The sequence below is a fragment of the Schistosoma haematobium genome, chromosome 1 (genome assembly GCF_000699445.3).
Source record: "Schistosoma haematobium chromosome 1, whole genome shotgun sequence".
Classification (NCBI taxonomy): domain Eukaryota; kingdom Metazoa; phylum Platyhelminthes; class Trematoda; order Strigeidida; family Schistosomatidae; genus Schistosoma; species Schistosoma haematobium.
The window spans coordinates 61,678,165-61,822,343 of record NC_067196.1 but is presented as its reverse complement, the minus strand read 5'-3'; the positions used below and the strand labels follow the sequence as shown (position 1 = coordinate 61,822,343).

General features: G+C 32.7%; 4 protein-coding genes across 6 annotated transcripts; 1 reads left to right on the top strand and 3 right to left on the bottom strand.

Moving 5' to 3' along the window:
• Nucleotides 1-54,110: 54,110 nt before the first annotated feature.
• On the bottom strand, nucleotides 54,111-65,059 carry LYRM7 (Complex III assembly factor lyrm7). The gene is made up of 5 exons (XM_051209286.1): nucleotides 60,802-65,059; nucleotides 59,085-59,172; nucleotides 56,678-57,625; nucleotides 55,167-56,220; nucleotides 54,111-55,125 (listed from the first exon to the last, which is right to left on the bottom strand). Exons 1-3 carry the CDS (start codon nucleotides 60,964-60,966, stop codon nucleotides 57,564-57,566), a joined length of 315 nt encoding a protein of 104 aa, XP_051074730.1. The 5' UTR covers nucleotides 60,967-65,059; the 3' UTR covers nucleotides 54,111-55,125; nucleotides 55,167-56,220; nucleotides 56,678-57,563.
• Nucleotides 65,060-65,146: 87 nt separating this feature from the next.
• On the bottom strand, nucleotides 65,147-96,584 carry MS3_00010183 (uncharacterized protein). Of its 3 annotated transcripts, none has more exons than XM_051218543.1 (15): nucleotides 96,476-96,584; nucleotides 93,069-93,127; nucleotides 92,881-93,031; nucleotides 92,441-92,837; nucleotides 92,215-92,397; nucleotides 85,793-85,899; nucleotides 84,286-84,483; nucleotides 83,012-83,317; nucleotides 79,085-79,426; nucleotides 77,393-77,584; nucleotides 76,262-76,663; nucleotides 74,199-74,220; nucleotides 70,499-70,616; nucleotides 69,324-69,361; nucleotides 65,147-65,714 (listed from the first exon to the last, which is right to left on the bottom strand). In XM_051218543.1, exons 3-15 carry the CDS (start codon nucleotides 92,881-92,883, stop codon nucleotides 65,542-65,544), a joined length of 2,481 nt encoding a protein of 826 aa, XP_051074728.1. In that variant the 5' UTR covers nucleotides 92,884-93,031; nucleotides 93,069-93,127; nucleotides 96,476-96,584; the 3' UTR covers nucleotides 65,147-65,541. The 3 variants fall into 3 exon arrangements, with proteins under 3 accessions (XP_051074728.1, XP_051074727.1, XP_051074729.1); XM_051218544.1 differs by having other exon boundaries at nucleotides 92,881-92,982; XM_051218545.1 differs by lacking the exon at nucleotides 69,324-69,361 and having other exon boundaries at nucleotides 92,881-92,982.
• Nucleotides 96,585-107,042: 10,458 nt separating this feature from the next.
• Nucleotides 107,043-113,277, top strand: SLMO1 (PRELI domain containing protein 3A). Its single transcript, XM_012942059.3, has 5 exons — nucleotides 107,043-107,125; nucleotides 107,256-107,409; nucleotides 107,447-107,752; nucleotides 109,836-109,923; nucleotides 112,339-113,277. The coding sequence occupies exons 2-5, from the start codon at nucleotides 107,366-107,368 to the stop codon at nucleotides 112,789-112,791; spliced, it is 891 nt and encodes a 296-aa protein (XP_012797513.1). The 5' UTR covers nucleotides 107,043-107,125; nucleotides 107,256-107,365; the 3' UTR covers nucleotides 112,792-113,277.
• A 912-nt stretch (nucleotides 113,278-114,189) lies between these two features.
• Nucleotides 114,190-136,518, bottom strand: ANKRD42_1 (Ankyrin repeat domain-containing protein 42). The gene is made up of 7 exons (XM_012942060.3): nucleotides 135,916-136,518; nucleotides 131,913-132,237; nucleotides 127,864-128,374; nucleotides 122,543-122,665; nucleotides 119,031-119,114; nucleotides 118,479-118,557; nucleotides 114,190-115,128 (listed from the first exon to the last, which is right to left on the bottom strand). The coding sequence occupies exons 1-7, from the start codon at nucleotides 135,932-135,934 to the stop codon at nucleotides 115,112-115,114; spliced, it is 1,158 nt and encodes a 385-aa protein (XP_012797514.3). The 5' UTR covers nucleotides 135,935-136,518; the 3' UTR covers nucleotides 114,190-115,111.
• Between the last annotated feature and the right edge of the window lie 7,661 nt (nucleotides 136,519-144,179).

Below are 144,179 nucleotides of genomic sequence, written 5' to 3'. Positions count from 1 at the left end.
ACTCAACTGGCTGGGCTAGATAGGGAAGCGCGACCAATCAGAACTCTAAACCACTCTTACGTGTTTATGCGTCTTTGGTCCGATCGATAATTCGCTGCCGTCTAATCAGCAGTCCACAGTTATAACAGGATTCGTGAGTAACTATTCCTCACCCACACTATTTAGATGGTCGTACATATTTTTTTAAGAAACTCGCAATAGAAATGGAAAGTTGTTGAAATTACTAACAGATTTGTTTATCATTTAATTATTTTTCCCGAATTACTTTTCGTTAGATATATTCTTTTGATTCTAGTTATTTTTTATGTTTTAATCTGTATAGCTGAAAATTGAATGAAATGTTTAAATGAACGCAGCCTAATTCATTTACAAAATGCATTAATGTTTTTGCTGAACTGCTGATAAATATGTTAGTAAATCTTTACATTTAATAAGTTATAGATTAAGTATTTAATGAGCAATAACTAATGTCATGTTTATCTAGTCTTCAGTGTTAATTGAATTCTATTGATCATGTTGCAATATGGTTACTAGAATGCATTATATGTTAATGTTAGGTGGTTGACAGTTGTTAAAAGGAAACACTATACCTATGTTTTGAGTTAGTTGGTAAACGTTATTAGTTACATTTTAACATGACTGACAGAATCCGATTAACAATCAGAACTAAATAAACATGACTTTAGTTATTGCTTAGTAACCAATCAGTATCAATATATCATTATTACAAAAGGTCAAAAGCTTCCTTGGATAAGTTATTTGTAAATTCCGGAACTGTAAAACTGAGCGGCGTGGATTCAAATCATATGGAAGACACGCTTTCACTCAAGTTTACAGCGACGCCTTGATAATAAGTTCCAGATGACATTTAATCTATGTCCATCCGAATGCCACTAACTATACAAAACAGAAAATGTGTTTCTATGGTATGCTTAGCAGATGGTTAATTTACAGCCATTTGAAACAGTAGTATTAATCAAGCGATAAAATTTTACAAATTATGAATCTCAAGAAGGCTTTCCCTCACATAGTAATGCCAGATAAAGAACAAAAGCCGTTTGACTCTGGCTTGTAATTTTATCCACGTTTAACCAAACAATCACGATGTCCTTAATAGCGGTTGACTTTAAAACATGAAAAGTTTTATTCAGAAGTTCAAACCATTAGTGTTCGACAATGCCTGGACCAAAATATTCACCAATGATTTCTTTTGTCGGTGGCTATAGAACATCGTAAAGTAACTGAAGTAAAAAATAAAGGTTATTGATTTCCACCCCTGTGGTTTGGAAGTACCAGCCTCATCTTATTGTAATCTTAAAATAGCAAGATATTAAATCCCCAGTTGATGTCAGTCCATGCTAATAACTTTCTTCATTCTGAAATAATCTCCTCAATTCAACTAACCAAATATAAATAACTAATGTTAAAATGAATCAGTTTCTTATGATATTTTTTACATCTATTCATGTGATCTACATTGCTTTACAGACAAAATCTGTTAACATATGAAATTCTCACATTTACAAAAAGAAGTTAGGCATTAAAACATTAAATAAAAGCATTTTTAAACAAACATTAACTTGTGAGCCTAAATAAATTATTTGGTCTCTGTTATTTCTTCAACTCTGTCTTTTTTAATCCATCAATACTAATATATCATCTATTGATGAAGATGTTGATTTAGAAAAGTAGGTTGAAACTTATTGTAACACTGAGTGATTTTTAACTTGATTTAAATGAGTTTTTGGTGAATATATCTAACCAGTTAAGGTTCCTCTATTTAGGATTAATCAAATACTGTTCATTGTTTCTATTACCAGACCTATTCAAAATGATATGTTATATTATAAAGTTGTGTTGTTCTCATTCGACTATGATCGACGTCTTTTAGATTCTCATATATAGAATAATAATGGAATTTAACCATTTCATCTAGAATATCTATCATCGAGTAAGTATTTGTTTTTTTTAATGTCATCTGTATTAAAGTTCTATCTTTGAAATGATGATTCTTCAGAAACAGTCTACTAATAAACTGGTTGTTTAAGGAAAAATATGCATTGAGCTCAAAATTATTAAAGATCTTCCATAATTATCCAATTGAAACTACTTACACAACTGTGTTACTGTTAAGTTTTAGCGATACAAATACTTTATCACTAATCGAATCCTACAATAAATAGTGACAGTTTATTTGTGAAGGTTTGGATTTTCATCTTTATGTTAAAGATTGAAACTGATTAGCCTCTGCTAACAAATATCCATCCTAATTAGTAACAATTTAATTTTATTATTTATTTAGGTACCTTTATATATTGCGACAAAAATATTTTCACTTCTAAAAATTTGAATTATTTTATAGAGAAACAAATATGATAATGTTAGTAAACAAATGTACACACAGAAACCCCCAATTGAAATTAAATGCACAGTTAGCTTTTTTACGAACACAGAAATGTGAATGGGTGCTTTTTTGTGTTTCGGAAACAGTATTCTTACCACGTTTGAACAAATGTTTCGAATGAGATTCTAAATAATGAAGCGAAATGAAAAGCAGTGAAGCCAATTGTCTTTGTTAGAATTAGAACATTATAAATGAGGAAAATGTTACAAAACTAAAGTGCCATAAATGAGGGAACAACGTAGCACTCCATCTGGATGACATTATGATTGCTCCCTATGTCAGAAATAAATCGAACATGAGCCAACATATTCAAATCCATTACCAATGACTTCACGCAACGTGATATGTTAAATGGTGATTATTATTTTTACAACTCCCAGTAGGAATAACAAGTTCAATTTGGTCTTATCGATCTTTCAGTGTATTATACAACCTATTGCACTTAACAGTATCTCAAAAGGGATCTATAAAAGCTGTGGAACAATTCTGATGTATCAACACAACTCAAACAATTTAGTGGTGAAAAATTATGATATTTTTCTTTCTTGTGGTAAATTTGATTTGGTTTTATCCCGTTAGCCATCTCATCTAACTGATGATTGCTGCTACATAATTGTCTATTTAAATAGATATTTTTGCCATATGCACAATATTGATGAAGTTTTATGGAGGCTGATTTAATTTGTAGATTATGTTTGTGACAGACTAATATTTGGGTAAAATTGAAGGCAGAAGAATAATGAACAGCTGATTCGTCAAAGTATGAGATGAGATCATTGATCTAGACTCCTGAAATCTAAACCAACTACACAGAAAATATTAATGAAAGATGTTTTCGTGTTCTTGGTCATTTCACTTATACGATAAACAGTAAAGTTGATTAGAAATAGATATGATAAAATATATAACTGAAAAACATGATCCAGTTGGATTTATCCTTATAAAATTCAATAAAATATCATCATGCATTTTAAATCAGTGAGTTTCTGTTTCTTAGAAAATTCTGGGTTCCACAAATAACGATAATGACTTTTTCTTTCAAGAAATTGAAACAAAACGTAATAATAAAGCTTATTCTATGAAATTGTGGCTTTTCATAGTATTCAAGAAGACAATAAGAGAATTCGTACCTAAATTATACAGTATTAGGATTTTAGTGTAATTATGCGATGGTGAACCAATTCATGACACTTTGTCCTTTGTCCAATTCTAAAACGTTCTGGCGGGTCTTACAGAATCAATAATCTGCTTCTTTTTTATCTCAATAGTTAATTAACAAATGATCAGATTATCATTGATAACGTAGATAAGTTATTAAACTTTACATCAACAGAAAGGAAGATGAAATTTATAAGAAGCAATGCATTGGGAAAGAATAGAAAATATTAGTGAAGAGGGTGAAAATATGGATGAAACAAAACTCAAGATTTCGAATAAGATGAAGGCCAAATGCAGGTCTTTTCAGTGCAATGTATATTGCATCATATCAAGTAATTTTTCCCGTCATATATTAAACTTTTGCACAAACCACAATTAAGAAGTCTACATCTTTTTGTTATGCTTCGTCTAACAGTCATTATCTTTACCTATTCATAGATTCCGTCTTACCAGTCACCATTATACGGCAAAGTAGACTATAGATCGGCATATGTACCATCGATGTGAAATCTGTGAAAGTTTATAAAATCACTAAATAATCCACCATTTCGACCGAAACTTGAATCTAAATATTTTATTACTTATTCGGTAGTTTTTCAAATTACCCTTTGGTCAAATACTTCCTCAAATCTTCCAATTTTACTGTAGTTTCTGAGTAAAATTATGATTAATGTTGCAACACATGTCTTTAACGTGAGAGTCGTAAACATATGGTATATCGTTCGAGTACTGATTATTTAGTACAACTTGACCAATTACTGCTTAGATTGTGTTTATCTGTGCAAGCATTATCATAACTCTTTAGTGTCCTTATATCTGACTAGAATTAGATCGTATGCTGGTCGTTATGGAACCAAACATGCCGCCAACTCTCTTATATAATTACCGAATTAAGCCGGTAATTAAGTCAGTAACTTGCTTAAACGTAACTTTAACTCACTTTTAAAACTGTTTGACAATAATATTCATAAAGTATACTTAGTAGTATGTCTAATTAATTAAAATAATGCTTATATATTCCTAATATTTTCTAACAAATAAATTATGTTATGTTTTTGCATTACGTTACGTCATATGTGAAATGAGTTTTTCTTTCACACAGTTATTCTTAATAATGATCTTATATTAGACATCAATAACAAGTATTTTAACTCGGAGAATTCATTCCATTATACATGTAATAAATCTTCTCTATACACTTTACATTATAGTTCTACAAGCGTAATTCATGAGAAACAAATATAAAGTAATTCAGTTCAGAGGTAAAAATCACCATAACTATGCTTTATAGTTATATAGGCCAAATGTATTGAATGATAAAATAAACAGAAAAATTCCTGACTTAATCTATCAGAAAGAATGTATGTTAATTATTATCAGTAATGTAAATAAACCAGTAAAGAACACCGAGACGTAAGGAAAATACCTATCGTTTATGACAGTAATAATTATGCTGACGATAATAAAAACTATAAAGAAATTCTCATACAGAATGGAAGTTTTGATTACCAAAGTAGCAGAAGATCATATTTATTTAGCATATATAAGGTGAATTTGTTGAGAGTTAAAGGTGAGCTTCGGTCATAAAATCACAGAAACCCGTGAAATATTAAACTGTTATCTGTTCATATTAGATGCATAGTAGTTGGCTAATATCTTCACTATCGAATAACACTATTCATCTGTGAACTTCAGAACAATAATATGTAGCACCATACCCATCACTTTGTTCTGAAAGAAAAATGGATCATAGTTCATTAGAATATAAATTTCAAGCGTAATTTTATCTAAAATTACATATATGTTGGAATAAAACTAATACATAGTTGTAAACTCCTAATAACTATAAACGATATATATCCATATATTAATTTCAATAACATTGAATCGAAATGTCTTTCTCAAATGACAAGAGTGTTTATTAGGTATTTGTTATTGCTATCTATATCTAGCACCAATAACATATACATACTGAATGTCAAAACATGTTTTACCTTTTAAACTGACTTTAATTATTGATAGTACTCATATAAAGAGCGACAGTTTATCCCTGTTCATTTTAACAATGTTAAAAAAATTTTCACACTCAGAACTAATAGTTGTCATTGACAATTAATTAACATAATACCATTAAGATGCTGTTTCATACAAACTAATTCATAATCTATCTAGAGTCATCCAATGCTCCATAAATCTTAGAATTAACTATACATATTAGTTACACGGCTAATAATTGCAAACACTAATTCCAACCGACAAAAAACGTCTAGGGAAAAGTTTTTGGATGTAACAAAAGCGTTTTTTCGCTTTTAAATTTCTTCCAATGTAAAAATAATGATAATAAATAAATCCCTAAACTACATGACGAATGATTATCACATAAACATTCAATTATATATATATATATATATATATTCACAGCCATATAGGTCTACAATTCAAGAATCATAAACTGTGAGTTGATGAATTCAAAACTGATTAGTTCCTGTAAGAGTTCATAAGTTCCACGTATATGTGTCGATAAAAATTTGTTAGTACACATTTTCTGCGATGCAATCTAATCTAAGCTAAATTAATACAATGATGGAAAATAAAGGAAACCTGCTTCTGTGAAGGTCTATCGGTTTCAGTTCCACGTTATCAATATTTACAACTTACTAGCCTATCAGTTTGTGACTTCTACTCCATCATTTTCAAATGTTAAGATAGTTTACATCTTTTCAACTTAATAAAAAATATTACATGATGTTAAAATACAATTTCTTTACTGTAGTCATTTCTCGTCTCTGTATGGCAATTTGAACTAAAGGTTTAACCATTAGCTCCTCAGTGGCTATCCCAGTGAAGTAGTCTAACTCATCGAGGCCTAAAACACTAGCCAATCACCCATCAGTAATCAACATGATCATAGTGTCAATTTTGACGGTTAAAAATCGTAAGCCATTGATAAAAATGAATGAATTACGAAAGAATTATCTCATAACTGTATATAATACAAATATATGAAATTTTCTAATACGTAGATTATATAGATGAACATAGTTCATTAAATCATATTTCAATGAATTCAACAAAATCACAGTTACAATTTCTTTATCACTACAGAAAATAGTGTGATTTAAACAAAAAAAAATTTTTGTTTAACTGACCTATTTTTATTTTCGAAAAAATAAATAATTTCAAAAATAAGCACAGATTTTATTTGAAATATAGGTCAACTTATATGTGAACATGTCCAAATATATACAAAAATATTCAATCATTTTCTCAATACATTATATTAATACTACTAATAATAATACTAATGATAGTAATAATAGTCATAAACAAGAAAATAATCCAATTGTCAACTCATATGTATTGCAAATTGTAAAAGTTACGTTATTGAATTAGTAACTGAATTATATATGATGAATATGACAAAATGTATACAAATTTTGACAGATATATGTTATATAAAATATTGTTACTACAATGATTATCTTGACTGTAAGACTAGTTGAACTAATATTGAACAACATTCATACATTTATATTTATTATATATTGAGACATGTTTTCAAAATATAAATGTTGACAAGTCAATAATATATAATTGTTCTTTCCCTCTCTCTCTCTCTCTCTTTATATATATATATATATATATATATATATATATGTCGTGTCCAGTTATGCTTGAATTTACATTAGTAAACAAGTTTTCTAATCATTAAATATGAACTAGATCACTTGTTGATTGAGATTCTAAATTTTATCAACCAAGGTTACATTTAATTTTTTCAGAATACTTTCAATTACTAACTAATGATAAAAATCACAAGGGGTTTTGTGGAGATTGTAGTAATTTCAACAGTTGAGATCATGAGTCAATTGAAGCTAGACCACCATAGAAAACCTGGAAGCACTGAACGGCCGTTTCGTCCTCTTGTGGGACTCCTCAGCATATTATGATATAGAATCTATCTGTTAATTACTTGATAGTTTAACAATTTATTCACTAAGGTAACATAATGAGACGTATTGAATGATCAAATAGTTTGTTTAAATATTAAATGTAAAAATTCAGTTATTTTGTAAGAAATCATAACTCCAAAGGAAATATTTTATCGATTAAGTAACTAATGTAGTCAATAAACTCAATACATACGTTATATATTGATCAGAAACACCGATAATGAGTAATTAAGCATAATAGATCTCTGAATAGACAATATAAATTATGTTAACTTTTTAGTGGATTATCAAATACTACTGACAAATAAATTTAAATGATAGTATTTATGTTAGTAGATCTATTCTATATGAATGATAGTTGTCTGATTTACATTTCTATAGATCATTTCAACTTGTCATAAACCATTGCAACCTCTATGAAACCTCTGTGAAAAAATCTTCGTAAAGGATTTCAATTTATTCCATTATTTTCTAGTTTAATTGTTTTCACATGATCAATATCAAATAGTACATCTATGAATACTGTAATGATACAATTGATCAAATCTATAACAAATCAAATATGCATATATTGTATCCGAGTTAATGAAAAATTTCAAAATGAACTTGAGTTAAAACTTTTAAATTACTGAAACATTAAACTGTAATTCTACCGTAAAACTAATCAGTTTCATTTTTGGATTGCTGAAATAATAAATCAAAGTAAATTATATGATAAAACAAATGAGATTGTTATTGATATTACTTAAACTGTACAATTTTAGTTATATGAAGCATAATTCAGAAATAACCTTCATAATTATATTGTCTTGATATGTTGATTTGAATTCTATCAATATATTTACTACCTCTAGGCTATTAGAAGTAGATTGTTTATCTAACATTAAAAAATAAATTACATTATTCTTTTTACATCTGCTTTCAAAAGAAATACAACACCTAAATAAACATACATAACACTATAGATTTTCATTAGATTTTCCCTTGATAACTAATGATTCTCATATATAAAGAGCTTTTATTTCATAATATCAATGTAGCTTGAAATCAATACATATATCTATAATATGAAGGTATATTTGTCAAAGTAGAGGGAACTCTGAGAATAAAAATTGTCTCTTCAGCTTATTAGATTATTCAAAATGAAAAAACACAAATAATTAAATTATTTGTAGAAAAATGATTAAACTCGAAGAAAGGAAAAGGAAGGAAAACAAAACAGAATTAAATGAAAACTCTTACGAAACAAAAAGTGAAATAGCCATTTCACTTGTCACCCCGAGAATGATACTAAATGTTTCCTTTTGGTTAAATATCATTTATGTGCACTTTTTGTGAGCAATGGTGGATAGTGGCTAGCAGTGGAATTCAGGACACGCGTTTCGTCCTATTTAGGACTCGTCAGCTGGATGTACCTGCATCTCAGAGTTGATGTTCACCCTGGGACTCGAACCCACTATGATTTGCTTCAAACGCCATCACGTTATCCACTCAGCTACTGAGTTTTGATAGCCACTTGCTTGTGCAATGGGGTGAATTTATGTGCACTGTTGTTATCATTACAGGTGCTGTTTTTATTAATGAAAGCAGAGGAGAGATTAGAATTCTGATCACTATTAAAGTATTTCTCAGAGGTCATGGACAAATAAACCCAAATAAATTTACGCACAAACTAGAATTATATAATTCTATAAGAGGATCCTTTTTAATATGAAAGAATATCTCTTGTAAGTAAACATATATACACATTTATGAATCTTAAGTTTTGATATAAACCTGAATAACTATTCAAGTCAACTGTGAATTCACTCAGATCTGTAAGGTAAATAAATCTATTCAAATTAATTATAGATGGATGCTTTGTTTGATCAATACGAGGATTTCTCTTTTTTATCAAAAACAAACATCGTGGTTTCGAATCTCACGGGGTGCGGGGTCGTGCATGCGCACTGACGAGGAGTCCCATACTAGGACGAAACGGCCATCCAGTGCTTCCGGGTTTTTCATGGTGGTCTGGCTTCAACTGACTCATGATTTCAATCAAAAACTTAACAATCTCCACAACCCCTAAACTGATAATTTTGTACATTTACTAAAGTGTTTAAACTCAGTATATCTTAGATAAAGTAAAACTTAAATAACTTTCTTAATAAATTGGAAATGTTTATAGTTTTTCAACTAATTTTGTCGAATTTTGCTACTTTCTAAACATAAGTCATATAAATATGTTGAGATGATAATTAACATTCTTTTGAGTATTTTACATTGATTGAATTTGATTTGTTCAAAATGACTTTACTATCGTGTAATAGCTATTGTTATATCCCAACGAGAATTATGAATGGTAACCCTTGCGAACTATTTATGGAACAATACAATACATGTATTTTTATTGTATAATTATTAAATAGCTAAACTATACATAATCATGTTCCACCTATTATAAGCTTAATTTTGACTATTATTATACGATTTGCCGTTCTTGAATTATGCCCAGTCTATTAATAAGAGTCTCCCACATTCACAGCTACTTTTGGCTAGATCTTGTACAAATGTTGTTTCCTATTTTATGGTGCTATGTAGTCTGGTTTGTATATAAACCCAGTATGATTGAAATACATGATTCATACTTCAGAGGCTTAGACTGATATTCTGGAATTAACAGGCAGGGCTAGGCAGGAAGAAGGGCCGATAAGGACTTTTGACAGTTTGTATGGGTTTATGCGTCATTGGTCCGGCCGTTAATTCACTATTACCTAGTTGGCGATATCATTACGTTACATATTAATAGGGCACAAGGTCACAAGTCATAGCAGCAATGTAGTAAATTCGCGTATAATAACTGATATTTAAGTATTTTTAGTACTATTAGCTAATTGTTAAGTACTTAATGAAAGTACATTCTTTCAAAGTGATTTCAAACTATTACACATGAACTACTGAATCTTTGCCGATCTAATTGTTATAAGAGTCATTTTATTTACGAGTAAACTTAGTATTACAATGAATATCGTGGACGCGCACTGCTGAAGAGTCCCACAATAGGACGAAACGGTTGTTCAGTGCTTTTAGATTTTCCATGGTGATCTAGCTTCCATTAAATCATGATCTCAACTATTAAACTAGTTAAAACCTTGAAACATAACTATTTTCTCAAACTGAATTAGACCTCATCAGCTTTACATTGTAGCCGAGTCCTATCATACATTATATAGAGTTATATGTATCATCATTCTATTTTATTGTTCCATATTCAGTAACAAAATTCTATGAATTCATAATATTCCACGATAATATTTTTTTTCATTTACGAAAATAACAAACAAAATATGTGAATATATGTGGAAAATCCATTGTATTAGTGCTTTCGGATTCTGACTACTTCAATCAGTTGATAGTTGTAATAAAAACTGTGATTATATGCTAAAAATGTCTTCCTAAAAACACTGAATTAGTTATTATTATTATTATCATTTTTGTTTTAGAACCATTTTGAATAAAACTGACGATTGTATATAGTATACTTTCCTTAATAAATTTTCATCAAATACCTACAATTAAAATACTAAAATAATTTTTGATGAAGTTTTGTTCTTTAAGCTGGATAGTTTGTTCATGGAGCTTTCATCGTTCTTTTGAACGATATCATCAGCACAAACTCTACCTCAGTGAACAAAACCCAATTAAAATCATCCATTTGTTCTTCTCCATCAACTAAAATATTAGTTATACTCGCATAATCTTATTTTTTTCTCTAAAAATCATTATTATTACTACTAACAGTTTCCTTAATAATCTTACAAACATTAAAAAATAAAAAAATATTTCATGAATCCTCACTCAAGATTCATCAATTCATTATGTAATTTAATCTGATTTGTAAAAATTACATTGATTCTTTCACTGATCTTACATTCATCTTATCATTTCAATTGACATATAACACTTAACTTTACGTAATGATCATTTCAATATTAATAATTTTACTTTATTGACAATCTTAAACTCATATAGTATAATTTTTTTTAAAAAAAAAGAGATTAATTCGAACTACTTACTAAACTACTAACTAATCTGATAGGGATTTCTTGAAAATTATATTCACTATTCAATTCATTTTATGTCTGTTTTATTGAAATGGAAATTTCCCAAGTCAAGTTCAGTTTTTTTTCTTTAAGAGTACATGATTTAATTACTGAATAAAATAAATGATTTACTGTTAAATACGTCAATTATTATTATTAATAACAATAATGAATAAATATGATAATTAAATTGTAAAATAAGGTGATAGTGTAGTGAACAAGGAAATGAGGGGGGACAGTCGAATGTATTTGGAACAAAATTACAGAGCATCTCACTAAAATCTGAGAACCATATAGTAAATAGTTAGTTTGCAAAATATTAATCCATCGTCTCAAGCTTGACTGTTTCTTTTGCAAATATCAGTCCATTGTCTCAGATTTCATTGCTCATGCATTTTTGTGTTCTGTCCCCGTTCTTCCCTTAACGATCTTCTACTGAAATATAATCTATGCCTAACCACCGTTATATGCTACTTATGTGAATATAAGTAACCCACACCACAATAGTAGGTGGGTACTTCTTTTTATAATTTTCGCCAATTTAGGGAAGACAACTGCTCAAGTTTTATAAAATGAGTATCTATACAAGACCAACTATTTGATTTGTACTTTGTTTCAATATAGTTAGATTGAAATTTTATAAAGACATATTTAGTTTTATATCAATCCAACCAAACCAAATACTTCTTTCTTTCTGTACTCTATCTTTATATACAATCTTTCTTTTATATATTACCACCATTGAACTAACTACTTCTATGAATTTGTTCATCTTGGTGTGCTAATGAGGTGTGGCAACTTGAACCGATGCATATACGTGCCTAGCCCCGTCTGACTGATCAATCCAAAAAGTGTTCAGAATTTTTGCTAAAAAAAGCACGATAATTTTCATCAAACATGAGGTTTTTTCCTTTATTATATTACATATTATCAGTTGCATTTTACTAAATTTAAAGATCACACTTAATCATATGCTGAATTCATCATAAGAAATGACAATTTGGGTCCACAAAAAAACCGGATATATTTTCGTCGAAAAAAATTAAGATTTTGCATTATCAATGAAGAAATCTTCCTCAAAACATTCTTAGTTCAGTAAAATATAGTCTCAGTTCAATTTTAGTTAAGAATGAATTTTCATTATTTTCTTTAGTGGTTTATATGTTGAGTTGAAACTCGTAGCAAGCTATAATTTATGGACGAACCAATCAGGGTTTTGGCGCGAAGCTCACTCATTCATTCCGCCAAATAGAGTTTCGTCATTATAGCTGATATGAGTTAGTGATGAAGACTCTAAATCTAATTCTTAACGTTAACCATCAATTCGAATTCCTCACACGGTTTTATAACCATCATTTGGTCTTGGCTATTATGTAGACACTCTCAAGGTCAGTCTGTCGTCACTTAAAGGTCGTCCATAAATTGTAGTCTCACCTAACTTGTTATTAAGCTTCTGGAATTGAAGGAATATTTAACTCATGGAGCATCAAACGTTCGTTTTGTTCTTGTTTCAAACTTATCAATATTGCCCATCCAGAATAGTATATAAATTTGATTCACGCTATAACTTAACATGTTATGCAATACACTACACATACTATCAGTCAGTCAGCTAAAACACAGGACTAGGCACATCTATATATCGATCCACGTTGCCACGCCTCATTAGCACAACAAGATGAACACCAAATTCATAATAGTTAATTCAATGGTGGTAGTATATAAAAGAAAGATTGCATATAAGAAAATGGTACAGGAAGAGAGAATCAGATCGTATAAACAAAGGTATAAAGAAATTTTAGCCTCGCGGTTTAAGGGAAGACAAAGGTCGTGTACACTTACGCCATTGTGATCGATTCTGAGCTATTTCGCACAGAGACTCCAACCACTGGTTACGATAGTCACGTGGACCCCAACCAATTAGTCTGTATCTACCAACATGGCTCAGATCAGAAGTTAGTGACTCCAAGCACTGATGTTATGTTTTGGTTTGGTCGCCCCTTACTTTTTTCCAACCATCCCCAACACTGGTCAGAATTGTGCGTCGTGGTAATCGGTGTTCAGGCATACGTAACACGCGGCCCAACCATCTCAGTCAATGAAGATTCACAACCTTATCAACTGATTTGCCATTATCCCCTAATACCTTGCGTGTAACCTCACTATTACTTACCCGGTGATTCAAGCAGATAGGAGCTATATTTCTAAGACATCTGTGACTAAACACTAGTAGTTTACGAGTGTCTTCTACTCTTCATGGCCCACGTTTCGCAGCTGTAAAGTAGGATTCAATGCTAAAATTCTAATAAATAGATAGCTATTGATTCAATCGTCATATTCATTTTTAAAAAAAAGTGTTCTAAACACTGAAAAGCGTATGTTAACTGATTAAATTTCATAATTTCTATACAGAATCTATTTTACTTCCAATGAAATAAATGTAATGGAAATATGAAAACAAAAAAATGTTAAGAATCAAATCATTGGTAAATCTACACTGAAATATTTATGCACAAATCACACAAATCAAATTACAACTTTGACTATTTCTCGAATAAGTTTATTTCAAACAATTAAATAGGTTAACAACTCACTAATTTCAAAGGCTTTACTCTTATATAAATAGTTCAAACATGAATTACATGAATCAGATAGGTCCATAAATATCTAGTTTTTTTTAAAGTAAGCTCATTATTTGCCTGTTAGAAGAAAATTTATGTACGTTTTTGAAAAGAAAGAAATCAAATAGATACCTTGTGTAATATGCCCACAAATAAGTCAATCTAAGATAGTGATTTTAACGTATAGACCCTCAATCGTGAGAATAGATTTAAATCAATGTAACCTTCATCTTACTCAACTAATAAATTGCTAAAACAATAGCTTGACAAATTCCTTGATTTTAAATGAAGTGTAGCTTTGCACGAGTCAATTAAAGCTAGAACACCATGGAAAACCTGAAAGCACTCCAAGGCCGTTTCGCTCTAATATGGCACTCCTCAGCACTTCGCATCCAAATATAATATTTATTTCTATAGAAGACACAAGTGAAATAAATAAGCTTTCATATAGATCCATGAATTAATGACATTCAGATATACAACTACTGGTACAAGACATATAACAAGTTAGATAACTGAAAACAAGACAATCAAATCTATTCTTTGCAAAAAATACTCATTAGGCTTTTAAAATGGAACAAGATAAATACATTTTAGATTGTCATTAGAAAAAAAATTACAAAAAATTCACATAAAAAATAGTAGTATTATGTGGTAAACTTTAAAAGGAAATCAAAATAACTGTCTTAGATGTATAACATCTATTATGCTAGTTTGAATATATTACAGATTCATTTATAACTGATACGCAAATATACAAATAAAAACACAATATCGTTAGTTCAGATACAGTGGAATCCATCTATGTATCTAACTGTCCACTATGAATTATCCATAGTGAATATGACTGTAAAGAATGTTGATCATTTTGAACAGGGGTGATAAAATTCAACGACCTGACAAGTGGAAACGCTTGATTTTCTGTAGTTACTCTATTATTTAATACTGTCCTTAGGTTGAATGACTAATGTGACACAATGTACTTCTCTAATGCTACTTCAATACTATGTTCAATATTTCTAAGGGTAGAGTATCATCATGTACACCTGAAGACTAATTAATCAAGCTATTACCTTATAACTATATTAGTGGTGAATAAAATATTAGCAGTTGTATTGAATGGAGTTCACTCAATATAGTGAAAAACTAAGTGATGATAGGAACTATTGGATACTATCTCATTGATTTAAACATATTATACATACGGAGAAGTCTGATATTACTTTAAACCTTGCTTGGGTCGTAACTGTATATTGTTTAGAGGTTTTAAACTAGAAAGAAATGAATGCCTGCTGTTTGCTAGTTTTAAAAATAGTTTATCAGCTGATAGTAGCTTTTAAAACAAATTAACGTCCTCCCAGTCAATCTTCATTTATATCAACATAAACCTTGTTAAAACCTAACTATCTAAAAGAGATTTACTCTTTCAAAGATTATGAAAGTTCAATAAATCAAACAATGAAACGTTCATTATTTAACTGAATGATAAACTGTGAATAACTAACTAATCTAGTTATTCACTCAACATCTTGGAAGTTACAACAGTACAAGAGTTTTCAGAAGAAAATGCGTTGATACACAAGTCACTAAGCTGATTAATATAAATCATGTAGTATAAAAAAAGTCACTTTTTTGCTCTAACCATCATTACATCATGGCTTGTTTATATCACCAAAGTAAACAATTCATTACTGGTAAGAAAATTAATATTTATCATCGACATGGTGGAAAGTGATTCACTTATTAGTAAATTAAGTGGAGAGGTGGCTAAATGGTTAAAGCATTTGACTTTCAGCCATTAAATCCCAAGTTCAAACCCTGCTTTATTTACTCTAAATTGGCCAAGCGAGTAATATCACCTGGTGCGGATTACATCCAAGTAACTAGTGAATGAGTTTATTGTTATTATTATTAAATCTCAATTATCATTTTCTGACATTAATTAATTAAGCCATTATTGAGATTTTAGATTTTTCTCACGCTGATGTAATCATTATTAAAATGAAAACGCTATCATCTATCCAAACATACTAAAATGGCCACTAACCTGTCCAGATTTATAAATTCGTACCTGTAATTTACAAACTTCAAAACTATTTTTATTATTTATCAATGAATTGACTTACATAACATACCACTCTTGGAGATGTTATTCGTTTGTTTACATAGATATGTACTAACATTTTAATTATAATATAAATACATTGACCACAAAATGTCTCCTTGGTTTTTTCTATCAATGATTTTTTTTTATTGCAAATACCACCATTTCTAATATAAATGTTTGTAAGAATGAAAAGTTCATACTTATTGGGATAAGATAAAGTAATAAATTTTACATCTCAGATAATTAGCTCATTACTATCAGTCCCTTAATATTCAAAGTATTGTTCCTATTTTTAATAAAAAAGTCTCTTAGAGACAAATAGTATAATGATTCAGGGTTATTTGTTTCTAGGATCCTTTTTTTGATTTATCCAGAAATAACTTGTTTATCAACTATCAATTGTTAAAACAATACAAACGAAATACAATTGATATCTGCATAAGTTATGATTTTTTTCAATTAACAATTCTAAGTAAATGAATAAAATGCACTTTTCATCTACTACTATTGGTAGCTATCCAATCCTATTATAATAATAGCTGATATTCAGGTAGTTCATAACATGTAAACGTGCTGAGCCTGAATACGCTGTTATAAAACTACAAAAATGGAAGTATATTGGATTATTACTTTACTCTTTAATACTTAATGCTAATAAATATAAAGTTTATAAAAGGTTTTTTAACAGTACTGCAAATTATTGACCTAATCAAACGCGTATATTTTAGATAATTTTAACTCAAGTATTCATAAAAATGCAGTTGACTAGAAGATTTATAATATCATTTAAATTGAGCTTTATATCCCACTAACTGAGAAAGTTGGTGATTCATCAAACGTTTGATTCTTTACCGAATACAATAACCTCGAATTGTAACGCTTAACTTTTAACATAAATGCATCGTTTTTGGAAGATATTATAGATCTGAATTTTAATAAAGTTATGTCATTCAGAAGAACGATGAAAGATCCACGACCAAACCATCCAGCTTAGAGAACGATAAGTAGTCAGCTATTTAAAACTATTCTATTTTTGCTAGCTTTTAGATAATTGTATCTACAGAGAACTTCTGTAAACCTATCAACCTCATGTAATAACATCATACAAGGAATTATACAGTAAAAAGAACGACAACTAATCTACCATAGACTGTAAATTAACTGATTTGGTTGATTTCATTAAAGTTCACTTCAAAATCATAATGTAAACTACATATATTTCCCTCCTTATTGACAAATTTAATCAGTCATTCAAAAGAAGCAGTTAAGCTTAATCTACCAGCTCATACATTAAGATAACTTTAAGTGCTATTTTGTAAAGTTTTGGTTCAAACAAATGATCCAGTGAATTTATACTTTTATACTGATTGACTGTAATCATATCATAAAGAACTTGTAAATTGTTAAACACACAAGATTACGTTTCGAAATAGCCTATTTTTTTAGTTTTGAAACTAAAATAACTTACACTTATATTTTCATTAACTATTTAGATCTTTAGAAGTCGTACTTTAAGAGTTTTTTTAGTGGTTTATTAAAAAACGACAGATTAATCTATTAAGGCACAATATTTTCAACCTGTGTCAGAAATTCTTAATTAAACAAATTATTCCATTTGGAAATTTAAAAAATTTACATACCTTACTTATGCGTTCTATCCCTTCTGGAGGAGCATAGGTCGCCCTTCAGCACTCTCCATCTAACCTTGTCCTGGGAAATTTATATACCGCTTGATATTAAATTTACACTGATTATTATATGATGCTAAATTCATTTTCATTTTTCTAGGTTTTATACACGATTTAATCAAAAGTCAATAAGTAGGTAAACATAAAATGTTTTGGGTTTATATGACCTCATATTTAGACTGATGTAAAAATTCAGTAATTACAACCATTTAGGGTAAATCTTTTGTAAAAGGTATTTAAAGAAATATTTATAAAGTATGTTCTTATTTTATGTAAAAATGTCTTAACTACTATAAAGATAGTGGTCTGTACATATAATCAGTATAAAATATTTTCCACTTCCTATATATTCTTGGATATATTTGTGTAGTTTCAAATTGACTTATATTACGGTTTTATATTTGTTTGAAGAGCTTTGTATGAGATATAGGATAGGATCATAATGCAGAATTATTATATGATATCAAAGAAATCTTCACTCATGAAGTCTCACACTTTAGAACCTATATATTTGTTGTGAGCATGATACTATCCACCTACTGAGTCAAAATTTAATAGTTACTATTTTCTATCCCCATCCAATCTGTAATAAAACAACAGTGTCATCTATTTCGTACAATCAGTAACTATCTCTTCATTGTTTTGGTGAATATCATAATACTTGTGCACTAATACCTAAAATTCAGTAGTTCTACAAATGATTATCCTTCTTGACATAAATCATCTACAACCCATTACTTCTATTCATCATTTTTAAACTATTTTGATTCAAATAATTTTAATCATGAGTATATGAATTATTCTATCAATCAATCAATCAATCCATCCATCAGATGTCCAAATTTATATCTGAAACAAGTTTCTCATCATGTTTTACTTCTTTATCGATACAATCATAAGAATATTTATCTTTCTTTTTTTCTTTTTTTTTAAAAAAAAATAAAGGAATATAAAATCATTTGATGATATACAATTTCATGATAAGATCAGGTTGCCATATATTGATTTTATAGAATACAATGAATGATTGGTCAGAATACATTACAATATAACACAAGTAAAATATTTCGATTATTATGGGATAAATTATTTCTATTAAATAATCTTTTATTTTTATTTTTATTTTTGGTCAATCCCAAATGAATGATTCATCAGTAAACAGAAAAGAAAAATTAAAGAAGAGAAGATTACATTGTAAGTGAATAACCTTTTTTTTTAAAAAGCATAAATGTAACTTTGTTTCCTCAATTGGTTGACGTTAGCGTTAATTTTTTCTGATAAGCGTTTTTCTAGCGAGTTAGTTTTCTACGGGATGGGGTCGCTAACCTTATGCACAACCCTTCTCCTTTATCCGGGTTTGGGACCGGCAGTAGTCCCCTGATGGACACCAGGGGGGGTATGAAAAATGATTGTACCTTAATAATTTTTAATAAAGTCAAATAATTGTCAATGTTTCTATTGTTAAATAAACCTACTACCCGTAAAATAATATATTGTTTATTTTCATTTTATCAAGTACATTAAAAAGAAACTATATTTAGTGTACAATCATTTGAAATTATCAGTCAGACCTTCGTTATGTTACAGATGAAGATAATACATCTAGTTAGCTTTATGCTCCCAATCTAAAATAAGTGAACTATTGATTATAAAATTTATAAGAGAATACATGAAGCGTTAAAGTAATTACCTATAGTTTTAGGGAAAAAAAGACGGATAATATATTATCAGAAGGGGTTTTGTGGAGATTTTAGTAATTTCAATAGTTGAAATGATGAGTCAATTGAAACTAGACCAGCATGGAAAACCTGAAAGCATTCCAAGGCCGTTTCGTCCTAGTATAGTGGTCTAGCTTCAATGATTTAAACTATTGAAATTACTAAATTATCCACAAAACCCCTTCTGATAATAATCATCTGATCACTAGTGACTGACTACAAAAGGCATTTCATGGAGTTTGAGTGAGAAGCAGTGACCAGTGGAGTTCAATTAGGTCTGTTGTGAGATATCAGCTCACTGAAGACAATGGTGTATGGTGGAGAAATTTCGTGGATTGTTTGAAGTTAGACATTAACACCGTTGGATGCCGGTCGGCTCAGTGGTTTAATGATTGAGGGCTCACGCGAGATTGATATATTGTGTGTTTGAATTTGACGGGGGTGTGGTATCGTGGATGCGAAGTGCTGGGGAGTGCTATATTAGGGCAAAACGGCGTTGGAGTGCTTTCAGGTTTTCCATGGTCGTCTAGTTTCAATTGACTCATGATTTCAACTATCGAGATAATATATTATTTTATTGGAAAAACTTATAAGTAGTTAATTATTAAAAAGTAAATGTTTCATATTGACTGATTTTAGAGAAGAATATGAGATTTTATAATATGAAATTAATTGTTATCAGAAAGGACATAAATCTATAATGGATGTGTTTGTCTGATATAATGATTTTAGCAACTTATTTTGTAAATGATTATATATTTGATTTCGTTGATGTATCTTTCTGTTTCGATAGTATTGCGAGAAATGACGGTGTTTCCTAAGAGTTTCGAAATCATTTTGATTGATTTTTTGAATATTTCTTATTAATAGTAAAGCAATCTGGTTGCTACTTTTTATCGTAGATTTTTCAACCACACTTCGACTTTCTATTCACCTTTAGATAAAGTTTCGTGGGAAGCTATGTCGCTATTCTCTTCAAAAGTTATGATATTCCCAAATGCATTCATATGAGTTACAAATCTTCACCATTTTACCATGAGCTTATATGCCTTAACAGCGTTAAATACATTGAATTATGTACAATATGGTTGGGCATTCACGTTTAAGACCGAAGGTCCTGGGTTCGAATCCCGAGGGTGGGATCGTGAATGCTCACCGCTGAGTAGTCCCATATTAGGACGAGACGGCGATCCAGTGCTTACAGGTTTTCGATAGTGATCTAGCATTGATCCATCCATGATATTAATCTAAATTTAACAGTCTTCACAATCCTATACAGATTATGTACAATAATCAAATATTCAATTGGATTACATAAGAGTTCATAATAATTGAACGTTAAATATTACGATGTAATGATTCTCAGTGTAAATTATATATAAAACAATAGGAAAACACATTTGCATTTTTTCACTCACTATGAATGATTTGAAATTAAGTATCACTAGTTTTTTTCAACTAACAAACTAAACCAATTATACTTCAGATTAGTAAACGAGCAAAACCCATATACACTTCTGACATTTCAGTTTTAACACCTTTAAACATTCTGGTAAATAACACAAAAACAACAAATTCGTACAAACCAGTTGAGGAGAACCTGTTATAATATAATGATGGTCTAATGTTAGAAAATATGTTCACCTTCATGTTTGAAAATACTGAACAGGTCAGACTTTAGAAAAATCAAACCAGACTAATGAATTATGCAATCCATCCTTTGAAGTGACTTATTCACATCTGCTAAATATAAATTCAGCTCAATTAAATAATACACAATAACACATAAATGTCTCACGAAGCACTTGATTAGTAGAACCTTAAGTAATTTGTTTAGTCTACTTGAAATTCATATCCTCTTTCCTTTCTTTCTCCCCCGCCTTATCATTCCAGAGAAGTAACCTAAAACGTTTTACATCCATTCGGATCATTAAAGATTTACTTCATTTTGATTTAAAGAAACCTTTCAACTATGATAGAAAATTATGATAAATATGACTTTTATGAACAACATTTTGTTATTAGAAATACAACCAATTGTATTCATTAAATTTCCTCTCAATAATCAAAAGTCATTTCATGTTGAACTTTCTATAATTATACAAATAACGTTAATACACTACAGTAGTTATGTGTATTTAGTTTGACAGTGATGAGATATTATTATTATTATTAATATGTCAAAAGTATTCGATTCACTCTAATGAATAATCATTTCAGAAGTGAATGACTAGTAAATGTTTACTAAAGTAAACTTTTGTACGCCTACATAGTTTATAAACTGTTTGTTATATTAAAATACAATGACCTATTATGTACAATAAAAATAAGTGTTTAAACACTTTTCAACAAATGAGACATAAATTTTAGTTCCCATGATTTTATAAATTAATCAGAATATTAATCTGTCATCTTTACTATTACTCTTGAAAACCATAATAAAACCTGAAATGAACAAAATATTGATGGGTTTTACTTTTCTATCTTTGAAGATTGATCCTTTTTAGGTATAGGTTAAAATAAAATATTCACAAGAATATACCATATAAGTAAATAAATAACAACTCCACCTGGACCCGATCTGGGGCAACTGCTGATCCCAAGCTCGGATAAGGGAGGAGGGTTGGGCATGGGGTTACTGACCTCATCCCGTAGAAAACTAACACGCTAAAAAACGCTAACCAGAAAAAATCATTCAAATAATTAATTTCACTAATACTAAACTGTTTCACCGTTATTACTATTTTATATCAGACAATACATCAGTGTAATTAGATTATCTTAATCTGATAAGAGGGAAGTACTTGGACATTTTTTAAAGTATTTTCTCGATACAGTTGATTAAAACAAAAATATTTTCCTATTTCAGTTTATTAATGATAAAATAGTTAAAATTCCATAGAGATATGATGTAATATATGTAAGTTAACATTTCAAAGAAAACTGGTTAAAAGTAGATTGGTAGGTTTAAATTTTCAGCAATGTTTCCCGCTGTCTTATTTTGAAAATAATCAAATCAAATCAATATTTGTAAATAAGTTTGTATAATAATAAAAGAAGAGAGCAATGGTTCTTTAAAAACGTGAACATATTTCATTCATTCAGTTTGTACAATGTACCTATATTTCCCACTTAAATGAGAGGTATTTCATTAAGTGTTTGCAAACTTTTTATCATCATTATGATTCAAAAAATTTGTAAATTGTTCTGACGAATAATACTAAAAGTAAGTACAATTGCAGCTAATGAAGTACATTAAAGTAAGCTTACTATGTACAAGTATTTATAAACAATTTTTTCTATACATAATACTCAATGTTCGTTGATCAGACACCATCAGCAACAACCTAGTATGGAAGAGAACAAATAGATTTCCATCTGAAGAGAAAATTAGGAAAGGAGGTTGAAAGTGGATAATGAGGCAAGCACTAACTTGGAGTCCTGAAGAGAATTGGAAAAGAGGCAGGTCAAAGAACACATTAAGTCCAGAATTCGAAGCAGACGTGAAAAGGATGAATAGCAACTGGAAAGGATTGTCCAGGACAGAGTTGGTTGGAGAATACTGGTGAGCGGCTTATACTTCTCCACAAGAGGGAATAGGCGTTAGTAAGTAAGTAAGCTTACTATGTAACCAAAATAATATACACCTGTCGATCATACTGTGTTGTGAAATTCATATAAAGCTTTTAACCCATTAGTACTTTGGTTTAGTATAAAAGAATATTCGACATAATGAATCATTCTGACAAACTCTCATTACATTGTTAAGTCGATACGTGTTCCCTTGAGAAACCAAATGGCAAAACCTTTTACTAGTTAACACCGAGAAACTGTTGAGACGAACTCAACTTTATTATCTGAAAAAAATTCAGTGTTGTCGCACGATGGTAATACCTAAATTTTAAGATGCAAAATGCGAACGTTTATGATGCCTACAGATTGGATGAGTGTTAAACGTCAGTTTGTCGTCGTTCCAGATCAGTGCTTTTAAAAAATAGTTATTTGGGACAAGGAGAGCAATAACCATTCAAGTTATTTTTAATGGTATGTATTTATATAGTAAAGTAGATAGAATATTTGAAGATTATACAATTTTCACGTTTAAATCACAAAGTGATCTTATCAAGAGCATCATTAAAAATATGAAAGGACAGAACAGTCATTTTGTCCTAGTATGGGATCGCTCAGCAGTATATATCCAAAACGCCTCCATGGGATTCGAATCTGAGACCTTGATTTTTGAGCGTGAATATATACCAACAGGTTGGTAACCAAAGATATTCATGTCTACCTCCAACCAATCCTTAGTAATGAGTGAACTCTATCTATCGTCTATCGACTATAACAATCGCACACGCAACACGGGTCGAACTCCACTCGTAATAGCTTCTCACTGGAACTTGAGGAGTACATCTTGAAAGCACATTATCATTATCATTAGTATATTGGATTTATGGAAATTGTTCAATGTTTACAGTTTTAAATCATGAACTGAGGAGTATGTTTGATTATACATTGAAGCTTGGAGAATATTTCTACTGGTTGTACGCCAAAAGTCTATTATTAGAATTAAATTATTTACGTAGTGCACGTTAGAAAATAGTAGAAGAAACTAGTGTAACTTTCATTTTATATTCATGCCTATTAAATAAAGATCATTGTGCTAGTGTTGATTTTAGTTTACAGGTATGCATGATTTAGCTGATATCGTTGAAACTCTATATACAACAAACTATATATACGACATGAAACTTGGAAACTTACAATTTATCATCAGAAATCTAGTAATGGTAAGATTGAATAAAACATGTATCACTGAAACTGGTCAATAGAGTTTAAAATAATCACCAGTTGAATAAATAAAAGAACACATATTGACATCACGATCCATTTCATGTTAAGTTCTTTATCTTGGTATGTTTTAGTGATTTTATTAATAAATGAGGACTTTGATAATCTTCAATTTTACTACTGATAAGTATATATAATCCCAAACAACCTACTAATTTCACATTATATTATTTACTGTCTACCATGACTGTTCAAAAAGGTTGAATGATAATTCATTCAATGAATTTAGTGCCTAAAATGAAAAACTAAAAATGTTCTATTTAATGAAATCATACTCCATTTGTATATGAAGTGATGATTATAACTCACTATTGATGTGGATAGTCCTCAGCAACTTTAAATAAATGAGAATTCACCAATATTAACAGTTTTACATAATGATAAATAAGAACTTTCGTCTAAATTTGATCGAATAATTTCACAATATTTGGGCGCCGAGTTAATATGAGATATTAAAGAGGAAGAGTGTAATTGTAAAACCTCAGCGATAGAATTTGAAGTAAATCCAATGTTTTGCCTGGCAATCTGGTTCAAGCTTTTTCAAGGACGTTGGATTTACTTCAAATTCTTTCGCTGAGTCTTCACAAATACATTCTTCCTCTTTAATGTTTAACAGTTTTACGTTGATTAATCAACAGAAAAAAGAGAAAAATAAAATGAATGAAATTAAAGTTTTTTAAAACAAGAAAACCACCTAAATATTGATCATTGAAACTATAAATTAATCATTACACTAACCTTTAATTGTTTGACATTTATAATATGCATTTGAATAATAGATTGCCATAATTGATGCAATAATTAAAAATAATAATATTAAAATAAGTAATAAAATTAATAGAATAAATAATAATTTAGAAATTCCATTTTTAGTTTGATGAACTTTTGTTGATGTTGATGAAGAATTTAATGGTATAATAACAGTATCTAATGCATCACCATCTTGATTATTAGATTTATTCATATTTGTCATTTTCATAGGATCACGTCTTGTTTTATTATTATTATTATTGCTTGACATCAATAAGATAATGTAAACAACTATGAATCCTTATATTATAACTATTAATTTATATATGTATATATTTCCAAAGTTTTCACCTTCAAGAGAAATGAAGTTTCGTTTTCTTTCTTGACTTATTCAAGAGAATGATTGTTTGTTTGTTTGGTTGTTTGTTTTTTGTTTACTTTTTGTTCTCACCTTGTTTTATTAACGCAATTTGACTTCACTAATAATGTTTTTTTTAAAAATTTATTCAATAATTCCAATAACAATAATAATAATAATAGTAATAATTATTATCCATTTTTTTCAATGAATAGGGATGTTTCATTTAAACTGATTGTTTGTGTATTTGATAAGCATAATAAGACACATTAATCAATATAAAAATAGATTTGATGATTGTATCTTCTTTTGTAGGAAAAAAATACAGTAGTTATGCTATTTTTAATTAATTAATTAATTATTATAATAATAATAACAATTGAAGTAGTTGCCTAATGATAAAATATACATTTAGAAGTTGTCATAGATCAAAACATTATCTTAATCAAATATTGTATTCATTCTATTTATGATTAATGCTATTCAATGTTATAATTGTTTATTTTTTTTATTCAATATATATTTATTTGTCTGAATGATAAAACCATACAATTTGGTTCTATTTATTTACAATTGTAATAATCTAATCAATGAATATCATGACTGTGCTCTGTCTCAATATTTTCCCATTGTAAACAAACAACAGAAGCATAGATACACTCATATATATATCTGCATATATATCTAGATATAGATATGTATACAAACATGAATCTGCACAAGTATATTTATACAAAAACCTATATGTCAACTTATATATTTATATAATTTAACAAGTAGTTACATAGATACATATATACAATATAGGTGATAAACACGCATTATTTCCATAGGGTTATATAGATTTCGTACCTGTCCCTAGAAAAATACAATTAACCACTAAGAGAAATTTTAGAAATTGATGCAACAATTGATAGAATTATAAGTTACTGTTAATAAAATACATGTCTATATAGTTTTGAATGTGTTCGTATTACTAATGCCTGTTTAGAATAATTAGTTTATCTATGACTATTTTATATTTACTGAATAGTACTACTAATATTATTAACATATTTAAAACGATCATTTAATTTTAAAATGAATGATTGATTCTTTTCATTTTCAATATTTGAGATCATAAGTTAATTGAAGCTAGGTTACCATCAAAAATCTGGAAGCATTGGATGGTTGTTTCATCCTATTGTGGGACTCCTCAGTAGTGCGCATTCATGACCCCGCCTCACGCGCGAGCGCTTAACCAATAAACCATTTAATTATATATTTACAAAGAATTTAATTCATTAATCAAAGTATTACTCAAATGCTTCTTTGAATTAATGAGTTGTATTTTCATGGTAAATTCTTTCAGAGTTGTGAAACGCAAACAAAAATAAAGCTTGAATTATATATGAAATAATAATATTTTCTACGAATATTTGTCAAGATTAGAATGAATAACTAATGTAGTATAAATTTATTTTAGATGAAATACAAAAATAAGTAAAGTATAATGATGATAACCGTTTCCAGGTAGGATGAATACAGGTGAGACTAAAAGACAAAAAGGCGCCATCAATTTATTAGGAAGTGTGATGTTAACAAGTACATGTTTTAAAATGTTAGAAACAACTTAAAAAATTCATTGAATAACTTATTTTTAAAAATGTTTGAAAACTAATTTATATCAACGTAGTCATTAACGATCCCGCTCGAGGGATTCGAACCAAGAGCTTTCGGTCTCGCGCGCAAACGATTAACCTACTGGACCACTGAGCCGGCATCCAATGATGTAAATGTCCAACCTCAACTAATCCGCTGCTGAGGAGTCCCACAATAGGACGAAACGGTCGTCCAGTGCTTCCAGGTTTCCAAAGTTGGTCTAACATCAATCGGTTCATGATCTCAATCAAAAACTTAGTAATATGCACAACCCCTATACTAGTAATCACTAACATTTATAAGTTGTTTGTATAAAAAGATTTTTCAAAAGCTATAAAGATTGAGATTTACGTAAACGCAATTTACCTGTAACATGAACTTATATATTAATGTTTTTTATGTATTCCCATTAAGAAACATATATACAACTTTTGATAGATCGATCATTCTAATAGTTGAGATCATGTGTCATTTGAACCTATACCATCATGTAAAATTAGGAAGTACTGGACAATCATTTCGTCCTATTGTGGGCCTCTTTAACAGTGCACATCCATGATCCCACCTCACAAGATTCGAACTCAGGAGATCAATAATTGTTTCATTCACAGTGTACAAATGCAAAAAGTTACCATGACTTTTCTTTTATTCTACCTCCTAATTGTTCACTTTATCAATTCAAAATTTACAAAATATTTTTTTCTTTGAAAATTTTCAGTTTTTATTTCAGTAATACAAACAAACGTATTCACTATGTTCCACTGAATAAAACAGCAATTCCTCTTTTTTAATGAAAGGATATTTACTCAAAACTTTTTTCAATAATCCATTGACTGTGTTTATATTTTACACATTAGTTTTTACTGTAAAATACACAACTATTTTTCATAATAATAATAAAGTAGTATGTGAAATGCTAAAATGATATCTGTGGCAGTTTGCTAAGCTATCTTCTCTTACCATCTAGATATTTCAACAAGTTATCTGTTTTTCTTGTTTGTTTTAATACATCATTATAGCTATTAATCGTATAATCTATTCAGGTGCATTTCTGAAAAGTGTACAACCTTTCGTTGTACAAATTACAAAAAACCCAATAAGAGATATTGTAGTTGCTGGCAATATACAGCGAAAAAAATCAATATTATTTAGATGTCGAATGACTGGAATGCTAATTTCTAATTGGCAACTACTCAATATTTATTGTCAGCATTGACCAAGAAGTAAGAAACGGAAACTTGTTGAAATAGTTTGTGCTTAGAATTCTATATTGTAGCAAAAATATAACACTGAATAAAGATAATAATAACAATAATATCTGAAATAAATGTGATCAGAAAGTAAAGAAAATAATTAATATTAATGAATATCAATTACACAGATTGAAATCATGAGTCAGTTGAAGCTAGACCACCATTGAAAACCTGGAAGCACTGGACGGCCGTTTCGTCCTAGTATGGGACTCCTCAGCAGTGCGCATCCACGATCCCGCACCATACGGGGCTCGAACCCAGGACCTACTGGCTTCGCGCGCGAGCACTTAACCACTAGACCACTGAGCCGGCATACAACGGTGTTAATGTCTAACTTCAACCAATCCACGAAGTTGCGCCACCGTAAACCATTGTCTTCAGTGAGTTCCTATCTCACAACAGACCTGGTTGAACTCCACTGGTAACGGCTTCTCACTAGAACTTCGGGAGTTTTTCCTGAAGTCAGTCACTAGTGAGCGGGATCGTGGATGCGCACTGCTGAGGAGTCCCATACTAGGACGAAACGGCCGTCCAGTGCTTCCAGGTTTTCAATGGTGGTCTAGCTTCAACTGACTCATGATTTCAATCTGTGAAATTTCTAAAATCTCCACAAAACCCATTCTGAGAATATCAATTAATTAATGGAATGGAATGTATTAAGTAATCGAATAACAATTAACTTTTTCACTCATTAATATAAACTACAAGGAATTTGACAGTTTTACATAATATAAAATTATAAATGACTGTTAGACTGTAGCTTCACAAATAAAATAGAATTATGTAACAATATACAATAGATCTTAACAAAAAGTTGTTAACATGATAACTACATTCCAACAAAAGTGATAAAATGTTCATTTGTACAACTTTAAACATTCATTCTGTACATACTAGATCATTTCAATATATATAAACGTCTAAATTATCGTACGCCTATAAAAATCATTGTTTACTCATTGTAGCTTTCAGTATAGCTCAATTAAATTATCTTAAAAACTAAAAGTACCTTATGTTATCACATATGAATACCGTTTTTTTTTACATTTATTTATGAGCTATACTTCTTCGTATCAAGCAAAATACGTTAACGAATTTGTGATCTAGGAAATCTTATATTCATTAACATTCTCATCGACTGGATACTCGGGTATTGACATCCTTCCAGGAGGTCCACTTATCGACTTAGAATACACAGATGACATAGTCCTGTTTGGTGAAGTCGCTGATAAAATGCAGAGTCTTTTGGTAGCACTAAGCAACAACGCCAGAATGTTTGGAATGCGCTTCTCTCCTTCTAAATGCAAGTTGTTGCTTCAGGACTGGTCTGCGTCAACACCTGAACTACGGCAGCGAAACATGGCCATTAAGAGTAGAAGACACTCGTAAGCTACTAGTATTTGACCACAGATGCCTCAGAAATGTTGCTGGCGTCTGCTAGGATCACCGGGTAAGTAATAGTGAGGTTAGACGCAAAGCATTAGGGAATGATGGTAAATCAGTTGATGGAGTTGTGAATCTTCATCGACTGAGATGATTGAGCCACGTGTTACATATGTCTGAACACCGATTACCACGACGTGCAATGCTGACTAGTGTTGGGGATGGTTGGAAGAAAGATAGGGGCGGCCAAACCAAAACGTGGCATCAGTCCTTGAAGTCGCCAACTTGTAGTCTGAGTCATGTTGGTAGATGCAGACTACTTGGTTGGGGTCCGCGTGACTATCGTAACCAATGGTTGGAGACTGTGCGTGAAATGGCTCAGAATCGATCACAATGGCGTCGGTGTATACACTCTCTGTCTTCTCTTAAACTAAGAGATTAAAATCGCTTCATATCTTTCTTTCTACGAACTAATTCTTTCTTCCTGTACTATATCCTTATTTCAATCTTTCTTTTATATATTACCACCTCTGAATTAACTACTTTTATGAATCCGGTGTCCATCTTGTTGTGTTAATGAGGTATGGCAACTTCGACCGATGCATATATGTGCCTGGTCCTACGTTGTAGCTGACTGACTGACTGACTATATTTATTAATATGAACTTGATAGTTTCATATTGTTTTTAATCAATGAATGAAATCCATGTCTCTAACACATTGTGTAACATGTCTTTATTTTGGATTTTGAAAAAGTATTTTGTCCTAAAAGTGACGCATATTCAACTACGCTTTCAAGGATATCCTTGTCAAAATGATATCATACACTATGAGTTCAAATTAAATTATGATAATTTTGATTTAAGTTAACTGTAACACTTTGATTTCAACATAAAACAACTGTAACGACTAGTATTGTTAATCAAACATAAAAATTTAGATAATGAAATGAGAAGACAAGATTGATAGTTACATTATTTGAATTTGTCAAAAGGACCAATCGTTTTAGACTCAAAGCTTTGCTCATTTCTTAGATTTAATAACAAGGACTGTATAAGAAACTTTAAAACACTGTTTCTTGAAGAGACTTACAAAAGTGTGTTTTATGAACTGATACGAGTGAAAATAGCCCGTATTAAGCTTATAAATTTGTATGGCATTCGTAATCACATAATTACATTTAAATGTTTAGTTCTGTATTAACACATAACCAATAAACTTGACCACTACCTTTAGTTCACTCATTTAAATCCAAATAGGGTTCCATCAAAGACTAATTTCAGCTGGGTGGCGATTGAAAACTAGGCAGTATTAGACATATTTTGATCCCAATTTATAATACCTTGGTATTGCCTACCCTTTGCCTTACCACGAATCAAATTTAAGTCGTCCAGATCCCTCAATAATTTTATTAGTCCTGAACGGCTAATTTCGAATTCAGTGACCCACATATCTCATAATTATTTATTTAGATACATAAACATTAATACAATATGGCACCAAAATATATATATGTGCCACACAAAAATAGTTATCATTCAATTCGCATGTCGGCTGGGATACTATCTGGATGCCCAAATCGATCTATCTAAATCAACTCAATTAACAATATGACTCAACTCTCATCCAGTATAATCAGTGATGGTGTCAAGCACTAATGGTAACCTGTGAGGATTATGTATTATAAATCGAAATAAAAATTACTAAATTCACAACATATTCAAACACTAGTAGATTCAAAAGAAGTGGAATATTTATCTCATTAGTGTATGTACATTGATATTAGCGATGAGATCAAGATCTGTTCATTTCATGTAAATCTCTGACTCAATTACTACATTTACGAGCATATTATAATATATCTCATGTGATATAAACTACCAATACATTTGATCCATAACTATTCGATGACGATATTAGTTCCTCCTAACAGGACAATTCACAATTAACACTATGTGAACATTTTGTTTAAGATTAAAAGTTTTATTAAAGATTAAATGTTACAATTGGCATGCATTAAAAATACTGAGTTTTTTTTTTTCTAATAGCCACCCAGTTTAAAGATTAATTGACATTTAACAAGTCAATGTTCTTATCTTTATACATAATACAATGAATTATATGGATTTAAACTGTACAAGAACTACATTTTACTAGAATATTCATTTTGTTGAAGGGAGATTTTTCTAAATATTTTTAATATCAGAAGGGTTTTTGGGGATATTACAGTAATTTCAATGGTTGAAATTATTGTCTTCAATGAGTTACTATCTCACAACGGACCCGATTGAATATGGCGCTCAATTTCGTGGATTGGTTGAAAATAGACATTAACACCGTTAGATTCCGGCTTAGTGGTCTAAAGGTTCGAATCTTGTGGGGCGGGATCGTGGATGTGCACTGCTGAGAAGTTTAATAACAGGACGAAACAGTCGTCTTATACTTCCAGGTTTTCCATAATGGTCTGGCTTTAATTGACTCATGGTCGCAACCGTTGAAATTATATTTTTATATTGATACACAATCCCGACTAATGAGGTAGGTATTTACTTTAGAAAAATAATTACTCACTTGAATAATGCGCTCTTTAGTTTTATTAACAATCTTTTTGAACGTTATAATTAAGTTTTAATTTTACCAAAAGTATTATTCTATTCACTTAATTCTGAAATTTACATAAACCCAACTATAAGCTAATGTTGAATACATTAAAATAGATTAATTCATCATAAATTTTATTTATTCATGAATGAATACTACTTGGATAGATTGTTTCATTCCGTAAAATATAAATTCAGTCTACAGGTATTGAGTTGTTATTGCTCTGTTGTGGATGATTTAAAATGTGATGTTAATGACCAATTGTATTCGAAAGAACCAAAACAAACCTTCTTATTATTCAAAATAATTTTAATTTTTCAGTTGATGTTACTAAGAACTCTTATAAGAAATAATGATATATATCATATATATTGGTCAAGTTATTAGCTTTTTGGATTCAATAGCCTTAAGGCTATAGAGCTTATGTTTAAAGTGACAGATACTTTACTTACGTTTTGGTATCAACATTAATAGTGATGCATCCAGATAGTAAGTTCGAAACCCATGCTCTAAATCCAATTGTCAATTACAGAATGGATTAGATCTATCAATAAACTTTTTAAAGTTTATAATTTAGAAAGTAATATCTATATTACAAATTTTTGAACTCATGCGCTTTTTAGAAATAACTCAGAAAGGTTTATTACAAATGCTGGAGTTTCAAAGAAACTGTCAGTTAATTAGCCATATACGTTGCCCAGAAGATACATTTAATTGCGATTTACTGTTACTTATAATATTCTTTTCTACACTGCCAGGCGAAACATTGGATTTACTTCAAAATTCCTTCGCTGAAATTTTACAAATACATTCTTCCTCTTTAATGTCTCACATTAAATCGGCGCCCAAATACTGTGAAACTATTTGATCAAATTTAGACGAAAGTTCTTATTTACTTTATTTTTCAGTTTAACTTATGAAATTTGTCTGACGTCCTGATAATGAAATTTACGAAATTGTCATCCCATTTATAATTACAATCTATAAGAAAAATAATTATATTAGATTTATATTCAAAACTCTTTGGAATACCTAATAAAATACATGGTACTATAATTTCAGCTTTCTTTGGTCAAACAAAAATATTAAAGCTTATCAACTGAGAGCTTGTTTGAAAAAAGCTACCATCTATAATCAAGATCAAAATATACAAGAGATATTTCTTTAAAGGGTATTTGTTACTCAGATTTTTTTATTTCATAACCTTTTTATTGTAAAGTTAAAGTGTATCACCACAGAAAATTTCATTCATCAGTAATAATTGAGGATGTATTAACCCGGAAGTAGATTATCATTCGCTTTTACTAATTAAATGTGAGTATAGTAGACTGCGTACAACTTCTTCTATTTAGGTAACAAGCTACTAGAAAAACGACTACAAAAACGTTTATAAATTTTATACATCTAACGCCGAGACTTCACAGCTTTATTTGACAGGTTCAGTTTTGAAGACGGTCATTTGTTTTTTCCCAAATAATAGCTACTACCTTTACGTTTGAATATCATGATGACCCAACAGAGTGATGTTGGTTGAAATACATGTTTCATCAGGTAAAGCCATCTTAATAAGGTCACTTGAAGAAGGTTAAATCTAAAAGCAACAAATTTAAGGTTGGAAAACTAGTTTGTAAGTCCGACTGTAGTAACGTGCGACGACAGTAAGGTTAATCACTCTTAAAAATGGCATATGCATTGATGGTTCCTTCTCACAACACAAGAGGCTAGAAAAATTTAATATTAATGTAGCACTCGTTAACTTAACAATTAAAGTCCCGTCTCTGGTGGTAATGCTTGAGAATAAGAAAATAAACCAAATTAATTTAACTGATACTAATACCTGTTCTACTACTTTGACACTTATCTTGACATTTTCATTTCGCCTTACTGATGCAATGTGGTAACCCGGACAGACTTTCATACGATTCAGGTTCTGCACTGCTTACAACTGACCTATTCTTTTTGTTAATAAGTGATATTTAGGAACAAAGTCATCTGCAGATACATTATTAACAATCAGAAATAATTCAATAAACCCTTGTCGATAATCCTGTGATTATGAGTTGGGAAGTTGAATTTTGAAAGATGGTCGACATTTTGAAAACACTACAACATGGCATCAGATGAATATTCAGAACCTTGTGAAAGATTTCCAACGCATTATAAAATTGTTACTAGACATTGAGGCAGTACTCGTGGATTAGCTAACTGATGGAATTAAATTCAATTACGAAAATATTCAAAATTACACGACGTTGGTTATCAGTGATAGGGTTTTTAATCAAAACACATAATATCATCTGAAAACTATTATGTAACATTTTTAAGCTAATTTATTCTAAATTATATTGAAATTATCATAAATCAGAAACGTGATCATCAAAACGAGAGTAATAATATTAATTCAGTTAATTAACAATGAAATTACTCAACCTGAGATTTCTCTGAATTTCACATACATGATCTTACTAAGAAGAGTATATTGCTTACAAAAATGATTACCATGTGCTCACTAGTGACTAGATTCGTGAGGGAATTCTCAGAGTTCTAATAAGAAGCTGCAACCAGTGGAACTAACCTGTGTCTGGTAGAGACAGGTATCTACCTCAGTACAATCGAAGATGATCGCGCAATTTCGTGGATTAGTTGAGATTAGACATTAACACCGACTAAGTGGTCCAGTAGGTTAAGCGTTCGCGCGCGAGACCGAAAGCACTGGCTTCGAATCCCGCGACCTGGATCGTGGATGCACAGTGCTGAGTAGTCCCATACTAGGACGAAACAGTCATCCAGTGCTCTCAGGTTTTCAATGATGGTTCATAATCTTAATCTAAAATAACAATATTATAAGCTGTTTTAAAATGTATAAAAGGATGAATAGTTTTTGTGTCCGGCTGTGAACGAATTTGTTTCATCGGAAAAAAAAGAAAACAAATCTAATCTTGATTAGATACTTTAAAAGATACCTATTCCAACCTGACTAATTCTGTTATATTTAATTAGACAAACAAATTGAAAATGTAACATGAAATTGTTTTAATAAATAAATTGTTTTCACTTTTGGAGATTGAATGATTTGTTTTGATTTTCTACAACTACTATTATTATTACACTAATTATAAGAAAGATTTTCACAGTTAAAGAAAATGTACAATCAAAAATTAATCGACCATTTTTTGTTGTTATGAAACGTAGATCAATGTTTCTAAAAGATGAAATATAGAAATTTAGAATTAGATTATAGGGTCTAGCTATTCTAGTAACATCTTATTCTTTGATATCCTTTAATGAATAATGTGCGTTAAATGGAGAAAAATACTTCTGTTTAAATGTCCAGTACATGTGTTGAATCCGTTGATCATTGCATACATTATAATTGCATATACTATTAATTAAACTGTACTTCTAAACTATAAGACTAAGTTTTTACTAATTTTGACTACATAAAGATAAGTTATAAAGAATATGATATGAATTAGTATTTGATATTCACGACTATCTTAAATTATACTTGACGTTTTGTCTTGTTCTATTTATGATTTGTGGTTAGTCGCGAATTGCTGTTCGATACCATAATATCTAGTACTGTGTGCTGACTGAATTTTATCCACTATTTTTTATTACAACCACCAGCCTAAATGATTTAAAATTAAGGTCTACATTGTCTTTCATTAGGCTCTTGAATTTCATTTTGTGTTAGTTAACATCTATTAGTGAGGTGTATATATAGTTTTTAGGAAATCGGTACTCTTTGTTGAACTAGAGTCATAGCTGTAGATATTAACAACGGCTTCTGACCATTTGTAGGCAAAATGTGTCAAACGAAGTAGTCGTTGATGTGAATAATATCATGCTGTTTAATTCTTGTTGGTATAACGTTCCTTTAGTCTACTCTCAAATCCCTTAATCCATTTAAAAGTAACGAACTTATCAGAAATGAAATCAACTATGTTGATTATTATATGTATGATGATGTTACTTTAGGATGTGTACAATATTTTGGAAAGGATAAACGACCGTTAGTGTACAAAATTATCCTCATCTAACCATCTTGATTATAACAAATGGAGGGTAAACTTTACTTAATTTTATGTTTAACTCCAGAAAACAACCTTTAAAATCAGTAATACTATTAACAATATGAACAAGAGAAATAATTAAAAAATAACCACAATGATCAAGAACCTTTATGTTTGTACGTTCGAGCTAACTTTATCCTGTTACTCATCAACGTCTTAGTTTTATTCTTTACCTTCATGGTGAACCAACCTGTCAATACAAGTTCATTTAATTGTAATCACTAAATTGTACTCAATTCTGAAGTTACAAATATTTTATTTACTTATTTATTTATTTAGTTGAACACATAAATATTGGTACAGGAGAGCGCCAATATATATGCGCCACACAAAACAATGAGAATTCGAAGAGAAAGAAAAAAAGGTAAGGAGCGTGAAAAAAAAGAACAATAACGAAGAGGTTGGTGTAAGGTAGTGTAGTAATAATAATAGTAATAATGAGGGAACGGAAAGGTACAATCAAAACAAATCTTTCAGTTAAGGAAGATACAACCACTTTTTATGAAGAAAGTAAAAGGTTACATCAGGATCGCCACTGGCTTCTGTTCTGAGCCATATCTGATAACGTCTCTAGCCACTGTGTAGCACCATCTCTCGGACCCCAACCAGGGAGTCGTGAAGGACCGACACAAGCCAGTCCTTTGCAGCTTTCTTTCATACCACGACACCATGCCATATACTGACCACCTCTCCACTTTTTTCCAACCAGTCCCAGAGTCGGCAAATAATGAACGACGTGGAATTCTCTGGGACGACATTCGTAGAACATGTCAAAGCCACCGAAGTCGGTGTTTCAAGATGGTGACACCAATTGCATTATCATATCTGTGCCCGAACACACGATGCCGAACCTCTACATTACTAACATAGTGTTGCCACTGGATGTCAGCAATCCTTCGGAGACAACGATGATCGAACACAGAGAGTCGTCTAACGTCCTCAACTCGGAGAGACCAGGTTTCATAAGCATAGAGCAAAACTGATCCCACCGACGCGTTGTAGATCCGACCTTTTACAGCCAGACTAACATCATGAAGGCGCCAAAGATGGCACAGATTGGCATAAGCCGCTCTGGCTTTCAATATACGTGCATTTATCTCATCACTCACACCTCCACCAGCACTTATGCAGCTACCCAGATACACGAACTTCTCGACTACTTCTATCTTCTCACCATCCAGAGTGAGTACAGGATTAGAATCCTGCCAGTCTTGTAGAAGTAGTTTGCACTTCGAAGGTGCAAAGCACATACCATACCTACGGACACTGATTGCCAACTGATTAAGTGCAGATTGCATGCCTTGGGCATTATCGCACAGTAAGACAAATATAGATAGAGAGATAATCTAACTAGATATTTGATATACAAAGCTAATGAGCCTGTTAATCTATAGAAATAATCACTGATAGATTTAATTTGTCATCTTATTTTCTCTGCTATCAATCAAAATACTCTCTAATTCATTGAATCATTCAAAAATGTCTTCTTTTTCAATGTATTTGACTTCAAACTATACATAAATAACTTTGTATAAGAAAAAAATAACATTGTCACATATCATTATTATTTGTAAACAAACTTAGTTCAACTTTATTTTCATTCAATAACTCTCAGATAAGTTTACTAAAGATCCTCTCTAAGAAAGTTAGATTACATAAATTAAAAACAAGTCTAATTAAAGCTTCTTTCTCATCATGTTTACTTTGTGTTATGTCATTCACGTTTTTTTCGAAAGAAACAATGTTTACTTAAGTAGCTAATATATCTCTTTGGGTTTGTATATAACACTATCTTTCTCTTCTTTTTGTTGATTGGTCGTTAAGATATATTTTGTACATAAAAACAATATATTGACACTATGAATTCATCTAGAAAATGATAAATAAATTGTATACAAATAATCCAATATTCATTTCAATTTCTTTTCTGATAAAGAAAAAACTATGAATTCTTTGAATCATCAAAACAAACAACTGATTGTAAACTATTCAACAATGATTTGAATTATAGTAGTAATGATTGAGTAAATATATGACATATATTGTTTAAGTTTAAACATCGATGTTTTGTTTTAGATTACTAAAAATGTAGGAAGTAAGCTATTAAAGGATTTTAAATCTTTTAGCTTTAAAAATAAATTCAGCTAATAAATATCAGTATAGTGGTTGCGGAGATTGTTAAGTTTTTGATTGAAATCATGAATCAGTTGAAGCCAGACCACCATGGAAAACTTGGGAGCACTGGACGGTCATTTCGTCCTATTGTGGGACTCCCCAGCAGTGCGCATCCACGATCCAGCTAGCAGGATTCGAACCAAGAGCCTTCAGTCTCGCGCGCAAACGCTTAACCTACCAAACCACTGAGCCGGCATCCAATGGTGTTAATGTCTAACCCCAACTAATCCACTGCTGAAGAGTCCCACAATAGGAGGAAACGGCCGTCCAGTGCTTCCAGGTTTTCAATGGTGGTCTAACATCAATCAGTTCATGATCTCAACCAAAAACTTAAAAATCTTCACAACCACTATGGTGATAATGACTATGTACTCACTAGTGACTAGCTTCGTGAGAAAATTCTCGGAGTTCTGGTGAGAAGCCGTGACCAGTGGAGCTAATCCGTGTCGGGTAGAAACAGATGTCTACCTCAGTACAATTGAAGATGGTTGCGCAATTTCGGTTCATGATCTCAATCAAAAAATTAATAAATATCAAGTTTCCTTTTTCATGATTAGTAGGTTTGAACAGATTGAGATACTTTGGAAGTTATTATTTCAAACAAGCTAATAGATATATAAAAATAAAGGAAATGAAAATATGATTGTCACTTATTTGTAAGAGTTTAAATTTACCTTTTAATAATGTTAGGAACTGAAGTTTGATTAAGCTCTTTTATCATATGTGCATACTGAGAGAATTTCTTCATCACTGGCATTAAGTCACAAGCATTTAACTAAAAATGGATAGTGGCCAGTAATGAAATCCAAAATGTGCGTTTCATCCTATTTGACAGTCATGGACTAGATGAACCTGTATCAATAAAAAGTAATTTTTACGCAAAGTTTCGTAACCAATATTCAACTAACCAACTAAGTGCAAGTTCATCCAGTTGACGAGTCCTCAATAGGTAGAAATGGTGGTCCTGAACTTCACTGATAGCCACTATCCACCTTTATTTAGATATGTACTTCATCAAACACGTTACACTGCAATACTGAGTAACTTAGCTTGGTAGACCCAAATAAGAAAGTCAATTGATAGGATTCGTTCTGTATCATAGACTAGTTTACTATTATCACTAACCATAAGTGATAGAATAGTGCAGATAACTTAACTACTGCTCTGCTACATGACTCAATTCAAAGTCTTTACAAATTAGTCATTTCCATAAAAACTAGAGATGCACTTTACAAGTGCTAGACATCACACTAGCTAAATTTAGAACTTACTACTTATTTTATCTTCTTAAATTACAAGTATCGATAATTTAATATTTTCAACAGAACAGAACTGATTTTCTTTCAAATTCTACTAGAGGATAGATTCATGTGGAAAAAATAAAATAAAATATCCTATTGTATAAAATATTCAGTTTTGAATAATGTTGATATTACAGTGACAGATGCAAAGGGAATATGGCATTGATACAACACAAAAAGCAAATTGAAATGCATGAAATAATTTTTTTTATTAATTTGATGATTGAATCAGTTGTATTGTCATAAAAAGCACTGTAAAACAAATTGATAATTGTAAACTAGTTGATACGAATTTTACGATATAAATAGTTTCAATATAATACAGTGTATAAATATTTTCTTCAATGAATAACAATCTGACACTTGATACCGTTCAACTTCACTGATCATGGCTCTTCTCTAGAACTCCGAGAATTACCTTTCGAAGCTAGTCACTAGTGTATACATGCTAATTATCAGTATAGGGTTATAGAGATTGTTGAGATTTATTGGAATCATGAATCGATCAATGTTAGACCACCATTGAAAGTCTGAAAGCACTGGATGGTCGTTTCATTCTAGTATGGAACTCCCCATTAATGAGCATCCATGGTCCCACAAACTGAACCTGAAAAAAGAACCTTCATTTTCATGTAAACTTTAATTTTAATCAATTCACAATATTGTGAGACCATCTTTTTTATTTAAGAATAACTCTCGAGAAGATAAAGTACATTATTAATATTTGTTATTGAATTCAATAATCGACTAAATAATTTTGTATGTGAATATAATTCATTGACAAAAATGAAGCATAAGGAATTGTTATTCTACATAATTTACATAACTTGAATTCCATTCATCATTTATTTGTATTATTCAACAACAAAAAATGAATTAACTTTTCAAGCAAAGATGGATAGTAGCTAGCAGTAGAATACATGATGCTCGTTTCGTCCTATTTGTGACTTGTCAGTTAGATATACCTACATCCTAGAGTTAATGTGTCCCTTCTGAAATTCCATGAATGATAAATTGTAGTCCTAAATATCAATAAGAATATTCAGGTAAACAATACCAAATGCTTTTGAATTAACATTAGTTACTAAGCAAATATTTTAAATACAATAAAATTGAATTAAAATATTTTTATATCAACAAGAAAAATTAATTTCTTTGCAGGATTATCTTCGTGTTTTGTCAAATTATTTAAACAAAAAGAACTTCATTAATTACTAAGTAAAATAATCTACATAAAGGAGGCAGACTATTGTTCAATTCATAATGAATTTAATGTCTTTCTTACTAGTTGACTTCAGAAATTTTCTACAATAAATCTATTGTAAAGATAACATGCATTTCACCGACTGATTTAATTATAAACTATACAAAAAATAATAATAAAGAATGATTTTTACTAAGTTAAATCTTTTACATGATTATTCATTCAATTTATATACTACTTATTATTCATGTAATTAATGTATCTTTTAAAATATTTAAAACTAGAAAGGAAAGCCCAAGATAGAGTGGGTTGGAGAATGCTGGTCGGCAGCTTATACTCCGCTAGAAGTAACAGGCGCATGTAAGTAAGTTAGTAAAATATTTGAACACTAATGTTTAAATCTCAATACATTTTTCACATAAGATAAACCACTGATTAGAATGAACATTAAGGTAATAAAAGATTAAACAATCACTTCTATATAACTCGTGTTTTTCTTTTTTGGTCTAACTTACATACTACTACGAATGAGTATATCTGTAAATAAGCATTTATTATACAATATATATACTGAAGGCCCTGGGTTCGAATCCCACCAGGGGGATCGTGTGTGTACACTGCTGAAGAGTCCCACAATAGAATGAAACGGCCGTCCATTGCTTCCAGGTTTCCAACGGTGATCTGACATCAATGGGTTCATGATCTCAATCAAAAAATTAAGAAACTGGTATTTTCCGATTATTTTATTCTTTTCTTCACAAGTCAAATTTAAAACAAATTTTTAGCTGATAAGATCATCGTAGATATGTATTCTACTAAATACGACAATTTTCTAATGATCAACTAATTAATGGACATGGATTGTTATGTATTCATATGTTACCAATATGAGAAGTGATTGTAGTTTACTAAATGACAAGTTTTATTATTAAAAAAATATAAAAAACAGCTTAAAAATGAAACCGCTGTTTTTTGTCATAACATATCTTCCAAGGAAATAGGTAATGATCTTAATGAATCAGTTAAAATATTAATGGTTAGTTATATAGATAATGTCAATTCGACTTATATTTACATGAATGTTTTGTAAATAATATATCATATGATTGCGACAGCTTGTTTTATAATCTTCATGATGAAAGATGATGAGAAACATTAAGACATTACAAAGAAATATATTAATTTTATATAATGTGTTACCTATGAACACAAATTTAGTTTCGTCAAAATAATCCAGGAAGTTATACTGTTGAAGGTAATCAACATGCAACACTTAACCTCGATATATATATATATATATATATATATATATATATATATATATATACCCAATACCAATTGAATTAATAGTTCAGATGCCCATCATTCAGAACAGCAATTACTAACGTTATATTTGAGCCACTCCTAACACAAGTGATCTTCTATATGATGAAGATGTGCAGATTTATCAATAAATAAATGGTAATGATTGATTGCGAAACAAGACAGAGTATCACGTCTTGATTTAATACACTTGTTAGTGAAATAAAAATTTAATATCTTACAATCATTTATATTTCCAATAATTTTATGTTTGTTTTAACATCAATTACTTTTTTGTGTAGGTGCATAACATAATCTCTAGAATAAATCCACTGGATTCGACGATCCGTTATTTAATCTCATTGGTTGAATTTGAATAGTTTCAATGCTTCAGTCAGTAGATTAATTCAATTCTTTACAGAGAAATCAACACAAATAACAATGAAAATTAAAGTTACTGAAATAGTTCAAATCAGACTGTCAAGCGAAGCATTGTATATATCTAATTTCATCAATCATCATCAGTATTTACTGTTTATTCAGTGGTCAGTCACTTTAAAAATTTGTTAAAGATTCATTAAATCACCATTATTTGGTTAGTCCTTGGTAATGAACTTAAATAATCCATTGAAATCAAAATAATTTAAAAATAATAACGCGTTAAACACTTATTTAAAATACTTGTGAATTAAGGCAGTATCTACGCAATACGCACAGGATGCACATATGCCAATAGGAGATTGATCAATTGCATTCCTAAATAACCATGGGTAGATACAAGTCAACAACACCAAGTGAATTTAAAACTTCACCCCGTTGCACAAGCAATCGGTTATCAGGACTCAGTAGCTAAGTGGATAACGCGGTGGCGTTTGAAGCGAAAGGTACTGGGTTCAGGTTCCATAGGGAACATCAACACTGAGATACAGGTGCATCCACCTAACGAGTCCCAAATAAGACGAAACGGGTGTCTTGATTTCCACTGCTAGCTACTATCTATCTTTATGATTCTTGTGATCTAGAAAACATCGAAGCAATACGCACAGTATGCACATATGCTAATAAGAGACTGGTCAATTGTATTACTAAACATCAATGGGAAGATTCAAATGAATAATACCAAGTGAATTCTTTACTCATTTAAAATGTTCTACACAACTGATCAACATATTTCTTATCAATGAAAATATTAAAATGAATTAAATAAACAGGAAGCCACAAAATAATATTATAAAAACACTAGTAGTTTATTGATTTACCACGGTAGAAAATTTAATCCCCTAGTGACTCATTGATGAGTCATCATTTAATTTTACAACGAGAAGTCTTGGAGAAAAACTATTTTACAATTATAAATAAAAAAATTTTTCTTTTTTTTTGGTAAATTTTCCTTAGAAAAAAAAAGGATAAACATAATCAACAAAAGAACAGTGTTATCATTTCATGTTTTCTTTTATTAAATACCGTATGTAAATTAGAAATATTTACAAGTTAAATGTAGTTCTTTCAGCGGATAACGTATTAATACTCTTTGAATGAGTATTTGTTTTATTTATTTAAACACATAAACACAGGTACAAAAAGACACCAAATATATATGGGCCACAGAAATCATTCGATTTGTGTGAGGGCTAAGATATTGACCGGATCCCCAAACGGAAGCAGGTGGTTTCCTTAGGGAACCACACTCGGAGCCTTTGACCTTAAGATCTGATCTACAAGGCAGTGTAGCAACGTAAGGAAATGCAGTCCTATGGTAGTCGGTGACGAACAATAGGTTCATACGCCATTTTTTCCATCAGGATACTGAAGCCGGTATGCACCGTTGGTTTGGAATTCAATTTTTTCCAAACCCTAGGTGGATTCTTCAAAATCCACCAACCTGGTTAAAGCACTGGACATTCGCTTTTCGTCCTTTCAATTTCGTAAACAACACCCCCACCACGAGAAGGCAGTGAGTAGGACTTTCCTGGCAGTGGCTGTATACGCGTGGCTATGTGAGAGTATTTCGAGAGGGAGATCGGAATTTCCCCACATTCGGCCGTACCAGGGTATTCGGGGTCTACCAGGCCATTTGAGGGCTTAAATGAGTAATTGAGATGTCATTAGATGAATCTTTTTAATTAAAGAAAATACTTGTTATTTACATTTTATTATGTCCTTTGATCTAGAAGATTTAATTGTGAAGCTTCCAGTGTCATTCTGAACAATATGATTAGAAACATTTAGCATTTTTCAAACAGCTAGAATGCTTACGTCTACTTAAAGTAAACGATGATTCTTTTATCAAGAATGATTATTAAAGATTCACAATTAAATGATCTAAGTAAGGAAATCCATTGCCCCAAAAACATCCATTTTAGCAACAGATACTTTTTTATCAATTTCAACACTGAATATTTCCGAAAAAAACTGACTTCTTGAATGAATATTTTTATTAGTGCTGTAGAATCAGTGAAATATCATTAAGCTGAATCATTTCTACATACGTAAACTAATCACTGGACGTTGAACTGTTTAGCAAATGCTGTCTATGTCAAAGACGACTAAAGTGCACTAATTAATTCATGCCATAGAACTGGAGAAAACAATAATCAGTCGTCTTATACATTTTACCTTTCTATTCTTGTTGCATTCAAATAAATAATTTATGTAGTAAGATTCTACTTGTTCGGTAAGGACATAAAAGTAGTATTATTACCTATTTATTATGTAGAGTAATCCAGGCTAGGCATTTATTGCATTGTGTGACTTCAATGTAGGTTGTGAGGTCAACCCAAGCAAACTAAACTTCAAAGGTGGGATTATTTATCAAAACCCTGTACCAGATAATGGTAATTTTTGAATTCATTTCGTAATGTTCATTTATATAATTTGATCATTTAGTTATTAAATAATCCAATGAACTCATTCTCATTGATGAATAATTATGTTCAATATTGACTTACATTAAAAAGAAATTTCTTAAATTTGATAAAATTCAAAGTAAATAGAAAATTATCTACATAAATCAATAAAATACATTCATCTGTTACCGCACTTTCAATAGCTGACGTTATCTGGAATATTTCGAATGCTTATGTTGTACACAACATCTTCCATCATTTTTCCGTTCAACTAGTGAATGAGTACTATATATTTGAGTGTAAGTTTTATTAAAGACACTATTTCAAGGTTAATTACAGATTTGCATTATATATATTAAAATCCAATATTTAAAGGAACTCAGTCACTAGATAATTGGTGAGTAGGAAAACTAATACTTCTACCCTGTTGAATAAACCGGAGTAGATGGAGAGACGTTTAAATCAGAAACGTATTGCCTGGAAGTCGAATACCTCAGCCATTAAGCCACCACTCCCCACTATATATATGTATAGTTTCTATATCAAACTGAAATATAGTCGATATTTTATCCCAAAGTCTAATTACAAACGGTATACCATAACGTATATGAATGAGTAAAAATGATTGAAATTACATTCAACGGGAACATTTCTTCTTCGAATACACGTTGAATTTGTAAATGAGGCAGAAAATAGGAATAATAAACTTTAAACATGTCACATTCCCCTAATTGAATGCTTTAATTCGAAAACTTTCACTGTCCTTACAGACAACATCATTAACATATACGCTTCATAGATATCATTTCTTAGAATTTCCCAACAACTGATTAACAGCCTATTTCACTGATATGAAATTTGTCCAGTTTATATTCAATTCCTTTCAAAATATATACAAATCATATTCCTTTAGGATCATTCAACTCGAAGTGCCTTATCCTTCTAACCTATATATCTTCCCTTATATTTCAACAATAATAAATATTTAGATTTACATAAAACAAATAAACACTATAAATTATATGACTAGTTTTCATTAACTCTATCTAGAAAGAGTTAATTAATCATGGATGCACACTGTTGAGGAGTCCCATAGTATTAGTTATTACATCACCCATCCCTAAAGTTTTCTTGATTCTGACATCAAATAACCTCTGACCTGTTCTTGAACACGTATATATGGTAATTATTGATAACCTTTATCATTCCAATTTTTTTCATTCATTTATGCCAATAGTTCCACATTATATATCACCTCAATGTAAAATTTCAATACATACTTCGTTGTAAGCAGCTGATGAGAAACCATGAAATATAATGAATTCATATTATTATGCATTCATGTTCGTTCTGGCTTTATTTAAATTAATTAGATTGTTAGCACTTTACAATTCTGACGAGGTATATTATAAATTCACAAGTGGAATAGATGTATAGCTATAAATGTATATAGCTATACATATATCGTCAAAATTTTCAAATTTCAATACTTTAATCACTAAACAATATTCTTTTAAAATTATTTCGAAAAATTTCATATAAATTAAGCAAAGATGGATAGTAGCTAGCAGTGGAATGCAAGACGCACATTTCATCTTATTTGGGACTCGTCAACTGGATGTACCTGCACCTCAGAGTCGATGTTCACTCTGAGACTCGAACCCAGTACCGTTCGCTTCAAACGCCATCGTGTTATCCATTTAGCTACTGAGTCCTGATAGCCACTTGCTTGTAGAATGGGGTGAAATTTAAATTCACTTGATGTTGTTTACCTGTTTCTTCCCATTGTTATTGAGGACTTTCAATTGATCAATCTCATATTGGCATATGTACATATTGTGCAGACTGCCTTGATATTGTCCTAAATCACAAGCTTTATAATCAAAGATAGATAGTGACTCGTAATGGAATCCAGGACGCGCGTTTCATCTTATTTAAAACTCCTTAGCTAGATGTACCTGCATCTCACAGTTTATTTTCATTCCAGAACTCGAACCTAGTACCGTTCGCTTCGAATTCCATCGCAATGCGCATATACCAACAAGAGATTGATTAATTGCAGTCTTAAATAACAATGGGAAAATACAAGTCAACAACATCAAGCGAATTCATATCAATTAATTTATATATGAAAAATTAAAATTATTTTAAAAATCGTATAAAATTATAAATAAATAAATAATTAGAGATTATTCTTAATTATTTATGAATTAAGATAACTTCATTCTGACCTTGACTATTCATGTATACGTTCAACTTGACAAAAACATTCAATTGATAACCTTCAATAAGGATATATTTAGACAAGTTATAATAAAATGTCACATTACTAAGAGTAATAATAATAATGGGTGATTTTATAGTCAAATTTCATATAATTGTGTTTCCAAGCTTATTTAATATTGAAAATATCGATGAATGGAAAAAATCTATTCAATTAACAATTCACATAGTTCAACATATTCACATCGTTTATTTTATATATTTATATATTACTTGTATAAAATAATAAATATGAATCATTATTAGATTATTATCAGATATGATAATAATGGTATAGTTACTGATTCGAAAATCTAAGATTATTAATAATAAATAAAATATGGTAATTGTTTTCATTAAATTTATAATTTATCAGAAGGAGTTGTTTGAAGATGTTAGTAATTTCAATAGTTGAAATCATGAGTCAATTGAAGCTAGACTATCATGGAAAACCTGAAAGCACTGGATGGACTACACAGCAGTGCGCATCCACGACCCCGCCTTGCGGGTTAGTTGTGAGGTAGTAACTAACTGATGACAAAGGTAGATGTGTTGCTCAATTTCATGGATTGGTTGAAATTAGACATTAACACCCTTGGATGCCGGCCAACTCAGTGGTCTAATGGTTAAGTGCTCGCGCGCGAGACCGGTAGGTCTTGGATTCGAATCTCGCGAAGTGAGGTCGTAGATGCGCACTGTTGAGGAGTCCCACAATATTGCAAGACGGCCGTCCAGTGCTTCCAGGTTTTCCATGGTGGTCTAACATCAATTGACTCATGATCACAGCAAGTGAAATTTGTAATGACTTAATTCTTTCAGATATCGACATTAAGCACTTTAATCGACTAGTTATTACTAGTAGCCAGATTGCGTCAATTAATACCATGAATTTATAAATAATTGGGTTAAGTTAGATAATATAACTAGTTATACAATATTAAGTGGTAAAATTAAACTAGATTACAGAAAACAGGAAATGGAACATAAATTAATGCACAATATTTTTAAATATTCATTCTAACAATAAAATTAAGAATAAAACGAAGCCGTGACCAGTGGAGATAATCCGTGTCGGGTAGAAACAGGTGTCTACCTCAGTACAATGGAAGATGGTCGTGCAATTTCGTGGATCGGTTGAGACTAGACATTGACACCATTGGAAGCCGGCTCAGTTGTCCAGTAGGTTAAGCGTTTGCGTGCGAAACTGAGGGCCCTGAGCTCGAATCCCGCGAGCGGTATCGTGGATGCACACTGTTGAGAAGTCCCACAATAGGACGAAACGGTCGTCCATTGCTTCCAGGTTTTCAATAGTGGTCTAACATCAATCGGTTCATGATCTCAATCAAAAACTTAACAATCTCCACAACCCCCAAACTGATAATGAAAATATAAGTGGATCCTTTGGTTTGAAAATGAACATAGGAAACATAATACTGTGACAACATCCTTGATGTTACGGACAAATGAGTTGTGTAAAATTTCAGACATTACTGGTGGGTTTAAATAAGAACTTTCATCTAAATTTAATCGAATAGTTTCACAGTATTTGGGCATCGAGTTAATGTGAGACATTAAAGAGTAAGAATGTATTTGTAAAATCTCAGCGAAAGAATTTGAAATAAATCCAACGCTTCGCCTAGCAATCTAGTTCAAGCTTTTTCATGGAAATATAACCAAACATCAAAATTATCGATAATTTCAGATAAATTTACTGGTGGGTTTTTTTCCAGATTTCAAGTCAATGAATTATATATATACCTGACTCAAAAATTCCAGTGACAGAAAAATAACTTGATCTGTTAAAGGAATATAATATTCAAGCCTATATATTGATTTTCAAAACTCACAATATTTACAAAACTGTGGTAATAAATTTTTAGAAATATAAAATATAACGTAGGATATAATCCCTGGACATTGTAATCAAGATTTTTTCGAAAAAGGTGTATTGATAAACATGGTGCGAATTTCATTGAATTGTAATCAATAAGGTCTGGAGTATCTTACTGAGAAATAGACAAACTATTCAAAATTACCTTTCAACATTAAAAAACACACATATGATCATCATCTCCACAACAACAACAAAGGGGATAAGATTTTATGAAATGTTCGTAATTTTACGTGTATGATATTCGGTATTTTCCAGTCACAACTCTTATCATTATTCGACTTATGGTAGCAGTGGAATTCGTGACAATATTTTAATAAACTGAGAATCTTGAAACATGAGATGTATATCGTGGTGTCATTTAGAGCTATCGATTCAACAATCAACATTAAAGTGGAAGTTTACCTAACTGATGAACCCTAAGTAAGAAATTCAGCGTTACTTGTAATCCAAAACTATGAATGCGTGAACTACGTATAAAATTAGTAATTTCACATACGGAAACTTCAAACCATATTATCATTTATGCATACATTATCAGTGACCTGAATCAGAACTGATTCGAACAATGTAGTGTTTCCTTAACACCATCATATTCATTCCGACACAATATAAGCATACAGAAACAAGCAATGGAACAATTGTCTGTGTATCCTCAATCTGACCTGAACATGACAAGCAATATGTATTGTGTTCTGTTGCATTACGTGTGGTATTCATAATTCGTGAATATGGAACAATTAGCTTTTCAATTCTTCATCACTGGCCAAATAAACACTTAACAATTTGTCAATTATAAATGTACATTATTGGATAAAATTTTTAATCAATTACAAGAAAAAAACCTAATAATTCAAACACATAAGTGAATTTATTGGATTTTACTCAACAAAACTAGTCAGCTATTTGTGTATCCTTTCATTTATTTCCAAAAATATCTAGCTATAACCTAAATAGTTTTACAAATAGTATCACACGGGACATTAGGAGTTTTTAATTTTTATAGTGGTATGAAGGTGTTTGTGAACATATACCAGCATGGTTGGGAAAAGTAGTCACTAAATCGATTATTAGCGTCATTCTTCCTCACTTGGTAGATAATGACCGTCATATTAAAATATATGAAGCTTTCTCTGTTATATTAAGGTCTAAATAGTCTACTCAAAGGAGCTCTACAATACTAAAACCATGTGGATCAACTCCAGAAAACCGAACTTTATGTATCCAGAAGATGTATATCCATCAGATACTTAGACTTATCACCTCTCCTAATTCCTTTTGCGTTTAGTTCTTTTTTTTAATTTACACGTTCATGTTTCCCAATTCACTTGAATTCCTTTTTTATAGTATTTACCTTGATATCACACAATATTATCATTATGACCTCAATTAACAAGATGAAATTCTCCTACTATGCATTTTATTCAGACAATTTTTATCTTATATGACTACTATGTTGATTATGTCATGACACTTTACTCTAAATCATTCTGACCTTTACTAAATGACCTTTCTAATTTACAAATAATATAAATTTGAACTATATATTTCGTAACAGATGCAAACGTTCACCATTTTTAACATATAACATTGTCAAGTTCATTAATACATGCCTTATTTTGGCCTTTGTAATATATCATAATAATTATGGACTTATAACTGTAAAGCCTGATGATGAAGTTGTTGAAAACAATTGTTCACCCAAATATTCTTTGTTTTTAAATATCTTATGGGGATTTTTAAACTGCAAAAACAATATTACTTACTCAGTAGACTAATCAAAGAAGAACTACTTGTAAAAGAAAGATCTACAATTAAATCCATTAAAAACGTTGAACTTTGATTCCGACAACCATTAATATTTTAGGGAAAGGGATGGAATGAAATATATGATGAATGCTTCACAGTGATTCGAGATTTTTCTGACTTTCCTCGTCGTTCTTTAGTAATTATAAGTATTATTTCACTAAAATCAATATTTTCCATGGCGTGTTACTCATGAGTAGTTTAAATGAATTAACAAAATAATTGAACGAGAAATGGATACGGACGTCTATTAACTGTGATTGTATTAAGAAATTGTCTTTGTCGATTTTATCTGAGCATACATTTCACTTATGCATACAAAAATACACTCTGTTTTCACGAGATTTATAACCATAGATAGCTTCATACATTCGCTACTGTACAGCTGTGAACATGAAAGAGCCTGCAAAATGTCTGTAAAATGACGCCGGAATTTCGTAAATCAGTTAGATGTTCTTGGTAATCTGTTATCTGAGATAGATGGTTTTAATTACTGAGCCTATATTGCCATCCTGGACAACAACTTCAGTCTCTAATTTATGTAGAACTAAACTTCACAGACATCCTTCCGACGGACTAGCTTGTAATTTGCTTTATTGGCAGATTTTTTTTCATTTGTTCTTAGATTCATATTGACCATTTTTGTTTGTTGTTCTCCGGACTTATAACTAGTTAACTTATTCGTAATGCATTCGTAGACTGGATCTATATCTACTTGCCTGTTGACTGGTTTGAATGCCATACCCCTAAAAATATATTTGATTCTTAGCTTCACCGATTCAGGATTTAGATATTACTTAATAGAATTCTTATTCATAGTCATCTGTATATATTTGTATCATGTGGCCTCACCATTTATCTTTGTTCATGAATGCGTAGGTGGATTGAAGTGTCTTGTCTCTTCAATGTAACATTTCTTGCAGTTAGTGAAATTTATTTTGTAGATGATATTGGGTTCGTCTTCTTTTATTGTGCTACTTTTTAGTTCGGATATGATGGTGTGGATTTGTGAGCGACTTTGATTTTAAAGGACCGCAATATCCTTATAAGGGTTTCTGGGATATTTTTCACGTTTTTTTATTTTCTTCAGTTGGTTTTCCGACTGTATATTTATTCGTTGGTTGTCTTTTGATAAAGTTATAGGGGTTGACATTCTTGTGGAAAACGGACCAAAAATGAGTTTCGTGAATCGTTTGTGCTGTGAGAGTCCTGTTGTTGGCTTCAGCTCTTCTAACTGGTGTCTTGACATGACTCTTTAAGTACATGATCGGATTGTTGCTGTTATTCAATAGTTAATTCATGTGACTTTGTTTCTTGTATAATTGTATTTCCACACTTTCTGTGTTTGTTCTGATGACTGAAACGTTTAGGAAGGAAACTCTGTCTTCTGTTTCCTCTACTTTTGTAAATTTAGTGTCATCAAGAATGTCGCTGATCAACTTGTGAGATTTGAAAGTTCTCTTCTCTTTGAAATAAGGCATATGTTATCTGCATGATGTATTCAAATATTTGACTTTACTCAAAGGCAAACAAACTGAAATAACTAAATTCTTAGTAATCTTAACTTGATTGTTGTAGGAAGGGAGAGTCATTTGTGAAACATGAGATATATTACGTTTCCTTCTACTGAAAATCCATCCGCTTATATACCGAAAGAAATTTTAATGTCCTAACTCAGTAGCTATCATATTAACACTCTAATTCTTGGCAAACACATTCCACAATGAAATAATATTTCTGTGAATTTCTCTAATTGTTAAGTGTTTATTTGGCCAGTGATGAAGAATTGAAAAGCTAATTGTTCCATATTCACGAATTATGAATACCACACGTAACGCAAAAGAACAAAACACATATTGCTTGTCATGTTCAGGTCAGATTGAGGATACACAGACAATTGTTTCTGCATTAATGGTTAATGATATTCGTTGTTTGAATGTCACTCCATTGCTTGTTTCTGTATGCTTATATTGTGTCGGAATGAATATGATGGTGTTAAGGAAACACTACATTGTTCGAATCAGTTCTGATTCAGGTCACTGATAATGTATGCATAAATGATAATATGGTTTGAAATTCCCTTATGAGAAATTACCATATGAAATGAAAATAACTGATATTTTCTTGCTATAACTTACATACGCGTTTAAACTATTTGAGCATTTTAAATTCTATTATTTGAAGATTAAATTGAGAACATTGGTTTACTTATGAATGAGATATACCTAGTTGTTGTCACACACTGTATAATAATTTTGACTTACATAATAGCAGTCACATATTTACTGTTGAATTCTATTAATATTTAAAACAAAATGTATATAGAGTAGTCAGATCTCTCAGCTTATTATCCAGTTGTTAAGTAGTTACTCTTAAATGTAAACTTAGATATCCTGTGATATGATAAAACAAAAAGGATGACACGATTTACGTCAATATTTTTTGTATCGATTCACTATGAACTTCGGTCAGAGCGATTGATGTGAACTTCGTTCAGTGTGAATTATATTTCCTGTATCAATTCAGATAAGCTGTATTCAGTGTGCTGTTACAGTATCTCCTTGATTTTTCTCCTATATGTGATATTACTACGTATAGAAATTAGTATACAAAGGATTGCATGCTAATCTAATGATTACATTTATTGTTAAGACGTGCTTTTCAGAAGCCAGTAAATCTTAATTGAACCAGTCTTTCGTGTTTTTCCTTTTGGTTCATAGAATTTGCAAAGGCTTATATACCCAAGTGTGTGCAGTAGCATCGTGGAATTGTAGTGGTTCTCAATTCTTAAGCCAACAGAATCTATGAATACATAGCAGCGAAGACACCCCAGTGATGATTCTGATTTTAGCAACAGATAGAGAAATAGTGTCCTAGTAATCTTTCATGTCGGATATTTATGATACTTCCGATGTGAAATGATGTCAGCTACATGCCCTGTGTAAATACTTTCATGGGAAATTATAAGTTGTCGATACTTTTGTTTATAATAAACAATTTACTTCTACATTTGGTTCCCCTAGGGAACAATGTCATTCTGAAAAATCTTTTATTCACTTAGAATGTTGTAATAAGATTTTCGTTCAATTTTTTATCGCGTTACTTGTTTTGGGAACGATCTAATATAAATAAGCTGTGTTTGTTATGAAAATTATATTTACACGGAAAAATAAATGGTTCTATCCATGAGTTTCACTACTTACATGTCTATTGATAAACCTTGCAAATTAATTTTAACTTCCACTTGTCTTACACCTTTGTTAATCATCCATATACTTTAAATTTACAGAAAGGCGAGGCTTGTTGGGGACGTTAGATCCCCAGAACTCACTTGGGAAAGGACCTAATTTTGTAATTTTATTCAGAAAATTTGAATTTCTTTGTTTTCGCGCCAAAGGCACTCTTGTCACCTTCATGTCGTATTACCCACTGGGAAATATGTTAAATGCTTCTGGTCCGTTGCGTCTTTTAGTATTCTATTTGGTAACTCTCCCCAAGGACGGTTTTGTACTGTACACATACGTTTTGAATCGTGTTTGTTGTTATCGCTCGTTTCTGGCTGTTTGCAGAATATACTTTACCATTCCAAGCTTCGACTTCTCCCTCTAGTTAGCGGGGCTGGGACGCTCACCGAGTCTTGTTTCTCGCTCGCAGATTAAGTGAACTCGTGATAGCTTCAACCCTAGCAAGGCTAAATAAAATTATTAAACTACGCATTATGATTATTATTACACTTAATTATTATTCTTTTGTTTGGCCGTGCATCAAGATTTTCAATATGATTCAACTAAATTCTTCATCGGAAGGATCTTCACATTCGTGACTATTTCTTTAAATCATTATTGAGTACTAAAAACTCTACTTGACACTACGCCACAGCTACAGTATTATACAAAAAAGCAAAAATCAATGTACATAATTCGCTATATACACTTTGTTGAACAGAGAGTAAGAAAAATCAGTAGTTTAGTATATACAACTGCGAAATATGGATCGATAGGCATGATGTTTGAGAATTGTTAAGAACACCAACATAGTTCCAGGTACATCTAACTGGCAAGTTATAAATCCAATGACAATTATATTCTATTATTTAACCGTTCTCCTAAGCTTTCGATTAACTGCTTCGAAATAACATGTACTAAAAGTAGTTCATGATGTTGAATTGCCCGTGTTGAGATTAGTAGAATTGAAAAGAAAAGTCATTTCAGAAGCTGGTTCGTCAAGATGATCTCTCATTATGGGTTGTGGAGACTACTGAACTTCACTGCAATCACGAACCGGTCAAAATTTGACAGCCATTGAAAACCTGGAAGCACCGGAAAGCCACTTCGTCTCAGTACGGGACAACTCACCAGTGAGAATCCACGACCCTGAAAGCAAGAATCGGACACACGACCTTGGACCTCGCACACAAACACTACCTCTAGACCATTTAGCCGGACTTCGATACATTTTTTCTCGGAAATTATTCTCAGAAGATTCACCAACAATAATATATAATCTACAATTTAGACTACATAGACTTGCCTTACACAACCAATCCTCTTTCATTTGCCTGTGATCACACTCGTCAAACCGCCTTAACGAAAGTGATTGGCGTTGGCAAAAATCGATTACTAAAACGGTGATGAACAGTGTATGTGTTTTAGACCATGGTTTTTAAAGGATAATATAAGATATATATGATAAAAGATTATATTTTATGATGATCCGTTGGGAATAGTTGAGAAAAATATTGATTGTATTAGTCAGTGGTAGTTTGGTTGATGACAATGATCTTCGTCTAAAGAAAGCCAGGGTAGTTATTTGTTTGATGTTCAGAATAATTAAAGTATCAGAAACAGTAAAGCCATTCGAAACATGATTAATAAATTTGAGTAATCAACAATAAATATAAAAAAACATTTTGAAGAACCATCAATCTAAGAAGAAATCAAGTCGGAAACTACAAATCACTCAAAAATCTAATTGCAACGTTTGGAGTCTATTCAGGGTCATAGGCACTTTCTTTCCAACTTTCAGTATCATAAAAATGAAAACAAATTGGTGGCCAATATTATTAGCGTTTTCTGCTTTGTAACAATGTGATATAATATTTTTAGGGAACAACACTACTTAGTATTAATGTAACTCATTTACCTAATATATATTTATCGACTTAGCTTTAAATCAAACTGTTTAGGTAAAGCCAATTAGTACTATCCAAAGATGGACAAGTCACGTTCAATGCTGTTACTTACACTAGTTAAATGTGTTTAATAACAACTGCACTCAATTGTTTATATATCAAACTGTTTCAACTACCCTGTTACATAGAAATACACAATTAAGAACTAAATATGAGTTAATATCTTAGAATAAGAGAGGATATAGAGCTTTAACTTAACAATAAAAACAATGCAATATTTTGTTTAATAAATTCAATAATAATTTAAATAAATTCTTATCCACAAATAATTAATAAAATGGTTTAAACTTTCTAAAAAATATATGAATAAAACAAAATTCTAATAAACCGCTTTAATTTTACTAGCATTGAGCTGTTAAATTTGAACTCGGAAAATTTAAAATTCAGATATCACCTCTGGATCTTCAAAAAAAGAGGGGAAGTGTTATATCCCGATGAGAACGATGAATGATAACTTTTAGGATCCATTTATGGACCAATATTATACGTATATTTTTGTCGTGTAATTGTTAAGTGACTAAACTACACATATTCGTGTTCCTCTTATTATAAGCTTTATTTTGACCTATGAACTGTTATTATACGATTTACCATTCTTGAGTTATACCCAGTCTATCAATTACTACCTCCCACATTCACAGCCACATTTGGCTAAATCTTGTACAAATGTTGTTTCATATTTTATGGTACGATGTGGTCTGTTTAGTTGGCAATCCAATATGTTTAAAATAGATGATTCATATCGCAGAGGCTGAGATTGGTGTTCTGAACTCAACAGGATGGGTCGATAAGGTCTCTAGACTGCTCGTACGGGTTTTATGCGTCATTGGGCCGATCGGTAATTCACTGTTCTCTAACTGGCTGTATCATCACGTGATACATTAATAGGAAACAGGGCACAAGTTATAATAAAACTATTCTTTCATGTTTGTTTGTTTTTATTTATCTTTAACACAATGTTCATTATCTTGATATGCTAAATCTTCACGTAGATTCATTCCTGTAGAAAAGAAGAAAAACAAATTCATTTATAAAGAAAAATAAAAAGTTCATTCAAAAACAAATTAGTTGTTGTATCAAAATTTTAGTTTTACATTAAGATTATTATATTTCATTTTATGAAGGTCAGGAAGAAAACTATAACTGAAAACAACATAAATGTTAAATAGTCTCACTGAAATAATTCATATAAACAAATATACTTCTAAGATCTATTTCATGAAAGACTGATTTCAACTAGAAAAACATTCAGGAACCTGGAACAAATGGATAGATATTCTTTCTTCTTGGCTAGAACTATTCAGTCGCGATTCATTACTATATCATCAAGGATTATTGTTTTATTCTAAGAATTAATAGAAGTTGGAAATATGGACGAGTGACCATGAGATTTGGAAATTTCGGATTCGGTACCTGATAGTATCATAAATGTCTACTACTAAATAGAATGAAACAGCTTTCTAATGCACCATAGTTGACAAACAGTAACAATAAATACATTTAAATTGAACTAATCTCCACAATCGACTAACAGAATGTAATTCTACTGCCCGGGTGTTTATATAGATATTTTTTAATCCCAATGTAAAAAACGACTCAATAGTTAACATGATGAAAAAAATGCTAAATATTGGAATCCTTAACTGCAATTATATATTTTGTCTGTAATAATTCATTTCACAACTTGTTTAAGCCGCTGCGCTGATTTGAAACTATGACAACTAAAACCAATCCATATTTTCTCAGATCACGTGTATTTTATGATTGACTAAATGTTAGTGGAATAGTAAATAGTGTGAATGAAAACAGTGATTAGAATCTACATCCATATATCTCAGTTAGGTAATTACTAGACAATTTTTTAAAATGAATTAAGCAATACAAGACAGATCACTTTATTCATTTATTATTTTATTTATTTGAACACACAAATATTGGTACAAAGGAGCATCGAATACATATGCGCTACACAAATCATTTGATTTGTGAGTTGGATGTGATACTGTCCGGGTGCCCAGACTGAGGCAGATGGTTTTTTTAGGGAATCACACCCAGAGCTTTTCACCTAAGGATCTGATCTACACGGCAGTGGAGCAACGTAAGAAAATGCAGTCCCATGGCAGCCGGTGACCAACAATTGGTTCATACGCCGTTTGTTCCCTCAAGATCCTAGAGCTCATATGTAATATTAGTTTGGAATCCATATCCACCAACCCGGTTAAAGCGCTGGACATTCGCTTTTCGTCCTCTCGATTTCGTAAACAACACCCCCGCCACGAGGAGGCAGTGAGCAGGACTTCCCTGGCAGTAGCTGTATGCGCGTGGCCATGTGAGAGCATTTCGAGAGGGAAAGCGAACTCCCCCCACGCTCGACCGTACCAAGGATTTTGGGGGCACAAAACACTTTTGACTATCTGAATGATACGAACATATGAAGATATTATTATGACTCCACCTACTATAAACATTTTTCTCAGCATCGACGAGTTCCATTTGAATAACTGCTGTTCGTATTAACGTTTCGCAATCTTCTGCATTTTTCAATAACTATACAAAATGTAAGATAAAACAATAACAATGTATATATGTACAGTGTAAAAATATTAGTCTAATAAACAAATTATAGACTGAACAAGCCAATGCAAAAATATCTCTAAATTTGTTATTGAATTATGGCGGTTCAGATACAACGATAAAATATCAATTCCTTTGTAAATACTGACGGGTGACAACTGGTACGAAACTTCCTGTCCGTCATCTTCAAATAAATAATACGAAAACTGTTTATTATAACGAAATAAATGTGAAAATAGTCAATTACATTAGGCAGTAAGAAATAATGAATTGAAGTTTGATCAAAGGATTTATATTTATTTATGTATTTGAGCACATAAATATTGGTACAAGAAGGCACCAAATATATATGAGCCACACAAATCATTAGATTATTGTGAGGGTTAGAATACTACTCGGGCACTCAAGCCAAAGACGGCGGTTTTCTTAGAGGGCTACTCCACCAAGCCTTTGACCTAAAGGTCTAATTCACAAGGCAGTGAAGCAACATTAGGAGATACAGTCCCATGGCAGCCGGTGACCAGCAATTGGTACATACGCTATTTGTCCCCTTAGGATCCTGGAGCCCACGTGTACCACTGGATTATAATCAGGGTATCCCAATCCTCTAGGTGAGTCCTCCATATCCACCAACCCGGCTAAAGAGTCACACATTCGCTTTTCTCCCTCTCAATTTTGTAGACAACAACACCGCCGGGAAAAAGCAGTGAGTAGGACTTCCTTGGCAGTAGCTGTATACTGCAAAGAGTGAAATGTTACAGTTTAATAATGTTTAATATAACAAATAAAACTGAGCAATCAACTTCAAGTTTTTTTACTCAGTTTTGGGATGAATGTTTCGTGTGTAACAGTTATTTATACTACCTAGTTGCATTAAAGTAAGTTTTGACCCTTTAACTTAATGGTGCAGATTTAAGTATCTTGATAAACAAATTACGGCTCAACATAATTAGCATTAGAATTCATACATGTGTTTTCATGTACGCGGGTTGAAAGCAGTTAATAAGATGCCCTGAATATACGTCTCTCGATAGCTGGCAGTCGTTAGCACACTTTACTTGCAATCTTGAGAGAATTTATGCTCCCTGGTGGACTCGAACCCTTATCATCCAGTCCCACAGTCATCTCTTGTAGGACTGAGATATTTACAACGACTAATCATTGAGTAGTGGTCAATGTCATTTTTTTCTAAACCTTAATGTTAGTCGAATACTAAAGATCAAGTTGCAGGGTTTCCCGTCGATTACCTCCAATTAATTATTATCAAAACATAGTACTGGCGATTTCATATCACTTAGACTAGTGACCACATTGCACCTTGAAAACCAGGCAACTGTGACATTGGTCACTGTTCATTGATTAAACAACATAAATAAATATTTTCAGTTATGTTAGTGATGAAAAGCAAGTGTTCAGTGATTACAATACATATTTTTTTTAATGAAAAAAAGTCACTTAACATGCCGATTGTCATTCGGTTAACACTTAAACTAAAAGCAATAAGATTATGTCACTTTAAAGCATTAGAAATAAAGATAACTGAAAAAGTAATCACTATGAATAATCATAAATATGATCTAAAATTGATATCAAATGACTCACTTCGTTTATTTTTTCAGTATCAGTTTCGTTTCGATTAGCTCGAAACTCCGAATTAATCTTTTCTCTGGCGGCTAGATAGAAACATCCACAAGCACGCACATAAGCACAAATATTTTTATAAATAAACAAGACAAAATTTATAATTAACTGACATATAAAATACATATGAATGATTAATTATAAAGTAGATTATTCATATCAAAATTTCCTATCTAGATATTTAGAATAAAAGACAAAAAGACTGAAGAACTTAATTTTCAACTAGTTTCTCCGTATGGTATGATATACTAACTACTCCAGAGAAGTCGGTGATATCACCCTCATTATTTGTAATCATACATGATTTGCAATAAATATCATACATCATACCCAACGTAGATCCAGGCAAATATGTAAATCGGTTCGAGCTGCCACAGCACATCAGCACAGCGAATTACCAGAGTAGTAGACATAGTAACAGCAGAAATTATAGTAAAAAATATTAAGCATAGAAGAAATAATTTGGAAGGAAATAAATAGATCGACATAATAAAAATCAAATACTTAAGGTAATTAAGGAGCTTGAGATGTGGCAGAATATAGAGAGCGAAAGCATTTACGCCACTGTGACCAACTCTGAGACATGCCACCACCCAAAGGCGGCGGCGTTATAATTCATAGACGAACAAACCAGATTGACGAAAATGCCTCTTGAAATTTCTTGCAAAACTCATTCTTACAATGATGCAAGTCTGTAATAAAAACCCTAACTCTTAACACTAATTCCTTGCATGAATTCATAAACTTACTTTGACCTTAGTAAGTGGTTGGAGTTTCTCAGGACTACTTAAGGATCACTCAAAAGTCTTTCACGAATTAAAGTCGCACAGAAGAGGAAAATACGTTGAGGTGTTCAAAAGATAAAATTCAACTTGTCGCTAATATAATTGAAGTATCACAGTTTGGTGTGTAAAGTACCACAGAATTTTCCACTTTACGTTCACAACTGTACAAAGTATACATTTTCGTTTCATTATGATCTTTCAGTAGCTTTTCAATCAATTAGTCAATCAGTTTATGTTAGTGCACAACCTGCAAAGTGTGTATCGATCTAAGTTGTTAAATTTAACTTCAGAACAAACAGAAGAGAAATAAACAAGATAAGAAACATAGGATGAGAAATTTCATCAAAACTAATGAAAACCTAAACATAAAGAATAAAGTTCGAAAAGGGAACAAATATAATTGAATAATGGAAAGTTGGAAATAATAAATGAATCAAGATTTAAATGATGATAGAGAATAAATGAAGCTATGCCCTACTGTGATTTATCTTACATCATATCATCGTCACTCACCATTTTCAACCTTAATGATTTTATAATGGATATCAGTTTTTAAAAAGTACATTGAACCAATATCTATAATACAATTCTTACTATTCATTAAAGAAAGTTGATAAAAAGAATCGGTACGTAATCATCCATTCATCGTTTTGTAGAAAATTCAACCAACCTATCCGTCCATTTATTTATTATCAATATTTATCCTTAGCTAAATAAATTTGTATGATAACTGTGTTCAAAAGTCTTTTCTTTTCAACAATAGTTTAAATATTAGTGAAATGAGTAAAACAAAATTGTTCATAAACAGTTGGATATCAGATTTTCAGAGGTAATCACAAGAATATATGGAACATTAACTTCCAATGACTTTTTGATAAACATTAACACAGAGAAAGTAAAATTTTTGAGAAAAAAGAAACTGTGTGTTGCTCGTGATACTTCAATCTACAACATTAACTCAACATGATAGTTGTAAATTATTCTGAAGATATATGTACGTGAATAAACTCACAAACCAACTATATAAATATTGGAATTTACCTTGTAGTGTTTCGATATCAGCTTTAAATACATTTTCACATGTACGGTGAAGTTTTTTAAATATATTCAAGGCCTAAATCATAAAAGGGAAATTAGTTTATCATTCTGTAAATACCAACAAAAAAAGAGAAAAAAAAGGTAAATTAATGGAATAATCAAATATATGCCATTTATGCAATGTTCAACAAAGACAAACAGAAATAAAAATATTTTAAACTTGTTACTAACTATATTACACTAAAAGTCAACCATAATCTAGATAATAACTTCTATAAAAGATGACGAACTATCACATTGAAATTACTGCTGTTATCTGAGAGTTATTCAACACACAGAAGAAACAGTCATAATGATCAAAGAAAAATGTTTATTTTTCAGTCAAAATTATTAGTTAACTAGGGAAAGTTTATGAATACATTCCAGTGTAAAATCAGACCATCTGAAATAAAAACTAATACTTTGTAATTGGAAATGAAGTTTGAAAAACACCAAAGAACCACAGTTGGTATTATAAGACAAACCTAAATAATATCTAGTACTTGTTCTAATAAACTGAAGTACAAGAAACCTTAATTTAGCCTTTTTCTGAAACAAAATTATCTTTTTACTAATTCTAAAAATCCAGTTAACTTATTATTAAAAATGTTATATAAGCTTCACATTTAAATAAGACTGAACATACTCATAAATGTTAACATTAGTGAAGTTAAACAACACTAACACATTGGGAAATATACAGATTCACGTTAGTTGAACTGAGTGTTTGACCACAGATTAATCAATCATTTTATATATTACAAAAATAGTGGCTGGTAGATTATGCAAAACAAACATGTGAGATAAACATAAGGTTATTTGTTTTCACCATACAAAATAACTCATATGTGTAAACAGACCTTATCAATTGAAGCGATAAGAAACACTTTTTTGGAGTTACATAATGTAATTTCCATTATGTAAACTGAACAAAGAATAACAAATAGTAGAGGAGAGTAGAATTCCCTGTTACAAATCAGTCTATATATATAAAAAAACTTGGAAGCTTTATCAGTCAACCGTTGGGAAAAGCGACAATCACATCTCTTATTTATAAGTAACTAAATCATACCAGGTAAGTTATTAATGTAGTCAGTAAACCTAATAACTAAACAATTTAGTACACTTATTTTAATAACGGATAATCCATAAATCAGTGAAATATGTAAGTCTGACTTAATCAGAGAATTAACGTTTATAATATATCACTTAACAATCATTTGTCATTCACGTAACTCAAAAATTTAAAACTTACTCGTGCACGTTGCATTACAATCATATATAAGACGACATCTGGAAAAAATGTAAATAGTAGTTATATGAGCAAATAACTTATTGATTCGAACTAGATAATTATGATAATTAATAAATGATGGTTTGATTGCTTCACAGTAAAGAAATAAACAATAAGAGAGAAATTTTGATAGGTGTAGATTAGTAGCATAAAAATAACTGCACAATAAGCTTGAGAGCATTGGACTCGAACTATTTCAGTGACTTTATCCTGTCAGGTCGGGTTATGTCAACATTTTCTATACAATCAAACTGAAGATTTAAGCCGAAGACATAGATTCAAACTGGGTCAGTGTCATGCAAAAAATTGGTTTTGGTGAAGTTTAAAATTGTGGGAAATCATGTAAAGAAAAATACAACTGTCAGGAATGTTAATGGGATTAGTAAATAATTATGTTTTTGGTTTGGAAGTATCTATGAATTTCCTATTCCATCTTCGAGATAATATTTGGATATGTTCTAGTATTTATATTGTTCCAGTTGGTACGTTCAGGTATATGCGAACTATCATCACTTATACTTTCACACATTAAACCAAAAGACGTATGCAACATGTTTCTGTATAAAAGTGCCAAAAAACAACAATAGTGATTATTTACATTGCCATTACTAAAGTGAAATTTTAAGTTATGTTGTTACAGCTATAAACATACATCAAAACATAACTGTGAAAGAAAACAATAGGAAACAGATTATACGATGACATGAAATTAGATATCTACCTTTTAGCGTGTAATGTAATTGATTTACCAGTTAACGGTCTATTTATCTTACTTCTAATCACAATGTTTGTGTGATGATTAGCATTGATACCCTGTTGTCCGAAATGGAGTACATGGTGAAAGGTTCGAACTTTACAACGTATTACTTGAAATGTAAATACTTTAACAATTAAATCACTGCTAATTCCTAGAACAATATTGGCATCTTTAATTATGCTAATATTATCGATTATGAAATATGTAAACATGAACTTAATATTGTTTTAGTGAGAGATAAACCAATCATGAACTTCATCAATGAATATTACATTATCCTTTAACTTCATCCATGTAACTTTTAAATTAGGTCAATGATAGTGATTCAATATGATATATTCAATTACGGAAATAAAAATTAGATTTATATTTTGTTTAAATAAAAACAAAATAAGACAGAACATGAAATTTTTATTAGTAGTATCATTATTAACGATATGAATATAAAACAGAAATATTCTAGATGTAAACATAAAAAATGTAAACAATCAAAGTAAACAGAATGAAACTGAAATTATTGATTTGAAAATGTAAACAACAATTGTTAAAACAAACATAGAACTAATTGATAATAATATTAAAAAAAACAATTGTGAAATAATGAAACAAAAAAAGAAGAAAAAAGAAAGAGAATAACAACAACGACAAATTCAAGAAATAAGTGAAACTATAAACAACAAGAAAAGCATAAAATAACTAATAATGATTATGTAATAAAATAATGTATAGTCAGAAGAGTATCAGTATAAATTAACTAAACATTTAACGTATACAGAAAGGGAAAATGATTATATTTTTGAGAAGAAATTTAATGTAAATTTTATAAAACTAACACGAGTAACATGTGAATAATTGGAAATAAATTGTTTTAACCAATTAATGTTATAATTATTATTCAATTTTCGATGAATTAACAATAATTGAATTGTATTTGGTTTCATGGAATTATTCATCCACTGTCCTAAAGTAGAAAAATATAAAGAGGGAGAGAGAGAGTAAAAAAGTACACTCACATATACACATACACAAATGTACATAAGTAATTAATTATTTAATAAAGAAATGATATAATAAAGTGATAATTAAAGACTAAATGAAACATGGAACATTATTGATACATAATACGTATTCTTAGTCAACTTAATAAAGAATAATAAATATTTACCTGTAATATAAATTTTCACTAATATCTCTATTGAGCTTACAAGGAATGCGAAGAAAAAACAATACATTTGATGATATTCAATAATCATTTACAAATTCAAATGATAATTACTTAGAAAATAGAGAAAACTGTCATTTCTGTGTTGAATTGTCATTATTTAAATTCTGAACAAGCATTTAATGAAGTAGTGTAACTATTTCAAGATTATTCTAAAACTAACTTTTAACATATTTACATATATGATAATATTTGTTTTGTTACGTTTTCCATTTGATTCAAGTGTGTCTGTGGCCAACTGCGTTTGATATCAATGAGGAATGATGAAATATAGTTCCTTAACTAACTTGCTTTACTTTTATTGACTTAATCGCGTTATTGCATGCAGCGGAATAAAGCAAGTCAAATATGAGAGTGCCTACGAATACATGTATTTTATACATCTTTTAGTGTAGACAACCAATGAAAGATGAGAAACGGAGAAAGTAAACGTGCCTACTCAATAAATGATGAGTAAGAGTATTACCAAGCATGAAAGAGATGCAAGTATACTGATACAAGTTCTATCATACGCATATCCTCAAGGTTATGAACATAAATAACAGAATGACTGGAAGGATCAAAAGGTTAAGATAAATCATGTAAGTGTTTAATGAACTAATTGTTACAATTTCGTTTGATTTACAGAAACTTTTGTGAAAACTTGAAGTTTGTGACGTTTGTGATCATAACCTAAACTTGTTCCATTTTCCGCTGCATTTTATAAACAATATATTGTTGTCATATTCCCGTACGTAATAATGTTTCTGATTCGCTATGGGACATGATAAATCCACCCGACCGTTGTTGCTACCTTGACGTGCTGGTCCGGCTTACCTATCGTGATGAAGCAACCGAGCTATACTGGCTGGAACAACTGTTCCTCAGGGTCCTACCATGTCAGACAGGTCGGTTGAAGAGCGGTAAGACTAAAAGCAATAAACCTAAGGTCCGAAGGCGAAGTCGTACTGCTGACTGTACAGAGGTGTGACAGCAGTAAGGTGTTTCCTTCACACAACCAGCATGACAGAGAACAGTTCAGCTGGCCTTCAGCTACTCTACAACTACCCTCCATTCCCAGATAGTGTGAATGGAACATTGAAGTAGGTCCCCCAACTCTAGCAGAAGTTCAAAAGGCTATAGTTAATCTGAAACGAGGAAGGGCAGCTGGTCCAGATGGATTGGCTTCAGAGGTCTTTAAGGATGGTGGTTCAATTATAGCGATTAGGTTGACTAATATTTTAGCTAGGATCTGGGAGTTAGACGTTATTCCATCTGACTGGTCACAATCACTTATCGTCCCAATATATAAAAGAGGGTTAAAATCATCCTGTGACAACCATAGAGGGATTAGTTTAACTAATATATTATCTAAAATACTAGCCTCGATAATTATCGGACGCCTAACTAAGACTCGTGAACTGCAAACACAAGAGAATAAAGCTGACTTCAGACCTGGTCGTGGCTGCATCGACCACATATTCGCCATTCGTCAGGTTCTGGAACACAGACATACTTATCGGCGTCCGACAACAGTGGTCTTTCTCGACTTAAAAGCAGCATTTGACTCGGTAGACCGCGAGATTCTGTGGCAGTGTCTGTCATTGAAAGGCGTACCACAGAAGTACATAAGTCTTGTGAAGGCTCTTTACTCGAACACTACCAGTCGAGTCAGAGCTTATGGCGAGCTGTCATCTGACTTTGCAACCTCAAGTGGTGTCCGTCAAGGCTGTCCACTTTCTCCATTTTTGTTTAACTTCATCATAGACCTATTGATGAAAATAACATTCTCATCGACTGAGTTCTCGGGTATTGATCTCCTACCAGGAGATCCACTTATCGACTTAGAATACGCAGATGACATAGTCCTGTTTGGTGAAGACGCTGGCAAAATGCAGAGTCTTTTGGTAGCACTAAGCAACAATGCCAGAATGTTTGGAATGAGCTTCTCTCCCTCTAAATGCAAGTTGTTGCTTCAGGACTGATCTGCGTTAACACCTGAACTAAGGATAGGCAGTGAAGTAGTCGAACGCGTTGACAACTTCACTTATCTTGGAAGTCTGATCAGCCCTAATGGGTTGGTATCTGACGAGATCTCAGCACGGATTCGAAAAGCTCGTTTGGCTTTTGCCAACTTACGTCACCTGTGGCGAAGGAGAGATATCCTCCTATCAATTATGGGACGAGTATACTGCGCGGCAGTCCGTTCTGTTTTACTTTACGGCAGCGAAACATGGCCATTAAGAGTAGAAGACACTCGTAAGCTACTAGTATTTAACCACAGATGCCTCAGAAATATTGCTGGCGTCTGCTGGGATCACCATGTAAGTAATAGTGAGGTTAGACGCAAAGCATTAGGGAATGATGGTAAATCAGTTGATGAGGTTGTGAATCTTCATCGACTGAGATGGTTGGGCCACGTGTTACATGTCTGAACACCGATTACCACGACGTGTAATGCTAACCGGTGTTGGAGATGGCTGGAAGAAAGTTGGGGGCGACCAAACCAAAACGTGGCATCAGTACTTGAAGTCACTAACTTCTAGTCTGAGCCATGTTGGTAGATGCAGATTACTTGGTTGGGGTCAGTGTGACTATCGTAACCAATGGTTGGAGACTCTTGGTGACATGGCTCAGAATCGATCACAATGGCGTCGGTGTATACACTCTCTGTCTTCCCTTAAACTAAGAGGTTAAAATTGCTTCATATCTTTCTTTCTACGAACTAATTCTTTCTTCCTATACTATATCCTTATTTCAATCTTTCTTTTATGTATTACCACCTCTGAATTAACTACTTTTGTGAATCCAGTGTCCATCTTGTTGTGTTAATGAGGTATGGCAACTTCGACCGATGCATATATGCGCCTGGTCCTACGTTGTAGCTGACTGACTGACTGATGATAAATCCACATTACCATCGCTATCATCAGACATTCCCCAAAATAAAAACATACCCTATGCTTTACCAGACACCACTGGAAAATTATAACTACTTAAAACGATCCCAACAACGTCCATACGTGGTTTGTATAAGCTTAAGCAGTTCTTGACCTATGCTATTCGACCGCAAACTTCACGTTAGGAACATTTGGTTGATGTGCTGCTGATCAATTGCTATATTTTAAGAGATTACGAGACCACCTAAATCGGCGAACGGAATGAAAGATCAGCGACATAGCGACAAAACAAGCAAACTATTCCGATGCGCCGCAGCTCCTCTAACTAGAGGGAAAAGACCTGGTTGAGATGAGGGAAAGGTATATTCCACAAGCAGCCAGAAACAAGAACAACAAGCACACAACTCAAGCGTATATATACAATATAAAAATGCTCTTCGGAAACAGCACATTAAAAGAGGCAACCAACCAATGACATTTAGGGTCCTTTCATGTGGGAAATACAATCTGAAAGTAAAAATAGGCGCTTTTGGAGTGAAAACGAGAAATTCAAATTTCCAAGATAAGGTTACAAAAATAAGACTTTTACCAAGTGATTTGTGGGGATCTAGCATCCCTAACATCAATATAGTGGTACAGGTGGGAAACCTGGTAGACCATTTTCTCGAAGAGACACCTTATGAGGAGCAACAGCTATACAATACACCTTGAACTCGGGTGAGAAGCGATTACAGTTGTTAACCGCCCGGAAACTTACGCGACAGGACATCGTCCCAATTTCTGAGATCTAAGGAACAACTAATGGGATCACATAGGCTAGGTGAGGTGGTTTCGAAGCACAAGTAGATAATTTGAGACTTTATCTTTGCCTATGTTGACCCTGTTCATAAGCTGTGTTATAACAATCGTACGAAGGACTAATTTAGGTGACAGGCTTTGTTAACATGTTTCACCATCAACAAGAACGCCAAGATGAAGATGAATTACAATCAGCGTATTTACTGACACAGAACAAGATAATGAGGTTGTCAGTGGGAAATCAATTTGTTTCCCCCTAGTCAGCAAGACCTGATCCTATTCTCAATAATCCACCAACATCTTTTCAACAGTACTTCCTCCATCACGTTGTCCGATATTTGATTGACTGTATCGAATCCATACTCTTGTCTTTTGGTGTCACCTATATGTCTACTTAAAACAACTGTGGTTAAAAGTAAGACAACTAGAGGTATTACATCCATATTCTAATTAAAGTATGTGCAAAAGGATATGAACTAAAGACCTAATTGTTTAAAACAAACCACTAACCAATAAATACATTAGGTTATTCGACAAAATCACAGAATAAAAACATAAATATTCAATTTATTCCACCCTAAAACTTTGCTTTGTTTCTTAATCTCTCACATAAAAGCGGTGTAGAACAGTTATAAATTTACAATCGACTGTCTGTCCATTAGTCTATAATTAGATTAAAATACTCAGAAAAATTAATGTACCCAATACTTGGAGCAAAACTGTGAAACATTATATTATCTCTTTGGATAGGATATTAAAATAAGATGTAAACAACTGAAAAACACTAATATCAGGGAATAAATAGTTCAACATTTAATTCCAATGATAGATTTAATCAAAACTTACTCGTCTGATATTATTAATTTGGAATCTTCTGTACAGCCAAGATCAAATGTAACATGAAAAGACGGGTGACTTTGTTGTTCGTTATTAAGTATTGATTTAGTCATTTTTAGTATCATACCTTGAAGTAATAACAAAGAATATCATTTACACAAAAACATTTTAAAAGAATAATTACTGAAAATATTTAATGAGAACACCATGTTTAAAAAAAAGCTTTGATACATGGGGTGTCCAGTAATTTCTATAATTTAACAATTAAGTAAAACCTTCAAATACACCTAGTCATACACAGTGAATAAAATGAAAATATTTGAATGAAAACCCCGTTGTATAGTTTATTCTGAAAGAATGTAAATTATGGTCAAATTCACAGATCAACTGAGAACATAGAGCATGAAATAACACATTAGTAGTACAATTATGTGTAGTGCAATGAATGTATAAAATAATAATATCCGGGAGAGATAACACAAACGGTATTAAGAGATTAAAACGAAATGGACGAATAACCAACAATAAGTGTGAAGAATGTAACAACTAAAGGCTACCAACACAAATTCTCAAGCAAACAACTTAAAATTCCTAACCCTCAGTTAAAAGATGTAACATGTCACGGTGAGCTGTTGATAACTATATGTAACTCGATAAACAGTTACAAACTGATAACAAGAAATAAGTTTTTATGTGAAGGTGAAACAAGTATAAACCAAAGATAAATTTGAATGATCAACACTGAACAGAAAATAGATATTCACTAAACTATTTATATCGGTCTTTAATAAATAGCATGTTATTCAACATAAAAATTGCCAATTGATGCTTATAAACGAAAAGAATAACGCTAAAAAAAGGTTAAAATAGGACTAATTGAACCATCGTGAAAAAAAAACAACGCAAAAGTAACGAGTCAACAAGAATATCGTAAAGAGACATGAGATGTTTCAAAAATCACATAACGAAACAAAAATTAGTTGATGGTGAAGATTAACAATTAAATATTACTAATAGAAAATTACGAGTATTATTCATATTTTTGTTAAAAGTACCAAGTACAGTAGAAAAGTATGGTTGTTGACTTTCAATTTTTTTTTTACCCGTGATGAAAAATGGATACCCATCTACATCCAAAATAGATATAATTGAGACTTATAACACCCGTTCTCTAAATAACTGATCTTTAACAATTATGAAATTTTTTTTTCTGATAGAATTTATAATTAGTGATACAGCACACTATGAGTTTCATAGTGTACTTGAATTATTCACGAAAAATAAAGTATTACTTTTTACTAGCAATCCAATGAATAAAAATATGAAATTACTAACAAACAGTTAGTTTATAGATCAATTCATACTAGATGTGAAATGATAAACATTCCTTATATAAATTAATCTTTTTTACATAAAATTACTCTGGTAGCTTAACTATTGATAAAAAATGGAGGATACAAGTAGCGTAGCATTATATTTCATTATTAAAGAAATATGGAATTTATTCGATGACTTTTTTTGAAAGACAAGAATCTGTCACATTGATCATGAAGCTAAATATTCCCGGGGAAAATGTCTAGATGGAAAATGTATACACAGTGAATACCATGTAAAATATGATTGATTTTATGGACATCTCAGCGCTTCATAAACTAAAATGTTTGTGAATGCCATCGATTGAACTAACTTTAGAACTTCAGTTTGCAATAAATAAAAGATCTATTACATTGTTGACAAGCAGATTTCAAGAAGGTTAGTCGAATTTAAAACTAACTATTACTTAGCTGACGGAGTCAATAAATATAAACCTACATTACCATATACTATTGATATTTAATAGGGGGTTAAATCTCGCGCAATTTACGTAAAAAGGTTATTAAATCAATAAATTTTAATTAAATAACAGGACGTTTAGATGAAGATGGATAGTGGTTAGCAGTGGAATTTAGGAGGCACATTTTGTCCTCTTTGAAACTTATCAGCAGTTGGATGTATTCGCCATATCCTAGTGTTAATGTTCACTCAAAGACTCGAACCTAATATTTTTGGCTTCAAAAATTTTGATCATGTTAAATTATTTATTTGGTTTTCCATACACTGATGATAATACATTACCCTCTTTTCCTTCTTATGCGATGATATTCACTTATGAATATATACATTCAGTAATGTCATAGCAATAGAGACAATGACCCAAACACTAGATGTTGCAGAAAATTCTTGGTATTTATTTAACATTAAACAAGCTGGATTTTATCATGTTCATTATGCTGACAATAATTGAGAACCATTGACAAGACAGTTGTATAAAGACCACCATGTAAGTAGTAACCGTTATTTGAAAAATTATTAAGATTAATCACCTCCAAAGCCTATACAAAGATAATTACATTGATTGTGAATTATCTGTTAATAGTTTATGGAATTGAGCTTGTATAGACGTCACAATAATCCATGATGTTGCATAACCTTTCATCCATTGTCTGAGACGGGTAATTGATGATGCGCACTACTGAAAAGTCCCATACCACGACGAAACGGTCATCCAGTGCTCTCAGGTTTTCAGGGTTGGTCTAGCTTAGATTGACTCGTGATTTTGACTGTGAGAATAATTATTTGTTCTTTTTATTCTGAGCCTCGATCAAATGTCAGATAATGATAGTATACTTGTTCACTCACAAAAAACTACATATTTTCTAATAATATATCATACATGGATTATTATATTACTACTGAATTTCATTGAACTAGTCTGATCACAAAAATTAAGATCTGTATAATGTCTTACAGCAAAAAAGATTGAAGTCACATATTCTACAGACCCTACTCAATATTACTATTGTTACTGAAACATAACGTTTCACATAAGCAATATAACTCCAAAGATCCTAACATAAAAAATTTTTGTTGTGACAGATATAAATCAATTTGGATTGTATAACTCAATTTTCATTTCATTTTATGCAAGCATAAAGCAGTGAAATGTCGAATCACTTAAAGAACAACTGACGACATTGTAATTCAATCAACAATAATGACTAAAAAATAAACATTCAATTAGTTACTACTACTCAATGAATAATTGTTTAAAATGCAAATAATAAATTTCACTAACAATAATTGAATACCCACAGTTTCGTGAATACGATTTTCAGTTACACTTGTTGTTGCATGAAGATAGAAAATAGTGTTCGATTGCCAAAACTAAATTAATCAGAGAAATGACTGAAACTATAACTTAGTACGTAAAACCACCGACTGGCATTAGTCAGTAGATTTCTAAATCTAAGGTTAATTTAAAAAACCACCGATGCTTTTAGAAAGTCATTAGAGTATTTTGATAAGGGAGATAGGCTAATTGAACATATAGTAATTTTTTAATCATTTAACGCACATTTTATTAATACTACACAATTTCTACTCTTAATATATGATAGTGACTGTAGGATATGGAAGTCCGCGAAACAACTAAAATCAACAACAGAAAACTTAAACTGAGTAAGTCCAAGAACAAAGATCATGACTAGTCAACGAAATTTACTCGGCTTTATTGCAAAATGTATGAAATGTAGGTTTTGATAACTAAGAGTACCAGAGAATCTTGAAAAAATATCTACTGTTCCAAGTTTTTGTATACCATTTAAAAAAAGGTAACGGTAAAGATGAATAAACATACTCAAATAAAATAAAATGGATAAAAAGTGCTTACCTATATCTTCAGTTTTCGCAGGCTACAATATAGAATGTTTAAAAAAGAGCGAAAGACAGGTATTTCAACTTACAAAACTTGTATAACACCGACCAAAGAAAACTTAAGGACATAATTCTATTAAGATAAACTAAATACTATTCAGAACTATTGCATATGTAAACTACTATTATTACTGATGGTTTAGTGATTACTATAATTATAAGACACCTATCTATACGATCAGTTGTTGCATTTATCCTGACTCTTGAATCCGCCTACCCACATCGACTTTTTTAAAATACTGATATCAGATAAATAGTTCTTACAATTCAAATCAGTAAGACGAGAGAAAAAATGTACAAGCCAGTGAGAATAATTATACCAACAGAAGTAAAATATTAAAAGAATGAGAGATACTATTGAAGACGAAAACTGACGAATACATATGATTTTCAATATTTTGAGTAAATGGATCTCTGTAGCAGTGCTATCGATTTTGATTTACCTAACTTAGTATGAATACTGGTTGTAATATAATGATTTTATTTTGTAAAAGACAATCTATTTTCGAAAAACGTTTTTATATATTTGAATAGATCAGTCAGTCAGTCAGCTACAATTCAATTTTATAACGAGATAATTGTTTCTAAGGTTACTTTATATTGTTACTATTATTACTATTATTATTATGTCGTTTTGTAATGCTTGTAACAAAAAAATTAAATTGAACTATTAAAAGTACAAAAATTAAATAGAATATTTGAAATTTCATAACGTGTACGACTAGGTCGATATTACTTTTCAAGTAACCGAGTAGTCCATTTTTATAAGACTTGTGTTGTTCTTATTTCCAAATCAAAATCACATCTTTATTTACATTCAGAAAAATCTGAAGAAATCTACACTTCTTAATGCACGTACTATGCATAACCAATACACACATAAATAATACATGCTACATGATTGGATGACAATTTTAAAGTAGCTTGGCTATTAATACATTGATCTGATTTTGCATGGCTTCTTTGTATTTAAATACAAGCTAAAGTTATGATGACTGAATGATGCCATAGTAGAGAAAATGATGAGTCTCTACTTATAAAGCCAAGCACAGAAGACAAATAATTAGCAACTGTTGGGATATTCAGGGAAATATCCCAAAAATTATCCTGTTAAGCCTAATGCTATCCTTGGACATGAGATGGTATCATCTTATTGGTCAATATTTATTTAACGTGTTATTTTCCTGTTGGCCATTATTGTACAATGTTATCTTCTATTTTATGGTACGTTGTGGACTGCTTGACTGGTATATAAACAAAGTATGTTTGAAATATAATGATTCATATACCCGAGGCTGTGACTTGTGTTCTGGACTCAATTGACTGGGCTAGACAGGGAAGCGAGACCAATCAGAACCCTAGGTCGTTCTACGTGTTTGCGCGTCTTTGGTCCGATCAATAATTCGCTATCCCTTAATCAGCATTATTTTTCACGTCATAACAGCAACACAATCAGGAACATTTTAAATCAAGATAAGGCATCACTTTAAGAAGTCACTGGTTGTTGGTTTTTGTAATGTAGGTACTTAGAGAACGCGTAATTACCGTAATTAATTGTAAGAAATATGGCTAAGAACTGGTCTCAATGACACAGATGCACTCACTCTTCAATCTCTCTTAGATCTTGAGCTTTAAAATTACCTTATATCTTTTTATTCCGCACATTAATTCTTCCTCATATTATATTGTCTATCCTTAATGTTTCCTACTACCACTGATATTATTATTACAACATCTACTACACTGAGATTTCTCTTGATAGTTTTATCTATGTTAATACATGTAGCAAACTGAACCGATGCACAAGTCCTACGTTGCTTATGATTGACTGACTTAAAGAGAGAGTATAGCACACTTATAGTAATTGGCAGAAAATGTTAAATAGGTAGTATTTGTAGGATAGATAGTTTAAGGAACACATTTTGTACCTCGATCACGTCATTTTAAATAATCTACTACATTCTTGCCAATTAATAATGTCATTATTAAATATTTAAAAATGTAAAATAACTAACTAACCTGAAGATCGAAACCTAACTTAAGAAATTTAAGACCTTGTTCGGTAATATGATCCGGATGACTAGAAAGCCAGCTAGTATAATTGGATAAATTAGACGTTGATGTTTGTTTATCTATGAACAATTGTCGACAATCTGTAAGTGATGTTCGAAGTAAAGCTAATTCATCATCTTCAAGTTTATTATAATCAATGTCCTGATCTTTATCATGTATGATGTGAACATCATGATTATCTCTTTGAAACGATGTGTGACCATAAGACACTTCATCTTCGGAATCCTTGGACAACGGCATTCCTGACAAACGACGATAAAGTCTATAGCTGACTGCTTCGGCTGAATCTAAAGAAGTTGATGTTAAAGTAGACGGTAACCAGGCAGGAATGCGAGTCAAATATTCAGTCTGAATTAAGGGAATATAACAACACAAATACAAGTTAACAAGGAGAATATTATGAACTATTTGTACTAAAAAATAAAAAGTGTTGCTGTACTTTAGTCTATTAAACGCAAACATATCATAAAACTTTGCTCAGACAAAAAGTCTAATGAACTAAAAAGAAGCATAAAATAAATTGCTTAAAATTAATATTATTCATCGTATATGATATAGAAAAGCATAATTTGATGATAACTAGTTATATGTACTGGATATCCATTGAAAACCTGGAAACATGGGACTCCTCGGTAATGTACATCCGTGATTTCGCACGCAGGACTCAAATCTACGACCTTCGATCTCGCGCGCAAACGGCTATTAATTAGTGTAAGACCATAAATCTGTAAACAATCACGATATATAGGTTTATTAATATTAACTTATCAAACTAGCTCATTGAATAACATCACATATTTATATTCAATATCAATTCTTTAAATCTACAAGAGTTAATACAGCTGTCCCTTGTCTCTTAAGTACAATTTATTTACTTTTAAATACACAAAAGATAACTGTATAAGACTCAAAATAAAAACTATAAGAATAACATTCATCAAATACAAACATATAAAATCGAATTTATGCAACGAATTTTATGAATTCTATATGTCAAATATTCAGAAAATAATAAATTATCAAAAAGAATAGGTTATAGATATAAAGCTTCAATATAATAAGTAAATTTGGCTTTACCTCTAACCAACTTGGTTTAGTATTTTCAGAATCGGAAACACATAAATGTTCATCAGATATACGATGAACAAAACGTGATGATGAGAGATCGACCCGAGCTTTAGATATATTTTCATTATATAATGTAAGATCGTTGGTATCTGATAAGGTAAAACGTCGAGCGGATTTGAACCCTCCCATTTTACCTGAAATCTAAAAACATGAGTACGTTATGTAGGTTGAATATCTTCTCAGCAAAGAAAATATATTTTACTGTCCAAAATCGAATTTGTGCGGTATCGAGTCATTAAAGAAAAAATAGTAATTAATATAGTTTTAATTTGAACATAATGCATTAAAAACAAATAAATCTTTCTAGTTCCATGGAAGTGGCCATAATAATTTAGTACGACGAATAAGAAAACAATACTGAGAAATCAATAAAATAGCTTGATGAATATCAAACTAGGTACTTGAAAGGTTCTGGATTGTATTTAAGAAATTGATAGTTAGTTGAAATATTATTGAAGAAGAAAGCCGGATCGCTCTATAAACAAAAACGTGAACTTTTTTATTTTTGATCAATATAAAAAACTTTTTAGAGAATATTTCTTTTATATTTATTTGATTTTATATAAGAAAAGGTAAAGAATACTATAAAACTTTAAGACGAACATTAAAAAAAACTAAGGTTCATTAAGTAAAGAAAAATGAAGCTTCAAAAGTAAAATGAACTATAATCCTCCGGGGTTAGTTTCTATATGACCTGATTAGAAGATGTAGACAACCAAAATGATTCAAAATGTTAAGGTAATCACTCATGACTGGAATTACAAAGATATAACTTTATAGGAATATTGTACAGAATTAAATCTAAGGACGATTAACTATGATTACAAATACATTCACTTCAAAGAAATAAATGTCAAGAACATATTCGTTTCTTGATCATTAAGATTAGTTTAACTGCATAATGGTAACTGATCATCCAATTTGTATTTAAAAAGGAATTATTATCATTAGCATTGTACATAAGTATCTACAAGACATAGCTGATAGATATGACATTTAGTGGGATTTAAGATAATAGATTCTCAAAGAAACAATGTTAGTTCGGTAGATTTTATGGGTGAACTTAATGTGTTGAGATTTAGATGGTGGTTGGAGGTAGTCAACAGGAAACCCTGGACCCGGGTTTCGTGCTACTTGGCACTCGTCAGCAAAGTGTACCTGTAATCTTTAGGGGACTGGTGCTCCCTGACGTTACCACTGAGCAATCCGAGCCGCGACTGACCTCCTGTAGGACTGAGATGTAATCACCCAGTGATCAATCAATTGTGATTACATCTCAGTCCTACAGGAGGTCAGTCACGGCTCGGATAGCTCAGTGGTAACGTCCCTGACTGTGAAGCTGGGTGACACGAGACCGAATCCGTCAGGGGCACCGGTTCCCTCAAGATTACAGGTACACTTTGCTGACGAGTGCCAAGTAGCACGAAACCCGGGTCCAGGGTTTCCTGTTGACTACCTCCAACCACCATCTAAATCTCAATATATAGTGCCCGCAGTGTCGAGTCACTTAGACTGGTGGCCACATTGCAACATAATCGATAGCATTCGATCTGCACTAATAAGGACTAGACAAGCATGACATTGATCACCACCCAGTGATCAATCAATTGTGAACTTAATGTGTAAATTAAATGAACTTACTGCTTTTATTGCTGAACTATTACCTTGAACCATACTCGCAACACGTCTGGTTTGGTGTGACTTCAACCACATTGATTTCGGTGTAGGTGTTTGTGTACCAACGGCAGATTTAACAGTTTTAGAAGTTTTTCTAGTTTCATACCAAATACTGGTCCATAAACTATTCAGTAAGTCCAGTGATGGACTATCATTTGCTTTTAGAGAGCTTTGACAAAAGGATCTCAGAAATTCACATCGTTCATGAGGATTTAAAGGTAAAAGCCACTTCTTCAGAGAAGAAATGACATCTCTTAGAGCAAATTCAGTAGCATTCCTCACCTTATCTTTCAGATCCGATGAACACTGAAAATTAGAAAAAACAAAGTACTAAACATGAGATTTGTAGAATGTGGTGAGGATAAACCTATACTGTTAAAAGCAAAATTATGTTGCAAGGTATTTATTGATTCTTGACTTATTATTGGCAAAAATACTTTCTTTTAATAAAAGTAGAACATGAATAACTACAAGTTAATTTGTTCGACAGATATAACAGGATAACACAACAGTAAATATTATTCAACAAACATCTAACGATGGAGGCATGAAAGATACACTTATCTTCCAAGAACCTATTCCGCATTCCACAGAATCAAGGGAAAAAAACACAACCAACATTGGAATAGGACTATGGACTTCAGATGACACTGATCTTCATTTGTCAGCCACTTCTGGTCATTTAGATGAAGAATCACTAAACTACATCAACTCAAAAACACATTCCATTTAAAACTAGCCTAAACCTCCATAGTAAAAATCCATGCGCTATTGTCTACTGAACTACAGTCTAACACTTCATTACTGATTGTAGGTTATTATCCTTTCCATTAGATCTTTCTGAAATGTTTGTCGAAAAACGCGTGATGTAAAACAACTTGTAAGACCCAGTTTCAAAGTCCATCCTAAAAATGCGTGATTTAGAACCATCGTGTTGACTACCAAATACTGTGTTCAAGTACAACACAGATAGCCAAAACTTTAATGCCCTAAGTGTCAGACAAAGAAATACCTCTTTTTTATTAGTAGTTCCGTATATAGCTGAACTTCAGCAAAATGGAAATAAGATGAAAGCTTTCTTAGTGAACTGTTTTAAAGAAAATGTAATTAACATCTTGGACTTCAGAAAACTTCATATACATAATCTAGTGAGCACTTTACAGCCTTTTACTTTGAATCATTTGCATACTGACAAGATGTAAGATGAAAACACAATAGCATCTTTAATGTATACATATGCCGAATGGCCAGAGACTTATTAAGGAACGCAATTCCTATCGTTCAATTGTGGACAGAATTTGTTACCCAGATTTCAACTGTTTTCATTATAATTTTGAAAACCAGTAATGAAATAAAATGTTGACGTCAATAAAAGTACTTTCACTTTCTAAAAATATATTCCCAAAGCAATGCGTTTGTGCATTAAATTAATAATTTGTAACCCCGACTTCAACGGCGATGAACAAGACTGGCTCCCATTACTTTCTTACTTGTCGCTAACTAAAGACAGGTTGAACTTTTTCATGAGCTTTAATGATAGATACTCAAGAGGATTTAATAACCTCTGGTACTCGTTAGCAATGTCACTGATTGTCATCTTTAGGTTTTGATCAAAACGGCTCGAAAGCTGTGTTCGAATATCAGCGAAGTTTTGCGACTACAAGCTCCAAATGATAATTAACAGTTCGAACTGGCAGCTCACCAGCAACTATGGTTGTAATCAATCACATTGGCGAGTTATAGTGTAAAGCCAACTGATTCCCTTAGTTGACAACTGAGAATAATGAACCCTCAAACTTAAGAACTCATCCTTTACTGTTCTTGCACAATGGAATAGACCAAAAAGTCTATCGAATTCCACCAAGTAGACTTACTTAGTGGCAACCATTAAAGAAGTAATCCTGACGTGAGGCGCATAATTTAAGACGAAAATGAGATGTGTCATCGATAAGACTTTAAACATTCATGTGCCAGTATGGTTGGGACATGTGTTATGATGCTCTGAAAAAAATTCTGTAGATAATCCGGTTGCTAGAGATTGAGTAAAGTAACCTCTCAATTACTCCAACGATTGGTTCGAACAGTTTGTTAATCTATTCTTCTGAACTTTCTTATGCAATAATGTCGCGGACACATGACTAGACTAAAAATGGTTTAGTCTCGATAGTTTACACAGTACAGTATATTCACCACAAAGAATGCTTTGACGAACACTGAATCAACTGAAATGCTTGAGATAGAGTTCATTTAGCCAGTTATACTGGGACATTGGTTGCAGATAAGTATCTTAGAAGAACTAGGTCCATAAATAACTATTTTATGTACAATCAATACTCCTTACAAACTATGCACTATATTAGTTAATGTTGAAGAAAACTGACAATTGACCCACACCTAAAGTTACTTGACAGATCTTGTGATAGGTGTATAAAACTCTTGTTAGTGTATTTGAAATGACTGAGCACAACAGTTTCATTGATGTTTTGTAAAAAAAAACAGACTGATTTGTTGTGGAATAAATACCTTACACACAGTGTACTGAGACGGCTAGGTGAATGAAATTCATTAAAAGACATGTCACTGATTTTGAATATTGTCGTGGAATCATTTGGTAAGAGCTATTTCTAAGTAACCCTAGTTCAGAAGTAACCTTACACTCACAAAACTACATGTTATCTTAATTCTGTAAATCTACAAATAAGATTTCGCCATTAAATATTAAAGAAATTTAATGTATTTAACAACCTTAAAATAATTGGGAGATTTAAATACTTCTCATTTAAAGAAGTATGAGATCAGAGAGAGGAAACATATAAACTGAATTTATCCCAACTTTGATGAAAACCCTGGTTAACAAAGTGAAAACTCATTTGATAAAGAAATGGAACAATAGTCCTAGAAGTGTTTCCCCCAACACTTATTGTAGATAACTATGATAGTTAGCTATCGTACATTTATATCACTTAAAGGAAATTTATGTTATCTGGATACCATGATGTTCTCAAAACAATAGTGATTCACTATTTTTACATCCGATCGAAAGGTAATATTTTTTGGATGATTAACGTATGTCAGAATTTATGTTAACTATAATTTATAGACTATGACACAAATCTTTCATTTGAAAAAACCCTGTTTCCATTCTCTTCTCAGCTTTCTCGTCTAAACTATATTCATATATTTAGCTTATATGTAAATAATTATTTGAACAATTTTTTTTATTCTTTTACAATTATTGTTTACAATCCAGATTTAATCAAAACTTTTCTTATATATTTTGACTTGAATAATTCATACTACTATTTCTAGATTGTAAGCACGTGAGAAAATCCACAAAATTAATCAATTTGTATTGCTCTATTAAGATCGTTGTTCTTTATTGAAATCCATAAATGAGAAAGACTGTATGAAATATACAAATCTCTTGAAATAATTCTATATGTAATTAAACTTTAACGTTTCACATACATAACTCTATCCAACATTTTATAGACTAGATGTCAGACAGTCAGATAATACAGTTTTTAAATTGATAATGTAAGATTTTCAGTTCGTTGTATGATTTCGTATAAGATTAATAAGTTGCTTAATTTTATGTACTCAAACAATATCCATTCATTTGAGATCATGAATAAAAATATTATTTAATGTATTTGAGTACACAGTTTAATATATTTATTTCTTGATAAATAGCTTTCAGATGATAAAAGCCAGTACAAAAACAATACTTTTTATCGAACCATTGAATCACTATACATCAAATCAGTAAGATAAAAGAATAAATAATTCTGTAAGTTGAAATACAAAGGCAAAAGACGTCTTCAGGGTTTTTTTCGGAAAGAGTAGGTTGGGTACTAATTGTTTATTTGGCTACACCAAAAATAGACCCACCTTGGGAGTTGTATCAAGTGAATGTGAACTCTTAGTATTTGTTGAAGAGATATTATTGCTTGTGTCTGACTCCATAACAACATTGTTACAATCATCATTATTCTCGATATCATTCTTGGAATTGTTATCGGAAGTTCCAGTATCACTTGGAGACCCCAATTGCTGAAGAAACTGTACCAATAAAGGTAGTAGGATTTTACGTGTCATTCTGACATTATTCACAATTGCTATAAAATGACTGAAATCAGGGACAGACTGAGGAAGTAAATCTAGATCAAGCTTCGGATTCAGGAGAAATTTAATCAGCTATAGTAAATAGGAAAAAATAAATAATGAATAAAAGTAGAGTTAAGTGCAAAAGATTTAAGTTCAATTTGACAATTCAAAAGCAATTAACCCTTATCGTTATTTTATTGGTGGTAATCATTTAATAGCTTCTTCGTAGTTTTGTACACAATGAATTACTGAAATTAGCAGCCTGACATGACTACACACCCTACACTTTAAAAATAACCTTGAACTGACAGCTAATCGTGAATATCTAAATGAACTTAATTATTAACCTAAGAAACTTTATAGAAAATGTAGTAATGTAATGTGGTAATTGAGAATAAGAATTGTTTAGTTCTCTATGACATTCGGTTGTAAAAACTTGACTAGCAAATTATGTTATTACATTAAGACTTTTATGACTTGAATAGGTTTTATCATAGAAAAATTCCAGTACATTACTGACTGACATGGATTGTATAAATAATGACCTACAGCATGAAACTTTGGTAAACGAAAGTGAACTAGATTTCAAAAATGAGAAATAACTCACTAATTATTTTCATTCAATTTCTTCAAATAAGTACTTTGAAACAAAATAGAAGGGAGTTGAATAGGGCAATACATTAAACACATCAAATTATTGGGCATAAAATCTGTGGCAAACAGCTGAAAAAATTATCTTGCCCATTTTCAGTATTAAGGTCGAAAAGTTCTGTGAAAATCAGTCAACAATAATAAGTTTTCACACTTAGATGGAATGATAAGTACTCTCCGTAGAAAGTAAAAAAATAATAAATATATCACAATAAAACCTATGAAACAGAACATGTAGGAGTATAACAAATAATCCTAGTACTGATGAGAAATACTTCCTAATATTGGTTTAGTGTTATATTTAGTAAGTTTAAAATAAATCACATTAAGTACAAACTCCCTATACATAGTTCCACAAATAAACACAGACGAGAATTAATGAGATGAAACTAAACGTAAATACTTGCATCACTATAACGTCCAGCAGGAAAATTCATATTATACAAAATCAGAGCTCTTCTTCGAAAAGTTGTCAACTCCGATGAAGGTATCGATGAACTTTCCGATAAGGGATAACCAACAGTAAGACAAACAAGTAAATTGGCATTGTATTTAGCACATATCTGATTGGCTGCTTCAGTAAAGTCAGGAGAATTAATTAACACCTAATGAAAGAAATAACAGCCTAAAATTTAGCTTTACAATAGGGGATTTGAATAAAAACTTTATGATTAATAAAGCAGAAAATTTCACGAACAGAACGAGTTTATTTGAGAGTATTATTGACGAAATGTCTGGAAAAATAGTGTAACCTTTATCTGTCCAAATCAAAATAGGCAGAGAATGTTTCGAACATACAAATCAGTATTAGGAAGTCAAATGACTTGAACATCGAAGTATTATTCTTATTTATTGAATGCCAACGTGATGCAAATATCATACACCTCCAAGTTCCATATAGCACTTTCTTGTTAATATGAAAGTATAACAGGTAGATGGAAACTGAACCAACTTAGTCGCGTATTGCCTCATTGGTCCTTAGTCATTTCGCAAACATTTTATATCTAAAAATGTTTTGATTTCACCACTAGTGGCATTTTTCCAGAATTAAGAAAAAACCGCTTTCAAATTAGCATTGACAAATCTTGGAGATTTAACAAACTTTAAGCAAACTTTATTGAGCACAAACAATTATTGACGACTTTTAATGCACTGTAATCCACTAAACAGGATTTATGAATTCTCCCACTCTTAATTAAAATCTATAGTTCAATGCAACCATGCAAAGTAAAATGGACTCTAACAAGTAAACAGACCGATATAAATTGATGAACCATTGGAAACCAAAAAGTACCGACCAGATGTTTAGTTTTAGTATGGGATTCCACATCTAGTCCTTATCCAGACCAAGATGAAGACTAACTCTGAAATGAACAATCTCCACAAACCGCTTATGTTGCCAAGATGTGTTCCCATTAATGACCTAGCTTTAAGAAGTATTCTCGAAGTTTTAAAGGAAAACTGATTGATTAAGTCAAGTGAACTTAATCCTTGTATCAGAATGTAGACAGATGGTTATGAAATATTGTGAAATGAATGTGGTTAAAAATGTAGACCACTAAACTCAAAACGACAGGCCCAAAACGTATTGCGCTTATCGCAAAACGTAAGTCTTCAGTTTAATTCCTGAAATGATTTTAAGTGACTACTAACGAGTTCCAAACAAGAGGTATCTGTCCAGTATCATGTCTTAGTTTTCAATGATTCTGTAACTGATGTTCGTGAGTGGTGGGAGCCAAATCCCAATGGAAAATACGTTTTACATCAATTAAATAAACTGACTGCTTATTGTTTATCATTCAAAAGATAAGAATACTTTGTAACAGTTCTAAATGTAAACCCATAAAAAGACTTAAACTGATAGACAACTACCAGTTGGCACTAATAAACACTGTCATTCAACTCACAGCTTACCGTAAAATCAACTCCAGATACAGTAGAGCACACAAATTGGAACGCATCTTTATTTGGACTAGAAACAATTTTCATATCACGACGTAATAAATTCCATGTAGATAGCCCTGCACAAAGATAATTCATAAATAAAAATGAACAATTATAGAATTAATCGTAACTACGGCTTATATGTAGGGAAATTTTGAGATTTTCCTGCATTTATTTAAAAGTGGTTTTAATTTTTATTAAAGTGTTTTGTTGTGAAGTTTTATTGCACCAACATATTAACACTAGACCTTATATACTTTACACATAACCATGTAGTAATTATATTCTCTTCAAAAGTAATGATGACTAAATGATCTTGAACAATCATCTACTGATTAATGCTACAAATTTAAATACATATGGGCTTAATTCCAATATGAAATATTAAATTACAGTTTTTTAAATCTTCACCCAATAAGTCTAGTTAAGTTTAACATGAAATGGACAAAACGATTGAACTAATAATTCAAAAGTATTTTATCAATGCAAATTTGCTTAGATTATACGATACAACAAGACAAATCAGTGTTGTGATACAAGCATAAAAAAGACAAGTCTCTGAGGTTTAATACACACAGGATGAGTTTATACGAGTTAAAATACCACCCAGACATCAGTGTGAAATAGAAGGATTCCATAATAAAACTGACAAGTACTAGTCAGAAATAAATAAAACAGAACTATCCTTTATTTTCAACTCCGCCTGTAGCTCTTCCAGAGTTACTGCCGGCCCCAAGCCCGGGTAAAGGAGGAGGGTTGGGAATGGGGTTAGCGTCTCCATCCCGTAGAAAACTAACTCGCTAAAAAACGCTTACCAGAAAAAATTATTCAGACCATTTTAACTCTGCCTCATGGTGAAAGCCGATCTCCTTCGGAATTCACGAGGCCGATGCCCCTTCTAACAACCAGAGCGACCATTTTTATAGGTACATGGGACGTCCAGACAATGTGAGACCGGAAAGACCAGTCAAATAGCAACGGAAATGAGGAGATACAAATTGGCAGTACTGGGAATCAGCAAAACCCATTGGACCCAAGCTGGACAACAAAGGCTAAATACGGGAGAGATGCTACTATACTCCGGCTACGAAGAGGAAAATGCTCCACACACTCAGGGAGTTGCTCTAATGCTGTCCAAAGTAGCACGAACTGCACTTGTAGGCTGGGAATCTCACGGATCCAGAATCATCAAAGCATCATTCAAAACAAAGAAGGAGGGAATTACAATGAATATTATCCAATGTTATGCACCCACCAATGATAGCAACGACGACATTAAAGATCAATTCTACGAGCGGCTGCAGTCAATCATAGAGAAGTGCCCAAGAAAGGACCTCACCATTCTGATGGGAGATCTAAATGCCAAAGTTGGAATAGACAACACCGGATATGAAGATATCATGGGACGACATGGACTGGGTGAGAAAAACGAAAATGGGTGGAGATTTGCAAATCTGTGTGCATTCAACAAATTGGTCATAGGTGGCACAATATTTCCACACAATTGTATACACAAAGCTACATGGATCTCACCGCACCACACCACAGAGAACCAGAGAGATCATATCTGCACCAATAAAAAATTCGAAAGGATAATGAAAGATGTGAGAACCAGGAGAGGATCTGACATAGCTTCAGATCACCACACCACCTAATTGTGGCCAATTTAAAACTAAAGCTGAAGAAGAACTGGACAACTGGACAAACAGCACTAAAAAAGTATAATACAGCATTCCTTCGAGATACTGACAGACTCAACGAATTCAAACTAGCTCTCAATAAAAGGTTCCAAGCCTTACAGGATCTACTGAAGGAAGAAGAAACTACTATGGAGGACAACTAAAAAAGTACCAAAGAAGCATTAACTCCAACGTATCAAAAGGTTCTGGGTCTAAAGAAGCACCATCATAAGGAATGGATCTCTATAGAAACACTGGATAAGATCAAAGAAAGGAAGAACAAGACAACAGCAATTAACAACAGCCCAACACGAACAGAGAAAGTCCAAGCAGAAGCAAACAAACAAGTGAAGAAAAACATTAGAGCCGACAAGAAATACGTGGAAGAACTAGCAACGACGGCGGAAAACGCTGCAAGAGAAGGAAATATGAAACAACTTTACGATACAACGAAGAAACTATCAGGGAAATACAGTAAGCCCGACAGACCGGTCAAAGACAAAGAAGGCATGCAAATCACTGAAATTCAACAATAGCGGAACAGATGGGTAGAATACTTCGAGGAACTCCTGAATAGGCCGGCTCTAATGAATCCACCGGACATCGAAGCAGCACACACAGATCTTCCTATAGATCTTATTCCACCAACGAAGGCAGAAGTCAGAATGGCTGTCAGACAAATCAACAACGGGAAAGCAGCGGGACCCCACAACATACCAGCTGAAGCACTGAAGTCAGACATCGAAGTAACTACAAACATGCTTCACCTTCTATTCAAAAAGATTTGGGAGGAGGAACAAGTGCCGATGAACTGGAAAGAAGGGCACCTCGTCAAGATGCCAAAGAAAGGAGATCTGAGCAAATGTGAAAACTACAGAGGCATCACACTACTGTCAATACCAGAGAGTCTTTAACAGAGTGTTGCTGAACCAGATGAAAGATTCAGTAGTTGCCCAACTTCAAGATCAACAGGCTGGATTCCGTAAGGATCGGTCGTGCACAGACCAGATTGCAACACTACGGATCATCGTCGAACAATCAATTGAGTGGAACTCGTCACTGTACATCAACTTCATTGATTATGAAAAAGCATTTGACAGTGTGGATAGGAGAACGTTATGGAAACTTCTTCGACACTACGGAGTTCCTGAGAAGATTGTCAATATTATCCGGAACTCATATGACGGACTACAGTGCAAGGTCGTGTATGGAGGACAGATGACAGATGGATTCCAAGTAAGGACCGGAGTCAGACAAGGCTGTCTACTCTCTCCCTTCCCCTTTCTTCTGGTGGTCGACTGGATTATGAAGACCTCGACATCTGAAGGAAAACACGGCATAGAATGGACAGCTCGGAATCAATTAGACGATTTGGACATCGCACATGACCTGGCCCTCCTATCGCATACACATGAACAGATGCAGATAAAGACAGACAGTGAAGCAGCAGTCTCTGCATCAGTAGGCCTCAGCATACACAAAGGGAAAACCAAGGTCCTCAAATTCAAAGCGGAGAACAGCGATCCAATCACTCTTGATGGCGAAACTCTGGAAGATGTAGAATCCTTCACATACCTGGGAAGCATTATCAATGAACAAGGAGGATCAGATGCAGACATAAAGGCAAGGATTGGTAAAGCAAGGACAGCATTCCTACAGTTGAAGAACATATGGAATTCAAAACAACTTTCAACCAATATCAAAGTGAGAATCTTCAATACGAATGTCAAGGCAGTTCTACTGTACGGAGCTGAAATTTGGAGAACTACAACAACCATCATCAAGAAGGTGCAAGTATTTATAAATAGCTGTCTACGCAAGATACTCAACATCCATTGGCCGGATACCATCAGCAATAGCCTTCTCTGGGAGAGAACAAACCAGCTTCCAGCTGAAGAAGTCGGGAAAAGACGATGGAAATGGATAGGACACACATTACACAAATCATCAAACTGCATCACGAGGCAAGCCCTAACTTGGAATCCTGAAGGGAAGTGGAAAAGAAGAAGGCCGAAGAACACATTACGTCGGGAAATAAAAGCAGATATGGAAAGGATGAATAACAATTGGAAAGAGCTGGAAAGGATTGCCCAGGACAGGGTTGGATGGCGAATGCTGGTGAGCAGCCTATGTTCCTTCACGAGGAGTAACAGGAGTAAGTAAGTAACCCTTTATTTTCAGATCTCACTCTGTTATAAGTAGTAGAATAATTTAGATTATTAAAAAACTAAAGCCATGTGACTAAAAGGAATTAAGTAATACATCATTTCAAGTGGCCGCAGTTAGTCAGACATTTTTACGTCGTGCATCAGAAAACGGATAACATCTCTACTGTGCCATATTTTATCAACCACGAACCAGTTTGCTGCGTGTCAATATAGTCTCGCATAGTATTCAGATGAGAAATGGTCCGCGATATATTTTATTTATGGAACATTGATAGGGCCAGATTCAACTACTAGTGGTATTTTCGTTTCGCACCTCGTATTGGTCTAAAAGTTTGCTAAAGGGTTGTTCGATACTTGTGAGGCAAATTAGAATTGTCATATAACATCACTAGTAAATACTGCAACGATGCTGAAATTTTTAAAATTACACTAATATTTATCAATACTTGGCAGAGACGTAGGGTTTATTATTTTATTTGAACACATAAATATTGGTACAAGAGGGCACCAAATATATATGCATATGAGACTACCTAATGACATAATAAAGTTTATTAGACCGGATAATATGTAGTCATAGCTTGTTAACAAATTCCCAAGGTGTACTGATCCTGCAGGTAGACTCTGGAGGATTTGTCCCAAGCTCCTTATTTTGGAGAAACCTTGGGGAATTCTGGGTAAATTTTGGAGTTTTCCCTAAAGTCGTAAAACTTTTGGTAGTTCTCCACGAAGTTGGGCGAAATCTTGGGGATTTTCCTGGGGAAATTTTGGTGTTTTTGTACTTTTCCCCCAAAATATTTTATTGCAGCTCCCTCAGAATTTACGAAGAACGTACAGATAATTTTTTTTTCGGAAGTAGCGAAATCGGGATGAAGGGACTAACAAGGTTGTGTAGTAGTTTCCGTTTCCAAAATGGACTGTTTGTACCATCATAACTATTGTCAGCCACACACGTACGTACGAAGTTCTACGTTGTTACTGACTGACTGACTGACTGACACACGTATAATAGTTCATGTCTGGGTCAACTTTAGGTCATTCATTTAAAAAGTATTTTGCAAACTCCAGAATAGTCTTGAAACTACTAACTTTTGACACATGTAAATGACCTACTTGTTGTGTTAATGTCACTGCAGTGACATTTAAGTCATGGCATTATTGTATGTCAACTGTTTTGAAATGTATAGTGATACAAATGCCCTGGTACGGCCGAGGGTGGGGAAAGTCCACTCCCTCTCGAAATGCTCTCATATGGCCACGCGTATATAGCCTCTGCCAGGGAAGTCCTACTCACTGCCTTCTCATGGTGAAGGTGTTGTTTACAAAATTGAGGGGATGAAAAGCGAACGTTCGGCGCTTTAACCGGGTCGGTGGACACAGAGAGTCCACCTAGGGTTTGGAAAACCTTGATTCTAAACCAATGGTTCACATGGGCTCCAATATCCTGAAGGAACAAATGGCGTATGAACAGATTGTTGGTCATAGGACTGCATTTCCTTACGTCGCTTCACTGCCTTGTGGATCAGACCTTTAGGTCAAAGGCTTCGGGTGTGGTCCCCTGAGAAAACCACCTGCTTCGGTTTTGGCACCGGGGCAGTATTACGGCCCTCACATATATCAAATGAGATCTGTGTGGCGCATATGTATTTGGTGCCTCCTTGTACCAATATCTATGTGTTAAAACAAAATAAATAAATATATATTCACACGATTACTGAAATTAAGATGAAAATACATAAAAAATCGTTCCAGTATTTTGTACGGTGTGATGAGAACTCCTTATCGTACCAAACATAAAGTACTGAATAAGCCGATTATTATTAACATCAGTCAATACAATAGAAACCCTTAAATATTGAGCTTGATCAACACAAGGCATCTATTTACATCCCTCGATCTAACATTTAGAATATGTCGAATAAAGGATATACTCACAAGATAAATGTGCTAAATGCCTAGTATTTTGATCAGATCTTTTGATTGCAAATCGAGTTTGTCATTATCAGCTAAGACGTGCATAATCGTGACAAAAGTATCAAGAAATTTTAATACATTGTTTATACCTCCCAACTGTGGAATATGTATTCAAAAAACTAACAGCAAATTATCGTTTAAAATCAAACAGATTAACTTCATGAGATTCCTTTTGTAAACAACATCTGCAAACTTAACTCTTTTGAAATTATCTGATATTTTAAGAACTATAAAAAAAGTTTGGTACTTTCAAAAAGTACAGAAATAATTTCTGATTGTTATATTTGAGCACTGAACTCTTATAATTAAGAATCGCACAACAAGCCCATCGTAATGAGTCCAAAATGTCCTAGTTGGTTTATCAACTTAAGCAACTATGTTAATGGCCTGATCATTATCACCATTTACAAACCTATATAACGATAGTGTAAACAGTCATGTGTCCACTTAACCGCTAAGAGCTAAGTATACTATTTAGTTGATTATAAGATATGCTGAACGATTCTTTCTGAATACTTTGCATCAAATGATTTGATCAGTGAATAACCTGTGTATCTAATAATAATATTACCATCAACAGTAAATTTTGCTGTTTCCAGTTGAGTAAATAAGGAATTTCTTGAAACATTTGGAGTGAAAATCTGATTGTAAATGATATCTTCGATACGATTAGCCATGCGAAGATCTAATTCTGTTAATCGTCCAGCCATTTGACCAGCATTAGAAAGTCCGATTGTATCAATAAGTATGGCACCTATAAAAATGTAACATTAAGTACATATACATTTTAAAAGTACCATAAAGCAACTTCCATACATTGCTTGGTAAATAATTACCATCCATTCCTTTCAAAATTTCGAATGTGATTAGAGTGGCACAGGATCCGACAAGATCAATTTGCTTAAAAGGACAATTTTCAACGGTTTCAGTATTAACTAACGGATGATGATCAATTATTTCAATGGTTAGCCATTCACTAAACTTTTTCGTTGGTAAATGATGATCAACTAGAATTAAAAATAATTCATTTTCATTCACTTTTGAATAGGTTTCATTGAAAACATCATCCAGATAAATCAACTCTTCCCATTTGAGACCACATTGAGTAAGCCAAAAGGTAACTTCAGTGCGCAAAACCATATCCTCTCTATTGATACTACATACAGGTATAACAATGAACTCATTTTCAAGCTTCTAAATAAATATATGTAAGAGAGGAATAAGTAATTCAACTTACCATTTGTTTATAAAATCCATAGGCAAGTGCACATGCTGTACTATCTAGATCACATGCTTCATTTCCAACAACAAGAATCCATTTACTTTTACAACTTGAATGCTAAAAATATCGAACAATAATAATTACCTTAAAGCAAATCGAAATTTAACTATCGTGTTCAATAATACAAACAAAGAATAACTCACAAGGGCTTCAGCTGCATGACGTAAAAATGAATCCATTGCATCACATATTCAACATGAGACTAAAATTGATAAACAGGGATGATTAGTTGAAATGAAGGTTCCACGTTTAAAATAAAAGGACAAAGGCTCGCATGGAAATGAAAAGAGAAAAAAGCTTCGGAATGCGGGTAATCACTACGAACAATAATTTGGTAAGAGTGGGACGACAATACCGTTTTTATGGGAAGTTTAAAAAAGAACAACTTGTTTTCAATTAGAACAGTCAGGTATATCAAATTTACGTGATAATCTAGGATACAAACAACCCCATTTGAAAGCTGGCTCTTGATAAAATCGCCAAAAGACTAAAGCCGTGTAAGGAATATTTTTTTAAATCGATGAGGTTTTAAAAAAAGTTCCATGTCGATTTTGGTTGTAAATTATTAATCTTTTATACTGTATTTGCAATTGTGTTGAAGCTATTCAATCTAGCTACATTACGATAATAATCGTGAAGTTTGTGGGATATAAAAGCCTCGGATAGATATCATTCTTAGGATTCGTTTTAGGAATCGCGTCCTTTAATACGATGAAGATTTTCAGCAGTTATGTCTTAAGAATTATACTTTACCAGACACCAATCATTAGGTCTGATCAGGAACGTAGAAAGTATAAAACATTTAGTTGCATAAATAATGTGTCCCACCTAATTCATTTGATGCAAGTTTATGACTATCGAATGAACTACTTCCCGTGTGAAAAACTTACGCCTAACTTTGAAATCTCCCATACATTGGTTATATCACACGAAAGTGATGCTTAAATGTTACTGCCACTTAAAATCTAGTATTGTCTTAGGATTGATAATACGAAATAGTGAATTGTCCTACAGCATTCATTTTGGTTGACGAGTGAACAGATAATTTAGCAACCATATAAACAAATATCTACACTAAAAATTTGCCTGAACAACATTAGAAGCAAACACAACCAACTGCCTGAATTCCTGCCCAAACCAGCTGGTACGCAGACATTAAGCCTTGAATATTTGAGTATAATTAACAACGTGAACTAAAACACAAACTTTGAGAAAACGCATGCAACAGTGATTGGTAGCAAAACCCCCTTATTTCGTTGTTCTTTCAACGAGCCATGGAATAAAAGGAAACCTATGATAGGTCCTGATGAAATGCTCATCATTTAAATCCTTGTTCATCTTAATAATTACGTCAAAAAATGAGTGGGTAATTTATTACCACTGATTCTTCGCAAGAATTAACTAGCATCTAGTTACTGTATAAGATTTCAATAGTAATGTCTCAATACTACCTGTAGACTTATCTTGTTTGAAATCGATAGAGGCCACTAGTGGAATCCAAGATATAATTTATCCAACTTGAAGATCTTTAGATGAATGTACCAATATTTTTATGTTGAAATTACTACTGAGATTATAGCTTAGAGTACATTGTCTTTAAATTAATATTAACCAGACAAACATTAACATAGTGTTTGCCACTGAGAAACAAAATTGTTGTGGCTATTTATTCAACGAGTATCAGTTGGTAATATGTCTTATACTTACCTTTTGCCCATTTTTTGAGATAATTCGATGGAAGTAGAGTGGACTACTCCCTAAACATGAGATGGGCTTTACCTAATTCGTGTAAGGTATATTATGACTCGAAAAGTACGCTGCATAAAAACAGAAAATACCGCAACTTCTTGGAACGATACCAAAACTAGAACCACATGACATTAAGAATAGCTACCTAGTTACGGCTAGTCAGTACATAGGCTTTAAAAATGTGACCACTGATATAAGTTAGTGCTCCATAAGGCTCTTGTACCTAGATAACTAAATACGATAAATATTGCTCAAAGCATCTCAAATCCACTTACACTCTGTACAGAAGTGAGTAGTGGATTTTAGACCTTTAATCCTAGCAGACCACAGCAAGGCCCAGTGTAGTGGACAAATCAACCGTAATGACTGTATCTATTTTAGATTTGGTGGTCGATAAGAACCAACATATATTTCATTATATTTGACTGTTTGAATAATTTTAGAGCTATTACATCCATTCCGGAATTTTGTATCATTATTATTCATTATTTTGACCACATAAAGATTGGTACACGGGGGCATCAAATACATATGCGCCACAAAGTAAAAATGAGGCCAGTAGCAGTTATCATTGATTTGTGTGAGGGCTGTGATATTACCCGTGTGCCCGGACTGAGGCAAGTGGTTTTCTCAGGGGACCACACCCGAAGCCTTTGACCTAAAGGTCTGATCCACAAGGCAGTGAAGCGACGTAAGGAAATGCAGTCCTATGACCAACAATCTGTTCATACGCCATTTGTTCCTTCAGGATATTGGAGCCCATGTGAACCATTGGTTTAGAATCAAGGTTTTCCAAACCCTAGGTGGACTCTCTGTGTCCACCGACCCGGTTAAAGCGCCGAACGTTCGCTTTTCATCCCCTCAATTTTGTAAACAACACCTTCACCATGAGAAGGCAGTGAGTAGGACTTCCCTGGCAGAGGCTATATACGCGTGGCCATATGAGAGCATTTCGAGAGGGAGTGGACTTTCCCCACCCTCGGCCGTACCAGGGCATTTGTATCACTATACATTTCAAAACAGTTGACATACAATAATGCCATGACTTAAATGTCACTGCAGTGACATTAACACAACAAGTAGGTCATTTACATGTGTCAAAAGTTAGTAGTTTCAAGACTATTCTGGAGTTTGCAAAATACTTTTTAAATGAATGACCTAAAGTTGACCCAGACATGAACTATTATACGTGTGTCAGTCAGTCAGTCAGTCAGTAACAACGTAGAACTTCGTACGTACGTGTGTGGCTGACAATAGTTATGATGGTACAAACAGTCCATTTTGGAAACGGAAACTACTACACAACCTTGTTAGTCCCTTCATCCCGATTTCGCTATTTCCGAAAAAAAAATTATCTGTACGTTCTTCGTAAATTCTGAGGGAGCTGCAATAAAATATTTTGGGGGAAAAGTACAAAAACACCAAAATTTCCCCAGGAAAATCCCCAAGATTTCGCCCAACTTCGTGGAGAACTACCAAAAGTTTTACGACTTTAGGGAAAACTCCAAAATTTACCCAGAATTCCCCAAGGTTTCTCCAAAATAAGGAGCTTGGGACAAATCCTCCAGAGTCTACCTGCAGGATCAGTACACCTTGGGAATTTGTTAACAAGCTATGACTACATATTATCCGGTCTAATAAACTTTATTATGTCATTAGGTAGTCTCATATGCATATATATTTGGTGCCCTCTTGTACCAATATTTATGTGTTCAAATAAAATAATAAACCCTACGTCTCTGCCAAGTATTGATAAATATTAGTGTAATTTTAAAAATTTCAGCATCGTTGCAGTATTTACTAGTGATGTTATATGACAATTCTAATTTGCCTCACAAGTATCGAACAACCCTTTAGCAAACTTTTAGACCAATACGAGGTGCGAAACGAAAATACCACTAGTAGTTGAATCTGGCCCTATCAATGTTCCATAAATAAAATATATCGCGGACCATTTCTCATCTGAGTACGATATGATACTTCGGAAGTCGATATTTTTTGTATTAGAAACCATTCTTTTGTTTGGAACTTGAATACAACTATATTCCAAAGCCTTCAGGTGACCCATATGAAACATGGGCCATGAAGAGTTAATCAGCTTGCAACTGAGCATAGCACCACCGGTAAGGTCGACTTGACGATTGATAACATCTATGTTTAGTACATTTGGATTGTATGGGTTGGGATATTTAAATTGTACAGAACTGACAACATCATGCCAGGGATGTCTATAAAAGTTTTAATATCTTTTAAAGCGTAGCGTACTTGATAACAAACTTCTCTGACCAACGGCGAGTGTCTGATAGCATAACTATTTGCAGGAGGGTATGTTTTCACGCGTTTCTAGTTGTGAAAATACCGAAGATAAAAGACGACACAATTCAGTGGAGATGCATGAAACTACGATTATATTGCGGAACTAGGAGGAACAGATTCAGATTCATACAATATGGGGGAAGTGCCATTACCCGTGCTCTGATCTCATAAGGATCTCGAGGTGACAATGAGTCATGGTCTTAAGACGACGTCCCATTGCCGGGAGGTCGAAGCTAAAAGGTTTCGAACCCTCTGGGCCTTAAAACGGACATTCACTAAGTTAGATACTACCATGTTCACCACAGTATACACATTCTTAGTGAGAACTAAGCTTTAGAAATGTGTTCAGGCTGTAGGCCCCTGTTTAAAAGGTGACTTGGATATCCTAGGAAAAGTACAGAGGGCAGCTACCCGTGCAATCCCACTCATTTTGATTGTTTGATACTGAAGTTCGACGGTTGTAAATTTGTCCTGATGTCACCACATAACCTATAAGATCTTATGCGTAAGTCAAATCATAGTCTACCCTAACTCGTCCTGTCGTGACAGTCAGCGATATGACGTCTAGCACTTCTAAAGAACTCATTTGAGCTGGAAAGAGAGTAATATGTTCAATGCAAAAAGCAAGAGGTTACGGAGAGTGATCAAGCACACATGATGGGATCATGCCATTTCGATTAATTGTCTCCGCGTTCACCATTGCTGACTTTCTCTCCGTTTTAGATGTTAAATATGAATTTCCCCAAATAAAATATTTTCAGTTTCGAGTATCATGAAGTTAGAATCAATAAAACTACACCATCATATGTTAAAGTCAATAACAATCAGGTGACATTTCTGAGGTTCCGCCGGCCTCTCTACCGGAAGCGGTAAACGTAATACAGGTGATGGCAAAATTGTTGGATCTAATCTCTCTCACAACACAATTCTTACCGTGCCCAATCCCATGAGTATTCATGGAAATACTACCTGTGATCTATACTGTGACTTTCTTCTTTCATTCAATGCCCACTCTCTCTCCAATAAAGTTAGTCATCTTCAAACTCCTTTGTTCCTTGTAAATCCAAGCATTATATTAATACTACAGGAACGTGGTGCAGACGATCTATGTCTGATCACTCCTTACACGTGGACAACTACGTTTTCCTTTGATCCGATAGGCACTATGGAACATGAGGTGGTACAATTATCTATGTCCGTCTGAACATTTAAGCGTGTAAGTTTAAAAATGAATGTTTTAATGTTTTAGATGGCGGCAGTTACCTTAAATTGTGAATCGCAAAGCTACCTACTGATGGGATGTATATACAAACCACCCCATGCGGATATCAACCTCGACAAACTGTTAGCAAACATGATTTTCATTGTTTCGCACCAACCGCATGCGTTTAAAATCATCGGAGGTGATTTTGATCTACTGAACATCACACAAAATTCGAACTCGGTATTAGGACCATATAACAAGTTAGTTAAACCAACAGAATATTAGGATTATTCCAACAAGTCTGAAAGGCAGCTAGGAGGAATAATATACTTGATTTAATATTTGCAATCAACATCGACCCTAATTCAATGCAGGAATGTCATGAATGTTTTGAGTGGTCACAGAGTCACACTGAGTATTACTCATATTATATCATAGGACTCTAAGGCCACAAAAATGTACCAGAGCATGTAGTTTGATCAACAAACACGGAAGCGCGTTGAAACTCTTATACAGTGTTACGACGGGAATAAAATTTAACCACAAGTAAAACTGACACCGAGTTTTCCGACTTATACCATATTCTGACGTATTTCCTTAACTGCACTGCTCCATTTGTCAACCACGTGAGTTATGATGATAATAAGGTCCAATAAACACATAACACTTTTAGGAGAAAGCTCAAAATATTGAGGCACGCTACAACAAACACCATGACGTATATGCGCTTCAGAGCATACTCACATTGGTTGACAGTAATTAATAATCTTATTGCAAGTATCTTACGACTATGGAGAACAAGTCTTGGTGTGGCAAAAACTCAAACTTATCACAACGTCGGCCTCCCAAACCTCTCTTGAAACCAAATTCTCCAAATACAACCAGATTCTTCTTATTTAATGGCAATTTTGTGGACAAACTTGATACTACATGTGAACAATTCAACCACCATTTCTCGTGATGCTGTAACACAAAAATTGTAACGTCTATCATTAGGCTTCCAATGTTGACACCTAAGAATCTATCCACGATTGATTTCGCATCCACCAACACCAAGTAGGCCATATCTGCCTTGCTAAAGTTTTATGACGGTGGACCTGAAGAGATTCCTATATCATTTGCGGAATACAGTAGTAGAGAATTTCGATTGCTGTTTAAAACTGTTTAGTCTGTCTATGGATTATGGAGCCCATTTGTAGTCTTATTGGTCCTAGCCACATAATCCTCAAAGCTGAACAGGAAATAACCGGAAAATAGACATTCAACATTTAACACAGAGAGAAGGCCAACAGTGGTGAACGCGAGAATATTCATGCTATCAATCGGATATCATGGCTCAATCTCGCAAACATGGCCACTCTCTATGACTTGTCTTTATTTGCCTTAAATATATTATCCTGTCCCCAGCCTAAATGTGTTCTTCAGAAATACTTAGTATCATACTGTTAATTGTTACGATATGATGAGTCAGTGACTTCCACATAAGATCGTGTAGAGTAGGTGGATACATCATGGAAATTCTGTACTTTAGGATTAGGCCTATTATTATAGCAGTACTACCGAAGAACTAGACCATAATTCTGCAGCTTTACCAAAGCATTTTCAGAGCATTCTGACAACATGGATTACCACGACTCAAGTAGAAACCTCTCTAAATCAAGCACATTAAATCAAACTTTGTCTTCATCTACAGGCCTATTAGTAATAGTTCTTACATCTCGGCATCCAACCTTCTGTATTCTATCATATCGTTTCACAACTGGTGCGATGAGAAAAATATTTTATCGATTCCAAGAACCTACAAAAACTTACCCCAGCATTTCCTCGTCATTAGCTGTACAACCATGTGAAAAAGACCTACAGTAAAACTCCGTTGCAGAGAAACTATGACACGATTCAAAAGTCTACTTGATGGTTTTCTTTCCGACGGTCGTTATTATATATCGTCGTGATCACCAATGGTTTATACAATCAAGGTCCGACGTATATCTAAATGTCAGTAAAGCAGGGCAGAACTGATGAAATTACATCAGTTTGTTTTCTTTCTTCTCATCCAGATAACCGAAGTCCGTTAATGTTCATATTTATTATTGTTCTCATATCGCTTACCATGTTTAGCAATCAGCTTCCCATTTTGCCACCTGTGAGTTGAAAATTGATTCATGCAGATGATTGTTAGAATTTGCGTGAAGAACCCTGACTTCTGCGTAAGTGCCGATGAGACAGTGAACTTTTGTCATCTCGTCAGTGATGTACAACAGACGGCTATGTTCGCTGGCTACGGTCCCTGTTAACGCGTGCCGGCTGGGAAGCTTCCCGAAAGAGTTTTCGTGTCGGTTAGTTTGGAGCTCGGAAAAATGTAGGGTTTTCAGCAGTTTCGATGAGATCTGTAAAACTATGGTCTACTGTGATATTAGTACTGCTCTAATAATAGACCTAATCCTAAATTTGTAGATTTGTCATGATATAACTGCCTAATCTATAAGATCTTACGTGGAAGTCACACCATCGACTACACCAACTCACTGTATCGTATCAATTACCAATACATGATGTAGAACAAGGTTAGGCTAGAGAAAGAACAATATATTTAATATGAATAGAAGATATAAGGTAACATTCAGCAGAGACCACGCCTGCATGACCGAGCCATGCCACTCGATCAACTCCAGTCCATTCAATTCATTGTTCGCGCCTTCTCCATTGTTAGGTATTTCTCCGCGTTAAATATTGAATATCTATTTTCTGAGTAGTCTCGTGTTCACAGCTTTGTGGATTGTGTGGCTATTGTCCAATGCCACTACACTACTCTCCCACCAGAATCAACGTGATGTTGGTTCGATACCAAATTGGATGGGATCGTCGCGCACCGGAAGTTACCAAGGATAATAAGAATCCTTCGGGTATTGGTAAGCTGAAAGATAAATCAAAAAGAAGGCGGCAGCATCTGGTCGGGAAATACATGTAATAATTTTAAAATATCTGCCTTCATGCTTAAAACGCTTGAAATGAAAATTTGGGTGAAGATTATTTGAGCTATAAAAAATGGGGTCACAATAATAATAATAATAATAATAAAACGATGCGTGTTAATAGCCGTTGGTTAATAACTTAACGTATAGGTAGTAAGTATTTTGTGTTTAGAAATATTAAAGTGATGAATATTGTAGAAATGTTAATATTGGTATTAGTTTCGGTTTAAATTATGAAATCAAATAACGATTATGCCGGTAAGTTGTCCATATGAGTTGAATTCCAATTGCATCTGTATTAGTAGGCTAACTGAAGGAACAAAAGTATACCGTGGAGAAGAATTCCAACTAGTGTTCCAGTTAGTTTGATACGGTTTATTTAGTTACGGGGAGATTTTCTCAACCTCATTTTTACTTGACCGTGATAGAATTTAGTAATACTACTAATACACATGAATGGTTATCAAAACAATATTTAAATACGTGAGTGATAATTATGTGAATTTTGGACAGATAGCTAGAAACAAATCGTTAAACATGAGTGTATTCGTAAGAGACATGCTCTAGACTCAATGTTATAAGTTGCCATAGATTATTTATACATATTTATACCTGGCCGCTGACGATGCATACAAGTTAGTTGCAAGTATGCAGTTTATCATGAGGCGGAATACGATTCAATTGAGATATAGTGATTATAAGTTACTGAAATCAGTTAAGTCTATATACTACATTACTAGGTGATATGCTACAAGATGTATTCAGCTAAATAAGTTTTTACAAGATAATTAACAGTGAGTGACGCTCATGTGATTACCAGGGAGGAAACAAGTTGTAACCAAGGGGAGTACACTCCCAACTCATGTCTATGATAATGGCTTGAACCTTAGTCAGTGTTGGGGTAAATTCGACATTGATGTTTTCAGTTTGCAGGAGATTTGCTCGACTGCTTATACTGATTATTTGCATGCATGATTGTGTCACTAAACCATCAATTAGACTGACAAGGTTTTGAGATATTTACTGAATGAGCAACTGATAGAGAAACATACTCTAATCATCTGTGATGGATGAAGCTACCAAGAAAACAACACCATTTAATGGTAATTATAAGTCAATTTGTTGACCGATTTCGTTAATAGTTTCATTAATTTTATCAGTCATATTACGTGATTGTCAAGTTATGATAATGCTTTATGACGATATCCTGAAACTATTAAATTTAACTAGTTATAGTGTTGATTGAGGATTAGCCAGTGGAAAAATAGGTATTGTTGCTTTAAGTGATTCGAAATCATCAGAAATTTACAACGTTAAGGAATCCGAGACGCCTAATTTAATTATAAATTTCAATTCAGAAATATTCGTTTAGTGTTAATTCTAGTAGGTTACGGAGTTTTGATTTTAAACGTTTGTTTAGCCAACAGCTACTTGGGGATTTAGTTATTTTACTAGTGCAGTTGATAGTACCTAAATTTTTAATCTTATTATCTAAACTATGTTCGCATTTTAGGCTGCTAATATGATAAACCAATCCATAAACCCAAATACGATTAGCAACAACGACTATGATGGGTTTATTGATAAATGTTAAAGGCGATCCAGATGATTTCTAAATTTAGAAGACATGGAGATATAGTGTAACGTATGTATGGGCCAGGTTAACATGCAGGTTGTTGACGTATATGACGATTTAAAAATAATGAACATGACCAGAAAATAGTTTTAAAGTTTAGACTGCTTGTGAAACTTCAGGCAGGAATATGATGCGTTATAAACCTTCCATAAGAAGTTACTGCATTTAGCCTAGGGACACTTACAAATATATGGCAAAAGCAACTGGAAAACATATACATGTTAAGTAAAAAAATCATTAAGTAAAATAGTTGAACTCGCCTGGGTTATTTTTGAAAATTAGATTATTCAGTGGACGACATATATAACGCCATTCGTAAGGAGTAGTAATGATCCAAAAGTATCCAGAATAAAACATGCAGTATGGCAATTAATCCCAGGGTGCTTGATGCTGTTGACGTTATTGCCACTCGCTCGGATTAGAACAACCGAATGAATTCAGATAATTGTGTGGTTGTCATTGAACGAACCATCTAAAAATGACCTTATGATTGCAGAAAACTTATGGCTGAAACTCACCGTATGTTTTTAGAGAAGTGTCATCCTTGTTGTTTGGCAATGGAACTCGAAACTTTGAAATTAGGCAGGCAGTGGTCGGAAGAAAAGATATTACAGGATAGTGCATAGTTTAAAACAGGATGAGGTGATAAGATAAGGAACACTGAATATTAGATCCATGTAACTATTTAGTCCTTGCTGCATTGTTAGTCAATGTATATTTGCGTTATTTACAGGTCATATTTGCTAGAGCTTGATGTTTAAACAAGTCTATGTCGCTGAAGCATGTAAATGCTATTAAAGCTTGTTAACGAACCATCAAAGCTAATTAGTTAATATAGACGACCAGTTTTTATTATCGATCGAGCTAGTATGTCATGAGAACTAACCAATATAACATTACGATAATACATGTGAGCATTAATCAGGACTGTTAGAATATTGGGTTAACATAAATACAAAATAGATCAAGAAATTTAGAATGGAAATAAGATTAACAATAATAGGTTGCGTTTCTCTAGTCGGGCTTACCAATGTAAAACTATGGTCTACTGTGATATTAGTACTGCTCTAATAATAGACCTAATCCTAAATTTGTAGATTTGTCATGATATAACTGCCTAATCTATAAGATCTTACGTGGAAGTCACACCATCGACTACACCAACTCACTGTATCGTATCAATTACCAATACATGATGTAGAACAAGGTTAGGCTAGAGAAAGAACAATATATTTAATATGAATAGAAGATATAAGGTAACATTCAGCAGAGACCACGCCTGCATGACCGAGCCATGCCACTCGATCAACTCCAGTCCATTCAATTCATTGTTCGCGCCTTCTCCATTGTTAGGTATTTCTCCGCGTTAAATATTGAATATCTATTTTCTGAGTAGTCTCGTGTTCACAGCTTTGTGGATTGTGTGGCTATTGTCCAATGCCACTACAGATCTTCCATACTTACTATGGTACCAGCACTAATCACGGTTACCTGTCTCGCGCGATTTAGAAACAGGTCGTTCCAGTGAATTACGTTGAGTTTGGGAGCGTCTACATTCATGACGAATAATAAGGTAACGTGTCAGAGTATGACAGAGTTCTGCGATGTCATTTGGTTTCGTTTCATGTTTTTATTTGACTGGATAGACCTCGGCGTTGAAACGTCCGGTGATCTCTTGAATTAGGTCAGCAGGTGAAGTCAGAGCGTCTGTAGTGTTACTTTGAAATCATAGAAGCACTGCCTGCACCTGTTGGGGAAGTTTAGACAAGAAAAGCTGAATAAACAGACCATAGTCAAAGGTCCGTTAATCAATAACCTCTCTCATTCGTAACAACATGTCTGCTTCTGAGCCATGTTGTAGATCGACGTTATTGAGTGGTCAATCTAAACTTTATTGATAGATCAGATCTCCACGTTTAAGAATAGACCGATTTAAGGTTTCACATTATTAGTAAATATACTAGTTGTCACGTACCTGTTGAAATTGCGAGGTAGTGCCTTTACTGCTGCGAGGAACTGTCCGCGTGGGTCTTTTACGCCGTGCTCGAGGAAGTCAACTCCTGCGTAGCAGAACCAGGCTTCGATGTTGTCAGGCTCAAGTGGCACTAGCTGAAATGAGGGTGACGGAAGAGCCTTGATCTTAAATAATTTATGTCTGTTCGGTCATGATAAGCGTGAAGTATATCAATGTACTTACTTACTTACTTACGCCTGTTACTCCCAATGGAGCATAGGCCGACGACCAGCATTCTCCAACCCACTCTGTCCTGGGCCTTCTTTTCTAGTTCTATCCAATTCTGTTTCATTTTTCTCATGTCTATCTCCATTTCTCGGCGTAATGTGTTCTTTGGTCTTCCTCTCCTCCTTCGGCCTTGAGGATTCCATGTGAGGGATTGTCTTGTGACGCAGTTCGGTGCTTTCCTCAATGTGTGTCCTATCCACTTCCAGCGCTTCTTTCTGATTTCTTCCTCCGCTGGGATCTGGTTTGTTCTCTCCCACAGTACGTTGTTGCTAGTAGTGTCCGGCCAACGGATCTGAAGTATTTTGCGTAGACAACTGTTAATAAACACCTGTATTTTCTGGATGATGGCTTTCGTCGTTCTCCAAGTTTCTGCCCAATACAGTAGAACTGTCTTGACATTTGTATTGAAAATCCTGACCTTGGTGTTGGTTGACAGTTGCTTTGAGTTCCAGATGTTCTTCAGTTGTAAATATGCTTCTCTATATCAATGTACGGGGAAAATATATTCAAAAATCTGGGAACATTATCACATTATGTAAATACGAAATTGAAAAAAGGATAAATAATGTTCCAACAAGGAACAGACAGTTTGCAAATGGGTGTACCAGATCATGTCGGGCCCACCACCAAAGATGCCACAAGTATTCAGAGTTTGACACCTTAACCAGTGGACCTGTTTAATCGAAGTATGCTAACCCAGTCAAATCGAAAGTCAGAAGCAAAGAGGTTGGAAGATATAATTGATTTGTTATCAATATATCGAGAAGCGACTGATCTAAACTGGCTAGCTGTTGCAGAATTTCAGTACGGCGTTTCCACTCGTGAACTGGTGCGGATGCGTGACCAAATGCCTCCAGCCAGGTGAGTCGATTAAAACTAATGTGATCAGCATCAAATGTCAAAGTTTTACAGAGCCATTGATTTTGGAGGTTTATTTACCGCTAAATGTGCCTCATTATAATTTAGTAATATCTCCCTTTCACCCCACAAATACACCCACGTTTCTACCTGGAGGTTTCGGTGACCCACTGCCATCAGATACAAAAGATTTCTAAGCGAAAACATTTTCTATTCCTCCCACACAGTTATAATTTAGGTAACTCCTCTCTAGTAGTATCCCAAGTTGAAAAAGATTTAGGAGTCTTGGTGCCCTACGATTTAAAGTCTTACGCTAACTGTAACAAAAATGCCTTCCGAGCAAACCTTGCACTGGTAACGTTGAAGCGCATTTTTGGCCAGTTTGACGGAAGAACTTTTCATATAATCTTCAATACTTGTATCCGTCCCCATTTAGAGTACGAAACATAGTATTTCCCCCTCACTCCAAAAGGATAAGGACACCCTGGAACGTATTTAACGGCGAGCCACGAAATCAGTTCGAGGACTCAAACTTAAACCTTATGAAGAGCGCCTCCGTTCACTTAACCTTTACCCATTAGAGTATAGACGTCTTAGAGGTGACCTTCTGATGGCTTATAGTATCCTTAACATTTCTGGACATCCTCTCAAACATCTACTTAGGCTTAGTTCCAACACTAACCTAAGGGGTAACACCCAAAAACTGGAGACACAACATAGCAGAACGGACTGTAGACACAACTTCTACTTCTTAAGAGTTGTCAAATGCTGGAATTCGCTGCCGGCCGAGCTAGTCCAAGCGACTTCCCAGGAGTCCTTTAAGAGGCAATTTGATATATTCTTAAGGACTAAGGATAGTATCGCACTATGATTTATTAATTTCTTTTCCCGTTTTCTTGTCAACATATCGAGGTTCCTGTCTGGAGGATTTGGTGATCCCCTGCTACTAGACACGGGAGCCTGTTAAGCGAAAGCTTCTTCTATTCCGTCCACAACCATTTGAACAATTATTTGAATTATTTAAATTACATCTCCAGTTACTTGGAGCATCATAAATAAGCATGATAGAGATAAAAGTGCACATTTATTTCCTAAAGGACCTTCCCGTTTCGTCAAAACCAATGGGATCTTATAAGAAGACAAGAAATCCACCTAAGATCAACGTTCAATTAAAGAAACGTCGTGACCCTCATATCCCCACATCATGAATTTGGAATTTACAGGTATGACCTTACTGCCTTATTAACATGTGTTAACATGTTAGACCGTTAATTAATCTAATTCTTTAAGCAATTTACCTACGTGTGGCTTATTCAGTTTCCTACCAGTTTTTCTTATTCCTGTTCCTCCTAGTTCCGCAATATAATCGTAGTTTCATGCATCTCCACTGAATTGTGTCGTCTTTTATCTTCGGTATTTTCACAACTAGAAACGCGTGAAAACATACCCTCCTGCAAATAGTTATGCTATCAGACACTCGCCGTTGGTCAGAGAAGTTTGTTATCAAGTACGCTACGCTTTAAAAGATATTAAAACTTTTATAGACATCCCTGGCATGATGTTGTCAGTTCTGTACAATTTAAATATCCCAACCCATACAATCCAAATGTACTAAACATAGATGTTATCAATCGTCAAGTCGACCTTACCGGTGGTGCTATGCTCAGTTGCAAGCTGATTAACTCTTCATGGCCCATGTTTCATATGGGTCACCTGAAGGCTTTGGAATATAGTTGTATTCAAGTTCCAAACAAAAGAATGGTTTCTAATACAATAAATATCGACTTCCAAGGTGTGCTCAGTGGTATGGAACATATGGAGTATACTGTTCACCCCGAAAACAAAGATTGGTGAGTCCATCAACATTTGTACTCCTCAAATCTCAATTTATTTTACGTGTTCCAAATTGTTAAGAGTAACACCCTGTTTAGGTTGATAATAGACGCATTACGCGCGTCTTAAATGTCCATTGTATGCAGAAATTATCTTCGACATCCAGACAGAATATGTTTGCTGCATATTGGGTTAATTTCATTTTACATAAACAACCTTAATACAGAACTAGTTCAAGGAGCATAGGTAAATGGACGTGACTAGCAAAGAACTTATTACAATTGCACAATAACCTGGAGTTCTTCCTCAGAGTACATACTGATAACAGAGTCCTCGCTTGTCAGCATAGTGTTGGTGCTTGCAAACGTTTGATGTCTGAACGTCATTCACACTGAACTACTTCGGTCTCAAAATCCGTTGTTTTCGTTGATAAATTCCGCCATTTTCTTAGTGCTAATAACATTGATTTCATCACTTACGTTTCACAGATATTTCGCACGTACTTCTGACCCTAATGTGAGAGTTTCACCCTAATGACCAATCTAGTTGCAATAGTTTTTACATAAACTTGGCTACAATCCATGCCAGAATACTGTGGATTAAAATCGAAGAGTACTATAACTAATGTTATTTGTAAACATGGTCATTTTATGTTACTTGATACTTGTTTATAATGATTTGTAGCACAAGTGAGGTTTCTGAGGCTAATAGTATGTTCGTTTTGTGATTCAGTTAGCTAAAATGAGCTAACGGCATGTTTAGTAAAGGCTTTGTAAGCATTTTCTACTATATTCCTCCCATAAAACATCTGACCATTCACAAACTTACTACTCAACGCCCTGTTTTGTGTTTTCTAGGGGACTTGAAACATGGTTATTAAAGATGGAGACAAAAGAAAGTCGTCGTTTTTAAACCTAATTTTTGTTAAGTATGAAAGAATAGAGCAAGATAAAATGATTAAAAGCTGCATAGTTTACTGCCAGTTACCACAAAATGACATCGTAGGACTAATAAATTCCAGATATCAGACGAGTTTCTATCTATTATGACGCCTATTTATTATCCTCTTATTTTAGTGACTTCTTTTTTAATGATGTTGCAACCTGATCCGTTAAACTTTTCCGAAGTTCATGTAACTTTTTCCGTTTGCTGTAAAATACGTCAACTCAACCCTCTTGCTTTTAGTTATATGCATAGTTCGAAGCTGAACATTAAGGTATCGTTTCAGTAAAATGAAAGTTGAACTACCTCTTGTTCGGAAATACTAAATTTTATTCTTTAAAAATTGATTTTTGGCGAAAGTAACCTAGTGATGTTGATGGTACGTCTGATATGAGGGGGCAAGAGTCAAATATGGTAGTTAGGCCATAGTTTCGTTGTTGATTGACTTACAAAACTTGTATCTAGTCTTTCAAACGACTTTTACTAATATTTTACTTTTTTGTTTATTTCATACATAGGCGTGTTGTTTTACAAGAGAGAAAACATTTTGTTGACTAGTTTTTCTATCTTACGTTGATTGTAACGGAATTACCTCATTAATGCAGTCTAACTGAGTAGTCACCAGTCGATACAACTTCAAATCAATTCAGGGAATTGATTTCACACTCACTTAAACTACATTTCTCTGTTATAACCACATCGTTACTCTGTCCACACACTAGTATTTTGGTTGTATAACTCGATTTTAAGCATATGATTTATGCTGCTAAATTAAATGAAATTGTCTCAGCTATAGTTTCGGCTTAGAATGCACCCAAAGTCATTCCGTAGTTGTTTTAATGTATTGGGATGGTAATTGGTGCTTTCAATATTTTCTTCCAAGATTATATGAACTTAACCCCAACAGATGTTTCCCATTTTGTGTTACTGACCAACAGCATTTGATTTCTCTAAATTTGTTCCTCCATTATACTTATATGTGATCAAACCTTACATCCAGCATACCGATAAACAATACCCATTTGGCATGCTCTCTTTTACTTAATGCGATTCTGATTTATGATCCACTCTACTCATATCTAACTATTAAAATGATTTAGTAGATCATCACCAAATCCTCATCTTTGACCATAACTATCAGCTTTATTTGTTTTACAGGACTGTTCTGGAGCATTCAATTTCAGTCAAAGCGTTCTCACTTATTGCAATGTCAGCTGTAAGTATGAGTAAGCAAAATGCACATCAGGTACGTTCTGAAATTTTGACGTTTTTTGTTCGATTTCTTTATCGTACTGAGATATGTCACATATTTAAATTTCAATACAAGTAAAATAAGTACTTCGGTCATCATTTTGTCATTCCATTCTGTACTTTTTACCTTTGTAAACTATAGCAAAATGGACATTGAACAACTGCTAAAAGTGATGTTATTGCACATACAGTTATCCTAAAAACACCATTTGCATGTATATCGCCTGGTCAATTTTTGATGAATTCTGTGGAACAAAAAAGGCGTCATCGATATTAAACAACAGATCCCATAGATTTTGTATTATTCTTAACTTTAGCTATTGTTCAATAATTTAGGAAACTAAGTCAAGTTATTTAATTACAAACTGAAATATTTATCTACCTGGTTGAATTTCGACATGTAACTGTTAACTCTAACCGTTCCACTGGCATTATTGAGAACCTAGCATAAAACATCCTCTTGGTTACCAAGTTGCATTAATTTTTGGTAATATTAGACCCTTAATAGCCATATTACTTAAAATATTTGTTTTTTTATGTGAGATAGTGTAATGTATTATAAGTTTTTACTTTTTTTACTTTCAACCTTACGTGTTCTCCAGGGTTCACCACTATTCCCCGTTTTTGCTTAATTTTGTAATAAATATTCTTCTAGAAATAACACTTTACCCAATTTGTCAGGGGTTTTTCTCCCAGGATGTCCGCTTATCGACTTGAAATATGCAGATGACAGTCTTATTTGGTGGAGACACTGACAAAATCCAGTATTATTGATATAAAGAACCAACATAAGCTAGTCATCTATTGAAGTCCAGAAGCCATTAGACAGGTATTTTGTCTTAATATGGGATTCCTCAGCTGCGCATTATCACTACCCCACCAGGGGTCGAATCCACAACCGTCGGCCTCGCTCAACTCAACCCCTAGACCACTGAACCGGAACTCGATAGTCTGTATGTTTAACTTCAGTCAGTTGTTTTCGGTGGGTAGCTGCCTCACACTCGACACTTTTGGACTTTACTAGTCACAACCCACCTAAATACAAAGTTTTCTGATCTCCTTGAGCAACAATGCTAGCATGTCTGAGATGTGTTTCTCCTCCTCTGAATGCAAAATGTTGCTTCAGGACTGGGCTGCGTCATCGTCTGATCTAGTGATAGGAAATGAAGCAGTTAAGTGCCTCGACCACCAGTTATCTTGGAAGTCTCATCAGTCCTGGTTGGTTGGTGTCCTATTGCTTCAAAAAACCTACTTGGCGCTTGCCAACTCACGTCACTTGTGACGGTGAGATGTCTATTCGCTAACCAAATGGTGTGTATGCTTCTCCACAGTCCGCTCTATTTTATTCTATGGGTGTGAAAAGTGACAATCAAAAATAGAGGATATTTGTAGGTTACATGCGTGGCAAGTGTCTCTCAAGATTTATTCTGGTATTTTGAGACCACTGAGTGACCAGTGCTGAAGTTAAGCATAGGGTGCTGGGTAAATATGGCGAATCGGTTGGTGAGGTGATGGATCTTCATTGGCTAGGGTGGTTGGGATATGTATTACCAATTCCCGGCCACTGCTTACCTCTAAGGGCTATACTGTCTGCTGTGGAAGTGGGCTATAAGGAAACTAGAGTCAGTCAAACCAAATCATCTTATCACTCTTTAAGGTTCTTGACTGTTGATCTGAGCCATGTTGGTAGATACAGACTACCTGGTTGGAGTTCGTGTGATAACTTCGGTCAGTAGTTGGAGACTCTGGATCAGATGACTCCAAATTGTTCACAGTGGTCCAGATGCATTCACTCCTTGTTTTCCTCTCACTCCTGAATTTCAGGGTCCCTTCGAACGTACCTTTTCACTATATTTTTGAACCATATTCCCAAGATTCAGTCGTTCTTTATATCATCGATACTACATGATCTCGATCTCTTTTGTTATTTTCACTTCGTTGTGATGTGGTGTGGCAGATTGAGCCATCACGAATCTGTGCGAAGCCTTATGCTTATGATTTCTTTCTGACATTTTTTGAAGACATTTAATAATGCCAAGTAATACTTGTGGGTGAGGAAGCAATTGAAGTTTTTAAATTATCTGTCTTAAAACTTTATAATATCTAGGATTACATTCGCTGATAGTGTTCAGCTATCTACTGTATAAAACACCACATAGAAAAATTGTCAAGAAATGGGTTGTAGAGAGTAGCCTTAAATCATTTTTGTTTGTCTATTAGAATATAGTTTGCTTTTTTAATTTGATCTTATCTCAGTTATTCTTTCTTTAAATTGTTATATCAACTTCGCTTTCATATACATATATATATATATATATATATATATATATATATATATATATATATATATATATATATATATTACAATTTGATTCTTTTAGATTGATAATAACTTGTTTTATTTACCTAGGGTCGCGAGGCTTTGAATTGGGTTATTGATTATCGTCTTCCAGCAATCCGTTCATCCCACAGTAATAGACCCAGCGAACTCACTGGCACCAATTTTCCTGAACAACTCAATACACCATTATCGAGTAATGTGCCTTCCTTCTCAAACCCAACTGTTCAAACTATGGATTCACCCTTCCAGACATCTGGACATGTTACTTTAACCTCACCTACTCTGTCATCATCATATCAGAAGTCTTCCAATTCACTGTTTTTTGCCGACATTCCTAGACATATTCCTCCCAGTTCACAGTTTTCTAAAGATTTTTCTACTCAGTCCCAAAACGATTCCCTGGAATCAACATTAGAGACACTTTCTCGTGACGTCACATCTATTACTGACACCATAGTTAAACGCTCTCAACGAGTAGCACATCTCTTTTCCGGAATTGACGAATATGTAGTTATTCTTTAAATTAAATTTCTAGCTGCCTTTCACATATTTCTAACTTTTCCCTCTCCTGTACATTATGGCTGTTTTTTGTAGAATAGAAACGAATCTGTTTCCACTTCTACTCTTAAAACACAGAACTCTAAAGTGCTTAGTTTATCCTTTTCTAATATGGCCAAGTATGTCATGATTTCTCGTCTCGTAAATAGAAAATTGTCTTCATCTATGGGATTCACATAATTTCTTATACAATTCAGTGTGCCGGTTAAAAATTAAAAGCCATCTTTGATCTTCAATCAGAGTGCTTGAAATAGTTCTAGTCTATTAAAAGCTAATCCACAAAACAACTGATTGTTATCTATCAACTCGTTTCGAATGAAATAAATACTTCTTATAAAGTATATGGATACATTTTTGCTTTAATGTCACTTAACTGTGTCATTTTTTGTTGCCAACACAGTGAAGTTTAAGTGCTAAATAATTTAAGTTATCGCCTTACTAATTTCGGTATAAATCCAGATCCTATGCACACCATCTTGGATGTACTCCCATAATCGACTGGTAGGAAGTGTTGTTATGGGACCTAATAACCCCTCAGTCATTATATTATGACAAGAAAACATTTAGTTTTTCGACAGGAAATTGACCTTGGGTTTCGTGGTATCCGGAACTCGTCATCAAGGTGTACCTATGATCTTCAGAGAACTGGTACTCCTTGAAGAATTCAATTTTACGCCACCTAGCCGGGTAAAGATTCAGAGAATTGTCATCTTAGAGACAACGGGTGATAACTCTTAAGGATGCTTTGTTACACCCTACATTTTTGAGTTTATCGATATCATAGTTTATATTGTACTTCTCTGAGGTTGAACTCCTACTCAAACCTATAGACATAGTTCTGTCAGGTGACGACGCTGACAAAATGCACAGTTTTCTGAATTCTGTGAGGCAAAGACTACATTCAGTTTTTGATGGAGTTTCGTTCTCTGAGCTGGATGGTTTGGTCGTGGAGTTTTCGTCGTTCTTCTGAACGACATCATCAGCACAAACTTCAGATAAAAGTGAAGTGTTAGAATTTTGATTTTTGTTCCTATATTTGTGTATGATTTTCCTGATTGGTTGATAAATTGGATCGATTTCAATGTGGTTGTTGATTGCTGAGTTCCAGGCTTCTAAAAATTCTCTGGTGTTTTTGGAATTTCCTCTGTCCAAGATTTCCACATTTTTCCAATCAAATGAGTGTCCGCAGTTGTCCATGTGTATTGATATAAGTGAAGTATCATGGCGTTTGACTGCTAATTGATGTTCATGAAGGCGAAGGTGAATGGGGCGTTCTCTCTGTCCGATGTAGTATTTTTCGCAGTTGGCACAATTTATTTTGTAGATGGTGTTTGATTTGTCTTCCTTTGTTATTTCATCCTTTGGTTTGCATAGGATTGATTGTAGCGACTTTGTCGGCCTGTGTGCCACACCTATCCCGAAGGTTTTCAGCAGTCTCGTTGCGGTTTCTGATATGCCTTCCAGTGCGTTTCAGTGTGTCCTCGCCCTTTTGAACAAAGTGTGTACGCGGTTGATTTTGTGAGCGAGGACACACTGGCAGCACGAAAATATGAAGAGGAGTACCTGAACGACGTATTTCAAAAGAACGGCTACCCAATCAACTTCGTCAAAAAATACCAACCGCACGCAGCGTCAGAACCTAAGTCAAGCACAGAAATCAACAAAAGGATCGCCCTACCACACATAGAAGGCATACCAGAAACCTCAACGAGACTGCTGAAAACCTTCGGGATAGGTGTGGCACACAGGCCGACAAAGTCGCTACAATCAATCCTATGCAAACCAAAGAATGAAATAACAAAGGAAGACAAATCAATCATCCACCTGAGCTACAAATCTTCTCCACCATCTCAACTACATTCAGTGCTACACATTTTACACTCGTCAAATTTAAAATGATAGTTCAGAACTGATCTGTACTGACATGGTTTAAGAACAATTAGTGTAATGACTAAACACAGTGATCACTACTGATTTAGGGAGGTGTGTATCTGTTATAATGGACCAATTGGCGATAAATACACAATGCAGATATAAAAGGGTTGTTTGACATTCGGTCAGTGAAACGGTGTAAAAGAAGTTTAACAAAAATGAAGATAAATTAGTTTTTGCATCTGATTTTCTTATGATACAATACATAATAATTGAACTATACATCTTTACTGACAAGAAGTCGGAGAATATTTTTCCTTCCCATTGATGAAATTCTTTTATGGTCTAACTCCTTTGTATTTTTTTCGTATATATAAAATCAGGTTTCACCATAGCTTCATGTATTCAGTGTTCACAATCCTTTCGTAACTAAAATTTTTCAATAGACCAAAAATATTCAAATTTTAGAGGAAAGTAAATTTGAAGTGTCAGTAATATGAATTAACTCACTAATTCGTTGACTAAATTCACAAGTATTATGGTCATGATTTGCTCGTCTGTAGATTCAACAGTGGCATATTTAAAGTTTGTCCATTAGTCTGTTCCCGTCTGTAGCTCTCCTAGGGTTACTGCCAGTCCCAAGCCCGGGTAAATTAGGAGGGTTGGGCATGGGGTCGGCTGACACATCCCGTAAAAAACGACCTTGCTAAGAAACGCTAACCAGATTAGACAAATTAAACCATTTAAACTCTGTCCTCCGAGTTGAAGGAAGAATTTTGATGCCTCATGATGAAAGCCGAGATTCTTCGGAAGTCATGAGATCAGCGCCCCTTCTAACAACCAGAGCAACAATAATTATATATGTAGATGGAATGTCCGGACAATGTGGGATACTAGGAGAACTAATGAAATAGTTATGGAAATAAGGAGATACAAATTGACGGTACTCGGAATCAGTGAAACCCATAGGACCGAAGCTGGACAGAAAAGGATAGGTTCGGGAGAGATGCTTCTGTATTTTGGTCACGAAGAATATGTTCCGAACAAAGGAGGTGTGAGAACTAAATAGGTACCACACTACTATCAGTACCAGGAGACATTTTCAACAGTGTTGCTGAACCGGATGAAAGATTCAGTAGACACCCAACCTCAAGATCAACAGACTGAATTCCGTAAGGACCAGTCGTGCATAGACCGAATCATTATTGAACAATGAATTGAATGGAACTCGCCACTATACATCAACTCCCTTGACTATGAAGAAGCATTTGACAGTGTGGATAGGAGGACCTTGTGGAACCTTCGCTGTCACCATAGTGTGCCTGAGAAAATCGTCAACTTCATCCGGAATTCATACGATGGGTTACAGTGCAAAGTGGTGCATGAAGGAGAGCTGACATATGCATTCCAAGTATGGACCGGAGTCAAGCAAGGCTGCTTATTCCCCTGCTACATCTTCTGGTGGTTTAATGGATTATGAAAACCTCCACATATGAGAGGAAGCACAGAATACAATGGACAGTTAAGATGGAGCTAGACGATCCGGACTTCGCAGATGACTTGACCTTTCCATCTTATACACGCGGACAAATGAAGGTGAATACAGCCAATGTAACAGCAGCCTCTGCATCAGTAGACTTCAGCATACATAAGAAAAAAGGCAAGGTCCTCAGATGCAACATGGAGAACACCAACCCATTAACACTTGATGGAGAAGCTCTGGGAGATGGAAACTTTCACGTACCTGGACAGCATCATCATCGATGAACAAGGCGGGTCCGATGCAGACATAAAAACAAGGATTGGCGAGATAAGGACCGCTTTCCTGCAGTTGAGGAACATGTGGAACTCGGAACAAGTGTCAACCAATATCAAAGTCAGATTCTTCAATACGAACATCAAGACGGTCCTACTGTACGGTGCTGAAACTTGGAGAACTACTACAACCATCATCATAAAATTGTGAGTATTTATAAACAATTTCCTATGCAAGATACTCAATGTCCGTTAACTGGATGCCATCAGCAACAGCCTACCGTGAGAGAGGACAAACCAGCCTCCAGCTGAAGAAGAAATTAGGAAAAGACGCTGGGAGTAGATAGAACATACATTTCGAAAATCTCCAAGCAACATCACGAGGCAAGCACTAACTTGGAATCCTGAAGGGAAACGGAGAAAATAACAACCAGAGAACACACTGCGCTGAGAATTGGAAGTAGATGCCAAAGGATGAAATAGCACCTGAAAAGGATTGCCCAGGACAGAGTTGGATGGAGAATGCTGGTGTGAACCCTATGCTCCTCCAGGAGTAGTGATAGTCGTAAGTAAACACTGGTCTGTTACTGAATTTACAATACGCTATTATTTTGTCAAACAACTGTTTCACGAAGTATGTGAAAAGGTCGACAACTAGTCCCTTCATACTTCATGAAAGGTATACATTTACTAAATTTATTTACTAGGATCTGTAATTTTATATTGCTTTATGTTTGTAAATAAAGACTATAATTAGACAGTCTAATCTAAATGGTAAAATAAGGAATACATCCCATTATTTTAGGTCATTCTACTAGATTGCAAGCGCAAAGTGGAGAAGACAATCTTTTAGTTTTATAGTTTATGCTCATTATTTCGGGCTAAGATGATTTTTTGTAACGATAGCAGTTGGATAGATAAAACTTGTTTCAGTGATATACTTGTCATTGGTTTTAGAGGACAACAAACGATAGTTGAGTAACTCTTGCTACCATTTGTTTTTATGTTTCTTTCCCGAATAGTTCTGTAGTAAACCAGATTTTATCAGTCACACATAAACATTGGTACAAGGAGGCACCACATATATATGCGCCACTCGAAACATTCGATTTGTGTGGGGGCTGTGATACTGTCCGGACGCCCAAACCGAAGCAGGTTGTTTTCCTAGGGGGCCCCTTCACGGTCGTCTGACTTAAAGGTCTAATCCACAAGGTAGTGGAGCAACGTAAAGAAATGCAGTCCCATGGTAGCTGGTGACCAACAATTGGTTCATACGCCTTTTGTTCTCTCAAGATCCTGGAGCCCATATGCACCATTAGTTTGGAATCAGGGATTTCCAACCCTCCGTCTCCACCAACCTGGTTAAAGCGCCGGACATTAACCTTTATTCCTCTCAATTTCGTAAACAACACACTCACCACGAGAAGGAAGTCAATAGGATTTCCTTAGAAGTAGCTGTATACACGTGGCCATATGACAGCATTTCGACAGGGACAATGGACTCTCCCGACCCTCGGCCATACCAGGGTATTTGAGGGCTTTCAGTTACCACTTTATTGTCAATTATACCTTTAATCTTATGATACGTAATCGTGCCTCTTTGTAAATTTTTTTACCAGTTATTGCTAATGAATACCGACTGCAAAAACTTTTTCGATCTTTTTGAACTATGTGGTTTGTATATATACTGTCTTACTAGACCTAATAGTTTTACAATGTTTACATCATGAAAAGCATAATAAGTTTAGTTATGTTTAATTAATTACTCTAAACTTGAACAAGTAAAATCATGTGACATCCGCAACCCCCGTCATTAAATTTTCTACTTTTCTCAATCCATAACATGCTGAGTGAAAAACAAAGAAACGAATTATTCCACAATCCCAACTTAAACAAAACAGCTGATCAGTATACCTGCTTTTTAACTTTCACGATGACAACTATCTCGGAAGTGGTTCCTCAATAATGTCTTATTTTTGTGTCTAGTATCCCTTTAATATAGTTATGAATAATATTAAACTTACCTGGTGCTGAATTCATTTGCAGTAGTTGACAACCAACAGGTTCTGGCGGACGTAAATTAACTGATAACTGTAGATCTTTCTAAAATCACAAATAACAAATCTTTCATTTTTTAAAAATATGTATATATATAATCTTTTAACATTCACAAACTACAGTCAAACAACTAAACATGCATAACTCAATTAATTTTGTGTTGGTTTTATCAATATTCTCTTTGATGTTTAGAACTGTAGTTGATCAGTCTTTTATTGGCATATGTGCATCTTGTATGGATTGCCTCGATGTTGCCTTAAGTCAAAAGTATTATGATCAGAGATAGATGGTGGTTAGCAGCGGAATCCAGAATGCACAGTTCGTCATATTTGGGACTCATTAACTGGATGTGTCTGCATCCCAAAGTTGATGTTTACTCTAGGACTCGTACACAGTACCGTTCGCTTCAAACGCCATCGCGTTATCCACTTAGCTATTGGGTCCAGATAGGTGATAATTTATGCGCATGCATATATATATATATATATATATATATATATATGATCATTAGAACTTACCAATCTGTTTGGTTTGTGGTTTTCGGATCTTATTTGAGCACAGTTTTTGATCAAATCAAACTTAGACATATATCGCATTACTTCCTATTATTTAAAAAAGAAACACAAACTTTCATGTCATTTTATCGCAATAAATATATAAGATATATTAAACTTATCCAAGATTTCAACAAAATTCACGGTAAGTTTTCGTATGATTTTATATGTTCTTCGATTATCCAGTTGATGGTGCTTTTCGTTTAAGTGAGTAGTGGCTTAGTGATTAAAATATTTAGCTTCCAGTCGCTGGGTTCCAAGTTAAAACCCCGTTCCATATATACTCACACAAGATGTGTAGTTCATTTGTGATTAAGTCATAAACCGAAAGGTGGGTATGAAATTTAAGAATGTATAGTTAAGATTCGTTAGTTTCGAGTGAGATAATTATCAAGCGGAAGTGTGCAGGTTAAAATTATTGAGGAAGATTGCACTAGATATCTAGCCTAATCATTCTAAGCATCAAACTATCAACTCCACACTATTTGTGATGGAGTTTGGACGCTTAAATTTCAAGTTTCAGAGAATTAGGTTAACTCTTCTCATACAAGATCTTGAACGAGTATAATTCTAAGCGAAAGAACAATATTTTATTGTTTTAAGTAAAAAGTCAGGTTGTTCTAGGTGTATTTGTGACTAATATGTTAATATTCTCATTGACAAGATTTCCTTCGACATATCCGACATTACATCATGTTCTCTACGCAAAATTGACTTAAAATACAACTCAGATCGAAAATATATCATCAGAAATGTATAGATATTCCAGATGATCTGATCTTAGAGAAATTGTCATAGAAAAGCATATGGAGTCTCGACATATAATTGTCCTACATATTAACTAGTGACTATTATTGAGCAGTAAATTGACCTTCACCTTTTTACTTAGTTACAATAAAAATTAATGGTTGAATTCATGAGTTAATCGACTCATAAATTCGGCTATTAAATTACTACAGTCTCCACAAAAACCCGCCTTCTGATAACAATTAATATTATCAACTTTGTCAGCTACTGGATTTGGTAATGGTATAATAAGAGAAAGAAGTTACAATTTTGGTATTACAGAGTGTATTTCCAATCGGTGTAAATCTGGTTTATATCTTCAAATAAAATAACCTTGGTTGGTAGGTTAATGCTGACATCAAGAACGTTAATGCAAAGATAAAGTGACCATAACATGGTTCCTACTAGTGTTATCGATCTAGTGCTCAAGCAAATTATAATATAAAACCTGACTGATGATCACATCACAATTTTGAAAAATAATTACATCAAATTAATTCGCTAATTATGAACCCCTTAGTAACTATACATCTTTCATAATACATAAAAATACCCGACTATATCTAAATAATTCGATGGAAACGTCAAAATGTTATGTTACTTCTATTTAAACTGTATATCGCCTATTAAATCTTAGTTTTACACTTCTTTTTCTAAAAAAAGTATTCACATTGTAAATCAACCTCACAATACCATCACGATTTCACATTCATTCCTTGTCAGGTGATTACGGTAAAAATTTAACACTTTAAATGTATACGAATTTTTATTGATTGATAAAGTAAATAATAGGGAATGATTGAACATGATTAACTTTTGAATCATCTGTTCATTATCACCAAAAAGAGTAAAAGTACATTGGTAATGTGTAAATCGACTGGATAGATATTTCTAAAAATCATTTTGAGTTGTATCAGAACTTATCTTCCTGTTGTGCCAATCTTATAGCAGTTTGCCATTTCTTGTAGACTTAATTAGATATCAGTACGGAGGTTCATGGAAACTAGTGAAAGTTATTAAAGTCACAGGCCAACCTAATTTCGACAAGCATTAAAAAACAGGAAGCCCTTGAGAACTATTATGGAACTCAACAGTGCACATGCACGATTCCATCGGAGATCGAAACTAGGACCTTCATGTCTCACAACAGAATAATTAAATAACCATGGAATCTAATTTTATTTTATCATATGTAAACTCTTGTTCCAAAAAAGGTGATAAGTCTGTTCATATGGAGGTTGACATTGGACTTTGCTCTAATGAGAAAATAATAATAATAATATATTCTGAAAATAATAATTACAGAACCAAATAATCAATACGTTACAGCTTATTTCACTCGATATTTATGATTACTAGTTTATTTCATTTTAATTTTTGTTCACATACATGACACCAGATAAAATTTCTTTTAAATTCAGTGAATAACACAAACTTTACATAAACGAGTTAATAGTTGGATTCATAAGTCAATCAAAGCTAGACCACCATGAAAAACATGGAAGCATTGGACGGCTGATTCGTCTTACTATAAGACTACTCAGCAGCGTGCATCCACGACCCCACTCACGGGACTCGAACCCGGGACCTTCGGTCTCGCCCTCGAGCGCTTAACCTCTAGACCACTGAGCCGGTGTCCAGCTGTGTTGATGTCTAACTTCAACCAACCCACGAAATTGAGCGACACATCCACCAATGTCTTCAGTGAGTTACTATCTCACAACAGTTATGATCATTTAAATTTTTGTAACTTAATTATCTGAACGAACCTAATCAGCTACTCATTGTTTCATAAATTTGACCTTAAACTAATTGTATATGATTGAGTTGACAGGTTAATAAAGAATATTCTGATTCTTGTTATGAATTCATTATAAAGTTTCTAATATTTCGTTATCTTGTAGCAATTAGTATTATTACGTACCTATGTGATTTAACCTGACCTTTGAAAAGATGAATTATTCTAATCTTAACAAAGATTAGGATTAATCACACAGGCTTGTAGAAATACTAATCGCAACAATCTAATAATAATGGTCTGAAGAATTTTATTTTCCATTTACCTGAATGATTATCATTATTGCCACTTTGTTGGATTATAGAATCGTAACTGAATATGGAATGATAGATCTTAAAAAATAATTACATATCTAGAGAAAATCAATCATCAACAGACATGTTCTAGTAAAATGTGATTATGATATAATTCGAAACTTGATCATCATCTCTCTGTTGACTGCATGGACTTCAAATGCATAAATTTCATTATTATTATTATTATTAACCATTCACAAGGTAACGTCTTAAATGTTGATCATTTTCTTAGAAATTCATGTCAAAAGTGGAAATTGAATCTTACATTATACTGCTTATCATGTAGGAAGTATTCACATTTATAAATTCAGTAATTTTATTATAACATATTTAGTGGTATGCGAAATCGTATGATAATCTGTTGGCGAAAATTCTATTGATTTGTGAAATTGGTAAAATTAATTTAATTCATTTAACTAATTCAACTTAGTAACTAAATCCAAGTCTCCATACTTGGTTTTGAGTAACGTGCTATGCCTAAGAATTAGTGATACTAGCAATTTATTCAAAAATAAACAATCAAATAGGACCTAATGGCTAAAAGTATCTTAACCACTTAAATATTGTTATATAACACAAGAATAACATTAACTTACATTATCTGTTTCGTTTTCTATTAATATTTTCTCCATATTACCAGTGTGCTTTTCATTGGAGTTTTGAGTGATATTAAATTTTTGAGTATAAGCGTCACAATTAATATTGGGTGTTTTTAAACCCTAAAATAAGAAACAAATCGAAAAAAAGTAATAACTTATCATAAGAAGTATTCTTGGGACTGGGTTTAGTACTATAAATAATAATGGATGATAGTCTCACAATATCTAGCACTTACTGAATTTGGAGATATGAACACTTGGGTACTAACTCAGTTATCTGAAAATTTAAGGTTCGATTCCTGGAAAGCTCATGGGTGCAGAAATATGAGGAGTCCCACACTAGAATAGAATAGGCATCCAGTGCTTTCGATTTCTTGATAAAATTAGTCTCTAATGTAAACTATATTCAATTTTTGTTGTTGTGTATCATACTAATGTATGAGATCAATATTACATCATATCTTCATTGTTGTAAACTGATTCACTTAATTAAAAATTATGTATTAATAACTGCTAATAGTTGCTAGTGAGTATATAGCTCAAGTCTATGAATGCTTTCACCATGTGTATATTTAAAATAAATGCAAATTGTTTAATCAGTTCATATTTGAATTGAAAAACAAACTTACTGGATACATCCACTTTTCAATATACCAATTCTCTTCAATGAACTGTTTTCTACAATAATTTGCATTACACGTAATCTCACATTTTTAAGATTTCAGGGAATTGTTTCTTCATTGTATTTTTAATACTTTATTCAGTTATTATTATCTAGTCAACAGGCGTAGAAATTTCATCGCTTAGTTAACCGATGTATTCAGTAAGGCTGAATTAATAATGATGACTAACTCAATTCTTCTGGAAACAACATTATCTAATAGTGTGTTTATTTAACACCATTTAATTAACTCACAATTGTGAAATTATTCCTATTTTATTCTTTAAATTGTGTAGATTAATAATTGCTTGTTTTTAACATGATACTCTATATACATGTGATTAGGGACTATAATTGGAAACCCTAATATGGTTTCAGAATTAAAGATGATGGATTGATAAATACAATATGTATACTCTCTTACTACTTTCTGTAAGTTAGTGTGATAATTTTCTCATCAACTATCTACTTTATGAAAACGTACTAACATATACATAAACATAAAGCTTAACATAGAAGGTCTTAACTTTCTAAATCGACTCTAAATGATAATTGAGTGAACATTTAGTGCTCCTAAACGTTGATTTATTTAACAATCTATTGCCATTTATCTCATCATTTAATCAACTTATTAAAGTAAAGATAAATATATAGTTAATTATAATGATGACTTAATCCAAATTAATAATGCACCGTTTATGTGTATGAAATATTATTGACTTTTATTTGTTGAATATTCTGTATTAGTGATTGATAGGTCAATTTAATAATCAATCAGTTTAGAGTAATTAGTCCTATTTATAAAGTTTGATCGAGAAATAAAATGACGGATTTGATCTGAGAAATGTGATGTATTTGCGCTTTACATTTCAAATAATCTGTTCGTACATATACATATAAACAGAACATCGAACTGACATCAATACAGCCTCGAAAACATTGTATAGGAAATGCTAATGACGAATTCTTAAGTTTATAGTAACCATGGTTAACCGGAAATTCAAACCCCATTTGTCTGTACAGAAATAGTTTGTCGTAACCATGAATTTGCCCTGGTAATCTTTAAGCCATTTTATAGCCTAGAGTAATGAGACAATTTCCTATTTTTTCCATGCTATGTTAATTTTCTTGCTCCTTTATTAACAAAATCAATCAGGTGCTCTGTATTTTTTATATTCATGCGGGATTTGATTCTATTTAGTAATTATAACTATGTAACCATCTTAATCAATAAATAATTAACTATCAACCATTTGTAGCATCCTATTCAAGTCTCTTTTCTACTCAGATAACTATGTCAAATAATATCATATTGGTAAAATAAACTTTGTATAAGTCGAATATTGTTAGTACAAATTGATTCGTATCAGAAGGGGTTTTGTGAAGATTTCAGTCATTTCAATAGTTGAGATCATGAGTCAATTGGAGCTACACAACCGTGTAAAACCTGCAAGCACTGGATAGCCGTTTCATCCTATTTTGGTCTAGTGGTTAAGTGCTCGCACACGAGACCAGTAGGTCTTGATTTCGAATCTCCAGAGGCGGGGTCGTGGATGTGCACTGCTAAGGAGTCCCATACTAGGACGAAACGGCCATCCAGTGGTTCCAGGTTTTCCATAGTGGTCTAGCCTCAATTGACTCATGATTTCAACTATTGAAATTATAAGTTGATTCATAACATAAAAGTTATTTAAACTCAATAATAATACAAAATCATAAATAAAAATCCTGAAATCTATCAAAAACCAATGCCAAATTTATTTACAAAACTCGTATTTTTTGGTAGGTAACTCAGTCTAACTAGCTACAAGTAGCTTGTCCTTATAAACTTGAAATTATTTTGTGAGATATCATAGACAAAATTTGTTTTACTATGTGTGCTGTTTTATAGAATTAAAAGTCAATGATTACATAATAGTGTTTTTGTTGTTGTCTATTTCTCATTTCAATAAAATATGCAATCCAAAGGTCCAACAGTTTTTCTTATTAATTAGTGTAATGAATAAGGAATTTAAGAATATCGAACTAGTCAGTATGATATTTATTTAGAATAATAATCTTCTGAAATTATACCTATCCAATTTTGTGTACACATATACAATACTGTAAATGTCATCCATCCTTTAAGAGAAACCTATGAATGATTATCATAGAACTGACTTCAAAATCTCTTTATGTGAAAACTAAAAGACAGAATTAGTTAGTGTATTATTCATCAATAATTTATAATAAACTAATTTGGATAGTGTTATAAGAATTACATTTGGCCTAATATTTATAAATACCACGTATAACTTACATTACATCTTGTGCATTAAGAAAGTATTTACGTGTAATTTCTTTAGTAACCTATGACTAACATATCATATGATGAATATTTATAGTCATTGATGTGAAATGCCCAGAAGTATGATATAAACTATTTCATTAGGTTATATAGGAATGTTGATCACATGAAACATGGGAAATAGTTAGGACATTAAACAAGATTAACTAAACAACGATGTTGATTTTGTAGTGGTTTTTAGAGCATATGTAAATTTAGTGTTTAATTGATGTATTACGTAGAAATACTCTTAATTAATTCCAAACAATTACATAGAATGTTAACAACTAAATAATATGGAAATCTTATGTCTAACAAACATTAATAAATAACAATCACGGTCTCTTACAATTGACTGATTACTGGATAGTGACCAAATGTCATGTATGTCAAATTCTTATTAGTGCTGATCGATTTTATCGATCAAATTGCAAATTGACGTCAAAATCTACTTAAAGTAAATATTAGTAATATATCGATCATACCGTCAGAGTAATATTTTCCAAAACTGTTCTAGTTTATTTGTCTGAAATGATTACTACCAAAGATCAGTTTAGATTAGAGATCTGTGTATACTAGAGGTCGATAGTTAGATTAGTATTTGCCAACTACGAGCAATAAAGTAGTTTATATAAATGTGTATTGATTCAATTTACCGTACGTCATATTGTCACAGATTGATAAGATTACAGAGATAAGAACACAAAGATTAAATGTAATATCATCAAATGTTATAAAAATCTAAGCACTTAAAAGTGTTGAATGAAGCAGGGAAACTAAAGTATAAAGTGGTATTAAAACTCTAAATTTAGGAAAGATAAGTTATGAATGAATCTTCACTGCTGATGTCGTTTTTTTGTGATAAATCGACTAATTCCTTTTGTCATAGATTATGAGTATCTCAGAGACCTTAATCAGAAAGTTATAACTTCCTGACACAGCTTAGATAAATAGCCAATTATTTGGTCCAGTGTCTTGATTTAATCTCCATTTTCTTTTTAAACTCTTCTACAGTATAACAATTTTGTATCCGGTTGGATAACTAATAAGGAATAACAAGTTTCAACCACTTTATTCGGTGTTAGTAACTGCAATGTGTCATTTTTTACCTTCCTATTTTCTTGACAATGATTTTGATAGAATTCAAATATTTCATCAGTTTGCTGTACTTATTGTTCCAAATTCTTATCTCAACTTGATGGGTATTTTATATCTACCTATGAAACATGAAAGGTTTACGCTACCTTTGTAGTGTTAGTCTTTTCAGCTTGATTTTCGTTTGAGGTACCGCTTAAGTCCTAAAATACATAAATTTCATCATACCTCCTATTCTTAAAATTTCGTGTTTAACATAAAATGTTTGCCTACTTAAATTCGGCAAGTAATATAAATACTCTGATGAATTATTCGCTTCTCATTCCCATTTGTATAAATGAAACTCAATGTAAACTTGTCCTTAAGCTACAAAGATTAATTTTATGTGATATTTGATATCAAAAAACTGCTTTTAAAATTTACTGGCGATTTCGGGGATGTTTTAATCTAAACGAGGTCACGAGATGCAGGTACATCCAGCTGACGAGTCCCAAACAGGACGAAATGCGCGTCCTGGATTCCACTGCTAGCCACTATCCATAATTGCATACAAAAAGCTTGTGAATTAAGGCAATATCGAAGCATACGCACAGTATGCACATATGCCAATAACAGACTGGTCAATTGCAGTCTTAAACCTCAATGGGAAGATACAAGCCAAACATTACCAAGTGAATTTAAATTCTCTTCAGTTTGAACTTTCATGTCACTTCACATAAATATCCAGTACAATAATGTATGAAAGAATTGTTCAGAAAAACAAATTCTTAATGAAGACATACACTGGAATTAAATTCATATAATATTATTTGTGTATCTGATCTGTATTAACTTTAAACCACTGTCTAGAATTAATGAAATCAGGGATTATACTGAAATATGTTACGCAATAAAGGCAAATTGTTCACGAAATTATGATGAATTTACTTTAAAAGTAACCGTTGTTTTATCCTATAAGGGATCATTAAGTTATACTGAAGGAAGCTTTTGAATAGTCAAACTGAGATTAAGTTGGTTGTTGAAATATAGGTTTATTAATTAGATTTTCTCTTTCATTCCCGATAGTTCACTATTATCTACTATATAATTGAATTTTCCTAACAATAGATGATTTTACTCGTCGTTTTCCCGCTGACATTAATTTCAATGAAAACTATCTTAACAGAAATTGGATAAGAAAATTTTTCGTAAACTCTAATTAAATTTAAAATAAAGAAAGATTATTTCTTTACTTACCAGCTGGATATCTTTACTCCCACTATTCAAGATATGCTCAGACCATAACGTTGTAAACAAAGGTGATTTTTGATATGAATAATAGTGATAATGATAACAATAATAGTAATAGTAATAATAACAACAATAATAATGATAATGATTATCATAAGTGTAACAAATATTCTTTTTTCCATCGTTCATACTATTCACTGAAGTATTTAGATCAATTGAAATATCGGAATGTATATTATTACACGCGGATAAATTAATAATTCCCCATTTAGATTTAGTTCTAGATTGCTTATAATCAACTTTTTCCAGTTTAGCTCGTTGAATCGTCTTACTAATAGTTTGGATATTTATAGAGATTGTTGTGTTAAGGGGATTCGATGATTTTGCATGACTTGTACTACTTATATTAGTAGGAGGAGGAGTATTGTTCTTGTTGTTGTTGGTACTAGTGTTGATGTTTCGATTAATAAGAACAGGATTGTATCTTGTAAAATTGGAAAGTTTACCGCAAGTTATCCTGTAAAATAAAGAAATAGTTGAAGTAGTATGCTAAGTTTTCTCACAAGTTTACTGAATATGCTTGTAATATAACACTCTTTGAGTGATTTCAAGTGATAAGTTTTTGGAGATAGCTTTAGTTAAAGGCTGATATCAACTAGAGAACTATTTAAAACCAGCGAGTACTGGATGGTAATTTCCTTTCAGTTTGAGAATCCTAAGTAGTTAGCACTCATAATCTACCTTTATACAAATTCTAGAAGATTCAGGCCCCATGTCCAACTGGTCAAATCGTAGATTCATCATCTGCAATCGATTGGTTCATATTTCCAAATTCATTTAATTCGAGAGATTGTATGATTATTATAGAGTATCATTGGAGATTTCTATTTCACTCCTAACATTTTCTTAACTACACCACTTACAATTTTTTGCCAGAAACCATACGATGCATACTTTTTCTGTAATTTTTCCTTGACCATAGAATAATAATTGGAGTTTAGTATGATCTAACAATTAGTACTGGTATCAACAAAACAAACTGAATTAACTAACACGCGATATTATTAAGCGAAAATGGATAATGATTGGCGGTGGAATTCAGGGCTCATATTTTGTCCTATTTGGAACCTGTCAACTGAAGGTACTTGTATCAGTCCTGATATTCACTTCGGGACTTGAATCTTTTTCTTGAAACGCCAACACTCTACCCACTTAACTACTGAGTACAGTTAGTCACAGGTTTTTGAAAATGGGTTGTGTTCTAATTGTGACGGTATGAATTGTTCTTTCATGAGTGTTGAGAACCACAATGATCAATCTCTTAGGAAGCATGTGTACGCTGAACGGATTGCCTCAATATTCCCACTAGTCACGAACACTGTTGGCCAATATCTACCTTTATTTAATGATTTCAATGACTGGTAGCATTATAGAAGCAATATGCTCAGAATACACACATACCGAAAAATACCGATCAGTTCCACTTCTTAAAACCAATGACAGGAAGATTCAAACACTTACGACTGAAATGAAACAGAATTACTGTTAATTTTTCAAACTTTAAAAATGTCTAAACTTATTGTTGTCATAAATGAAATGATTATAACTTCGTACACAAACAAAGCAATCTCTTGTCATCTAATTAAAATTCCAAAAACAGATAATTCAATGCTACAAGTATATTCCTTTATTGTTTATACCATTCACGAAATATATCCTCAGGCAAATCAGTGTCGCGACAAAATATTTAATTTTATTGAATTGATAAACTATGGATTTGGTCATATGTCTCCTCAGGAAAAGTTATAACTTTCATTTGTATACCATGTGCTACCCGGGTGCCCGAACCGAAACAGGTAGTTTTCTTAGGGGGCCACACCCCGAGCCTTTGACCTAAAGGTCTGATCCACAAGGCAGTGGAGCATCGTGAGGAGATGCAGTCTCATGATAGCCGGTGACCAATGATTGGTTCATACGCCATTTGTTCCTTCAGGATACTGGAGCCCATGTGCAACATTGGTTTGGGATCCGGTTAAAGCGCCGGACATTCGCTTTTCGTCCCCTCATTTTCGTAAACAACACCCCCGCCACGGGAAGGCAGTGAGTAGAAATTCCCTGGAAGAGGCTGTATACGCGCGACCGTGTGAAAGCATTTCGAGAGGAAGGGCAGGCCCACCCCACTCTCGGCAATGTCTATATAGTTATATCCGATTTGTCAATAAATTAAAGATCAAATGTAATATTTTCTATATTAAGACTGAAAGACTGACGAAACTCTGAGAAGTCATATGGGATATATTTTATGTCCATAAAATACCCACTGATGTCACATACACTATACAGTAGGAAAAGCATAAATATATTAGAACCTATAAATCAATACGTGCAAATTGTTCAGTAATTGCTTTTCTTTATTCATTGATGAGGAATAGGTATAGATCATTTAAACAATGAGGTATCGGTTGCTTTTAACTCTAAATGAAACAACATCATACATTAGTTTTTTCTTTTGTTTTCCATTCAAACCATTCCAAGTAAATTAGCAAACTTATTATTTAAACGATTTTCTTTTTATACATAATTATTTCAAACCTTTAAGCTGTGAACAGGAGTAGTATGAATAGACCTCACGATAAGCGTTTAATCAAATAAGCACATTGGTTAAACTCTTCACTAACAACATAAAAGTGACTATCAGTTAGTTAGCTTCCAACTATCTTAACATGTTGGTCAACAAAGTTAACTAGAATAGTCAAAATATTCTACGTCATTATAAAATTGCAATATTCAGAACGCTTAGTTCGATAGTAAAACATTTAACATGATGTAGATTTATTTGAAAAACAACAAATAAATTTCAAGACTAATATTAGAATAAAGAATATTCTTTTCGATAAATTCTCCTCAGGTTCTACAATTAAATTAATAATCCGACCTTTAGTAGTCAAATGTAATTGTCTGTGTTATCTTTATTCACAAATCTTTGTATTATTATTATTATTACTATTATGCTTTAAGAGGTATTTCGTGAAGTTCTAGTGATAAGCAGTGACCAGTGGAATTCAACCAGGTCTGTTGTGACATAGTAACTCACCGAAGACAATGGTGAATATGTCGCTCAATTTCGTGGATTGTTTGAAGTTAGACATTAACACGGTTGGATGCTAGGTGAATGGTCTAGTGGTTAAGAGCTCGCGTGCGAGACTGATAGGACGTGGGTTTGGATCTCGCGAGGTGTGATCGTGGATGAGCACTGCTGGGGAGTCCCACAATAGGACGAAACGGCCGTCCAGTGGTTCCAGGTTCTCAGTGGTGGTCAAGTTCCAATTGACTCATACTCTCAACCATTGAAATTATTATTATTATTATTATTATTATTATTATTATTATTATTACTATTGGTTAAACATCATGATTAATCTCCCCAATACATGATTCACTTACTTCTTATTCATCCCAACTTATTATGTCTTACTAATCATTTTTTACACAAAATAGTCTTTGATTAGACATTTGATCGAATTGTAATTGCACTATTATTTCTCTCACTCTATCTAAACCATATTTATTCCAATCATGGATCTTAAATTCCCACTTAATAGATGAGTTAATTCAAGTTAACATTCCATATAAGTCATGTCAACATTAACAATTATATTCTATCTTGTTTATTTTATTTGACAATCCTAAATTTCAATGGTTGAAATCATGATTCAATTGAAGCTAAACCACCATGGGAAACCTAGAAACACTGGATGGCCGTTTCGTCCTAGCATGGGACTCCTCAGCAGTGCGCATATATAATCTCGCCCTCCCCCCCCCGCAAGATTCATGATTTTAACTATTGAAATCTTAAATTCACATGCTTTAACTTTAAATGATGTACTTTACCTTTAACCTAGACACTTTTCAGATCATTAATTTGGATCTATGAATTGTAGAACCTGAAGAGAATTTATCGACAAGATTATTCTTCGTTGAAATATTAGTCTTTGAATAAGATGAGAATCATTAAACAAATAAATTTCATATTAGTAAACAAATTGAGAACTTACGATAAGACTAAAATTGTTATACTATTATTATTGTTATCGTTCTGATTATTATTATGATTATTATTATTATTATCTTGCATTAAATTTGTACAAATTGATTTAGCCATAATTAATAATTCATCATATGGACACATTGTATAATGAATTTGATTTAAATGTTCATTATGTATTAATATGGTATATCGTTCAGGACTACAATATGTACAATATTTTTGACAATATTTTATATGTTTTATTTTATTTATATTAAATTTATTCACTGATTGTATATGATTAAATTTCCGTTTCATTGTTTTAAATAGAAGGAATCCATTACCAAGATTTACTAGAAATAAAGAAAATATGAAATAAATGAATGAATAAATAATTTGAAATGAATTAAAAGAAGATTTAAGTGAAACAATATCAAGTGAATTAACTTCATCCCATTGTACAAGCAAGTGGCTATCAGGACTCAGTAGTTAAGTGGATAACGCGATGGTGTTTGAAGCAAACGGTACTGGTTTTGAGTCCCAGAGTGAACATCAACTCTGAGATGCAGATCCATCCAGCTGACAAGTCCCAAATAGGGCGAAACGCGCGTCCTGGATTCTACTGCTAGCCACTATCCATCTTTGCTTATAATGTTGTTTTCTTTGTGTTTTTTTCATAAAATGAGGACTGTTTATTATTATTATTATTATTATTATTATTATTACCTAGCTCGGTTTGATATTTAGTTGCAACAGACGCTGAAGTCAATTTGCTGACATCGATCCATTTAGGACGATGAATTTTTTGACCACTGAAATGTAAGGTAAGATCATCGCAAACAAGAGCATGATCAGAGTCCAGATCGATACTTCAAAAGGAGCGACAATTTTGTACACAACCACGATAGTGGTAGCTGATCATTATGTTATCAATTTGAGTCTATTATTATTATTATTATTATCATTGGCTTTATTCAATATTATATTTTTGGTACAATATAGAATTCTCAGCATAATGTATTTCAACAAGTTTCTTTTTCTTATTTCTTGATCGATCCTTGAGATAAATATTGAGTGGTCGCCAGTTAGATGTTAAAAGTTCGGGAATCGATATCTGAATAATATACATATTTTTTCGATGCATATTCCCAGCAACCACAGTGTATTTGATTGGACTGTTTTGTAACTTGTACAGTGAAATGTCGCAAACTTGTCACAAACGCTATTGAATAGGTTATGCGATTAATTGGCATAATAATGTATTAAAACAGACAAGAAAACAGATAACTTGTTGAAATATCCAAGTGGCAGGAACAGATAGTCCAGATATTCAAATAGGCCGCATGGAATTTATATCAACTTAGATGAAATCGATGTTAGGTATAGTAAGAAGTTCATTTGATATCATCATGTTATAATTACATCTAACACTATTTGTATAGTATTGTATTTTGTATTATTGAACAGAAATTTCCCATATTTTCGAGATTGTACTAGTTTGAGTTTATTTTGTTTAGTTGTTTAGAAGGAAATGATTACCATTGCAGTCACTGTGGGTTGTTTTTTTTACCACATATGACATATAAAAGCACTATTTATTCTTCATTTATTAAGTCACTTTTTTCTATTATATCTATAGAGGAAATTTCATTTCAACTGAGTAATTTTCTTTATTATTCTACTGACTGATTCACTGTAAAGAGCACTTCAACAAATAAAAGATGACTCAGTCAAGCGATTCACTATTCGTAAAACGTTTGTCGAATGGAAATATTTAGAACAATTTGTTCCTTTGATGAATTTTGATAATGCAATATGAAAACGAAGTTTATCAGAATTATGTGATATATTTGCTTAATACATTTCGAACAATCCGATCACACATATACTTGTTAAGAACATTTATGTATGAAAATTAAAAGGTCAACTAGACAGGTTAAAGGTAAGCCATAACAAAGAAAAAAATAATATTAAACTACACAAAAACAAATGTGATTACCACTCTGGATAATAAATCAGTATTACCAGGGTAGGTTAAGTGTAAAGGGGGGGTTCAATTACCGTATAGCCAAGGCTTCAATAAACTTTAATATACGTCCTTGAAGGCTATTGAATAACACTACAAATGCTGACTTGATATCAACCTTATGACCAGTCTCAATCAAATGTTTCGCAATGGAGGATGATGTCTGTCTATCCTGTGATCTTATTTGACCATGGAATCCATTTGTTTCTGCAGCCATTTTGGTATGAGTTCATCTAAATATATCACATAATTCTGATAAACTTCTCATTGCATTATCGAAATTAATCAAAGGGACTAATTGCTTTAAATGAACATTTTGTTTATTTTTTTTCCATTTATCAGTATATTAATGTTGCTGTCTTATTTTTCATCCTGCAAATTTACAACACATCCGAACTAAAAGCTATTCTTATTAAGTGCAGATATAATGAATAAAATATTTAGCATTTTCAAAATTTTAATAGTTGAAATCATGAGTCAATTTAAGCTAAACCACCATGGAAAACCCCGAAACACTGAACGGCCGTTTCGTCCTAGCATGGGACTCCTCTGCAGTGCGCATCCATGACCCCGCTCAGGGAGATTTAAGCCCAATACTTATCAGTTTCGCGCGCGAGCACCTAACCACTAGACCACTGAGCTAGGCGGCATCCAACCGTGTTAATGTCTAACTTCAAACAATCCACGAATCAACATTCTAAATAATATTCTAAATTTTAAATTTATTATAAATAGTCATTAAAAAGTTTCTTTTATACTTTGTAACCGAGGAAAATGATATTCAATTGTCAAATCAAAAGTTTTTCTTTTAACAACTAATTCACTCTTGAATAGTTAAAAAGTGCCTAGTTCATGACGTAAAGTTTTGGTTCTAAACTTTCATAAAGTAATCAATAGAAATCTGATGTCACAAATGTTTTTATCTCTATATATTTAACAGGATTATTGAAATTAAGAGGTTATTCTAAGAAAATCAATCTTGATTTCGTAATATTTTATATTAATTATTTTCTTTTGATATAATTTAGTAGATCAAGTATAAAATCTGGCTATTAATATAAAAAATTTGATATATTCAAAGATGGATAGTGGCTAGCAGTGGAATCCAGGACGCGCGTTTCGCCCTATTTGGGACTTGTCAGCTGGATGGATCTGTATCTCAGAGTTGATGTTCACTCTGGGACTCAAAACCAGTACCGTTTGCTTCAAACACCATCGCGTTATCCACTTAACTACTGAGTCCTGATAGCCACTTGCTTGTGCAATGGGTTGAAGTTTAATTCACTTGATATTGTTTTACTTGAATCTTCCCATTGATGTTTAGGACTGAAATTGATCAGTCTCTTATTGGCACAAGCAAGTGGCTAACAGGACTCAGTAGCTAAGTGGATAACGCGATGGCGTTTGAAGAGAACGTTACTGAGTTCGAGTCCCAGAGTGAACATCAACTCTGAGATGCAGGTACATCCAGCTGACGAGTCCCAAACAGGACGAAACGCGCGTCCTGGATTCTACTGCTAGCCACTATCCATCTTTGCTTATAATGCTTGTAAATTAAGGCAACATCGAGGCATACGCACAGTATGCACATATGCCAATAAGAGACTGATCAATTTCAGTCCAAAAGCATCAATGGGAAGATTCAAGTAAAACAATATCAAGTGAATTTGATATATTGTTCGTTTATTTAATCGGTGCTCCCTAACAAAGAAACTAATATTTCTTCTTTTTAAAATAAAAGTTCTAAATGACTTTAGTTTGAATCATTAACAAAGCACAGAGTGTTGTTTCATTACAGATATACAACGATAGTAATCAACGACAAATATCAAACCAATTTATATTTAAAGAATAAGTCTTATTATCTAAAGTCAAACATAATATAACTGTACTTTTTATTTGCAAACATATATATATATATACATATATACTCTATTATTCAAAGAATCATAATCTCCACTTCAGTATGTGGTTTACAAAATTAAATAATCTAATTTTAACTTACCTTCAATTCGAAAGACCATTCTCAAAATGATTTGAAATGAATTAATGTTTTTTGTATCCTTAATTCTACCATATATTTATAGACATACTAATCGTGGGCGCAATAGAATTAGGACTTACTAAAAACAAATAATATTGGGAACCAATCCAAACATGTATTCTATACTTTTTTTTTTTCATTTAATTTAGCGTATTATTATTATTATTCTATCACCATCATTTTTTTTTTATGTCTATAAGTGATTGAGTCAAAATTTAGGGTTTCAATATTTTGTTTCTCTATTTTTATTAGTAGACTTATTATTCGTCTCCTTCAATTTTTACTAAAAGATGATGAATGTAAAGTAGTGTTATTTTAACTTCATAAAATATCATATAGTTTGTTTGTTTGTATGGGTACATATATATACGTGTCTATTTATATACATGTATATGTATGTCTTAATTGATCATCTAAATGAATTACTACTTTATATGAATGTCGACAGGTGCTTAATACTCCCATTTAACTAACTGAGCTGATTTTCCAATCACCTACAAATTATCATCATATATGCACTGTGTTTATCTAACGTTATATAGTTTAGATAAGAATTGTTTTTTTTTTTGTATTATCATAATAGATTATAGTAATAAATAGAATTTTTATTTTGTTGCCTTGCTCTCTAGATTATTTGTTTGGTCAAAATGACATGAATGTGTAATATATATATGTATATAAACACAGACAGGAAGTTTTTACTTTTTTTAAAAAAAGCCAAACTGTTAATGAGAGTACAATTAAGAATCAGTAATACATACCAACAATCATGTATGTTTAACTATTGTCCATGAAATAGATAAAACTGTATAATTTAATTCATTCCATTATTATACAAAGACATAATTTGTAGTTATGCTTATAGTGAGACATCAAAATAATTATAAGAAGGAAGGTATAACATATACACATAAATATATATCTAGTAGATATTCAGTACTAGTAACTAGAGGTATATGTTTTCACTTTGGTTTTATTTCACATACACACACAGGGGGAGAGAGAGAGAGATACACACGTACATGCACTATTCACTATTCAAATAAATTGTAACTCGAATAGAGATCATACTGTTATGATTAATTGTATATTTTTTGTTTTGTGTTTTTCATTTATCAAAAAATAAATTTTCATCTACTATATTAATAATATGATTATGACTAGTTTTATTATTATTTTCCATTAAGTTACATATAGTCGTTGAAGTGTACTCTTATCAACTATACCAGTTAGTGATGGATAATTGTGATAATAAAATGGATATGTTGAGGTTTTCTAACATGGTAACGAGTTCACAATTGATTGATCACTGGATGGTGATCAATGTCATGCTTGTCTAGTCCTTATTAGTGCAGATCGAATGCTATCGATCATGTTGCAATGTGGCCACCAGTCTAGGTGACTCGACACTGCAACATGATCGATAGCATTCGATCTGCACTAATAAGGACTAGACAAGCATGACATTGATCACCACCCAGTGATCAATCAATTGTGATTACATCTCAGTCATATAGGAGGTTAGTCACGACTCGGATAGCTCAGTGGTAACGTCTCTGACTGTGAAGCTGGGTGACACGAGACCGAATCCGTCAGGGAGCACCAGTTCCCACAAGATTACAGATACACCTTGCTGACGAGTGCCAAGTAGCACGAAACCCGAGTCCAGGGTTTCCTGTTGACTACCTCCAACCACCATCTAAATGGTAACGAGTTATTAAACAAAGTTGTAATAAATAACTAAAACATGAAATTTTATTTTATATTATAATTAATTAATATGATATTCTATATATACGTTGTTTTTAATACATCTGTATACTATCCAAATGCTTGTGACTTAATGAGAATATTCAAGTAATCCATACTGGATGCAAATATGCTAAAAGAAACTGATCCGTTGAACATCATGATATCAAAGGAAGGATTTAAACAACCAATACAAAATGACTTTTATGATAAACTGATATCATCAAAAGTACCAGTCAGTCAGTCAGTCAGCTACAACGTAGGACCAGGCACATATGTGCATCGGTCCAGGTTGCCATACCGCATCAGCACAACAAGATGAACACCGGATTCGTAGCAGTGGTTAGGTCAAAGGTGGTAATATATAAGAGAAAGATTGCATATAGAGATATAGTACAAGAAGAAAGAATTGGTTCGTAGAAAGAAAGATATGAAGCGATTTTAATCTCTTAGTTTAAGGGAAGACAGGGAGTGTATACACCGACGCCATTGTGATCGATTCTGAGCCATGTCACCGAGAGTCTCCAACCATTGGTTACGATAGTCACGCGGACCCCAACCAAGTAGTCTGCATCTACCAACATGGCTCAGACTAGAAGTTAGTGACTTCAAGGACTGATGCCACATTTTGGTTTGGTCGCCCCCAACTTTCTTCCAGCCATCTCCAACACCGGTTAGCATTACACGTCGTGGTAATCGGTGTTCAGACATATGTAACACGTGGCCCAACCATCTCAGTCGATGAAGATTCACAATCTCATCAACTGATTTACCATCATTACCTAATACCCTGCGTCTAACCTCACTATTACTTACCCGGTGATCCCAGCAGACGCCAGCAATATTTCTAAGGCATCTGTGGTCAAATACTAGTAGCTTACGAGTGTCTTCTACTCTTAATTGCCATGTTTCGCTGCCGTAAATTAAAACAGAACGGACTGCCGCGCAGTATACTCGTCCCATAATTGATAGGAGGATATCTCTCCTTCGCCACAGGTGACGTAAGTTGGCAAAAGCCAAACGAGCTTTTCGAATCCGTGCTGAGATTTCGTCCGATACCAACCCATTAGGGCTGATCAGACTTCCAAGATAAGTGAAGTTGTCAACGCGTTCGACTACTTCACTGCCTATCCTTAGTTCAGGTGTTAACGCAGGTCAGTCTTGGAGCAACAACTTGCATTTAGAGGGAGAGAAGCTCATTCCAAACATCCTGGCATTGTTGCTCAGTGCTACCAAAAGACTCTGCATTTTGTCAGCGTCTTCACCAAACAGGACTATGTCATCTGCGTATTCTAAGTCGATAAGTGGACCTCCTGGTAGGAGATCAATACCCGAGAACTCAGTCGACGAGAATGTTATTTCCATCAGTAGATCTATGATAAAGTTGAACAAAAATGGAGAAAGTGGACAGCCTTGACGGACACCACTTGAGGTTGCAAAAGTAGATGACAGTTCGCCATAAGCCCTGACTCGACTAGTAGTGTTCGAGTAAAGAGCCTTCACAAGACTTATGTACTTCTGGGGTACGCCTTTCAATGACAGACACTGCCACAGAATCTCGCGGTCTACCGAGTCAAATGCTGCTTTTAAGTCGAGAAAGACCACCATTGTCGGACGTCGATAAGTATGCCTGTGTTCTAGAATCTGACGAATGGTGAATATGTGGTCGATCATGGTGAATATGTGGTCGAAAGTACCACTGAAAATTGTAGATCATGTAACAATGTGATACTGATAACCTACTTATCTAATCACCTGTTTACTTTATTACTTACTTTTACAGAACACCTAAACTATTGCTGTTTGAATGTCTACAAGTTAGTGACAAATTGCTTAGTGAGCCAGAGAATATTCCAGTCAGTTCATCATTGGGATATATGCAGCTAATTAGAATAAAAACATTATTCCTCACTATAAAGTACCTTTGTTATTATGGACGGATTGTTGTCATATCATATAACGATGTTGAAACTATGTATTACTGTATTCCAACTGAATAGTTTGCAGATAACATACTCATCATGAATGCTAAAGCGGATTGTGATGCGCAGCTCGATCAGGAGGATGGAACTGTCCTAGGAGTAAATCAACTGATGAAATGTGAATATATAACTGTTCACATCTACCATGTGTTGTGGGAGTGTGCAATTTAGCATGTGTGAGGAAACTTGTATAAGAGGAGAAAAAGATAACCGGACAACTCAGTAAGCACATAGGATACACCTAAATTTATAGATTAAGATAACAGACACCAATTAGGAATAATACAAGAGTGAATTTAGAATAGTATGGCAATCTAAACTGCAAGTTAGTAGAGTAAGATTTCAAATGAGTTATATGATCTTATGTTAAATAATATATTTAAGAAAATTTTATATACAAAGTCACTCAACCAAATAATCATATCACTATGACTTCAAACAGTTTTTGTGGAAGATTATCTGAGAAATAGAAAAGATTTTAATGATCTCAATAATCATATCATTATCGTACATTTGGTTACATTTAGGAAATTCTCAATATAAAATATAGCAGATTATTACAAACTACTACTTGTTTAAAAGCTAATTGTAATTCAAAGTAATGAATCCCATTGTTGATGGTCATTTTTGTTATCATCTGTGAGTAGCTTGTGGACAAGATAATTTACCATTTTATTTACACTATAAATCATTTCTACAAAATTTTGATTGTATGGAACTATACGAAATGAATATGTACGTGGATCGATCACTGAATATAAACCAATTTCATGCTTGTATAATGTTTGATGTTGATTAATTTGTGTCGGTCAGACTTCAAGTGACGCGAATTCCAGTATATAATTTTTCGATAGTAGATTATTTATAATTGTTGTTTGGAAACTCTACTAAAAATATGTTTCTTACTAGATGACACTCATCATCAGGATGCATTTGTGACCTTAAGGGAAATAGCTTTTCCTGTGAGACTAAAACTCACTAGTCAGTCAATGTAAACATCCTCTCAAAGGAGGCTCGAAAAGCTCAATGGTAACGTCCCTGACTATAAAACTGAGTGATACAGCTTCAAATCTGACAAGGACCACTAGTTCCTTCAAGACTCCAGGTTCGCCATATCGACCAGTACCTATTGGCGCGAATTGAAAGAAATTCATAACATTTTTTGGCTTTTCTCATTGTTACTGGTTGCGTAAGAATAAAAGCGGGAATAATGTTTGAAATTGAGTAACTATACATATTTTTTTAGTGTTATTTGTGAAAAGAGAATAAGACCAGAGATTAAAATTGAGCGAAATTTTGGAAAAGAAGCGTAAGCGCAATTATGTAGAAGCTCAGTGGTAAATTAAATAACTGAATAAACTTTCATGTGAACATACATTAAGTTTATTTATACATATTTCTACGATTTCTATTGTTTGTAAGAGATGAATTCTGAAAGTATAGGGTATGTTCAATTGAACGCTATGAAAAACCTTGAAAGTTAATTTTGTATTGATTTCGACTGTGAATGTAACCATTGAACAATACAATTGAATTGTAATCATTCTACTCATGTTTAGTATATGATACTGATTAAATGTTACTACGATGATCCTCTCTCTTTTAGACGAAAAAAATCGTAACTATTACGAACTAAACGTTTCACATTAAATCTTCTGATTTCAAATACAATAGATAAAAACTGAGTTTTAAATGAAAACGATGAATGGTTATATAATCATATCATGCCTGACTCTTTGCAATGTGATATGTATATTTGAATTCTTCATATCGTACAATTAAAAAATTTTCACCTTACTCAATATATCAAAACTGTTATCATTCCCTATGTTTTTTTAGACTATCATGGCTAGCATTGTCATCATTATATATATCTTAATAATCCTATTAACTACTGACAAAAAGAAATTGAACTATCCATAAAAATTACTAATACACATCATCAAAAGCATTCATGTAGAAATAAACTTTTCACTGTTAACTTCTTTAATGCATGCACTTTTATAAATAAACACCGTTTTATTTTCGATGTGTATATAGAAAGGCCCCATCAGCTATAGACAAACACTTAAATAATATATATGTATATATGAACATGTTTCAACATAATAAAAATTTGTGTTGCCTGAGGTCTGTATAGTCGAACAAATTAAGTACAAATCATTTATTCTTCATTGTCTGTTTGGGATTTGGACATTAGAATAGTACGATCATAAATATTCAGACACACACATATATATACATAAATAAAGTTATATACATATATGTATGTATATACCTATCAATTTCCGTATGAATAGTATATGTTATTGTACACTGTTTTCTTATACCTTCATGTGTATTATATGGTGTGCATCTATGCACATGATGTCGAATTAAATTAACAACAATGAAATATTGTTAAATAAGACAAAATTGAAAGTTAACTTCTGCCTTACAGTTATTTTGTAGTGTGTGGTGAGAAAATTGTTTCTATATTCAGTTGATGAATCATTTTTCATTTTATCCAACTGCCATCAATATTACTACCACCACTAATACTACTACTAATAGTAATAATAATAAATTTTACCATGTTTTCCCTGTTTTGTCGTATTTCTCTTTCGCTCTCTCTCCTTTCTGCCACATTATTATGGCTCAAAAAGATAGAGGAATTCATTTTCTATTCAGTTGGTTCTTTTTTTTTTTTACTCGACCAAAAGATTTTTACATATAAATAGACACACCCATATTATTATTAATATCAGCTTAACACAACGCAAACAAACATGTAAATCATCGGTTTGCAATTGTAACAGAAGCACTCACGTATTTATATACAACACACACAGAGTATAAAATAACCTGTATATTAATATTAACAGTGAATGTGATATATTTCATGCAAAATATGTAATAACTATGTATATATAAGTTGAAAAGAAAACTAGGTCAGGTACAACACAACAAAACTAAGTACATTAAAGACCAAAAACAAAGAGGTGAGATAGTAGATAGTAAAACCACCACTAATATAGATTAACATCTCAAAAAAAATTACTAGAAGAATAAAAATATAAAGAGAAATCTAGAATGAGAGAGAGAGGGAGAGAGAGAAAAGAACACAATGATATTATTGATGAAATAAAATGACAGTTTTCTTTCTTTTTTTTTTGTTCTTTCTCTATTCTATTATTTATTTCGATTTTAACTAAAAGTGAATTTATTATTTTAATTACAATGGTTATGGTGATAAGTATTATAGGATAGGACAGTATTATATTAGTATCTTTTCTTTTTCTTCTTCTTCTTCTTCCTTTTTTTCATTCATATTAGAAAGTGGTTTATGCTTTCTTCATTCATCTCCATACATCTATAAGTATAGAAAGGATTATGCATGTTAAAGAAAAAAGAGAAACTTAGTACAGAAAATTATCATCATTTACATATGATTATAATAGAACATAAAATAATATACACTAACAATTATATTCAATATCTATACATTTCTATATACATACCTAATATAAGTAAAGAAAATTATTCAGATTGGAATATTCCCTTCTTTTTTTCCTTAAAAAAAAAGAAAAGAGAAAGAATGAATGAATGAAAAACTAGTTGTGTTTCCTTTCTAGTTTTTCTATATCACAGTGAATACTACTTTAATCTGTCGAACTAGAAGAAGAATAAATAAAAATGAACAAAATTAAACAATTTCATTTCATTATTCCAAAGACATTTATATCTTAAAAGCTTAATAATCTTTATGGATGATTCATCTTTATATATAAAATAATGTGAGATAAATATGAAAACAGGAAAAACATTTAATAAATGTAAATAGTAAAAATGTGTACATATATATATATATGTGCATGTGTGTACGTGTGTGTGTGTATGTGTACAATCTGGTCACTTTTAATATCCAAATCACTTCACTTCCACCCTTCTACACATTTTAAAATCTATTCTATGAACAAAATAAAAATAAAATACTCGTTATATATTTAGTTATATATAAATAGTAGTAAATTCTCTGACAAATGATAATAAATTTCTTTTATTAAATAATTATTTGTATTTAGCTTGTTACTTTAATGTATGTATCTATGTGTGTGTGTGTGTTTGTGTTCATTTGTATTTTGTAGTGTTCACAGGTATTAAGAGTTGTCATATATATAGACATACAAACATGCATACACATATATTGATATTTCTGTTAACATGGTTTATATTAAAATATAGAATATATTGGTTACCATTTATAATAATGATCATACATAAAATGAATAACAGATGTATTCTATGTATCTTAAATGAAGTGATTGTTGATTATGTGGTATAGGTAGTATTACTTGATTACAAACTGATTGACTTAATTCATTATCACTATTCATAATATATCAAATAAAATAAACACATATATATATATATATATATATATATATATATATACAGATGTATATATCTACATATACACAAAATGACCATGTGTTGAAGTTTCAACAAAATTTC

Excerpts from the sequence above, each read along its gene's own strand:
- LYRM7 (XM_051209286.1), bottom strand. The coding sequence starts at position 60,966 with ATGTATTTTATATGTCAGTTAATTATAAATTTTGTCTTGTTTATTTAT. Across the intron at positions 59,173-60,801 it reads ATACTGAAAAAATAAACGAA|TTATTGAAAAATGCAGAAGA; the intron begins GTGAGTCATTTG and ends CATTTTGTATAG. Across the intron at positions 57,626-59,084 it reads TGCTGAGAAAAATGTTTATA|GAATGAATCTACGTGAAGAT; the intron begins GTAGGTGGAGTC and ends TCTTTTCTACAG.
- MS3_00010183 (XM_051218544.1), bottom strand. The coding sequence starts at position 93,104 with ATGGATTCATTTTTACGTCATGCAGCTGAAGCCCTT. Across the intron at positions 84,484-85,792 it reads TATCTGGAGTTGATTTTACG|GTGTTAATTAATTCTCCTGA; the intron begins GTAAGCTGTGAG and ends TTCTTTCATTAG. Across the intron at positions 77,585-79,084 it reads ATAGTTCAGCAATAAAAGCA|ATTTCAGGTAAAATGGGAGG; the intron begins GTAAGTTCATTT and ends TCATGTTTTTAG.
- SLMO1 (XM_012942059.3), top strand. The coding sequence starts at position 107,366 with ATGCTATCAGACACTCGCCGTTGGTCAGAGAAGTTTGTTATCAA. Across the intron at positions 107,753-109,835 it reads CACCCCGAAAACAAAGATTG|GACTGTTCTGGAGCATTCAA; the intron begins GTGAGTCCATCA and ends TTTGTTTTACAG. Across the intron at positions 109,924-112,338 it reads GTAAGCAAAATGCACATCAG|GGTCGCGAGGCTTTGAATTG; the intron begins GTACGTTCTGAA and ends TTATTTACCTAG.
- ANKRD42_1 (XM_012942060.3), bottom strand. Across the intron at positions 128,375-131,912 it reads ATAACAATTTTAGTCTTATC|GATAACTTGCGGTAAACTTT; the intron begins GTAAGTTCTCAA and ends TTTATTTTACAG. Across the intron at positions 118,558-119,030 it reads ACCACAAACCAAACAGATTG|AAAGATCTACAGTTATCAGT; the intron begins GTAAGTTCTAAT and ends TTGTGATTTTAG.